Below are 144179 nucleotides of genomic sequence, written 5' to 3'. Positions count from 1 at the left end.
TCACTTTTGTATATTATCTACTTCACTTGCTTTGGCAATGTTCACATATGTTTCCCATGCCAATAAAGCCGCTTGAATTGAATTGAATAGAGAGAGAGAGAGAGATGGCAGTGCAATGAATTAACAGCTAACAGCCTGGTTTCCCCTCTCCTGGTTTCCCTGTTTCTGAGTATGATTAATCTACCGACCACACACATGCACAAACACACAGCTGCATAGATGCAGTAATAATGAGATATTATAAATAAAACCCAGGAGGGCAGTTAACTGTAACAGCTTGTAGGACCAACATGAATATTTAATATGCTTCCAGTAGTCAGATGTGGTAGTGTCCTGATCCAAACCTCTACGGTTCCATAACAGGGTTACTACTCCTGGACAAAGCTATACATGAGTGTGCTTTGGTCCTGTGGATCATATAGAATCGGGTATGTTACTTAGAGCAGGGCGGCTGGAACCAACCGATATAACTCTAAACAAGCTACAGAGATATACACTATATCTCCAAAATAATCTAATCGGTCTGCAATGATAAACACACAGCTTTATTTAGATAGGTTACACCGCATGCACGTTGACAACATCAACAACAACAACAAATAAAGTGGCAACCAATCCAAGCATGAAGTTCCACCACCACGAGCATGTTTTTCTCATAGGCTACCTTTTCCGGGTAGGCGAGTATCCCTTAAAACGAAGCCTTGACAACAACACCAGACCCGGTATAATAACATATAAGACCATGTACCTTCTGGGAATAAGAGGGAAATTGTATTGAGCGTCCTAGCTGCTGCGTCGCATAAATATATGTACCCACTAAACACGCACGACAAAATACAGTCAGTTGGCAATGAACCCATCTACAAAATAGCCAAAATAGTCATAATGGCACAAAACATTATTTCCGTGCGTCAGGGGTCGGTTCTCATGCCCTGTCTTCCACAGTTCCCTGCCCCGAGATGCCCCCGCGAGCCACCACCAGCTCAAATGACGATGAAACAAACCGGTAACTTACGTGCTGAAGGGAGAGCACCGTGCAAGCTGCTGAAACTGTTAAATATCCACAGCATTGACGTTAACGGGAGTGTTAAAACCAGCCCGGGACTTCGCCGGTGCATCTTAGCGTTGATAAAAGACTGAAAACGGAATAAATGAAAGTGTCGGAGAAATATATCCGTTCAGTGCGAGACACGGCTTTCCTGCCGCTCGAGAGCTACAGACTGGCGATGAGAAGACTATGCGCGCGAATATCTCTATCTCTAATTCCCACCCACCCTCCCCCTCTCTCCCTCCCTCCCTCCCTCCCTCACTATCTCTCTTTCTCTCTCTCCCTCCCTCTCTCTCCCTCCCTCCCCCTCTCCCCCTCTCTCCCTCACTCCCCCTCTCTCACTCTCTCTCTTTCTCTCGCACTCTGACTGTTTCTCTCTCGCACTCCCTCTCTCTCTCTCTCTCTCTCTCTCTCTGTCTCTCTCTCACCCTGTCTCTCTATCTCTCACACTCACTCAATATTATAGACTCCCAACAAACCATAGCTATTCGTGCCCTCGGTTCCCAACTTTAACGACGTCACCAACAGCAGCACTCGGTGATAGTAAGAGATGGTTCATTACAATATCAATGCATTTTTATGGTAGGCAGTACTCAGTGCCGTGTGGACTAGTGAGACTGATGGCTCTTCTGAAGGAAGCTTCCTTTGGTTCAGAGGTCGCTAACCTGTGCTGAATGCTGCTGAAGTTGCTCTCAATTCAATTCAATTCAAAGGGCTTTATTGTGCTGGGAAACATATGTTTACATTGTTGAAGCAAGTGATATAGATAATAAACAATAGTGAAATGAACAATACAAAATGAACAGTAAACATTACATTATGTCTATATACCGTGTTGTAACGATGTGCAAATAGTTAAACTACAAAAGGGAAAATAAATAAATATAGGTTGTATTTACAGTGGTGTTTGTTCTTCACTGGTTGCCCTTTTCTTGTGGCAACAGGTCACAAATCTTATTGCTGTGATGGCACACTGTGGTATTTCACCCAATAGATATGGGAGTTTATCAAAATTTGATTTGTTTTCAAATTCTCTCTCTAACACTCTTTCGCCTCCCACCTCTTGCTGCAGACCATATACCACAGGTATGACAAAACAGTTATTTTTACTGCTCTAATTACGTTGGTAAACAGTTTATAATAGCAATAAGACACCTCGGGGGTTTGTGATATATGAGCAATATACCACGGCTAAGGGTTGTGTCCAGGCATTGCACATTGCGTCGTGCATAAGAAGCCCTTAGCCGTAGTATATTGGCCATATTATTGCTTCATTGTAGCCTACACATTGCAGATAAGCCTATGATAGGCTAGCCCTGTGCTTCTCAAACTTTGGGGCGGGTGAGGGGGTCGGCAGGGGATAGCTTTTTAAAGGAATTCAGTCCAACTTACTCTTCAAAGTTGTAATTGTAGAATGCACGAAGTACAATTAGTAAATTGGGTAGTGTATCATCAGTTTTGCTGTTGTCATGTCAGTCATTGCATGACCTTAGAGAGCTATTTATAACAGATCAACTAGCCCGTGTCAGCTAATGTTTTTTAGCTGGGTCTTTTAGCCCATAGATGTTGTTGTAATGTTTGTCACTCAAATCATCTTCAAAACTGCAACGTGTTCTCTGCACCCCAAGACAAAATGTGTAGAATAGCAGGAAATGAGCTTTAAAAATGACAGAATAGTCTCCATCTCAAAAAATGTATAGAATTGCAGGAAATAAGCTTTAAACCTGCAACATTTTCCCCAATGCTGGTAGGGGGTGTCTGAGTGGAAATGTGTTGGAACTCCTAGGCTGGGCTACTCCACACATTTAAAAAGGGGGAAATGTCTGGATGGGCTTGATGGTGCTTAGATGAATGGTAATATAAGAAGGGCCTTTTGATTCTGGATGTAGAGAAATGGACGGCACTCCAAAAGACATTTTGTGCAGCAGTCAAGGCTGATCACCTGGTCGCATGTGAATTCCACGACATGACCTGGTATGGAGATATTAAAGTAAACTCAGTAGCCTATCAACACTGAACAATATTTTGGACGTTTTTTCATTCATTCAAGCTGCTGTGAAGAACCTACAGTGGCAAGAAAATGTATGTGAACCCTTTGCAAATAGCTGGATTTCTGCATAAATTGGTCATACAATTGGATCTGATCTTCATCTAAGTCATAACAACAGACAAACACAGTCTGCTTAAACTAATAACACACAAACAATTATACATTTTCATATTTTTATTGAAAGCACTGTGTAAACATTCACAGTGCAGGGTGGCAAAAGTATAACTGGTTGACCCTTTAGGTCTTCTGAGATCTCTTCTGTTAGAGGCATGGTTCACATCAGGCAATGCTTCTTGTGAATAGCAAACTCAGTGTTTTTTATAGGGCAAGGCAGCTCGAACCAACATCTCCAATCTCGTCTCATTGATTGGATTCCAGGTTAGCTGACACCTGACTCCAATTAGCTTTTGGAGAAGTCATTAGCCTAGGGGTTCACATACTTTTTCCAACCTACACTGTGAATGTTTAAATGATGTATTCAATATAGACAAGAAAAATACAATAATTTGTGTGTTATTAGTTTTAAGCACACAATGTGTCTATTGCTCTTACTTAAAGGGTACCCTAGTGGTTAGAGCGTTGGACTAGTAACCGAAAGGTTGCAAGGTCGAATCCCTGAGCTGACAAGGTACAAATCTGTCATTCTGCCCCTGAACAGGCCACTGTTAACCCACTGTTCCTAGGACGTCATTGAAAATAAGAATTTGTTCTTAACTGACTTGCCTAGTAAAAAAAATGAAGATTGACTAAATTTGATGACCAATTTATGCAGGAATTCAGGTAATTCCAAAGGGTTCATATACAGTACAGTAGGCCTACTGGCGTTGAGAGCTCTTAATGGCTCGTCCACATAGAATTTGCTTTCCAAACATAGGCTAGACCTACATCTATGGTTGGGTGGTGTTCGTGTTCCCATTCATTGCAGATATAAAAAACAAAGGTCCAACCCATTTAATTTACAGTATAACGTGTGCAGAGAGGTGTGTTTCTGTAGGCATTTTCCTGGGAGGAGTTAAAAACCGCTCTCCTCTCACCTGTGCTAATTAATACTTCCTGGTCACCTGTGTTGGCCTCCCCTTCCTGTGCCATGAGACCCATAACCCCACATGAGAGTGCCCTTACTAGTGTACAAAACAAGCTGAAACATCCCTAGACAGACAACACACATGGGACGTGTTCCCATGCTCAGATGCTGCACACATCATCAACTGTGCTGTTGGGCACCAGATTGATGTGGTTAGTTGACACGTAATGTCCATCCAGGCGCAGTAAGATCTGGCATCCGTCGGAGTCATGCGTCCACAGCCTAAACAACACGTTGGAAGGCCAAAATGGCTCCCACACCAGGTTAGATTTGCAGTGTTTCTCTCCTAAATGAGTGCAGAATTGATTTATGTTAATTAGTGACCTTCAGTGTCAATCGCTCTGTGGATTATTAGCATATTCTCAAAATAGCACTGGAAGTACTGAAGAATACCAATATCTGCACTGTGTTGTTCACTAAGATATCCATATGTCTGCTTGTATTCTGTCACACGTTACATAATAATAACAATAATAATAATTATATCTAGTCCAACGTGTGACAGAATACAAACAGGCATATGGAAATCTGAGACTTACAATAATATTATTATTATATTATATAGACTACCTTCTATCAGAATATATCATCGTGTCACGTTCTGACCTTAGTTCTTTTGTTATGTCTTTGTTTTTAGTATGGTCAGGGCGTGAGTTGGGTGGGTTGTCTATGTTCTTTTGATTTGGGATTTCTGTGTTTGGCCTGGTATGGTTCTCAGTCAGAGGCAAGCTGTCATCGTTGTCCCTGATTGAGAACCATCCTTAGGTTGTCTGGTTGCACTTTTGAGTTGTGGGTGCCTTTTTTCCGTGTTAGTGTTTGTGCCACACATCTTCAAATAATACTTTTGCAGGAATCTCCTTGCGAATGATTTTGCCGAAGATTGTTTTGTTTGTTTCGTTCATTCTCCGTTGTTATTCTGTAGTTTAGTGTTCTTGTAAATAAAGTAACCTTATGGACGCTTACCACGCTGCACATTGGTCCGATCTCTCCTACTCCTCTTCGTCGGAGGAAAAAGACGACCGTTACACATTGTATGTTATAGCATCAGAATATACTGGTATATACTGTTATAGCATCAGAATATACTGGTATATACTGTTATAGCATCAGAATATACTGGTATATACTGTTATAGCATCAGAATATACTGGTATATACTGTTATAGCATCAGAATATACTGGTATATACTGTTATAGCATCAGAATATACTGGTATATACTGTTATAGCATCAGAATATACTGGTATATACTGTTATAGCATCAGAATATACTGGTATATACTGTTATACTGTCAGAATATACTGGTATATACTGTTATAGCATCAGAATTTTCTGGTATATACTGTTATAGCATCAGAATATACTGGTATATACTGTTATACTGTCAGAATATTTTATTATATACTGTAATATGTTCAGAATATACTGGTATATACTGTTATACTGTCAGAATATACTATTATATACTGTAATATGTTCAGAATATACTGGTATATACTGTTATAGCATCAGAATATACTGGTATATACTGTTATACTGTCAGAATATTTTATTATATACTGTAATATGTTCAGAATATACTGGTATATACTGTTATACTGTCAGAATATACTATTATATACTGTTATACTGTCAGAATATACTATTATATACTGTTATACTATCAGAATATACTGGTATATACTGTTATACTGTCAGAATATACTGTTATATACTGTTATACTGTCAGAATATATTATTATATACTGTTATACTGTCAGAATATACTGTTATATACTGTTATACTGTCAGAATATATTATTATATACTGTTATACTGTCAGAATATACCGTGTAGGCCTAGCTGTATGTGTGTCGATTGACTGAAATATGCTAAAGGAAAATAGGGTTGAGCTCACATCTGTAGAGGAAAACATTGTGGTACAGCCTACAATGTTCTGGGCTTCAAATAGGCGACTGACTCTAATCAGCTCCCATTTGTTTAAGATTACAATGTATGCATGCACATGATCTCCTTTGCCATAAATGCCCAGACCTCTTATACAGCAATGCTACATCTGTTTTGGTTACCACATGGCATGAAAGAGAGTCTGTAGAATTCAGCACTGGCCCACTTCACCCAATAGCTGTCATGTTGCTACCTCGCAAAGTTCTGTTAATAGGCTATTCATTCCACCTATTTCTGATTGGATGATTTAGCAGTTCTGACTCCTGTAGTTCCGATCCTCCAGCCGTCCAATCACATTAACTTTAATATCTATTCATTTGCGAGGCTTATATTCTGGATAAGAGATCCAATATTGCCATGGCCTCACACCCATAACGTTCATTCACTCCACAAATTAACGAGGGATCCCATCAAGCACCATCACAATATTCTCTCTTATCTGATCCCAAGCTCTTTTCATCCCTAATAGAACATTACACTGTGGATAATTCAAAAGGTCTGTCATACCAAACGCAGGTGAAAGCTACTTTAGCTAGTCGGAGAGTGAGAGTGAGAGGGAGAGGGAGAGGGAGAGGGAGAGGGAGAGGGAGAGGGAGAGGGAGAGGGAGAGGGAGAGAGAGAGGGAGGGAGAGGGAGAGGGGAGAGAGAGAGAGAGAGAGAGAGAGGAGGAGGAGATACCATCACTTTAGAGAAAAATATAAAGAAAGTTGCTGATGTCTTGGATTTACTGTATGAAAAAATGATTTTCCTTTTTGAAAGACCTGTAGGGTCACAAGATGTTTCCCTTTCCCAGAAAAGAGAGAGAGAGAGAAGGGAGATTCTGGGTTTGGGGTCTAATACACAGTGCCCTCAGAAAGTATTCATACCCATTGACTTAATCTATGTTGTTGCCTGAATTAAAAATGGATGAAATAGATTTTTCTTTCTCACACATCTAAACACATTACCCCATAATGACAAAGTAAAACACGTTTCTAGCCATTTTTGCTAAGTATTTTTTACAAAAGAACAGAAATATCTCATTTACATAAGTATTTACATCCCTGAGTCAATACCTTTGGCGGCGATGACAGCTGCCTGTCTTTGTGGGTAAGTCTTAAGAGCTTTAAGATCTTTAAGAGCTTTGCACACCTGGATTGTACAACATTTGCACTTAAAAAATATGTCTGTATTATTTAAACCTTGTCAAGTTGGTTGTTGATTATTTTGAGACAGCCATTATCCAGTCTTGCCATAGATTTTCAAGTCGATTGAAGTCAAAACTGTTACTAGGCCACAATAAATGTAGTCTTGGTAAGCAACTCCAGTGTATATTTAGCCTTGTGTTTTATGTTATTGTCCTGCTGAAAGGTGAATTTGTCTGAACTCCACCATTGTCCTTGCCGATCCAAGAATACCCATAACATGGTGCAGCCACCAGTATGCTTGAAAATATGAAGAGTGTTATTCAGTAATATGTTGTGTTGGACTTGCCCCAAACATTAGGCTTTGTATTCAGGACATAAAGTACTTTTTTTGACACATTTGTTACAGTTTTACTTTAGTGCCTTATTGCAAACAGGATGCATGTTTTGGAATATTTGTATTTTGTACAGACTTCCTTCTTTTCACTCTGTCATTTTGGTTAGTATTGTGGAGTAACTACAATGCCCTCAGTCGTCTCCCATCACAGCCATTAAACTCTGTAACTGTTTTAAAATCACCATTGGCCTCATGGTGAAATTCCTGAGCAGTTTCCTTCCTCTCCGGCAACTGTCAAGAAGGACTCCTGCATCTTTGTAGTAACTGTCTTTAATTAATAACTGTAATGAATAACTTGTGTAATTAATAACTTCACCATGCTCAAAGGGACACTCAATGTCTGTTTTTCTTTTTTTTACCCATCTACGTGCCCTTCTCTGCGAGGCGTTGGAAAACCTCCCTGGTCTTTGTGTTTGAATCTGTGTTTGAAATTCACTTCTCGACAGAGGGACCTTAAAGATAATTGTGGGGTACAGGGATGAAGTATTCAATCAAAAATCATTTTAAACTCTTGTTGCACACAGAGTGAGTCCATGCAACTTATTACGTGAGTATTTTTTTAATTTGACCCCTTTTTCGTGATATCCTGGGGCGGCAGGTAGCCTAGTGGTTAGAGTGTTGGGCCAGTTACTGAAAGGCTGCTGGATTGAATCCCCGAACTCACAATGTAATAATCTGACGTTCTGCCCCTGAACAAGGTAGTTAACCCACTGTTCCCGGTAGGCCGTCATTGTAAATAAGAATTGGGTGTTAACTGACTTTCCTAGCTAAATAAAGGTTCAATTAAAATAAATATCTAATTGGGAGTGACAGTCTTGTCCCATCACTGCAACTCCCCTACGGACTCGGAAGAGGTGAAGGTCAAGAGCCATGTGTCCTCCGAAACTCGACCCTGCCGAGCCACACTGCTTCTTGACACACTGCTCGCTTAACCTGGAAGCCAGCTGCACCAAAGTGTTGGAGGAAACACCATCCAGCTGGTGACAAAAGAATGACTATTGGCCCGCCACAAGGAGTCACTAGAGCGCAATGGGACAAGGAAATCCTGGCCGACCAAACCCCTCTCTAACCCGGACGACACTGGGCCAATTGTGCAGCACCTCATGGGTCTCCAAGGCACATACTGTTGTGACACAGCCTGGGATCGAACCAAAGTCTGTAGTGATACCTCAACCACTGCAATGCAGTGCCTTAGACCCCTACGCCACTCAGGAGGCTTCATTTGACTTGTTTAGGACATGTTTCCTCCTGAACTTATTTAGGCCATAACAAAGTGGTTGAATACTTAGTGACTCAAGACATTTCTGCTTTCCATTTTTTATGAATTTGTAAAAATGTCTAAAAACATAAATCTACTTTGACATTATGGGCTATTGTATGCCAGTGACACAGAATCTCAATTTAATCCATTTTAAATTCAGGCTGTAACAATAAAATGTGTTGTTGTGTGTGTTACATTTATTGACAGCACTGCTTCTTTTAAAACAACACCTTAAGCTAAACAAAAATATTAGTAACCATGTTTACAGTCATTTGTTTCTGAAGCGTTTCATGAGCTCAATTAACTAAATTAGTTTAAAGGATGGATGAAGAGGGGAGAAGATAAAGACAGAGAGAGAAGGAGAGTTGTTGGAGATAGAAAGAGAGAGAGAGAGAGAGAGGGAGAGAGTGAGGAGATAGAAAGAGAGAGAGAGAGAGGGAGAGAGAGTGAGGAGATAGAAAGAGAGAGAGAGAGGGAGAGAGAGTGAGGAGATAGAAAGAGAGAGAGAGAGAGAGAGAGAGAGAGAGTGAGGAGATAGAAAGAGAGAGAGAGAGAGAGAGAGAGTGAGGAGATAGAAAGAGAGAGAGAGAGAGAGAGAGAGAGAGTGAGGAGATAGAAAGAGAGAGAGAGAGAGAGAGAGAGAGAGTGAGGAGATAGAAAGAGAGAGAGAGCGAGAGAGGGAGAGAGAGTGAGGAGATAGAAAGAGAGAGAGAGAGAGAGGGAGAGAGAGTGAGGAGATAGAAAGAGAGAGAGAGAGAGAGAGGAGATAGAAAGAGAGAGAGAGAGAGAGAGAGGGAGAGAGAGTGAGGAGATAGAAAGAGAGAGAGAGAGAGAGAGAGAGAGAGAGAGAGAGAGGAGATAGAAAGAGAGAGAGAGAGAGAGAGAGAGAGCGAGAGTGAGTGTGTGAATGTACTGGTAAAAGAAAACAGGATTCTGTCAAGGATGCTGATAAAGTGATACTCCCCCTCTCTTCCTCCCTACGATTGGTTGACAATGATTCAGATTCTCTAACTCTCCTTGTCTGCCCTCATTAACCCCCAAGTACTGCATCGGTATAGGTGGAAGCAACATTTTGCTAATATTTTTATTTGTTATTTTTTATTTCACCTTTATTCAACCAGGTCAGCCAGTTGAGAACAAGATCTCATTGACAACTGCAACCTGGCCAAGATGAAGCAAAGCAATGCGAAAACAACACAGAGTTACTGTAGCGGTTTTCTTCTAGTGAAAGAGAGGCGGACCAAAATGCAGCGTGGTTAGTTTTGTAGATCTTTAATAAAGATAAACATTACAAAACAAGAACCGTGAAAAACCAAACCAGTCCTATTTGGTGCAACAAACACAGAGACAGGAACAATCACCCCCAAAAACCCAACACAAAACAGGCTACCTAAATATGGTTCCGAATCAGAGGCAATGACTAACACCTGCCTCTGATTGAGATCCATATCAGGCCAAACATAGAAATAGACAAACCAGACACACAACATAGAATGCCCACCCAGCTCACGTCCTGACCAACACTAAAACAAGGAAAACACACACGAACAATGGTCAGAACGTGACAGTTACACATCGGATAAACAAACATACAGTCAATAACACAATAGAAAATCTGTATACAGTGTGTGCAAATGAAGTAAGGAGGTAAGGCAATTGTCGCGTTCTGACCTTAGTTCCTTTGTTTTGTCTTTGTTTTACTATGGTCAGGGTGTGAGTTGGGGTCTATGTTCTTTTTTCTATGATTTGGGATTTCTGTGTTTGGCCTGGTATGGTTCTCAATCAGAGGCAGCTGTCAGTCGTTGTCCCTGATTGAGAACCATACTTAGGTAGCCTGGTTTCACCCTTGAGTTGTGGGTGATTATTTTCTGTTCTGTGCTTTACCGTTTAGGACTGTTCGGTTTTGTCGTTTTATTGTTTTCGTTCAAGTGTTCAGTATTGGTATTAAATACAATATGGACACTTACCACGCTGCGCATTGGTACTCACCTTCTTCCACCACCAACGGCCGTTACAGCAATAAATAGGCCATAGTGGCAAGGTAATTTCAATTTAGCAATTTACACTGGTGCAAGTATAAATACTGGTGTGCAAAAAAGCAGAAAAACAAAAACAAATATGGGGATAAGTTAGGTAGTTGGTTGGATGGGCTATTTACAGATGGGCTGTGTACAGCTGCAGCGATCGGTAAGCTGCTCTGACAGCTGACGCTTAAAGTTAGTGAGGGAGATATAAATCTCCAACTCCAGTGATATTTGCAATTCGCTCCAGTCATTGGCAGCAGAGAACTGGAAGGAAAGGCGACCAAAGTAAGTGTTGGCTTTGGGGGTGACCAGTGAGATATACATGCTGGAGCGCGTGCTACGGGTGGGTGTTGCTATGGTGACCAGTGAGCTGAGATAAGGCGGGGCTTTACCTAGCATAGACTTATAGATGACCTGGAGCCAGTGGGTTTGGTGAAGAATATGTAGCGAGCGCCAGCCAACGAGAGCATACAGGTCGCAGTGGTGGGTAGTATATGGAGCTTTGGTGACAAAACGGATGGCAATGTGATAGACTGCATCCAATTTGCTGAGTAGAGTGTTGGAGGCTATTTTGTAAATGACAAAGTCGAGGATCGGCAGGATAGTCAGTTTTACGAGGGTATGTTTGGCAGCATAAGTGAAGGATGCTTTGTTGCAAAATAGGAAACCGATTATCTCTCTTCTCCCCCCTTTCTTTTCTTTCTTTCTCTACTACTCTTCTCCCCTCTTTCTCATGCTAATACTCTTCTTCCCTTCTCTTCCTCTCCCTCTCTCTACTACTCTTCTCCCCTCTCTCTACTACTCTTCTCCCCTCTCTCTCCTACTCTCCCTCTCTCCCTCTCTCCTACTCTTCTCCCCTCTCTCCTTATTTATTAATCTTCTCCCCCCTCTCTACTACTCTTCTCCCCTCTCTCTTACATTTCTCCCCTCTCTACTCTTCTCCCTCTCTCTCCTAATCTTCTCCTTCTCTCTCCTAACCTTCTCCTTCTCTCTCCTACTCTTCTCCCCCTCTCTCCTACTCTTCTCCGCTCTCTCTCCAACTCTTCTCCCATCTCTCTCATACTCTTCTCCCCTCTCTCCCTCTCTCTTACGTTTCTCCCCTCTCTCCTACTCTACTCCCTTCTCTCCTACTCTTCTCCCCTCCCTCTCTTACTCTTCTCCCCTCTCTCTCCTACACTTCTTACCCTCTTCCTCTCTCCTTCGCTCTGACTCTTTTCCCCTCTCTACTACTCTTCTCCCCCTCTCTTTCTCTCTCCCTCTCTCTACTACTCTTCTCCCCCTCTTTCTCTTACTCTTCTTCCCTTTCTCTCTACTACTCTTCTTCCCTTTCTCTCTACTACTCTTCTCCCCTCTCTCTACTACTCTTCTCCACTCTCTCTACTACTCTTCTCCCCCTTTCTTTCTCTCTCCATCTCTCTTATTCTTCTCCCCTCTCTCTCCTACTGTTCTCCCCTCTCTCTCCCTCTCTCCTACTCTTCTCCCCTCTCTCTCCTACTGTTCTCCCCTCTCTCTCCCTCTCTCCTACTCTTCTCCCCTCTCTCTCCCTCTTTCTTACTCTTCTCCCCTCTCTCTCCTACTCTTCTCCCCTCTCTCTCCCTCTCACTACTATGCTTCTCTCCATCTCGCTACTACACTTCTCCCCCTCTCTCTACTACTCTTCTCTCCCCTCTCTCTACTACTCTTCTCCCCTCTCTCTCCCTCTCTCTCCTACTCCTCTCTCTACTTCTCTTCCCCCTCTCTCTACTTCTCTCTCCTAATCTTCTCCTTCTCTCTCCTAATCTTCTCCTACTCTTCTCCCCTCTCTCTCCTACTCTTCTCCCCTCTCTCTCCTACTCTTCTCCCCCTTTCTCCTACCCTTCTCCCCCCTCTCTCCTACTCTTCTCTCCCCTCTCTTCCACTTTATACTACTCTCCTCCCCTCTTTCTCATCCTACTACTCTTCTTCCTCTCTCCTTCGCTCTACTACTCTTCTCCACTCTCTCTACTAATATTCTCCCTCCCTCTCTCTACTACTCTTCTCCCCTCTCTCTCTACTACTCTTCTCCCTCTCTCTCTACTACTCTTCTCCCCTCTCTCTCTACTACTCTTCTCTCCTCTCTCTACTACTCTTCTCTCCTGTCTCTCTACTACTCTTCTCCCCTCTCTCTCTACTACTCTTCTCCCCTCTCTCTCTACTACTCTTCTCCCCCTCTCTCCTACTCTTCTCCCCCTCTCTCCTACCCTTCTCCGCTCTCTCTCCTACTCTTCTCTCCCCTCTCTTCCACTTTATACTACTCTCCTCCCCTCTTTCTCATCCTACTACTCTTCTTCCTCTCTCCTTCGCTCTACTACTCTTCTCCACTCTCTCTACTAATATTCTCCCTCCCTCTCTCTACTACCCTTCTCCACTCTCTCTACTAATATTCTCCCTCCCTCTCTCTACTACTCTTCTCCCCTCTCTCTCTACTACTCTTCTCCCCTCTCTCTCTACTACTCTTCTCCCCTCTCTCTCTACTACTCTTCTCCCCTCTCTCTCTACTACTCTTCTCCCCCCTCTCTACTACGCTTCTCCCCCCTCTCTACTACGCTTCTCCCCCTCTCTACTACGCTTCTCCCATCTCTTACTCTTCCTCCCTCTCTCTCCCTACTACTCTTCTCCCCTCTCTCCCTCTCTCTACTACACTTCTCCCCTCTCTCCCTCTCTTTACTACACTTCTCCCCTCTCCCTACTACTCTTCCTCTCTCCCTCTCCCTCTCCCTACTACTTTCATTCCCTCTCTTGACTACTCTTCTTACTACTCTTCTCACCTCTCTCTATTCTTTTCTCCCCTTTTCTCCCTCTCTCTGTCATACACCTATTCCACCCTTCTCTCTCGCTCTCTCCCTTCTTCCCCCTACATTTCCATCCTCCCTGTCACTCTCACCTGCTCCATCTCCTCCTCTCCTGGATTAGAGATAATGACAAGTGCTGTGTTCCATGAGTGGTTAACATTAGCCTCCTTATCTATTGGCTGTAAGTTGACAGAAGTAGACGGGCTCTGCCCATATTTGACAGGTGAGTTTGCTGACTATTAAAAACTTCTAGACTGCTTCCTACTGGTGGAAAGTTTTTGAAACTGTGTAAAATGTAATTTGAAAGTGCAGATTTACCTGTTCTTGACCCTTGTTATAAGTACATCAACAAGTACAACATGTACAGAAAGAGGGGGATTTGAACAGAAGTAAAGGTTGTTGAGATAAAATAAGTGATATTTCCGGTGCTATGCAGATGCCAGGGATAAGAGTCGTCTGGCTTCAGCTCTCTTCCTAAGCCCCCTGATCACCCCACCCTTCAAACCACTACACCTCTAATGCCTTCATTTAATGAGAAAACCTGCTGCAGGAAACTATACCCACTGTTCCGTCTTCTTGCGAGAGAGAGAGAGAGAGAGAGAGAGAGAGAGAGAGAGAGAGAAAAACTAGAACCCACTGGATTCTCCAATTACATTGAATGAACTACCAGACAAAATACAAACCCTCCAACCCAAAAAGTTCTGTGGTGTTGATGGTACCCTCAATGAAATTATAAAATATACAGACCACAAATTCCAGTTAAATACTTAATACTTAAATTTTTAAACATGATTCTCAGCTCTGGCATCTTCCCCAATATTTGGAACCAAGGACTGATCACACCAATCCACAAAAGTGGAGACAAATTTGACCCAAATAACTACCGTGGGATATGTACATTTCCAGAGTGAAAACAATGTTCTGAGCAAATGTCAAATTGGCTTTTTACCAAATTACCATACGACAGATCACGTATTCACCCTGCACACCCTAATAGACAAACAAATCAACCAAAACAAAGACAAAGTCTTCTCCTGCTTTGTTGATTTCAAGAAAGCTTTTGACTCAATTTGGCATGAGAGTCTGCTATACAAACTGATGGAAAGTGGTGTTGGGGAAAAAACATACAACAATATAAAATCCATGTACACAAACAACAAGCGTGCAGTTAAAATTGACAAAAAAACAACACAATTCTTTCCACATGGCCGTGGGGTGAGACAGGGATGCAGCTTGAGCCCCACCCTCTTCAGGATATATATAAACTAATTGGCGAGGGCACTGCAAAACAGTCTGCAGCACCAGGCCTCACCCTACTAGAATCTGAAGTCAAATGTCTACTGTTTGTTGATATACTGTGGCTTTTGTCCTCAACCAAGGAGGGCCTTCAGCAGCACCTAGATCTTCTGCACATATTCTGTCAGACCTGGGCACTGACAGTAGATCTCAGTAAGACAAAATAATGGTGTTCCAAAAAAGGTCTAGTTTCCAGGACCACAAATACAAATTCCATCTATATACCATTTCCTTAGAGCACACAAAAAGCGATATGTACATCGGCCAAAACATTAGTGCGACAGGTAACTTCCAAAAAGCTGTGAACGATCTGAGAGGCAAGCCAAGAAGGGCCTTCTATGCCATCAAAAGGTACATCAAATTCAACATACCAATTAGGATATGGTTAAAAATACTTGAATCAGTCATAGAGCCCATTGCCCTTTATCTTTGTGAGGTCTGGGGTCCACTCACCAACCAAGAATTCACAAAATAGGACAAACACCAAAATGAGCCTCTGCATGCAGAATTCTGCAAAAATAAGTACAACGTAAAACACCAAATAATTCATACAGAGCAGAATTAGGCCTATACCCGCTAATTATCAAAATCCAGAAAAGAGCCGTTAAATTCTACAACAACCTAAAAGGAAGCAACTCCCAAACCTTCCATAACAAAGCCATCACCTACAGAGAGATGAAGCTGGAGAAGAGTCCCCTAAGCAAACTGGCCCTGGGTCTCTGTTCACAAACACAAACACATCCCACATAGCCCCAGGACAGCAACACAATTTGACCCAACCAAATCATGAGAAAACAAAAAGATGATTACTTGACACATTGGGGGAAAAATGAGCAAACTAGAATGCTATTTGGCCCTAAACAGAGAGTACACAGTGGCAGAATACCTGACCACTGTGACTGACCCAAATTAAGATAAGCTTTGACTATGTACAGACTCAGGGAGCATAAGTTTGCTACTGAGAAAGGCCTCCGTAGGCAGACCTGGCTCTCAAGAGAAGACAGGCTATGTGCACACTGCCCACAAAATGAGGTGGAAACTGAGCTGCACTTCCTAACCTCCTGCTAAATTGAATATTTATGTTTATTTATTTTCCCTTTGTACTATAACTATTTGCATATCGTTACAACACTGTATATACCTATAATATGATATTTGAAATGTCTCTATTCCTTTGGAACTGCTGTGAGTGTAATGTTTACTGTACATTTTGTATTGTTTATTTCACTTTTCTTTATTATCTATTTCACTTGTTTTGGCGATGTAAACATGTGTTTCCTGTGCCAATAAAGCCCTTTGAATTGAATTGAGAGAGCGAGAGGGTTTGGGGAGAGGGAGAGAGATCTCTCTACACACCCTACACTTGGCATAAGTCATGAACCAATCCCGCTCTGATAATAACAAACCACACAAGCTAAATTAGACGTGCGCTCACGAACACACGCCACATGCAATCGCTCGCTCTCTCCCTTCTCTGTTCTCTTTCCTGTCTCTTTTTTCCATTATATCCTCATACCCAGGCTGGTATTAGTGTTATGTTAGCGGTGTGTGGGTGGGATTGGCTGGAATAAGTCTGGCTCCTATATTTTCTGGGTGAAACATGATTATAGTGATTTGGAAGGATGTGGTACAGTTTAGCAACTGTTTTAAGATGTCTGGTCAGTAAGTACATGGAATCAAAACAAACTATTTCACTTTCATTTTCTTTCTGTAAATAATTTACATAGGCCCGCTGCACTGCTGTATAGTAGTAATGATATTTTTTTGTTGTACGACACACTTTCAAGTAAGAATCGTAATCGCCAGGTGTTAAACAGACAATCATTAAAAGAGTTCAGACAGGGCAAATACACAGCACTGTAAGGACACACACAAGGACACATTCAGGGTCACACAGTACACAGGGAGAAAGATGAAATAAATCTAGACAGAGTAGATGTATTTTCATTCTAAATGTTGATTAATGTGCTCCTTCCATGTCAACTAAGTACAGTATTACGCATAGACACCCAGAACACTATGAAGACAAGAGTAATTGTCAAATGGCAACAAAACTATCAATTACAATCCATGTTGTCTCTCTCAGCCTCTCTCTCCTTTACACTCTCTCTGTCTCTCACTCTCTCTCTCTCTCTATCTCTCTGTCTCTCTCTCTCTCCCTTTACTCTCTGTCTCCTTTACTCTCTCTCTCTCTCTCTCTCTCTCTCTCTCTCTCTCTCTCTCTCTCTCTCTATGTCTCTCTCTCAGAAGAAGGCATTGACATGCATGCACATTTTTAAAGGGGTACTAGCGTTAGCGCAATGACTGGAAGCCTATTGGTATCTGCTAGCATCCCATGAAGTCTCTAACTTTCCTTCTTCCTTCACATTCTTTCTTTTGTCCCCAAGAACAATGTGCATTGTTAAGTGCTGGGTCCATTCTGAATACTCAGACCTGAGGGGATTTCAGGCGGTTCAATTTCCTCTCCTCTCCTCACCTAGTGTGTGTGTGTGTGTGTGTGTGTGTGTGTGTGTGTGTGTGTGTGTGTGTGTGTGTGTGTGTGTGTGTGTGTGTGTGTGTGTGTGTGAGCATTAATTTGGTCAACAGAAATAGAGAATAAAATATTTGTCAAAAACCTATTTTTCCGATGGCAATTGACGAGACTGTAACCGACTAAATAGACTCCGAAAAAATATAACTAAAACAAAAAATATTTTTTATTGCAGCTGACTAAAACGAGACGACACAAAATTATCTCTGTGACTAAAATCTGACTACTAAATGGACTGGACAAGAATCTTGGAGAGATTGAGAGATTGTCAGTGATAAGCACCATTAATAATTGGCAGTACAGCTGTGCAGCGCAGTTATGTTCAGCAGTGGGAAGGAAGTGCCACACCTGCCACACAGCCTACATCACCTGGTGAGCTGCAGGAGAGCAAGCAAGCGATGAGTGTGAGCAGACCGGCAGACAGGCTCCGTTTCGCCTCCAATTATACACATTGTGCAGGCTATTCGCTTGCTTCTTGGTTAAAAAACAAAAGCTGCTTTAAGAAATTAAAATAGCAGCATTTTGTTTAATAGTAAAACAACAGTCTAGCTATGTTTTTCTCTCCCTTGAGTATAGAAACGTTTTGAATTTGTATTCTCGCTCGACCCCTTGCACTTCATTTCATAGCCAGGATCTGTAGCCAAAGTACAAACCAAGTACCCCTCTTTTCCTCAGAGAAAACTGCTTGTTTTTAGCCATTACCATTCAAAAGGTATGACCCATAACACAAGCACTATGTTAATACAAGCACTACGTTAACACAAGCACTACGTTAATACAAGCACTACGTTAATACAAGCACTACATTAATACAAGCACTACGTTAACACAAGCACTAAGTTAATACAAGCACTACGTTAATACAAGCACTACATTAATACAAGCACTACGTTAATACAAGCACTACGTTAATACAACGTTAATACAAGCACTACGTTAATACAAGCACTACGTTAACACAAGCACTACGTTAATACAAGCACTACGTTAATACAAGCACTACGTTAATACAAGCACTACGTTAATACAAGCACTACGTTAACACAAGCACTACGTTAATACAAGCACTACGTTAATACAACGTTAACACAAGCCCTACGTTAATACAAGCACTACGTTAATACAAGCACTACGTTAATACAAGCACTACGTTAATACAAGCACTACGTTAACACAAGCACTACGTTAATACAACGTTAACACAAGCACTACGTTAACACAACGCTAACACAAGCACTACGTTCATACAACGTTAACACAAGCACTACGTTAATACAAGCACTACGTTAATACAAGCACTACGTTAATACAAGCACTACGTTAACACAAGCACTACGTTAATACAAGCACTACGTTAACACAAGCACTACGTTAACACAAGCACTACGTTAATACAAGCACTACGTTAATACAAGCACTACGTTAATACAAGCACTACGTTAATACAACGTTAACATAAGCACTACGTTAATACAACGTTAACACAAGCACTACATTAATACAACGTTAACACAAGCACTACATTAATACAACGTTAACACAAGCACTACGTTAACACAAGCACTACGTTAATACAAGCACTACGTTAATACAAGCACTACGTTAATACAACGTTAACACAAGCACTACGTTAATACAAGCACTACGTTAACACAAGCACTACGTTAACACAAGCACTACATTAATACAACGTTAACACAAGCACTACGTTAACACAACGTTAACACAAGCACTTTGTTAATACAACGTTAACACAAGCACTACGTTAACACAAGCACTACGTTAATACAAGCACTACGTTTCTTCTTTCTTTTACATTCATAAAGCATATCTCAGGCCGTTTTAAAACTAGGCTACTTGGGGTCCGGACTATTAACCATTTGTTTAGGCTACGACTTGTTAAGTCATGCCACATCATTAGCTAGCTATAGCGAACAGTCTAGGGCGAGTTCAGTAGGACGCAACGTTTTGGAACGTTCAGATAGAAATATGCTATGTAGAACAAACATGCCGCTCTGACATGTTGAATAAGGAATAACGTCGGCTCTATTCAGGATATTTCTATCTGCAATGTTCGAGAACGTTTTGCAACTGAATGTGGCCCTGGAAGCATTAACAGCAGCCTTGGCAACCATTTGGTTGTACGGAAAGAGAGGAAAATGAATAGCAAACAATTTATTGACAAAATCCCTCTTGCCTCTACACTATATCTGACTGGGTAAATAACTTTATTTTGGACCCAGTGACACAGAATAGAGTACTGGGACTTCAACCATATGGACTCGCGATTCGACTCGTGACTAAACAATTGGTGACTGTGTAATGTTGATAACAATAGTAATGTAGGAAGAGAGGAGGTGTGACCCATATAACTTTGCCAATATTTTGCAGTACCATCTGGTGATTGTGCTACCCTCTCTCTCTCTCTCTCTCTCTGCTTGTGTGAGTCTGTTGTTTTCTATGTTATGTACAGTATCTATGTAGACTGAATAAGGAGTTTACATGGCCAGATAATAGTTCTATATTATTGTATATTATTGTATATGTTTGGGAAGAGAATATGATGCTATGCTGACATATGTTGGTAGGACAAAGCTTTGTATGTTTGTGCACATGACAGTCAGGGATTTATCTTTACTACAGGTTAAAAAGGTACAAAATGCAGAAATCGCTCTGCAATTTCTTGGTTGCTAAAATTTGAATAGTTCGCCTAATTTCAGTTTATGTGACAAAACAAGCAAATATAGTGTAGATAATCATTGTACAATTTAAATCGCTGTGAAATATATTTTCTCTAACTAAAAATATTATATTTCCAGCTGTTTGAAGCTGGTGTACAAAACCAGAAGTTGAAGATGCAAAAAACAAAACATAAGAACGGGAAGCATAAAAATAGCACACATAGAACAGATCTACCGCTTCTTAGACTTGCTTTTAATGGGAATGACAGATCTATAACTCATATTTCTATGTGCATTTGATTTGGTTGCCCAAAAAGTTACACATTGCAGCTTTAATGAGGCAATACAAATGTGACTTGAATAAAATGTGATAAAAATTCAAGGCCATTTAGTTGACTAAAATGGCCCATCACTTTCATCATGTTGACAATAACTAGACTAAATCATTATTCAAATGTCTAACGTGTGACTAAGACTTAATTATATTTCAGTCAAAATGACTAAGACTAGACTAAATCTAAAAATGTAAAAAAGACTGCCAAAATGAACACTGGTGTGTCTTTGGATGTGTCAGATGAGGTAAATAAGAACAGGCACTCCCATCCATCGCTGTCTCCATCCATCTCTACAGATGACAGGCAAAGTGCTGACACTGCCTTATTCACACACACACACACACACACACACACACACACACACACACACACACACACACACACACACACACACACACACACACACACACACACACACACACACACACACACAGGCTGACACCGCCTTATTCACACACACACACACACACACACACACACACACACACACACACACACACACACACACACACACACACACACACACACACACACACACACACACACAACACACACACACACACACACACACACACACACACACACACACACACACACACACACACACAGGCTGACACACACACAGGCTGACACCGCCTTATTCACACACACACACACACACACACACACACACACACACACACACACACACACACACACACACACACACACACACACACACACACACACACACACACACACACACACACACACACACACACACACACAGGCTGACACCGCCTTATTCACACACACACACACACACGCACCCACAATCTTATTCTCAAATGTATTTTAAGAAATAATAAATTCCTGGTTTAATGTAAGTGTTAAATCATGTGCAAATAACTTTCTCTCTCCCTCCACATTCTCCTTTCCCTCTTTCTCTCTCTCTCTCTCTCTTTCTCTCTCTCTCTCTCTCTCTTTCTCTCTCTCTCACTCTCTCGAACTAGCTACAGGAGATGGAAGAATGATTTCAACAGATTTATACATGTGTAAGGTACTGTATAAAAGCTATAAGATATATATGAGAACTATTGTTTTTGTGACTATGATCAAATATTGTTTTGTATCCTTGTGTAAGTACAATAGATATGGATGTTTTGTTGTTGTTGCATACTTTATACTACATAGAATGTAAAACCCTTTCGAATTCAAATGAGCCCCCTGATGATGGAATGGTAAAAGGGGAAAGATGCGTTTGTTGAACATTCAAACTGATCTTTGGCTCCCCGTGGCCTGTAACCCTGCGTTCTGTGATGAATGCATTTCATTAGATTGCCGTACAGTCATTAATGCTGCAGTGTCTGCATGGGAAAGAAAATTGAGTTCAACTTTTATTTTTCATGGGAGGATTTCTTTGTCTATATAGTTATAAATGATCAGTAATCCACAACGCACGCTCACGCACACACACACACACACACACACACACACACACACACACACACACACACACACACACACACACACACACACACACACACACACACACACACACACACACACACACACACACACACACACACACACACACACACACACACACACACACACACACACACACACACACACACACACACACACACACACACACACACACACCCTGAGAGGTTCCATGGTACTATAAACACGTGGTAATTTCTCACCGTGAGAAGGAAATCTGTCACCTTAGACCAATGTTATATTTTTGCTCCCTCTGAGCACAATATTGTCCCTCAACCTGAATTTGTTTATCATTTGTTAAGTGAAATGTTGGGGTTGGGACAGGTGGGGATGGAGAGACATTCATCTCTTCCTGGCCTCCCTCCTCAACTAGCCAGAGGGGATGTGTGTGGTGTGTGTCTGCATGCATGTGTGTGTGTGTGTGTGTGTGTGTGTGTGTGTGTGTGTGTGTGTGTGTGTGTGTGTGTGTGTGTGTGTGTGTGTGTGTGTGTGTGTGTGTGTGTGTGTGTGTGTGTGTGTGTGTGTGTGTGTGCGTGCGTGCGTGCTCCAGCAGAAGTTTCAAGCAGGGTCACAGATATTATTAACAAGTCAGAGTGAAAGTAAAGCCAAACTACTAATGTCCCAGTGTACAGACTACTAGGTTACTCTCTATACTAATGTCCCAGTGTATAGACTACTAGGTTAATCTCTATACTAATGTCCCAGTGTATAGACTACTAGGTTACTCTCTATACTAATGTCCCAGTGTATAGACTACTAGGTTAATCTCTATACTAATGTCCCAGTGTACAGACTACTAGGTTACTCTCTATACTAATGTCCCAGTGTACAGACTACTAGGTTACTCTCTATACTAATGTCCTAGTGTACAGACTACTAGGTTACTCTCTATACTAATGTCCTAGTGTATAGACTACTAGGCTTCTCTCTATACTAATGTCCCAGTGTATAGACTACTAGGTTACTCTCTATACTAATGTCCCAGTGTATAGACTACTAGGTTACTCTCTATACTAATGTCCCAGTGTATAGACTACTAGGTTACTCTCTATACTAATGTCCCAGTGTATAGACTACTAGGTTACTCTCTATACTAATGTCCCAGTGTACAGACTACTAGGTTACTCTCTATACTAATGTCCTAGTGTACAGACTACTAGGTTACTCTCTATACTAATGTCCTGGTGTATAGACTACTAGGTTACTCTCTATACTAATGTCCTGGTGTATAGACTACTAGGTTACTCTCTATACTAATGTCCTGGTGTATAGACTACTAGGTTACTCTCTATACTAATGTCCTGGTGTATAGACTACTAGGTTACTCTCTATACTAATGTCCCAGTGTACAGACTACTAGGTTACTCTCTATACTAATGTCCCAGTGTACAGACTACTAGGTTACTCTCTATACTAATGTCCCAGTGTACAGACTACTAGGTTACTCTCTATACTAATGTCCCAGTGTACAGACTACTAGGTTACTCTCTATACTAATGTCCTAGTGTACAGACTACTAGGTTACTCTCTATACTAATGTCCCAGTGTACAGACTACTAGGTTACTCTCTATACTAATGTCCCAGTGTATAGACTACTAGGTTACTCTCTATACTAATGTCCCAGTGTATAGACTACTAGGTTACTCTCTATACTAATGTCCCAGTGTATAGACTACTAGGTTAATCTCTATACTAATGTCCTGGTGTATAGACTACTAGGTTACTCTCTATACTAATGTCCCAGTGTATAGACTACTAGGTTACTCTCTATACTAATGTCCTGGTGTATAGACTACTAGGTTACTCTCTATACTAATGTCCTGGTGTATAGACTACTAGGTTACTCTCTATACTAATGTCCCAGTGTATAGACTACTAGGTTACTCTCTATACTAATGTCCCAGTGTACCGACTACTAGGTTACTCTCTATACACACTCTCTATCCAGACAAATGAATAGAGTATGTTTGTATGTGAAAATGACTGAAGACTTTGATTTGTAGAAAGTGACTGAAGATTGATTAGTTCATAGGTTCCAGAGATGAAGACCCCTGATGTGTTGCTGTGTTGAATTCATCCCCTGTACTGTCTCATGTTACAACCTACCCTTCAGATTAAGGCTTTTAGTTTTGTGGGGGGGTGGGGTATTCCCCCTCAAGATTTGGCATGGGTCCTCAGATCCTCAAAAAGTTCTCCAGCTGCACCATCGAGAGCATCCTGTCTGGTTGCATCACTGCCTGTTACGGCAACTGATCGGCTTCCGACCACAAGGCACTACAGAAGGTAGTGTGTACGGCCAAGCTTCCTGCCATCCAGGACCTCTATACTATGCGGTGTTAGTGTAGCCGATGTGAAATGGCTAGCTAGTTAGCGGTGGTGCGCGCTAGTGGCGTTTTAATCGGTGATGTCACTTGCTCTGAGACCTTGAAGTAGTGGTTCCCCTTGCTATGCAAGGGCCGCGGCTTTTGTGGAGAGATGGGTAACGATGCTTCGAGGGTGACTGTTGACGTGTGCAGAGCGTCCCTGGTTCGCATCCGGGTCGGGGCGAGGGGACGGGCGTAAAGTCTATACTGTTACATTAGGAAGGACCTACAAATTGTCAAAGACACCAGACACCTGAGTCATAGACTGTTCTCTCTACTACCACACGGCAAGCGGTACCTGAGCCCCAAGTCAAGGTCCAAAAGGCTTCTAAACAGCTTCTACCCCCAAACCCCAAGACTACTGAACATCTAATCAAATGACTTCCCAGACTATTTGCATTAACACCCCCCCCCCCCTTTGCACTGCTGCTACTCTCTGTTTATCTATGCATAGTCACTTTAAATCTACCTACATGTACATATTACCTCAATTACCTCGACCAACCGGTGCCCCGTGCATCGACTCTGTACCTGTAATAGTCCCGCTATTGTTATTTTACTGCTGCTCTTTAATCATTTGTTACTTTTAATTATTTGTTTTATTTATTTGTTTTATTTTTCTTTAAACTGCGTTGTTGGTTAATTAGTAAGCATTTCACTGTGAGGTCTCCACCTGTTGTATTAGGCGGATGTGACAAATAAAATTTGATTTGATTATCAATTTGTAAGTCGCTCTGGATAAGAGCGTCTGCTAAATGACTTAAATGTAAATGTAAATTATGAATAGGTGTGTTGGGGGTTGGGGGGGTTGAGACCTTAATCACCGTATTCACTGTTGCTGTGTTTAGCTCCTTAGGCACAGATATATGATTCATCCTCTGGACTAGATAGACCTAAAACCGAAAAGATCATATCCTGCATTTCCTTAGAACTATCTTGATTATATTCTTGCCCACCGATAGATGGCGCCATCACAGAGTCTACGGACCTTTTTCCACCAGAGTAGGTCCGTCTTGCTGAAAAATGGTCCTGGCTGTCAGACTCAGAGCTGTTGTTGACTATTTACTCATCTGATCAGGAGCTCATGCTAATACTGTTACTTGACTCAGTGAGTATTTTATGAACTTGCACCTTAAAAACAAGACATGATTATTCTACCGAAGTCGTGTTGACAGTAAAACGTTTAATGTGTGGGCGTAGGCTTGTGGATCTGTGTCCACGACGTTCTTGTGGTGCTTTTACTTGTCATAATCGTTTGCGCGTGAAAGCATTTTTTATTTTATTATTTATTCTAATAAAATTACAATGCAATGACAAAAAACATAGGGCATCACTACACGCATATTTCCTCTAAAGAAACATAAAATAACCAAAGTAAAAAATGAATGTATAAAAAAGAAAATCACAAACGTTATACGTTAATTGAGTTTTAAAAGTACCTCATAAAATGAGGTCAGGGGTTACAATTGTATGAACCTATGGAGAGCAGTGAGAATAGAAAAGTACCAAACTCGGCATCTCTGTTCTTGCTGACGCCCGATTGCAAGATGTTTGATATTTTTATTGTTCTGTGAATGCTTTCTGCTGATGGTTCAGCTATATTCTAGATAAAACTAAGAGGCACATTGATAATTAGAGCCTACAATAACCAGCTTATCTCAAAGTTCAGGTTGCGAGCTGTCAACAATGCAGCAGACAGACACGTTGTGGTGTGTTTGTTGATTATTCTACCCCCTGTATAGGCCGGTAGGGCGATCTGGAGTCATTTTTACCGTCCAAACGCATTGTATGCATCCGTCCATACACAACATCTGGGATTAGCATTTAGTGTGGTGGTGTAAAACGGTGTTTAATAAGTAAGGTATACTTATTTTCATTTTTTTGCCTCGCCATTAAACAACGTTAAGGAGGATGTCGAAGCATCCTGAGTAGAGAATGTTTTAGGTACGAACCGGTCCACGGGGGATTGCTGGTTGCAGAACATGCATTTGAACGGTAAAATAACGCCATAATATTGCCATCTGTCGGTCTTTGGTCTACCTGTATAGCATCATCGCGCAACTTGTCAAGAACCAAGTAACATTTATATTAAAGATTTTGACCATCTGTAACATTTAAAATATATATATATAAATGTTAATTTGTATGGATAGTTGTGGGACGAAGCTACTTCCTGCACTATTCCTTCTCCATATGGAGACTTGTTGGCCATGTCAACTCTGGTGTCACTGTATTTCTGTTACCCTCAAGAAATCCCTCAGAACCACTCATCACTGTCCATGCTGCTTAGATGGAATTAAATGGGGTGTATTCATTATGCTGATTCTGTTGCAAAACGTTTTGCAACAAACCATTTACACCAAACAAAACGTTTTGCAACAAAAACAAGAGCTTCTATTGGACACATTCAAGTAGGTCCTCTCCATTTCGTTCTGTTTGCTTCCGTTTGGTTCTTAAACGGTTGGAAGACGTAATGAATACACCCCTTGTATGAAGCTGATTAACTGGCTGTTGTCTCTGACTGGTCAAAAGATCAGATCACAATGCCCGGACGGGCAATCGGTGTTCGAGTCAGAGGTCATTAGAATGTTGGGAAACCTGTTCCTTTAACTCGTTTCAAACTCATTCAATGGGTGTCTGCAGGTTTTCACTCCTGCCTTGTACTTGATTGATGAATTAAGGTCACTAATTAGTAAAGAACGCTGCACTTCTTCTTTCGGATTTGGTTGGTGGATCGCATCCATCTTTTAGGTGCATACACTGCCACCTACTGTACTGGTGTGTGAGGCCTGTCAAGGCCACCTACTGTACTGGTGTGTGAGGCCTGTCAAGGCCACCTACTGTACTGGTGTGTGAAGCCTGTCAAGGCCACCTACTGTACTGGTGTGTGACGCCTGTCAAGGCCACCTACATTACATTCTTGATACGTCAATACAAAATTGGGGAAAGGGAACATTTCCCTGCCAACTATTAACCTCTCTAACAACCCCCGCCCCCCCTCCCTATTCCACTATTAACCTCTCTAACAACCCCCGCCCCCCCTCCCTATTCCACTATTAACCTCTCTAACAACCCCCTCCCTATTCCACTATTAACCTCTCTAACAACCCCCGCCCCCCTCCCTATTCCACTATTAACCTCTCTAACAACCCCGCCCCCCCTCCCTATTCCACTATTAACCTCTCTAACAACCCACCCCCCTATTCCACTATTAACCTCTCTAACAACCCCCCTCCCTATTCCACTATTAACCTCTCTAACAACCCCCGCCCCCCTCCCTATTCCACTATTAACCTCTCTAACAACCCCCTCCCTATTCCACTATTAACCTCTCTAACAACCCCCCTCCCTATTCCACTATTAACCTCTCTAACAACCCCCCTCCCTATTCCACTATTAACCTCTCTAACAACCCCCCTCCCTATTCCACTATTAACCTCTCTAACAACCCCCGCCCCCCTCCCTATTCCACTATTAACCTCTCTAACAACCCCCCTCCCTATTCCACTATTAACCTCTCTAACAACCCCCCTCCCTATTCCACTATTAACCTCTCTAACAACCCCCCTCCCTATTCCACTATTAACCTCTCTAACAACCCACCCCCTATTCCACTATTAACCTCTCTAACAACCCCCCTCCCTATTCCACTATTAACCTCTCTAACAACCCCGGCCCCCCTCCCTATTCCACTATTAACCTCTCTAACAACCCCCGCCCCCCTCCCTATTCCACTATTAACCTCTCTAACAACCCCCGCCCCCCTCCCTATTCCACTATTCAACCCTATCTAATCCTACTCCAGACCAACAGTCTGAGAGGAGGACAGAACCCTACCCCCCCCCATTCCACTATTCAACCCTATCTAATCCTACTCCAGACCAGAGGAAATCTCTCAGGTTCTCTAACCCTGTATCCATCTTCTTCTACCACTCTCTGTTGGACTTTACTACAGAGGAAACCTCTCAGGTTCTCTAACCCTGTACCCATCTTCTTCTACCATTCTCTGTTGGACTTTACTACAGAGGAAACCTCTCAGGTTCTCTAACCCTGTACCCATCTTCTTCTACCACTCTCTGTTGGACTTTACTACAGAGGAAACCTCTCAGGTTCTCTAACCCTGTACCCATCTTCTTCTACCACTCTCTGTTGGACTTTACTACAGAGGAAACCTCTCAGGTTCTCTAACCCTGTACCCATCTTCTTCTACCACTCTCTGTTGGACTTTACTACAGAGGAAACCTCTCAGGTTCTCTAACCCTGTACCCATCTTCTTCTACCACTCTATGTTGGACTTTACTACAGAGGAAACCTCTCAGGTTCTCTAACCCTGTACCCATCTTCTTCTACCACTCTCTGTTGGACTTTACTACAGAGGAAACCTCTCAGGTTCTCTAACCCTGTACCCATCTTCTTCTACCACTCTCTGTTGGACTTTACTACAGAGGAAACCTCTCAGGTTCTCTAACCCTGTACCCATCTTCTTCTACCACTCTCTGTTGGACTTTACTACAGAGGAAACCTCTCAGGTTCTCTAACCCTGTACCCATCTTCTTCTACCACTCTCTGTTGGACTTTACTACAGAGGAAACCTCTCAGGTTCTCTAACCCTGTGCCCATCTTCTTCTAACCACTCTCTGTTGGACTTTACTACAGAGGAAACCTCTCAGGTACTCTAACCCTGTACCCATCTTCCTCTACCACTCTCTGTTGGACTTTACTACAGAGGAAACCTCTCAGGTTCTCTAACCCTGTACCCATCTTCTTCTACCACTCTCTGTTGGACTTTACTACAGAGGAAACCTCTCAGGTTCTCTAACCCTGTACCCATCTTCTTCTACCACTCTCTGTTGGACTTTACTACAGAGGAAACCTCTCAGGTTCTCTAACCCTGTACCCATCTTCTTCTACCACTCTCTGTTGGACTTTACTACAGAGGAAACCTCTCAGGTTCTCTAACCCTGTACCCATCTTCTTCTAACCACTCTCTGTTGGACTTTACTACAGAGGAAACCTCTCAGGTTCTCTAACCCTGTACCCATCTTCCTCTACCACTCTCTGTTGGACTTTACTACAGAGGAAACCTCTCAGGTTCTCTAACCCTGTACCCATCTTCTTCTACCACTCTCTGTTGGACTTTACTACAGAGGAAACCTCTCAGGTTCTCTAACCCTGTACCCATCTTCCTCTACCACTCTCTTCACTGCTTTATAACACTCCCTGCTGTAACCCTGGCAACCTCAACCTGCCTTTCTCTCACCAGACACCTCCGATCTCCAGCCCCACAACTAACACACACAATTTTCTCCACCGATATTACACATTCCTTCGTCTCATGCCCTCCTGCACATTTCTCACATCTAGAAATCTCTTCTCCACATACTTCATGCAAGGATCCATTCTCTCCACAAATCTCACTCCCACTCGGCCAGAATCATCCTTAGGACAAAGCCCGAATTCAGAGGTCCTCACCGCAGGTACTACACTGAACAAAAAATATGAAATGCATGTAAAGTGTTGGTCCCATGTTTCATGAGCTGAAATAAAAGAGCCCACCAGGTGCACCAGTGTTGTGATTCAACACAATGCCACAGATGTTTTGAGGGGGTGTGAAATTGGCATGCTGACAGCAGGAATGTCCACCAGAGATGTTGCCAGAGAATTGAATGTTGATTTATCTACCATAAGCCGCCTCCAATGTTGTTTTACAGAATTTGGCAGTACGTCCAACCGTCTCACAACCGCAAACCATGTGTATGGCATTGTGTGGGTGAGCGGCTTGCTGATGTCACAGTTGTGAACAGAGTGCTACATGGCCCATTGTTGTGCCATTCATCCGCCGCCATCACCTCATGTTTCAGCATGATAATGCACGGCCCCATATCACAAGGATCTGTATACAATTCCTAGAAGCTGAAAATGTCCCAGTTCTTCCATGGCCTGTACACTCAGCAGACATGTCACCCAAATGAGCATGTTTGGGATGTTCTAGATCGATGCGTACGACAGCGTGTTCCAGTTCCCACCAATATCCAGCAACTTCGCACAGCCATTGAAGAGACAAGGAGATTGTGTTGCGCTGCATGAGGCAAATGGTGTTCACACCAGATACTGACTGGTTTTCTGATCCACGCCCCTACTTTTGTTATTTTAAGGTATCTGTGACCAACAGGTGCATATTTTTTATTCCAAGTCATGTGAAATTCATAGATTAGGGCCGAATTCATTTATTTCAACTGTGATTTCCTTATGTGAACTGTAACTCAGTACAATCTTTTAAATTGTTGCCCGTTGCACTTTATGTTTTTGTTCCGTATACAGGGCTTTCGAGAAGTATTCAGACCCCTTCCCCTTTTCCACATTTTGTTACATTAGAGCCTTATTCTAAAATGGAATAAAAAAAATAATTCCCCATCAGTCTACACACAATACTCCACAATGACATCACAATACCCTATAATGACATCACAATATCCAATAGTGACATAGCGAAAACTGTTTTTTAGACATTTTGTGCCGTGACGCTCCCCATCCGACCTGACAGAGCATGAGATGATTGAAAAAACGATTAACTTACATTTTCGATTAAGGCTGTAACTTAAGAAAATGTGGAAAAAGTCAAGGGGTATGAATACGTTCCCAAATGCACTGTACATCCATACTCTCGTCAGGTTCCATCTCTGAGCTAATAGAGCACGTAGTACTTGGCACCAACCTTACTCACCACACTGCTTCCCTCTACACTCAGCTCCTTGTCGACGGTCATCACTGCACCTGCCACCATAATGAATTCACCCTCACTCTCGTCACATTCACTTTCCTTCTCCAGATCTCCCAGAAGGCTTGTGCAATCCCCACTCCATATTTATTTAGAATATGTTCCACTTTCCTCCTTTGTTTATTTTTTTATCCTACCTCCATTCATCCCCACGCTGTGATCTCACCGATTCCCCCCTCAGCTGGTTGTCTAGGTCTTAATTGACAGGAAAAACCAAAAAACCTGCAGATACTAGGCACTCTATGGAATGAGTTTGACACCCATACCGTAGAATGTTGGGAAACCTTCTACCTAGAGTCTGCCACTTGGCTTGACAGCTATGTTGTTGACAGGTGATTTTATTGGGAGAAATTGCCTTGATAGTGAGAGGTTATGATATCGGGTTGGTAGGCCTACTTGTGTTCAAAGTTTTGGGTGTCAGAGATGTTAGGTCATTGACGATTATTTGAAGAGTTTGATCAACTTTGAAGAAAGGAAGTGTAGGGAGTGATAGTATGTGGTTTTCTGTTCCAGTTGAGTACTTGTGCAGAAGAGGGAATATCTGGATGGTCATGGATGAGGAATTCACTCCTTTAGACTCTCTGCTAGCAATACACACTCTCTCTCTCTCTCTCTCTCTCTCTCTCTCTCTCACTCTCTCACTCTCATTCTCTCTCTCTCTCTCTCTCTCTCACTCTCTCACTCTCATTTGTCTCTCTCTCTCTCTCTCTCTCTCTCTCTCTCTCTCTCTCTCTCTCTCTCTCTCTCTCACTCTCTCACTCTCTCACTCTCATTTCTCTCTCTCTCTCTCTCTCTCTCTCTCTCTCTCTCTCTCTCTCTCTCTCTCACTCTCTCACTCTCATTTGTCTCTCTCTCTCACTCTCTCTCTCACTCCCTCACTCTCTCACTCTCATTTCTCTCTCTCTCTCTCTCTCTCTCACTCTCTCACTCTCATCTCTCTCTCTCTCTCTCTCTCTCTCTCTCTCTCTCTCTCTCTCTCTCTCTCTCTCTCTCTCTCTCTCTCTCTCTCTCACTCTCTCTCTCAATTCAATTCAATTCAATTCAAGGGTCTTTATTGGCATGGGTAACATGTGTTAACATTGCCAAAGCAAGTAAGGTAGATAATATATAAAGTGAAATGAACAATATAAATTAACAGTAGACGTCACACATACAGAAGTTTCAAAACAATAAAGACATTACAAATGTCATATTATATATATATATATATATATATATATATATATATATATATATATATATATACAGTGTTTTTACAATGTACAAATGGTTAAGGACACAAGATAACATAAATAAGCATAGATATGGGTTGTATTTACAATGGTGTTTGTTCCTCACTGGTTGCCCTTTTCTCGTGGCAACAGGTCACAAATCTTGCTGCTCTGATGGCACACTGTGGAATTTCACCCAGTAGATTTGGGAGTTTTTCAAAATTGGATTTGTTTTCGAATTCTTTGTGGATCTGTGTAATCTGAGGGAAATATGTCTCTCTAATATGGTCATACATTGGGCAGGAGGTTAGGAAGTGCAGCTCAGTTTCCACCTCATTTTGTGGGCAGTGAGCACATAGCCTGTCTTCTCTTGAGAGCCATGTCTGCCTACGGCGGCCTTTCTCAATAGCAAGGCTATGCTCGCTGAGTCTGTACATAGTCAAAACTTTCCTTAATTTTGGGTCAGTCACAGTGGTCAGGTATTCTGCCGCTGTGTACTCTCTGTGTAGGGCCAAATAGCATTCTAGTTTGCTCTGTTTTTTTGTTAATTCTTTCCAATGTGTCAAGTAATTATCTTTTTGTTTTCTCATGATTTGGTTGGGTCTAATTGTGCTGCTGTCATGGGGCTCTGTGGGGTGTGTTTGTGAACAGAGCCCCAGGACCAGCTTGCTTAGGGGATCTTCTCCAGGTTCATCTCTCTGTAGGTGATGGCTTTGTTGTGGAAGGTTTGGGAATCGCTTCCTTTTAGGTGGTTATAGAATTTAACAGCTCTTTTCTGGATTTTGATAATTAGTGGGTATCGGCCTAATTCTGCTCTGCATGCATTATTTGGTGTTCTACGTTGTACACGGAGGATATTTTTGCTCTCTCTCTCACTCTCGTTCTCTCTCTCTCACTCTCATTCTCTCTCTCTCTCTCTCTCTCTCTCACACTCTTTCTCACTCTCATTCTCTCTCTCTCTCTCCATCTATCTCTGAAGAACACAGGCACATACAGACCTTCCTACAGAAGTCTTTCACTGCATAATGCAGTCGTTTAGTTTTTCCTCTTAGTTTTGGGCTATAGCCTAGCTGCCGCAAACTCAGCTTTTCATTGTTGCCCTCTAATCAGGGACTGATTTAGACCTGGGACACCAGGTGGGTGCAATTATCAGATAGGACACAAAAGCAGCAGTACTGTCTAGCCTATTGGGGCGTCATGCATGGAACAATTCAGTGATTAGATCTGCAGATGTAAAATGTCCAACTCGGGAAAATTCACAGTAGACCAAGTCTTGTCCCCTATTACAGAAAGTTGGACTGAGGTTCTGTGAGTTGCAAAACAAGAGATATATATATAGTTATTATCATGGTCTGGAATAACGCTGACTTGAATGGTCCTGTACATATCAGAGGGCTAAAAGATAGCTGTTTTGTTCCAACAGTAATAAACACAATGTTCTCTGTACCTCTGTATTCATGTGTTGGATATGGAATTCAGGAGGGGGGGGGGGGAAGAGGGATGGTAAAATGTAGGAGAGGGGCGACTCAGGAAATTGTAAGGGAGAGATGGAGAGAGAAGTGTGAGATGAGGAAGTGTGTGTGGGGGGGGGCAGGAGGTGTTATTTTCTCTGTGTTGCTCAGAGTTACTCATACCCCAGGTAGGAAGGTAGTTATGTGTCCAGGGCTATCTTCTAAATCCCTGTTATCTACTGTCAATACACTGCCTGTAAGTTTGTGTGTGCATGTGCCGTGCACAGTGATTGCACAGTGTGTGTGTGATTTGTTCTGGAACAGGGTTTTGCTCTAGACTTTCATTCTGCTCTATGCCTCTATCCCAGGGTTGTTTACAGAATTGACCGTATTTGGTTATTATATAAGATATAATACCATATTCCACACATCAGAGTGTGCTTTTAGAGGAAATGATAGGATCTAGGCTATTCTCTGATTGCAGTTTTATTATGTTCTGCTCTCCATCGTCTCCCACCTTTCTATTTCTTGATCTCCCCCTAGCTGTCTCCCTCTCTCTCCATCCCCCTCATGAGTCAGAATCTTCTAAGTTGAGACAAGCTCTACATATTTATTACACGTGGGCATTCCATGTGGAGTATTAGCATGGTATTCTGAGTCCTGATCATCTCATTGTGGGCAGATGGTAAAAACAACAGCCTGTGGACAACCTCTTTCACTGCATGGTAGAACACATCCAGCATGCATATTTATTAAGAGAACGGTCTATTGTATTTTAATGAACACAAATTCCTTGAGCACAGTCATTTGGTGTGTGTGTGTGTGTGTGTGTGTGTGTGTGTGTGTGTGTGTGTGTGTGTGTGTGTGTGTGTGTGTGTGTGTGTGTGTGTGTGTGTGTGTGTGTGACAGACGGCTGTCTGTAAATGAGAGTTTATGAAAACCGCTTGTCTCTCTTCCTGTCAACAGATCCTCATTAAGAGGATACATCAAATTGTATAGCCAGTCTGACTGGATGTACAGATGACTGACAGAGAGACTTCTTCAGCCATAGTAGCTGACTGTTGTATCAGCACCCATGTAAGAGTCCTTGAAAATAACCTTTCAGACTTTTTCCAATTGTTTGTTTTTGTATTTATAGAAACAAAGAACATAACAGTACGCAAGACAGAAATCCCCAAAACAACGGTCCGCAGTACTGAAACTTCACAGGTTGTTGAAAGAATCCTCTCAACAGAAAGTTTCTTCTGTTCTTGATGTGAGTCTCCCACGTTAGTCTATAGAGATGTTAGTGTAATAAAAAGCAAGGTATTTTAAAGCCTTCCTCCCAAAACAGTCTTAAAATAAGACTTAATAATAAAATAAATAAAAACTACAATTTAGCCTCTAGCACTTTAGGATAGTATTACTTACTATTGGGTGTTTTATTTGCTAAAATCACAGAACACTACAGGCGCTTATTAGAGATTTTTTATTTTTTATTAAATGCACACAGCTTCTGCTAATTTGCATAGTTTAATTCCAGGATTCACTTCCATCATTTTAATACATTTCTTAATTTTCTGTACTATTTACACACTATTCACATTTCTTTTGTCTTAGTATGCCTAAATTTTTGTATTTATTATTCTCTTTGACTGTGCCTTTTCAGCTGTTCTTATTTTCACCACTAGAGGGCAAACTGACCATTTCTAGGGGTCTGCACTCCCAAAGTTGATTACTGTTTTTGTGCTTGCCAGTTAGCTAGCAGTTGTCAGCGTTTAGCAGCCAATGCTAGCATTTTCTTACTGGCAATAAAAATGGATGATAGCCATATTTTTTTGAGTCATTATTGAATTAATTGAATATTAAAAAAATAAATATAATATTAAACCTCAAACAATTCATGGTAACCTCGTAATCAATTCATGTAGTGCCGCCTATTCTTGGGAACCGCTCTCCTCTTCTGCCTGTGTTGCTCCGCTAGCGTGATCAAGATCTCTAACTCCCAGGGGTGCCAGCATGAGAAGATCCCCACAGCAAAGCACTATGTCTGGAGAAAATGAGGCAAAACTCATCACCCGTCTAACACATTCCTACCCTGAAGCACGGAGGTGGCATCATTATGCTATTGGGATGCTTTTCAGCAGCAGAGATTGGGAGACTGATAAGGATAGAGAGGACAAGGAATGGAGCCAAATACAGGCAAATCCTTAATGAGAACTGTGCAAACGACCTTAGAAGACAATGACCCCAAGCAGACAGCCAAAGCAACGCTGGAATGGCTTCAGAACAAGAATGTGAAAGTCCTTGAGTGGCCCAGCCAAAGCCCAGACTTGAATCTCATTGAAAATCTGTCGAAAGACTTGAATATTGTCGATTTTAACAGAGCTTGAGAAATTATGCAAGGAAGAATGGGAGAAAATCCCCAAATCCAGATTTGCAAAGCTGATACAGACATTCTCAAGATGACTCTAAGCTGTTATCGCTGCCAAAGGTGCTTCTACGAAGTATTGACTCAGGCGTGTGAATACTTATGTAAATGTAGATTTCTGTATTTAATTTTCAATACATTTGCAAAAATGTCTAAAAATATGTTTTCATGTTGTCATTATGGGGTATTGGGTGTAGATGGGTCAGAGAAAATTTATTAATACATGTAATCCATTTAGAATTCAGGCTGTAACACAACAGAATGTGGAATAAGTCAAGGGGTGTGAATACTTACTAAAGGCACTGTGGAAATGTTATGGCATTTGCTCCATTGGTTTTGTTGTAAGGCAACTTGCGGGCCTGCATTATGCTCTAATGGCCACAATAGCCTTTTGGCCACAGTCTGAAACTAACTTAGGCCCAGTGTAGTGAAATGATTTTCCTGTCTTTTTATATTTCAATACTGTGAAATGTAAATTGTAAAAAATAATGCTAAAGTTTAAAAAAGACCACCTGAAGATGTTTGTTTTTTTGTGGGAGGGGTTTTTGGCCTTCCATTTGACCTACCATGACCAATAAGAAATAGTTCCACACATAGTTAGAATACTAGAATGGCCATGAACCTTCTTACGATGGTCCAAAGGTCAGCCGTGTTGGTCAGGGAGTTGGTCATTGTTTTCCAGGGCTGTGATAAGATGCTGTGTAAAACAGTGTAGTGAATTATATTTCTGTATTGTGTGTGTGTTAGCTCACTGGCCATTTACACTTTGACAGGAATGATTCCATCCTTTTCAATTTAACTGCCAATATGCCAACATTCCATTCAGACAATGCAGTGAATCCACAGCTGTAATCAGTTGATGAAAGGACTTAGACAAGTAAATGCAACAAGTACTGGTATTGTATCATATTATAGCACTCACAGCTCGCCATAAATCTGATTTAGATTTATGATCTGTGTATGTATATTTGAGGCTATTTATACAGAAAGTGTACGAAACACATTTAAACTATAATTATACTGAACAATAAATGTAAACGCAACATGTAGAGTGTTAGTCCCACATTTCATGAGCTGGAATAAAATATCCCAGAAATGTTCCATATGCACAAAAAGCTTATTTTGCTCACATTTTGTGCATTCATTTGTTTACATCCCTGTTAGTGAGCATTTCTCCTTTGCCAAGATAATCCAGCCACCAGACAGGTGCAGCATATCAAGAAGCTGATTAAACGGCATGATCATTACAAAGGTGCAACTTGTGCTTGGGACAATAAAAGGCCACTCTAAAATGTGCAGTTTTGTCACTCCACACAATGCCACAGATGTCTCAAGTTTTGAGGGCGTGTGCAATTGGTATGCTGACTGCAGGAATGTCCACCAGAGCTTTTGCCAGATAATTGAATGTTAATTTCTTGAAATTGTTGCATATTGAGTTGTATCTTTTTCTTCAGTGTATACAGTATGACAATATTTTAAGTTGACTATAATTCCATTACACAATTTCTGATCTCGCATGCCTTTTATTTTCCTGCATGACCTAAGTCAAAGCAGGAAATGCATCACCTATGCCTCCAATTTGACTGGTTTTGGATTTCCCTTTGACCAAGATGGCTGCTATTTTCGCCACATTCTGGAACTTTGAGGGTTTGACATAGCCCCTCTAGTAATTTAATATTATCTATATGGTTCTAAATCTATCTGCTCATTTTCCCCTCCACTCAAACCACTCCCAGACTAGAGGTCTTCTGGGATCCAAAAAGTTGACGCTGTTCTGAAATGGACCCAGGACCCGAATAAATTAATGTTTTAAATATGGAGACCTGGATCCGAGGACAACCAGACCTGGCCATGTGTAGACCTGGTTGGATTCAGACCCAGTCTGATTTGATCTGTGTGAGGGAAGTAGCAGAAAATATATATACAGTGACTGGAATTACCTGGATTTCTGCATAAATTTGTAATGAAATTTGATCTGATCTTCATCTTAGTCACAACAATAGACAAACATAGTGTGCTTAAACTAATAACACAAATTATTGTATTTTTCTTGTTTGTATTGAATACATAATTTAGATATTCACAGTGTGGGTTGGGAAAAGTATGTGAACCCCTAGGCTAATGAATTCTCTAAAAGCTAATTGGAGTCAGGAGTCCGCTAACCTGGAGTCCAATCAATGAGACGTGATTGGAGATGTTGGTTAGAGCAGCCTTGCCCTATAAAAAACACTCTCACAAAATTTGAGTTTGCTATTCACAAGAAGCATTGCCTGATGTAAACCTTGTCTCTTTTACAAAAGAGATCTCAGAAGACCTAATATTATGAATTGTTGACTTGCATAAAACTGGAAAGGGTTACAAAAGTATCTCTAAAGGCCTTTATGTTCATCAGTCCACGGTAAGACAAATTGTCTAAATGGAGAAAGTTCAGCACTGTTGCTACTCTCCCTAGGAGTGGCCGTCCTGCAAAGATGACTGCAAGAGCATAGCGCAGAATGCTCAATGAGGTTAAAAAGAATCATCAAGTGTCAGCTTGCTTGCTATCATGAATTCCCGAAGTTTATCAAGACAGTTTGCAGGAGAATGTAAGGCTGTCTGCCAAATTGAAGCTCAACAGAAGTTGAGTGATGCAACAGGACAACGACCCAAAACACATAAGTAAATCAACAACAGAATGGCTTCAGCAGAAGAAAATACACCTTCTGGAGTGCCCAGTCCTGACCTCAACCCGATTTTTAAAATGCTGTGGCATGACCTCGAGAACAGTTCACACCAGACGTGTTAAGATTATTGCTGAACTGAAACATTTTTGTAAAGATGAATGGTCCAAAATTCCTTCTGACCGTTGTGCAGGTCTGATCCACACAACGGATACAATTACAGAAAACATTTGGTTGAGGTTATTGCTGCAGGCAAAGGAGGGTCAACCAGTTAAATCCAAGGGTTCACATACTTTTCCCACGCTCCACTGTGAATGTTTACACGGTGTGTTCAATAAGGACATGAAAATGCATAATTGTTTTTGTGTTTAAGTAGACTGTCTATTGTCATACCTTAATTGTATTTATAAATTTAACTAGGCAAGTCCGTTAAGAAAAAATTCTTATATACAATGATGGCCTACTGGGGAACAGTGTGTTAATTGCCTTTTTCAGGGACAGAACGACAGATTTTTACCTTGTCAGCTCGGGATTCGATCTAGCAACCTTTTGGCTACTGGTCAAATGCTCTAACCACTAGGCTACCTGCCCCCTTAAAATTAAGATCAGATCAAATTTTATGCAGAACTCCAGGTAATTCCAACGGGTTCACATACTTTTTCTTGCCAATGTATATTTTTTAGCTATGTTATTAACTGAAGCTGTTAGAGAGAGAGAATGGAGCTAGCAGGGGGGGGGGGGGTGGGCGTGTGTTTGACTGTGTCGCTGAGTGGTACGAGGAGGAGAGAGACAGCACCAATCAAGCCGACTCGCAGTAGTTACTCACTTCTAGCTGCCGAAGCTAAGTTATTTATTGTCTAATCTGATTACATAGTACCTGTTTTGACTGCATAAAACCGAGATGAAAAGCTAGTTCAGCAAGTTAGCTAACTAGCTGGGTTGGCTAATCAAAGCACTTTCCCCCATCCAACACACCAACAACAACAACACCATTCAAATGATTAGGAGCCAGAGGTGAGTTCCGCTTTGACTTGTGATTGGCCGACAAAAACAGCAAGCGATACATGCCTCTCTCATGAACAGCTGCAGCAGCATAAACGAGACAATTTCTCCCCCTCTACTGCAGCAGTCACTTTCGTGTCTGTACGGGTCCTTACTTGCAAATCCGTTTTAATTATACATACCCAAGACCTGTGACCATCAGAACCAACCCGGGTCCGAGGGTCAACTAAAGAATTTCAGACCCAACCTGGTCGGTCCTGGGTAATCGAGTTCCGGTGGACCCTTGAAGACCTCTATCCCAGACAGTCCCGGCAAAATTCTGTCTTTGTTAAGAAGACATTCCACCAACACCTGGGATATGGATGCCTGAGGAAGACATTCCACCAACACCTGGGATATGGATGCCTGAGGAAGACACAAAACGTTGTAACAATAACATCACCTGGGAGTAAACCATCGTTTCTGTTTCAGAGTAGATCTGGTATTGTGTAACAAATTAAAGTAATGTTCTCTATCTCCCTCTCTACTCTCTCTCTCTCTGGATTTCCCCAGGCACACAGAACATGTCAGATGATTCTCAACCAGCCTTTGGAAACAGAGTACCTGCACACACACAGGAGTAAAGTTTTTCATCTCTTTCCTTTATTAGTGACGGGTACCAACATCTATCATTCTTTATCATATAGATATCATTGAGCAAGGTATGTCATTGAACAAGATGTATCTTTCCTCTTGGCTTGTGAAAGTAACCCTAGCTCTAGCATACATGACCGTTCCACAAAACCCTTCGTACAGGCTATCAAGTTAGCATTTTTTTATTTTACCTTTATTTAACCAGGCAAGTCAGTTAAGAACAAATTCTTATTTTCAATGACGGCCAAGGAACAGTGGGTTAACTGCCTTGTTCAGGGGCAGAACGACAGATTTGTACCTTGTCAGCTCGGGGGTTTGAACTTGCAACCTTCCGGCTACTAGTCCAACGCTCTAACCAATAGGCTACCCTGCCGCCCCAAGTGATATAGCATACATGACTGTTCCACAAAACCCTTCATACAGGCTATCAAGTCAGCATACATGACTGTTCCACAAAACCCTTCATACAGGCTATCAAGTCACCATACATAATTGGCCCTCTGATGGCCCATCAGAGGTGTATGGGCTTCCTGTTGAATTCAGACTGGTTGGCTTCCAGAACATTCACAACTGGCCCTTTAGCCAATCAGCCAAACAGTTGTGGACTCCACAGAGCTGTGGGGGTAAAGAGCAACGTGAACACTGAAATAGTAGTGTGGGAGTTTTATTTCAATATTTATCGATATCGTATCAAACAATGCAACCAATATTGCTGTAGAATGTCCATATCGGTGACCATCACTATTATTAATCAAAGGAAATGAAATGTATCCTAAAGCTAAGACTGGACATTAGGTGTGTACTGATATAGTATTGACCTTCTCTAAACCAACCGTCCTCCTTCTCTAAACCAACCGTCCTCCTTCTCTAAACCAACCGTCCTCCTTCTCTAAACCAACCGTCCTCTTGGAGTACTACTGGGAATGCAGGCAGCTGTTCCACAGCTGTTTGTTGGGGGGGGGGGCATCTTCTGAAGCTGTTGAAGCTGTTCTTTATTCCTTATCTTTACATTCTTTATTGCAATGTGTTTGCCAGTACACACCCCTCTCGTGACACGTGCACTTGTTCAGAACAGAATCTCTCTCCCGCTCTGCTGAATGCATTAGTTCTATTAAACAAGGTGCTTAGAGAAGCTTCTGTCGCTCCTTTGAAGTCTTTCCTTGCGACACTAAAACAGACTTCTGGAAGCCTCCTGTTCAATATGTGTAGCATTAGTAAGTTGTGATGTTTGCTTCAAAAACATAAAACATGAATACCATTTAAAAGTGGCAATTGGGGAACCGCATATATTGTTGGGTGAATTTTTAAAATATATATTGTAACACTTGCATTATGTTTAGGAGCAATGGTAAATAAAATATAAAAGATTTTGCACACAACAGTCAAATACTCTTAGATTCATCTTATCTAGATTCAACCACCTGTTTCAGCAAATTAATGTCTCTCTGTAGGTCTACTGCAGGTCTCTGTAGGTCTACTGCAGGTCTCTGTAGGTGGGGAGGCCAACCACCAGTATAACATCACCACTCGACAATGAGACCGGTACCCCACCATGATTACCCCACCATGAGGACCCCACCATGAGGACCCCACCATGATGACCCCACCATGATGACCCCACCATGACCCCACCATGATGACCCCACCATGATGACCCCACCATGATGACCCCAGCCATGGTGACCCCACCATGATGACCCCACCATGATGACCCCACCATGAGGACCCCACCATGATGACCCCAGCCATGAGGACCCCAGCCATGAGGACCCCAGCATGAGTACCCCACCATGAGTACCCCACCATGATGACCCCACCATGAGGACCCCACCATGATGACCCCACCATGAGGACCCCACCATGATGACCCCACCATGATGACTAGAGTAAATAAGTGCTAATTACAGTGTTCTGTCCTCCAGGAGAATGAACCAGTTAATAACAGTGTTCTCTGTCCTCCAGGAGAATGAACCACAGTGTTCTCTGTCCTCCAGGAGAATGAACCAGTTAATAACAGTGTTCTCTGTCCTCCAGGAGAAGGAACCACAGTGTTCTCTGTCCTCCAGGAGAATGAACCAGTTTAACAATGTTCCGCCGTTATTCTCTGCATTATGGTAATGATATTAGAGGTACATCGCTCATGGTGATAAGACCCACAGTCAACTTTTCCTTCTAATCAGAGACGGATTTACGCCTGGACAGCTGGACAATCACTAAGTAGAGAAACTAACAACAAAAACACATGGCCTTCCAGGCTCTCCCTGCATAATGTTATGGAGATGCTAGAGAGAATACGGTTGTATTTATTCTAATGTTACTCAGAGAGAATCACAAGCTATGGTAATGTTCATCTTTGAGAATTGTGTAACAGATCTAGGGGCTTTGAGGTGTTTCAGGAGATGTGCATAACTCTATATAAATGAAAGAGAGAGCAGGGAGGGAAAGAGGTGTTCTTCAGGGGGTGAAGGGGGCATAAGATGGAGCCTACCTCACCTGGAATGAACTACCTTCTTAAGGGCATTCACTGGAACATGGTGTGTGTTTGAGAGACATTATTCACAGAATAAAGAGGGAGTTTTGCTATTTTTGCCTCTCTCTGTTTATCTGTCTGTTCCCCCCCCCCGTCCTCCTTCTAGAAGTGTCGGTTGATAGAGACAGCAGATCAGGAGCTGACTGACTTCACTAAATGTCTGGCCATCATGGTGGAGGAGATCAAAAGACAACCGCTTCGGGTAATCCTCCTCTTCTCCCTCCCATGTCCTCCCCCTCTCCTTCCTCTGTCAGGTTATGTACACCGTTCTGTCTCTCTGTGTGTGTGATGGTGGTTAAGAGTGAAAGGTCCATGTGTGCAGTGAGGGATTTGAGGAGAATAACACTCGGACAAACACACATCCTCTTTGACAGTTGAGAGACGCACACACACACACACACACACACACACACACACACACACACACACACACACACACACACACACACACACACACACACACACACACACACACACACACACACACACACACACACACACACACACACACACACACACACAGACAAGGTCCCTGATGAACTGTCACTCAGCCAGCGAACCAGTGTCCTCAAACAGTCTGTCTAGTTAATCACTGAGACAGAATCAGTCCATCTATCCTCGAACTCTGAGCTTTGTGCCAAAACATCCCTTTTAACCTTCTGTTTGTTCTTCTCTTGAGTATTATCTAACCTCCCTGTTCTGAAGGTATACAAATCATCTGTAGCAGTGTTTAAAGCCTGAGCTTGACAACGATGAAATAGACAGTATAGTGAATAACCACAATGTACTGTAACAGTCCATATCTGGCAGGTTTCCAGCCAGACAGATTTATGGGAATTAAGACTAATGATCGTCATTAGATTCATCCCTCTGACAGTCATCACGAAATTATTCCATCATATTATCACACTATAACATTATCACATTATAACATTCACACTATAACATTATCACACTATAACATTATCACACTATAACATTATCACACTAAATCAAATCTAATTGATTTACATAGCCCTTCGTACATCAGCTGATATCTCAAAGTGCTGTACAGAAACCCAGCCTAAAACCCCAAATATCAAGCAATGCAGGTGTAGAAGCACGGTGGCTAGGAAAAACACCCTAGAAAGGCCAAAACCTAGGAAGAAACCTAGAGAGGAACCAGGCTATGTGGGGTGGCTAGTCCTCTTCTGGCTGTGCCGGGTGGAGATTATAACAGAACATGACCAAGATGTTCAAATCTTCATAAATGACCAGCATGGTCAAATAATAATAATCACAGGCAGAACAGTTGAAACTGGAGCAGCAGCACGGCCAGGTGGACTGGGGACAGCAAGGGGTCATCATGTCAGGTAGTCCTGAGGCATGGTCCTAGGGCTCAGGTCCTCCGAGAGAGAGAGAAAGAAAGAGAGAAAGAGAGAATTAGAGAGAGCATACACAGGACACCGGATAGGACAGGAGAAGTACTCCAGATATATCAAACTGACCCTAGCCCCCCGACACATAAACTACTGCAGCATAAATACTGGAGGCTGAGACAGGAGGGGTCAGGAGACACTGTGGCCCCATCCGATGACACCCCGGACAGGGCTAAACAGGAAGGATATAACCCCACCCACTTTGCCAAAGCACAGCCCCCACACCACTAGAGGGATTATCTTCAACCACCAATTTACCATCCTGAGACAAGGCTGAGTATAGCCCACAAAGATCTCCGCCACGGCACAACCCAAGGGGAGGGGGGGGGGGGCGCCAACCCAGACAGGAAGATCACATCAGTGACTCAACCCACTCAAGTGACGCACCCCTCCTAGGGACGGTATGAAAGAGCCCTAGTAAGCCAGTGACTCAGCCCCTGTAATAGGGTTAGAGGCAGAGAATCCCAGTGGAAAGAGGGGAACCGGCCAGGCAGAGACAGCAAGGGCGGTTCGTTGCTCCAGAGCCTTTCCGTTCACTTTCACACTCCTGGGCCAGACTACACTCAATCATATGACCCACTGAGGAGATGAGTCTTCAGTAAAGACTTAAAGGTTGAGACCGAGTTTGCGTCTCTCACATGGGTAGGCAGACCATTACATAAAAATGGAGCTCTATAGGAGAAAGCCCTGCCTCCAGCTGTTTGCTTAGAAATTCTAGGGACAATTAGGAGGCCTGCGTCTTGTGACCGTAGCATATGTGTAGGTATGTACGGCAGGACCAAATCAGAGAGAGAGGTTTATTTTTATAATTTCATTTCACCTTTGTTTAACCAGGTAGGCAAGTTGAGAACAAGTTCTCATTTACAATTGCGACCTGGCCAAGATAAAGCAATGCAGTTTGACACATACAACGACACAGTGTTACACATGGAGTAAAACAAACATACAGTCAATAATACAGTATAAATAAGTCTATATACGATGTGAGCAAATGAGGTGAGATTAGGGAGGTAAAGGCAAAAAAAGGCCATGGTGGCGAAATAAATACAATATAGCAAGTAAAACACTGGAATGGTAGATTTGCAGTGGAAGAATTTGCAAAGTAGAAATAAAAATAATGGGGTGCAAAGGAGCAAAATAAATAAATAAATAAAATAAATACAATAGGGAAAGAGGTAGTTGTTTGGGCTAAATTATAGGTGGGCTATGTACAGGTGCAGTAATCTGTGAGCTGCTCTGATAGTTGGTGCTTAAAGCTAGTGAGGGAGATAAGTGTTTCCAGTTTCAGAAATTTTTGTAGTTTGTTCCAGTCATTGGCAGCAGAGAACTGGAAGGAGAGGCGGCCAAAGAAAGAATTGGTTTTGAGGGTGACCAGAGAGATATACCTGCTGGAGCGCGTGCTACAGGTGGGTGATGCTATGGTGACCAGCGAGTTGAGATAAGGGGGGACTTTACCTAGCTGGGTCTTGTAGATGACATGGAGCCAGTGGGTTTGGCGACGAATATGAAGCGAGTGCCAGCTAACGAGAGCGTACAGGTCGCAATGGTGGGTAGTATATGGGGCTTTGGTGACAAAACGGATTGCACTGTGATAGACTACATCCAATTTGTTGAGTAGGGTATTGGAGGCTATTTTGTAAATAGGTAGGAGCAAGCCCATGTAATTCTTTGTAGGTTAGCAGTAAAACCTTGAAAGCAGCCCTTGCCTTGACAGGAAGCCAGTGTAGGGAGGCTAGCACTGGAGTAAAATGATCAAATTTGTGTTTAGCACTAACTGAAGTTTATTTAGTCTTTTATCCGGGTAGCCGGAAAGTAGAGCATTGCAGTAGTCTAACCTACAAGTAACAAAAGCATTGATTAATTTTTCTGCATCATTTTTGGACAGAAAGTTTCTGATTTTTGCAATGCTACGTAGATGGAAAAAAGCTGTCCTTAAAACAGTCTTGATATGTTCTTCAAAAGAGAGATCAGGGTCCAGAGTAACGCTGAGGTCCTTCAGTTTTATTTGAGACGACCGTACAACCATTAAGACTATAACACTATAACATTATCGCACTATAACATTATCACATTATCACACTAACATTATCGCATAACATTATCGCACTATAACATTATTACATTATCACACTAACATTATCGCATTAAAACATTATCACATTATAACATCACATTGTCACGTCATTACTTTGTCCTACCATTACATTGTCATACCATTACATTTCCATAACATTACATTGTCATACCATTACATTGTCATACCATTACGTTGTCATACCATTGCCTTGTCATACCATTCCATTGTCATACCATTACATTGTCATACCATTACATTGCCATAACATTACATTGTCACATTATTACATTATCACATAACATTCTCAATGCCAGAATATCAGACAGAACATTATTATTTGCAGGGGTGCAACTTAGTTTAAAGTGGGGGGGCATAACTTGACAGGTGATCTGGAGGTCCTCCCAATCTTAAGCTAATTTCCTGCATTTCTACACAATATAATATGACCCATGACCCTTCTAGCCGTCTGTATTTAGCCCACAGTCATCAAGCTAGGTAAGAGATCATTATTAAATATGTTTAAGTGATTGATAAGACTGAACTATATTTTTGTTCAGTGTAATTCATATCATAGTACTACTAATACTGTAGAGGTCTTTTTACTTGAACACAATATAGCTGAGTCACCCTGTCCTGCCCCTAGGGGTCCACGGCCATGAAGCGCCCTAAACCCAACACACCCCACTCAGCTTTAGGATCTTAGTGAAACATTCATTATTGGTTTCAGGTGTGTCAGGTCAAGGCCAGAGTGACAACAGTACAGCAGACCACCAGGGCCTGGACTAAGCAGCCCAGCAGCTTGGGATTGGCTAAATTGGTATCTCCCTTGACGTGGGCACGTTTTCAATACAGACTCCTTTAGTCATACTGCATTCCGTATAACACATCCAGACCTTATGAAAGTTACCCAGGTTACCTTTAATCTGGTAATAAATCAAATCAAACGATACATAACTTGACATTGTGGGAGGATAACCAGCCTTATAATTAATGGAACTGCTATAAATGCGAGGTTACAAACTTTATTCTGATAAGTCACCAGTATCAACATTTCCAAGCAAACAAAAACAGGGAGAATCTGTAGACATGCTGAGATAAAATAACATAGTATTCGCTGGAATTCAGCCAGCCTTCACGAGATCATAACATATGCAAATATGTCCCCTCTTGTGGTTTACACCTCCAGCATGAGAATTACAACCCTTGATACAGTTTGGGAATCAACTGTAGAGGTTTGTCAAACTGCCTTAAAATAGATCATCTTCGAAGCTTCTGTCTTGTCCAGTGTTTGCTGCACAGAGAGAATAGTGTTGCATCAGCAAAAGTTCACTTCTGCTCTGTCACAGACTTGCTTCCCATCTGATCCTGCTCACGACAAAGAGTTACCTTGGTGTACATTGTATTATCCATGGATAGAATCATTGGTTCACTAATTGAAATGAACATTATTCCCAAATCCCAGACTGTAAACTTCTGTCCTGTAGCTACTGTAAGTCTACCCATCAATTCAAGATGGAACTTTGTATCAATTCACTGATTGTTATAATATACTACTAAACAAAGCCTGGCTCTGTAGATTGGTCTTCCCTGGCTGGCTGAACCTGCTGGGACACGTTTATACTGTTTCAATGTGAAAAGTAGTAGCCAGTTTCTGCACTGCTCACTTTAACAAATCAGAGAAAAAGCTCAATACAGACACTAGCAATACAGACACTAGCTGCCTCTGTACTGGTCCAATATGCCAGCCTTTCAGATGCTTTACCTTCACACAGCCTGTCCGCACGCTCTGTGGTGTCTGAGTGGTCCTAAATTCTGCCAGCTGAAACCGGAGAACCGCCTACCTGACCGCTCTGAGGAGCCAGCATGGTCCTAAAGCACACTGGAGCTGCATTGTGTATCACAGTGCAATGATACAACTTGGGGGGAGAATATGCAAATCATGTCCCCCCCATCCCCAATGAAAATTGCACCCCTGATTATTTGTATAATCACTCAATAGTGAGAGACAGAGCGCCGTCTGTAGATTTGTAGGAGCTAAAGTAGGTAGTGCTACGTAATGTACTTCAGTAGCCTGGTCCCAGACCTGTACATCAACCATGACAACAGCAGTCAGAGCGGTTGGCTAAAGCACATGCAGATCTAGGATCAGGCTAGTACTTCTTTGGAGGTTACATAAGTTGTATAATATAGGCCATTGGTTTGTCCTGTTTCCATTTGTGTCTGTCTGTGCTGTTACCTGTTTGTTTGTCTTATTCTAGGCTGTGGTTAAAGGCGCTGAAGTTGCAACAAAGATTTAACATAATACTTTATTTCTGTTTTATAATCTTTCTCTGTCTCCAAGGACTGTAGCTTGGCAACGCTTGTTTACAGAACACTGTCATTCAGATCAATTATTTCTGAAGCAGTTCGGTGTGCAAGCATCCTTATCAGAGAAAAGTGTTTTTCTAAAGCCGTCCTCTGTTGTGTGTGGTTGTTTGACAGATGTGGATTTTTACCTCAATAGTCACAGTTCTAAATGTGTTTATTTGTGGCCCAAGGCATAGATGAAAGATGTAAATAAGGACAATCCCTGCCTCTGTCAATATCATACCGTAACCATGGTCAAGGTGCCGTGGAGTGTCAGCCAGTATGGTGGTGTTTGTGCCCATTTACATGTTTACATATGAATCATTTAACAGACACTCTTATCCAGAGCCACTTACAAGAGCAATAAGGGTTAAGTGCCTTGCTCAAGGGCACATCGACAGATTTTTCACCTAATCGGCTCGGGCCCAAAAGCTCTTAACCGCTAGGCTACCTGCTCCCTTATGGTTTACAGTTCCGTAGAGAACATGAGCTAGAACAGCATATGTGTGTATATATATGTAAAACGGTTGCACACATTGGATTCTCTCTGCTGCATTGTGTCCTTCAGAGCACTCTCAGGGAGAAGAGCTAATGAAAGAGAGGGGATGGCGAGAGGCAGAGCGGCAGAGCGGGAGAGCTATATTGAAGAGAGGGTAAATCCATTTGAATTTAATCACTTACCTTCCATACATATTTGCCCGTTGTAGAAATGCTCAGAATGTGACTTTTTGGGAACTGAGTGCCAGAACATTAAAGAGCTCAAGGTGCTGAAAGTTGACCCTTTTAACCCCACCCTTCATCGCCTTAAAAGATAAAAGGTTGAGATTTAAATCATTTAAAATCTTACAAACAGGGTTGTCAAACTATTTTATAATTTCTAAAAAACTTTGTCATTTTTGGTACATTTAATGTCAATGATCTAAAAAACGTGTGAACATATTTTTCCCTATTCACATATGTTGTAGTTTATACTCTATTTTACATAATCTGAGGTTTCTGTGTTGTGACCTCCATTGGTGACAGGGAATAGCAGCAGCGTAAAAGAGGGGAGGGGAGAAATGCAAATAGTCTGGGAAGTAATTTGATTAGGTGTTCAGCAGTCTTATGGCTTGGGGGTAGAAGCTGTTTAGAAGCCTTTTGGACCTTGACTTGGGGCTCCGGTACCGCTTGCCATGTGGTAGCAGAGGGAACAGTCTATGACTAGGGTGTCTGGAGTCTTTGACAATTTGTAGGTCCTTCTTCTGACACCACATGGTACAGAGGTCCTGGGTGGCAGGAAGCTTGGCCCCAGTGATGTACTGGGCCGTATGCATTACCCTCTGTAGTGCCTTGCGGTCAGAGACCGAGCAGTTGCCTTACCAGGCAGTGATGCAACCAGTCAGTATACTCTTGATGGTGCAGCTGTAGAACCTTTTGAGGATCTGAAAACCCATGCCAAATCTTTTTAGTCTCCAGAGGGGGAATAGGTTTTGTCATGCCCTCTTCACAACTGGCTAAGTGTGCTTGGACCATGTTAGTTTGTTGGTGATGTGGACACCAAGGAACTTGAAGCTCTCAACCTGCTCCACTACAGCCCCATTGATGAGAATGGGGGCGTGCTCGGTCCTCCTTTTCCTGTAGTCCACAATCATCTCCTTTGTCTTGATCACGTTAAGGGAGAGGTTGTTGTCTCTGTTCATCATATATGCATGTACATACTACCTCAATCAGCCTGACTAACTGGTGCCTCGCTACTGTATATAGCCTCGCTACTGTATGTAGCCTCGCTACTGCATACAGCCTCGCTACTGTATATAGCCTCGCTACTTTTATAGCCTCGCTACTGTATATAGCCTCGCTACTGTATGTAGCCTCGCTACTGTATGTAGCCTCGCTACTGCATATAGCCTCGCTACTTTTATAGCCTCGCTACTGCATACAGCCTCGCTACTGTATGTAGCCTCGCTACTTTTATAGCCTCGCTACTGTATATAGCCTCGCTACTTTTATAGCCTCGCTACTGTATATAGCCTCGCTACTTTTATAGCCTCGCTACTTTTATAGCCTCGCTACTGTATATAGCCTCGCTACTTTTATAGCCTCGCTACTGTATATAGCCTCGCTACTGTATGTAGCCTCGCTACTTTTATAGCCTCACTACTGTATATAGCCTCGCTACTTTTATAGCCTCTCTACTGTATATAGCCTCACTACTGTATGTAGCCTCACTACTGTATATAGCCTCGCTACTGTATGTAGCGTCGCTACTTTTATAGCCTCTCTACTGTATATAGCCTCACTACTGTATGTAGCCTCACTACTGTATATAGCCTCACTACTGTATGTAGCCTCGCTACTGTATATAGCCTCGCTACTGTATGTAGCCTCGCTACTGCATATAGCCTCGCTACTTTTATAGCCTCGCTACTGTATGTAGCCTCGCTACTTTTATAGCCTCGCTACTGTATATAGCCTCGCTACTTTTATAGCCTCTCTACTGTATATAGCCTCACTACTGTATGTAGCCTCACTACTGTATATAGCCTCGCTACTGTATGTAGCGTCGCTACTTTTATAGCCTCTCTACTGTATATAGCCTCACTACTGTATGTAGCCTCACTACTGTATATAGCCTCACTACTGTATGTAGCCTCGCTACTGTATATAGCCTCGCTACTGTATGTAGCCTCGCTACTGCATATAGCCTCGCTACTTTTATAGCCTCGCTACTGTATGTAGCCTCGCTACTGCATATAGCCTCGCTACTTTTATAGCCTCGCTACTGTATGTAGCCTCGCTACTGCATATAGCCTCGCTACTTTTATAGCCTCGCTACTGTATGTAGCCTCGCTACTTTTATAGCCTCGCTACTGTATATAGCCTCGCTACTTTTATAGCCTCGCTACTGTATATAGCCTCGCTACTTTTATAGCCTCGCTACTTTTATAGCCTCGCTACTGTATATAGCCTCGCTACTTTTATAGCCTCGCTACTGTATATAGCCTCGCTACTGTATGTAGCCTCGCTACTTTTATAGCCTCGCTACTGTATATAGCCTCGCTACTTTTATAGCCTCTCTACTGTATATAGCCTCACTACTGTATGTAGCCTCACTACTGTATATAGCCTCGCTACTGTATGTAGCGTCGCTACTTTTATAGCCTCGCTAATGTATGTAGCCTCGCTACTTTTATAGCCTCGCTACTGCATACAGCCTCGCTACTGTATATAGCCTCGCTACTTTTATAGCCTCGCTACTGCATACAGCCTCGCTACTGTATGTAGCCTCGCTACTTTTATAGCCTCGCTACTGTATATAGCCTCGCTACTGTATGTAGCCTCGCTACTGCATATAGCCTCGCTACTTTTATAGCCTCGCTACTGCATACAGCCTCGCTACTGTATGTAGCCTCGCTACTTTTATAGCCTCGCTACTGTATATAGCCTCGCTACTTTTATAGCCTCGCTACTGTATATAGCCTCGCTACTTTTATAGCCTCGCTACTTTTATAGCCTCGCTACTGTATATAGCCTCGCTACTTTTATAGCCTCGCTACTGTATATAGCCTCGCTACTGTATGTAGCCTCGCTACTTTTATAGCCTCGCTACTGTATATAGCCTCGCTACTTTTATAGCCTCTCTACTGTATATAGCCTCACTACTGTATGTAGCCTCACTACTGTATATAGCCTCGCTACTGTATGTAGCGTCGCTACTTTTATAGCCTCGCTAATGTATGTAGCCTCGCTACTTTCATAGACTCTCTACTTTTATAGCCTCGCTACTGTATATAGCCTTGCTACTGTATATAGCCTCGCTACTGTATATAGCCTCGCTACTTTCATAGCCTCTCTACTGTATGTAGCCTCGCTACTTTTATAGCCTCACTACTGTATATAGTCTCGCTACTTTTATAGCCTCTCTACTTTTATAGCCTCGCTACTGTATATAGCCTCGCTACTGTATGTAGCCTCGCTACTGTATGTAGCCTCTCTACTTTTATAGCCTCGCTACTGTATGTAGCCTCGCTACTGTATGTAGCCTCGCTACTGTATATAGCCTCGCTACTTTTATAGCCTCTCTACTGTATGTAGCCTCGCTACTTTTATAGCCTCTCTACTTTTATAGCCTCGCTTCTGTATATAGCCTCACTACTTTTATAGCCTCTCTACTTTTATAGCCTCTCTACTTTTAAAGCCTCGCTACTTTTATAGCCTCTCTACTTTTATAGCCTCGCTACTTTTATAGTCTCGCTACTTTTATAGCCTCGCTACTTTTATAGCCTCTCCACTTTTATATCCTCTCTACTTTTATAGCTTCGCTACTGTATATAGCCTCGCTACTTTTATAGCCTCTCTACTTTTATAGCCTCGCTACTTTTATAGCCTCACTACTTTTATAGCCTCTCTACTTTTACAGTCTCGCTACTTTTATAGCCTCTCTACTTTATAGTCTCTCTACTTTTATAGCCTCGCTACTTTTATAGCCTCTCTACTGTATATAGCCTCGCTACTGTATATAGCCTCGCTACTGTATATAGCCTCGCTACTTTTATAGCCTCGCTACTTTTATAGCCTCTCTACTTTTATAGCCTCGCTACTTTTATAGCCTCGCTACTTTTATAGACTCGCTACTGTATGTAGCCTCACTACTTTTATAGCCTCGCTACTTTTATAGCCTCTCTACTTTTATAGCCTCTCTACATTTATAGCCTCTCTACTTTTATAGCCTCGCTAATGTATATAGCCTCACTACTTTTATAGTCTCGCTACTTTTATAGCCTCTCTACTTTTCTAGCCTCGCTACTGTATGTAGCCTCGCTACTGTATGTAGCCTCTCTACTTTTATAGCCTCTCTACTTTTATAGCCTTGCTACTGTATGTAGCCTCGCTACTGTATGTAGCCTCTCTACTTTTATAGCCTCTCTACTTTTATAGCCTCGCTACTGTATATAGCCTCGCTACTTTTATAGCCTCGCTACTTTTATAGCCTCTCTACTTTTATAGCCTCGCTACTTTTATAGCCTCTCTACTTTTATAGCCTCTCTACCTTTATAGCCTCTCTACTGTATGTAGCCTCGCTACTTTTATAGCCTCGCTACTGTTATAGCCTCTCTACTGTATATAGCCTCGCTACTGTATGTAGCCTCGCTACTGTATATATCCTGTCTTTTTACTGTTTTATTTCTTTACTTACCTATTGTTCACCTAATACCTTTTTTGCACTATTGGTTAGAGCCTGTCAGTAAGCATTTCAATGTAAGGTCTACACCTGTTGTATTTGGCGCACATGACAAATACACTTTGATTTGATTTGTCTTGGCACCACACGGCCAGGTCTCTGACCTCCTCCCTATATGCTGTCTCGTCGTTGTTGATGATCAGGCCTACAGGATGGGTGTCATGTTTTGGCTGATAAATGTACTAAAATGGGAATAGCATTTAAATTGCTACTTTCAAATGGTATCAGAAAAATGGTTGGCTGTCCAGACATCAGAGAATGTTGACTTTAATGGTATTTTTTTTATTTATTATAAAGTCAAACCTCCATAGGAAATATAGATAATAGAATAGACATGACCATTTAAGTTGACATTTGACGGTGGGTGGCCATATTTGTGGTAGTAATTAGAACATAACATTTCAATGGTGTACCTGCTAAATTACAGTGGTCTGAAGGGATAGGCCCCTTCTATTCCTTATATTTATATGATTAAAATGACATACACCAAGAGCACGTTGTGTATCAACCAATAGTGGGCACAACACAACAACTTCAGATGTGTAACAGGGTCTAAGCTACAATGTATGTGAATGTGGAAAAAATATACACTACCGTTCAAAAGTTTGGGGTCACTTAGAAATGTCCTTGTTTTTGAAAGAAAAGCTATTTATTTTGTCCATTAAAATAGCATCACATTGATCAGAAATACGGTGTAGACATTGCTAATGTTGTAAATGACTATTGTAGCTGGAAACGGCTGATTTTTAATGGAATATCTACATAGGCGTACAGAGGTCCATTATCAGCAACCATCACTCCTGTGCTCCAATGGCACGTTGTGTTAGCTAATCCAAGTTTATAATTTTAAAAGGCTAATTGATCATTAGAAAACCCTTTTGTAATTATTTTAGCACAGCTAAAAACTGTTGTGCTGATTTAAAGAAGCAATTAAACTGACCTTCTGTAGACTAGTTGAGTATCTGGAGCATCAGCATTTGTGGGTTCGATTACAGGCTAAAAATGGCCCGAAACAAAGAACTTTCTTCTGAAACTCGTCAGTCTATTTTTGTTCTGAGAAATGAAGGCTTTTCCACTCGAGAAATTGCCAAGAAACTGAAGATCTCGTACAATGCTGTGTACTCCTCCCTTCACAGAACAGCACTAACTGGTTCTAACCAGAATAGAAAGAGGAGTGGGAGGCCCCGGTGCACAACTGCACAAGAGGACAAGTACATTAGAGTGTATAGTTTGAGAAACAGATGCCTCATAAGTCCTCAACTGGCAGCTTGATTAAATAGTACCCGCAGAACACCAGTCTCAACGTCAACAGTAAAGAGGCGACTCTGGGATGCTGGCCTTCTAGACAGAGTTCCCCTGTCCGGTGTCTGTGTGCTTTTGCCCATCTTAATCTTTTCTTTTTATTGGCCAGTCTGATATGGCTTTTTCTTTGCAACTCTGCATAGAAGGCCAGCATCCCGGAGTCACCTCTTCACTGTTGACGTTGAGACTGGTGTTTTGCAGGATATATGTAGGATATTTTCAGACTTCAAAAGTGGTCGAGAACAAATGCTGCTGGAGGTAGTGTTGGGGGACTCTTTCCCATGGTCCAAAGAAGACACCAATGCTCCAGGGTAAGACCTTCAGATGATAACTATTCTCTCTCTCGGTCTCTCTCTCCAAGTGGATACTATAGTGACCCTGGGTGGTCTGGCTGACAGGAAGGTTTGACCAGACCATGGCTTCAGTAGAGACTGTACCACGCCCTCAACATGACACAACTACCTCTGCTGTTTCTACAGGGATGCAGTCTGGCCTACCTGCTACGGCCGGTAACTATACGCACACACTAGTGTTTTCACGACGCTAACATTTTACGTCCAATATTAGGCCAAGTATTACATTTACATTTAACATTACATTTAAGTCATTTGGCAGACGCTCTTATCCAGAGCGACTTACAAATTGGTGAATTCACCTTATGACATCCAGTGGAACAGCCACTTTACAATAGTGCATCTAAATCATTTAAGGGGGGGTGAGAAGGATTACTTTATCCTATCCTAGGTATTCCTTAAAGAGGTGGGGTTTCAGGTGTCTCCGGAAGGTGGTGATTGACTCCGCTGTCCTGGCGTCGTGAGGGAGTTTGTTCCACCATTGGGGGGAACAAACCATTGGGGGGAACAAACGATACCAAGTAGTATAGTGCCGTCCCCGGGCGCTTGTTCCTGTTCTCTAAAACGTTCTCCAAAAACCTGGCACTGAAAATCACACTTCTACTCAGTACACCTTTCATTTAACTTCACACTGTTCAGTGTTTAATGGAATACTGCATAGAATGGCTGATTTGCTCAAATTTGCAAATGTAACTTGGCTGAAGGAATGGATGGAAGGAATATACATGCATAATGATCTGAATGTCAATGTGTCACAGTAAGGGGAAAACACTGCATTAAACCTTGTTAACTCTTCAGTTAACAGAGACACACACTCCGTCTCCCTCACTCTCATAAACACACACCACTCTCTCTCCCACAAACACACTTCTCCCAACTTTTAAAACGTTAGGCACCAAACAGAATTTAAGACGCACACAGAAATACATAGATTTTTGAAATGGTTCAGGCTTCCTTTAGGCCTATACGAATCCTACCTATGTGAATCCTACCTATACAAATCCTACCTATACGAATCCTACCTATACGAATCCTACCTATACGAATCCTACCTATACGAATCCTACCTATACGAATCCTACCTATACGGATCCTACCTATACGAATCCTACCTATACGAATCCTACCTATACGAATCCTACCTATACGAATCCTACCTATACGAATCCTACCTATACGAATCCTACCTATACGAATCCTACCTATACGAATCCTACCTATACGAATCCTACCTATACGGATCACAACTCATGAGTTGCAGACCCTTTTCTTGTATTCCTGAGCCAATCAGATGTGCCTAAACCTACTGTCAAGTTACCAGGTTGTTTGCTAGCTAGGTAACATGACTGAACAATGTTTGCTATTGTTATCAAACCAATCATTTGCGACCCGGATTAGTTTAAAACGGCTGTGACATTTGTGAAATCATATCAAATGCGCGCGAGTCCCGATTGAAAGAAAACCAGTAATCTCCGGTAATATGGGTCATATGTTTTTAGGCAAGCATGCCTGTCACGAAGTTGTGCTCCATTTGACCTCTGACACCCAGAAGTTGCATGACAGTGAACTTTCAAAGTCCGTTCAGACTGGTCTGTGCTCTTGGTTATAACAGGCAATGCAATTATACAATGTAGGCTGTCAATATTGCTCGCTACTTCAATGTAACAAATGTACAAATCTAACAACAGAAAACTTAGCAGGGGCTGGGTCTGCATCTCTGCTCGCCATCACGGCTAAAATATATATTTTTTAAACTGATGGAGAGATAGAAGCGCGTAAAGACAGAGAAAAGCATGTCAGTCAGGGGCGGGCTGGTCGGAGTAGCGGCTGACTGATTACAGATGACACACATGAAATGGCATGAAAGTGAATATTATTGGACCAGGGCATACAAGAGACTAGTGGCTGTTGCTTAAATTCAAGTGAACTGGTAAACAAAACTGACTTTAAAATATTTTATAACAGGTTCTTTAGATTGGTCGGGCTGAAAACTTCTGTAGTATCATATGAAACGGTACTACAGTCGTGGCCAAAAGTTTTGAGAATGACACAAATATTATTTTTCACAAAGTCTGCTGCTTCAGTGTCTTTAGATATTTTTGTCAGATGTTACTATGTAATACTGAAGTATAATAACAAGCATTTCATAAGTGTCAAAGGCTTTTGACAATTACATGAAGTTGATGCAAAAGTCTATTTGCAGTGTTGACCCTTCTTTTTCAAGACCTCTGCAATCCGCCCTGGCATGCTGGCAATTAACTTCTGGGCCACATCCTGACTGATGGTAGCCCATTCTTGCATAATCAATGATTGGAGTTTGTCAGAATTTGTGGGTTTTTGTTTGTCCACCCGCCTCTTGAGGATTGACCACAAGTTCTCAATGGGATTAAGGTCTGGAGCACATATGTCAGAGTCAAGGCCCGCGGGCCACATCCGGCCCGCGAGAAGATTTTTTACGGCCCCTGGGATGATCTTGATTTATTATTAGAACCGGCCCGCAGACCGCAGCAAGCCGGCAGCCCGCAGATCTTTTACACGCACCAATACTACATTTCCCACAATGCAACGGTGACGCACCGAGCAGTAGGCTGCTTCATTTCAATATTTATTGGCACAGCAGTCGTCAGCATCACAGTAAAATTAACTTTCAGATACCCATCAAAAATGGCAAAACGGAAGGTGGACACTGAGAACCGGGGTTTCAAACAAGGTGGGAGTCGGAGTATATGTTCACGGAGGTAGCTGGAAAACCTGTGTGTCTTCTGTGTGGAGAAAGTGTGGCGGTACTGAAAGAGTATAATCTGAGACGACATTATGAAACGAAACACGCGGACAAAAACAAGAATATGGACATGGAACAAAGGCTACAAAAGGCAGAGGAATTAAAACGAGGCCTCAAATCTCGACAGGCTCTGTTCAAAAAAGCCAAATCACAAGGCCAGGCTGCTGTCAAGGCCAGTTTTATTTTGGCAGAAGAGATCGCTAAATCAGCCCGGCCATTTACGGAGGGGATTTCATCAAAAACTGCATGATTAAAGTTTGTGACGAAGTTTGCCCAGAAAAAGGCAACTCTTTTTAAATGTGAGTCTGAGCAGAAACACCATTGCCGAGAGAGTAGACCAGTTGTCCATCAATCTAAAAGAGCAGCTTGTGAAAAAGGGAAAGATTTCATTGCATATTCCTTGGCTGTGGATGAGAGCACCGACATTTCTGACATTGCCCAGTTGTCAATTTTCATCCGCGGAGTGGACTCCAGCCTAAGCGTGACAGAGGAGTTTTTGGCTTTACGTCCTATGCATGGCACAACTACGGGGCATGATTTGTATGAAGAGGTGTCAAGATGTGTAAATGAGATGGAGCTGCCTTGGGAAAAACTCGTGGGTTTGACAACCGACGGAGCACCTGCGATGTGTGGACACAGGAGCGGACTGGTGGCGAAGATACGGGAAAAGATGCAAGAGGAAAACGCGACAGGTGAGCTGACAGCTTATCATTGTATCATACACCAGGAAGCGTTGTGCGGTAAAGCCTTGAAAATGGAGCATGTAATGAGCATCATCACGCGCACAGTTAACTTTATCAGAGCCAAAGGTTTGAATCACCGCCAGTTCAAGGCATTTCTGACGGAGTTAGAAACGGAGCATGGTGATTTGCCTTATCACACAGAGGTGCGATGGCTAAGCCAGGGAAAGGTGCTTCAAAGATGTTTCGAGCTTCGTGAGGAGATTTGTCTGTTCTTGGACAGCAAAGGGAAAGACACAACACAACTCCGAGACGAAATGTTTCTGTGTGAAATGGCTTTTCTGTGTGACATTACGAGTCATCTGAATGCAATGAACTTGCAGCTGCAGGGTCGGGATCATGTCATCTCTGATATGTACAGTACAGTGAAGGCATTTAAAACCAAACTGACTCTGTGGGAGACGCAGATGCGGAAAGAAAATTTGAGCCACTTTCCCAGCTGCCAGACCATGAAAGAGAAGCTCTCTACCAGTGCGTTCCCGAGCGCACAGTTGGCTGATAAAATAGGTATGCTTGCCGCTGACTTTCGACGCCGATTTGCTGACTTTGAAGCACAAAAAAGCAGGTTGGAACTGCTCGGTAACCCATTTGCTGTTGACGTGGAAAGCTCACCACCAAACCTCCAAATGGAGTTGATTGACCTCCAATGCAATGATGCACTGAGGGCAAAATATGCGGCAGTGGGTGCTGCGGAGTTCGCCCGTTTCCTCCCCGACACAATGCCCCAGCTGCGCATCCAGGCTGCTCAAACGTTGTCTATGTTTGGCAGCACATACCTGTGTGAACAACTTTTTTCTTTGATGAACCTGAACAAAACATCACACAGAAGTCGACTTACTGCTGAACACCTACACTCAATTCTGAGGATTTCCTCAGCTCAGAGCCTTACCCCGAACATTGATGAACTTGTGGAAAAGATGGGACACCACCAAGTATCACCCTCAACCTCAAACAAGTGAACATTACTGTGCAATCACATATTTAGAGTTTTTACTCAGTTCAAGTTTAAAAGTTAAAGTTTAATATTTGTTTTCACTGCATGTTACTTCTCCTTAAACAAAGTGTTGTTTTTGATTAATAGATTTTTGCACTTTATTTTATTGTATTTCAATCCAATTATATTTTAAAAATATTTCAGTTGAGTGGATGATAGAAAATTGCTATTATTGTTTTTTTCTTTGAAGTAAATTTAGCCCACTTTTGCTAAAATAGAAAATATAGGCTACTGATGGTGCCTTGAATACCGGTTTCTTTCATTTAATGTTCATGTTATGGGGATTTTTATATAAAGGAAATTTGTCTTTTGTGTCTGTTGAAAATTAAAGATTACTGACAGAGCCATAAGAAAATATTGCTTTATTTATCTGATCATATTGGAATATATTTGTTAGGTTTTCAGTAGGTTCAATTAGGTTCACTAGACTATATGCGTCATTTAAAAATTTTTCAATGAACATTCGAACAGTCCGGCCCTCGGCTTGTAGCTAAATTTTTTATTTGGCCCTCCGTCCATTTGACTTTGACACCCCTGGTCTGGAGAGTTTCCTGGCCATGGAGCAAAATATCAATGTTTTGTTCCCCGAGCCACTTAGTTATCCCTTTTGCCTTATGGCAAGATGCTCCATCATGCTGGAAAAGGCATTGTTTGTCACCAAACTGTTCCTGGATGGTTGGGAGAAGTTGATTTCGGAGGATGTGTTGGTACCATTCTTTATTCATGGCTGTGTTCTTAGGCACAATTGTGAGTGAGCCCAGTCCCTTGGCTGAGAAGCAACCCCACACATGAATGGTCTCAGGATGCTTTACTGTTGGCATGAAGCAGGACTGATGGTAGGGCTCAACTTTTCTTCTCCGGACAAGCTTTTTTCCAGATGCCCCAAACAATCGGAAAGGGGATTCATCAGAGGAAATGACTTTACCCCAGTCCTCAGCAGTCCAATCCCTGTACCTTTTGCAGAATATCAGTCTGTCCCTGATGTTTTTCCTGGAGAGAAGTAGCTTCTTTGCTGCCCTTCTTGACACCAGGCATCATCCAAAAGTCTTCGCCTCACTGTGCGTGCAGATGCACTCACACCTGCCTGCTGCCATTCCTGAGCAAGCTCTGTACTGGTGGTGCCCCGATCCCGCAGCTGAATCAACTTTAGGAGACGGTCCTGGTGCTTGCTGGACTTTCTTGGGCGCCCTGAAGCATTCTTCACAACAATTGAACCGTTCTCCTTTGAAGTTCTTGATGATCCGATAAATGGTTGATTTAAGTGCAATCTTACTGGCAGCAATATCCTTGCCTGTGAAGCCCTTTTTGTGCAAAGCAATGATTAGGGCATGTGTTTCCTTGCAGGTAACCATGGTTGACAGAGGAAGAACAATGATTCCAAGCCCCACCCTCCTCTTGAAGCTTCCAGTCTGTTATTCGAACTCAATCAGCATGACATAGTGATCTCCAGCCTTGTCCTCGTCAACACTCACACCTGTGTTAACAAGAGAATCACTGACATGATGTCAGCTGGTCATTTTGGCAGGGCTGAAATGCAGTGGAATTGTTTTTGGGGGATTCAGTTCATTTGCATGGCAAAAAAGGGACTTTGCAATTAATTGCAATTCATCTGATCACTCTTCATAACATTCTGGAGTATATGCAATTTGCCATCATACAAACTGAGGCAGCAGACTTAGTGAAAATGTATATTTGTGTCATTCTCAACTTTTGGCCACGACTGTACAGTATTCTAATGTTGGTATCATAAGTATCATGACGTTTTGGTACCGTGATATTACCGTGGTACTGACATGCCATGATGCAACACACATGCACCAGTCAAGTCTTCAAAACACTTTAGTTACAAATGTTAGTGTAAGGGTCCTTGACAAGGTTGTGTTCACCTTTGTGTTAAACCCCATACGTTCAGTCTGTCAGTCAGTTCATTACATCCGTACTGTGGTGACAAACGAGCTTGATTAAGTGTGTCTGTGTTTGTGTGTGACTCATAGGAGTTAGATTAATTGGAGGTGTTGAGGTATGAAGCAGCAAATGACAAGATGTCTTTGGCATAATGACAAACAACAAAGAGTGAGGGGGGGAGAAAGAGGGGGAGGGAAGAGAGTAGAGAGAGAGAGGGAGGGAGGGAGAAACTGGGGCATGTGGGTGGTAATATTGCTAGAGCAAAAACATTTCATTCAAAATAACTTTGCTCAGGCTCCTTGTAAACTCATTCATCTGAGAAGAGGGAGGGAGTGAAGGGATTGATTTGGAGACCAGGTAAAATAATTTTGGAGATGCAAATTAAACACCCTCACCGCAAATTATTTACGATAATAGGTAATAGGTGTGTGTGCGTGTCTCTCTGTGCGCGTGTGTGTGTGTGTGCGGGCACGCGTGTGCTTCCAGCTGTCAGAATTAGACGCTCATCCATGTTTGTCGAACATAAATTTTCTAAATTGTTCCAAATTTCTAAGTGTTTAAGGTTCTGTTTAGGCATTAATTCAAAATGGTTAAGGTTTGGGATAGGCTTAAAACAAAAATCTCAAAAACAACTTTCTATCACTAGACTCAACATGCAACCTTTGGCGTGGTTGGCGCGATGCGGCAGGATTCCTAAAACAACCCAGGTGTAATATACGTCTGGCCACTGGTTGGTTTTGTGGCGCTAGTCTGATTTTGCATAGGGAACTGTAAACAGGAAGAGGTGCATATTTATTCGCCCAGCAGCAGTCACTGAGCTAGCAAGCTAAAGTTTTAGCTAGTGAGTCACATAAATTTACATTCAGCCTGTTAAATATTTCAGTCCGATTGGCCTTATCTTACTATATAAGCATGGCTTAACATAGTTTGATAGCTAACATGCTAGCTAGCTAATGCTAACAACACCAGCTAATCTCATATGTGGATGTCTCCATCTTTGTAGCTAACGTTAGCTAGATAATTAAAGTAGCTGGTTAATGTGGTGCACAGCAGGCTACAATACTGTTATAGTATTACTGAATGACAACACTTGTCATTACTAGTTAGCAAGTTGGTTGATTATGTGATACAGTGGGCTACAGTACAACATTACTAAACGATAACAACATAGCCTTGTCAATAGATCCTAGTGGTTTGATGTGATGGGGTACAGTAGGCTACAGTACAACATTACTAAACGATAACAACGTAGCCTTGTCACTAGATACTAGTTGTTTGATGTGATGGGGTACAGTAGGCTACAGTACAACATTACTAAACCATAACAACGTAGCCTTGTCACTAGATACTAGTTACTAGTAGTTAGGCTACAGTACAACAACAGTAGTCTTCCTACTGTTCTGTTATTCGTTTAGTCTGGAAATGGTTAAATGAGCTAATATTATAGAGATCACACATTCATGCAGCTGTGGTGTTGTCACATTGTCTATGGATACGTCTTTTACTTGAGAACTCTGCCCTCTTTGCCAGGTCTCCCTTGAAGAAAATAGCTTATTTTACCAGGGCAAAAATAACATAACGGTTGTGTGCACTCTCACTAGGTTTTGGTCACTAGATGCCCCCATTGTGCTTTTTGACCTTATGTTTTTTCCCTTGATTCCCATTATTATTTGCACCTGTGCCTCGTTTTCCCTAATTGTATTTAAACCCTTAGTTTCCCTCAGTTCTGTGCTCTGTGTTTGTATGTTAGCACCCAGCCCTAGTGTTCTGTGTATTCTTGTCGATTCCGGTGGACGCTCTTGTGGAATTCTGTTTTTGTTTTTTGAGTATCTCTTGAGGCTTTTTTGTGCTATACCTACCACCTTTTGGATTTGCCATTTTGTATTGAAGGACTTCTCCTTTTTACTTTATTAAATACACCGTCTTAAGTACTGCTGTGTCTGCCTCATCTTCTGGGTTCTGCTGACTATTCGTGGCTCAGTTGGTTAAGTGACTGTTTCTCACTCCGGAGACCCAGGTTCGTAACCGGGTCCTGACATCAGTGGCAGATTTCGAAAAAAGAAAATGGACATATACAGTATATCATCAGCAATTCTCAATCAGATGAGATAAACCGCTAACCCAAAATTGAATTTCATAAATGTGCGCACTAATAATTGTTAATTTTCCAATTCTCTATGCCCTATCCATTCCCAGACTTGAAGCCCTCTGTCCCCAGCAGGAAAAAACAGGAAAAAGTGTTGGCTTAAGGTACAACATCCTATTGTGGACATTTTAAGATAAATTAAGTTCGTATTTAGATGTAGAGTTAATGGATAGAAGCATATACAAGCAATCAATTACATGTATTTTATACAGTCATATGGAAACGTTTGGACACCCCTCTGAGGCCGCATAATAGTTTACTCTGTTGTCACAGAAAATGATCACAGTGGCATGCCATTCATTTTCTAATAAAAGCTGAGTACTGGGGTATTGTCCAGACAAAGATTTTTAGTGTAGCAATATTAAGTTGTATGAAATTAAATCAGATGTGAAAAATAGGCTATACAAAAATGTGGGCACCCTTGTCATTCTGTTGATTTGAATACCTGTAACTACTTAGCACTGATTAATTGGAACACACATTTGGTTTGGTGAGCTCATTAAGCCTTGAACTTCATAGACGAGTGCATCCAATCATGAGAAGAGGTATTTAAGGTGGCCAATTGCAAGTTGTTGTTCTCTTTGACTCTCCTCTGAAGAGTGGCAACATGGGGGCCTCAAAACAACTCGCAAATGACCTGAAAACAGAGATTGTTCAACATTATGGTTTAGAGGAAGGCTACAAAAAGCTATCGCAGAGATTTAAGCTGTCAGTGTCCACTGTGAGGAACATAGTGAGGAAATGGAAGAACACAGGCACGGTTCTTGTTAAGGCCAGAAGTGTCAGGCCAAGTAAAATATCGGAGAGGCAATGGCGAAGGATGGTGAGAACAGTCAAAAACAGCCCACAGACCACCTCCTAAGACCTACAACATCATCTTGCTGCAGATGGTGTCACTGAGCATCGTTCAACAATTCAGCTCACTTTGCACAAGGAGAAGCTGTATGGGAGAGTGATGCGGAAGAAGCCTTTTCTGCACACAAGTCACAAACAGAGTCACTTGAGGTATGCAAACGCACATTTGGACAAGCCAGCTTCATTTTGGAATAAGGTGCTGTGGACTGATGAAACAAAGATTGAGTTATTTGGTCATAATAAGGGATGTTATGCATGGCGGCAAAAGAACACAGCGTTCCAAGAAAAACACTTGCTACCCACAGTAAAGTTTGGTGGGGGTCCCATCATGCTGTGGGGCTGTGTGGCCAGTGCCGGTACTGGGAATCTTGTTCAAGTTGAGGGTCGCATGGATTCCACTCAATATCTGCAGATTCTTGGGAATAATGTTGAAGAATGAGTCACAAAGTTGAAGATACACCGGGGCTGGATATTTCAACAAGACAACAACCCAAAACACTGCTCAAAATCTACCCAGGCATTTATGCAGAGGAACAAGTACAATGTTCTGGAATGGCCATCCCAGTCCCCAGACCTGAATATCATTGAGAATCTGTGGGATGTTTTGAAGCGGGCTGTCCATGCTCGGCAACCATCAAACCTAACTGAACTGGAGATGTTTTGTAAGGCGGAATGGTCCAAAATACCTTCATCCAGAATCCAGACACTCATTAGAGGCTATGGGAAGCGTCTAGAGGCTGTTACTTTAGCAAAAGGAGGCTCTACTAAATATTGATGTGATTTTTCTATTGGGGTGCCCAAATTTATGCACCTGTCTAATTTTGTTTTGATGCATATTGCACATTTTCTGTTAATCCTATAAACCTCATTTCACTACTGAAATGTTACTGTGTCCATCAGTTATTTGATAGATGAAAATGAAATTGCTGATCCAAACACCCAATTATTTATTTTTTCATATGACTGTGAATTCCCTTTTACGTCAACAGTTGTCACAAAGTGCTTATACAGATACCCAGCCTAAAACCCCAAAGAGCAAGCAATGCAGATGTAGAAGCAGTAAGGAAAAACCCTCTAGAAAGGCAGAAACCTAGAGAGGAGCCAGGCTCTGAGGGGTGGCCAGTCTTCTGGCTGTGCTGGTGGAAATTATATAAGAGTACAGCCATTTTGGCTAGATCGTTCTTCAAGGAATTTAAATGTTCATAGATGACCAGCAGGGTCAAATAATAATCACTGTGGTTATAGAGGGTGAAATGGTTCAGCACTTCAGGAGTAAATGCCAGTTGGTTCTTCAAAGCTGAGCATTTAGAGGTGGAGACAGTAGGTCCGGTAGAGAGAGACAGGATCAAACAGTGGGTCCGGTAGAGAGAGACAGGATCAAACAGTAGGTCCGGTAAAGAGAGACAGGATCAAACAGTGGGTCCGGTAGAGAGAGACAGGATCAAACAGTAGGTCCGGTAGAGAGAGACAGGATCAAACAGTAGGTCTGGTAGAGAGAGACAGGATCAAACAGTAGGTCCGGTAGAGAGAGACAGGATCAAACAGTGGGTCCGGTAGAGAGAGACAGGATCAAACAGTGGGTCCGGTAGAGAGAGACAGGATCAAACAGTAGGTCCGGTAGAGAGAGACAGGATCAAACAGTAGGTCCGGTAGAGAGAGACAGGATCAAACAGTAGGTCCGGTAGAGAGAGACAGGATCAAACAGTGGGTCCGGTAGAGAGAGACAGGATCAAACAGTAGGTCCGGTAGAGAGAGACAGGATCAAACAGTGGGTCCGGTAGAGAGAGACAGGATCAAACAGTAGGTCCGGTAGAGAGAGACAGGATCAAACAGTAGGTCCGGTAGAGAGAGACAGGATCAAGCAGCGGGATCATTTGTGTAGACTAAGCCCTAGAGGTTTTGTAACGTCACATGATTTAGCGTACTTGTCAATCCAGATCTGAATATTTGATATCCTTTTTACTGTACACAGTTTTTTCCCCCCCAAAGAGAATCACTGAATGTCCTACTACGAGGATGTGGTCAGGTTGACTCAGGTCTGAGTCACAATAACACAGATCACACACACACCACAGATTGCGAGGGGAAGTACAATGAGCAGTAGGGAAAATCAAGTCTGCTGTGTGGTTGCCACACACACACTTTAATTTAGGTTTGTGTATAGTCAAGGTTTTGTCATCTGCCAACCTGCATTGGACTAGTAACCGAAAGGTTGCAAGTTCAAATCCCCGAGCTGACAAGGTACAAAATCTGTCGTTCTGCCCCTGAACAGGCAGTTAACCCACTGTTCCTAGGCCGTCATTGAAAATAAGAATTTGTTCTTAACTGACTTGCCTAGTAAAATAAAGGTAAAAAAAATACAAAAAAAAAAGATCTGCCAACCTGTTCGTGGGTGACAGGTAACCGTGTTTCCACCAACCTGTTCGTGGGTGACAGGTAACCGTGTTTCCACCAAGCTGTTCGTGGGTGACAGGTAACCGTGTTTCCACCAACCTGTTCGTGGGTGACAGGTAACCGTGTTTCCACCAACCTGTTCGTGGGTGACAGGTAACCGTGTTTCCACCAACCTGTTCGTGGGTGACAGGTAACCGTGTTTCCACCAAGCTGTTCGTGGGTGACAGGTAACCGTGTTTCCACCAACCTGTTCGTGGGTGACAGGTAACCGTGTTTCCACCAAGCTGTTCGTGGGTGACAGGTAACCGTGTTTCCACCAAGCTGTTCGTGGGTGACAGGTAACCGTGTTTCCACCAAGCTGTTCGTGGCCTGGAGTGGCACGCTGGAACTTCCAGAGGCTTGAAAACCTGAAGCCATGTGATGTGGTCCAGGTAATTATCACACACACGTATACACACTCACACACTCACACACTCACACACTCACTCACTCACTCACTCACTCACTCACTCACTCACTCACTCACTCACTTGGTTTTGTTGTATAATTATTTTCACTTAAGAAAATTGTACCTTTCTTTTTTTTAATCTGACACCCCTATTAGCTCAACCACAGTCCTCACAGCTGCATTCATCAGCCCCTGCACCTGCTACACCGGCTGTGACAGGTGATTATCACATACATGTATACACACATGCATACTCTCCCTCACTTGGGGCTCTATTCAATCACATCCACTTTAGCTGACATCCACATAGCGGTTGTTTTGGTGGTGTCTGAGGTGGAGCTGTGTTAGAGCTGTCATTCACAAGCTGCTACTGGCATTATACTTAAAGCGGACATTGCCATTGAGTCGCAGAAAACTCATGCAGCCCTGTTTACAAGTTTGAACACTGGAATGTGAGATGTAATCTACACCTTGAGTAGTCTGATAGAAATCCTCATTATTTTATTTTATTATTTTTTAATTTGAGCATCAATATGTCTGTATAGCCTAAACTTTCTCGTTTTGAATTTGTAACGCGAGTAGGGTGGGGGCTGCTACTAAGCGATTTGACAGTTCCGAGGCAGTTACACCTCAGCTATGCGGGTGTCGGCTTTCGGAGGTCAACTCTTGATCTGATTGAATCTCGGCCTTTCTCTTTTAGATCTGCCACCCCCAGCAGTTAATCTGCAGTCACAGCAGTCCTCTGCTGTGGTATTTAATCTACCGGCTGCACCAGGTCCTACTACACTGGCCGTGAAGGGAGAAACTATTGAGGAGACCCAGATGGATACAGGTCATTCAGAATTATATTACATACGCTCGCTCACTCACACCAACAGATGTGCACACAAACATGTTGTTGACCTGTATACTTACTGTCACTTTGTGCATCTCTCAGATCGGCCATGCTCTCCACCAGTGCCCGACAGCCTCACCCAGAAGTGCATACACTGGGCCTATCAAGACTGACAAAGCAGAGATGGGTGGCTGACAAGGAGACATAAAACATGCACACACACGCTCTCTCTCTGTGTCTGTCTCCCACACACACACACACACACACTCTCTCTCTGTGTCTGTCTCCCACACACACACACACACACACACACACACACACACACACACACACGCTCTCTCTCTGTGTCTCTGACTCCCACACACACACACACACACACACACGCTCTCTCTCTGTGTCTGTCTCCCACACACACACACTTACACACACTCTCTCTCTGTGTCTCTGTCTCCCACACACACACACACTCTCTCTCTGTGTCTCTGTCTCACACACACACACGCTCTCTCTCTGTGTCTCTGTCTCACACACACACACACTCTCTCTGTGTCTCTGTCTCCCACACACACACACTCTCTCTCTGTGTCTCTGTCTCCCGCACACACACGCTCTCTCTCTCTCTCTGTCTCCCACACACATACGCTTTCTCTCTGTGTCTCTGTCTCACACACACACACACACACACACACACACACACACACACACACACACACACACACACACACACACACACACACACACACACACACACACACACACACACACACACACACACACATTATCCCCAATATAAATAAATTGTAATAACTTGTTTATTTTATGAATCTTCCATTTTATTTTAGGATTGGAGATATCTACTGTATGCCTACATTTCCATGATCAATATCTACATAATTACTCTAAATATCTATCAAATCAAAGTGATATTGATAATATTGTAAAACAGTATTGCTCTATGTGTACAGTTTGAGGAAATTCTGTGTGCTCTTTTTGAGTTGGAAAACATAGCTCACTCTCACACACACACACATTAGACCCAATGTAGATACATTGTTTATTTTATTTATTTTATATTTTATACATTTTATTTGAGGATTATGTGCATTAAATGACATTCACAGTTAGAGCAACAGTTTGGTGTATTGGATATTTCTCTGATTTTTTAAATTAATGATCAAAAGGAAGTCGGCAGACCTCTGGGAGTGTGTGCAGATTTTGTCATCTGGCGCTGAAACAGGGCCCCAACAGCCCTCACATACCGTGCCATCGGACATTATTCAGACCCCTTGACTTTTCCCACATTTTGTTATGTTACAGCCTTATTCTAAAAATGGATTTAAAAAAAAAATCTGCAATGTCGTGGAAATTTCCTGTATTACAAAATCATGAGAGAGCAAACCACACACAAGTCAGAGTTATCATAAAGTCCATCTTTAATTATATGAGCTTCACCTTAGCCCTGTGACTCTCAGATCAATTTAGTGTCCATAAATTAATTCTCTGAGAGTGCTTACAAAACAGTCCTTAGTATCATTTATCGACAAGACACACCCATCAAAACTCACATGACGAATAACAGATCTTAGGAGCATTATACAAAGAACCTTTTACCAGAAAAACATAAATATCCTATAGCCAGACAGCATTAGCTATAAATTATCCTTCAGTTTGCCCTATTAGACAAAGTTCTTATCTCATTCTTGGTACCATTTAGGACCAAAACATTACCTCATCCAATGGCATATATAAATTGTCAATTTCTAGATACTCCTTTAAAAAATACAACCCCTCCTGGACAAGCTTACAGAGAGAAGTGACTGGCACACAGACACTGTGGAGCCACCTAACTGGTTCCCCATTAATCACACCATCCCTTCACATGGTTTAGGAATAGTTCCAGACACATTCACAGATAAGACTAACCCGACCTCTCCCCTCTCTGGGCCCAAGTAACTTTTCCCACATAAGCATGCTTATGAAAGTTAATAACCTGTTACATCTATAGGGCGCTATTTCATTATTGGATAAAAAAACGTGCCCGTTTTAAGCTCAATATTTTGTCACAAAAAGATGCTCGACTATGCATATAATTGACGGAAAGAGAACACTCTGGAAAGAGCACTTTGGAAAGAACACTTTGGAAAGAGAACACTCTGATGTTTCCAAAACTGCAAAGATATTGTCTGTGAGTGCCCCAGAACTGATGCTACAGGCGAAACCAAGATGAAGCTTCAACCAGGAAATGAGCAGGATTTTTGAGGCTCTGTTTTTCATTGTCTCCTTATATGGCTGTGAATGCGCAAGGAATGAGCCTGCCCGATCTATCGTTTCCCCAAGGTGTCTGCAGCATTGTGACGTATTTGTAGGCATATCATTGGAAGATTGACCATAAGAGACTACATTTGCCAGGTGTCCGCCCGGTGTCCTCCGTCGAAATTGGTGCGTCATCTTCAACTGCACGTCTTTTTCCAAGCGATGCACCGGAGAAAGTAGACTACCACGAACGATATATCAATGAAGAGATATGTGAAAAACACATTGAGGATTGATTCTAAACAGTGTTTGCCGTGTTTCAGTCGATATTATGGAGTTAATTTGGAAAACAGTTCGCCGTTTTGATGACTGAATTTTTGTTTTTTTTTGGTACCCAAACGTGATGTACAAAACGGAAGGATTTCTCCTACACAAAGAATCTTTCAGGAAAACTGAACATTTGCTATGTAACTGAGAGTCTCCTCATTGAAAACACCCGAAGTTCTTCAAAGGTAAATGATTTTATTTGAATCCTTTTCTGGTTTTTGTGCAAATGTTGCCCGCTAAGTGCTATGCTAAATGCAACGCTAGTTATCAATACTCTTACACAAATGCTTGTTTTGCTATGGTTCAAAAGCATATTTTGAAAATCTGAGATGACAGTGTTGTTAACAAAAGTCTAAGCTTGAGAGCAAATATATTTATTTCATTTCATTTGCGATTTTCATGAATAGTTAATGTTGCGTTATGCTAATGAGCTTGAGGCTATAAATAGGATCCCGAATCCGGGATTGCTCGACGCAAGAAGTTAATAAAACATCTTATTTATCAATGTTACCTAAAGGATTCTGATTCTGCTACCACAGCAATCTACACACAATACTCCATAATGACAAAGCAAAAACATGTTTTCAGAAATTGTTGCAAATTTATTACAAATAAAAAAAACAAAAATACCTTATTTACAAAAGTATTCAGACCCTTTGCTATGAAACTTGAAATTGAGCTCAGGTGCATCCATTTTCCATTGATTATCCTTGATGTTTCTACAACTTGATTGGAGTCCATCTGTGGTAAATTCAATTCATTGGACATGATTTGGAAAGGCACACACATTTTACATAAGGTCCCACAGTTGAGAGTGCATGTCAGCAAAACCAAGCCATGAGTTCGAAGGAATGGTCTGTAGAGATCCGAGACAGGATTGTGTCGAGGCACAGAGCTGGGAAAGGGTACCAAAACATGTCTGCAGCATTTAAGATCCCCAAGAACACAGTGGCCTCCATCATTCTTAAATGAAAGATGTTTGTAACCACCAATACTCTTCCTAGAGCTGGCCGCCCAGACAATCTGAGCAATCGGGGGAAAAGGGCCATGGTCACACAGCTCTAGAGTTCCTCTGTGGAGATGGGAGAACATTCCAGAAGGGCAACCATCTCTGCAGCACTCCATCAATCAGGCCTTTATGGTAGAGTGGCCAGATGGAAGCCACTCCTCGGTAAAAGGCATGACAGCCCACTTGGAGTTTGCCAAAAGGCACCTAAAGACTCTCAGACCATGAGAAACAAGATTCTCTGGTCTGATGAAACCAAGATTGAAGTCTTTGGCCTGAATGCCAACTGCCACATCTGGAGGAAACCTGGCACCGTCCCTACGGTGAAGCATGGTGGTGGTAGCTGTGGGGATGTTTTTCAGCAGCAGGGACTGGGAGACTAGTCAGGCTTGAGGAAAAGATGAATGGAGCAAAGCACAGAGAGATACTTGATGAAGTCCTGAGTGCGCTGGAGCAAGTTCTCAGACTGGGGCAAAGGTTCAACTTCAAACAGGACAACGACCCTAAGGACACAGCCAAGACAACGCAGGAGAGGCTTCGGGATAGATCTCTGTATGTCCTTGAGTGGCCTAGACAGAGCCAGGAATTGAACCCGATTTAACATCTCTGGAGAGACCCAAAAATAGCTGTGCAGCGACACTCCCCATCCAACCTGACAGACCTTGAGAGGATCTGCAGGGAAGAATGGGAGAAATGGAAAAAAATATTTTATCAGTTTTAGAATCAGCCTGTAATGTAACAATGAGGAAAAAGGCAAAGTGGTCTGAATACTTCCCGAAGGATACAGGGTTCCCAGGAGTGGCAGGCAAATATGTTTATTGTCATGCAAAAGTATTTCTTATGTACCAAAACCATTCCCTGGCTACATATCCACACCGCTCCGGCCAAACTAAAGTTTGTTCTCCGCAATGAATGAATGTGGCGATTTAAAATTCAGGGTGAGTCATCAGGCAACCAAGGCCAATGAATGAAGAGAGAGGTGACCTGGAGGGAGTTCCAGACCTCAACGTTTTATGAAGCAGAATAGCAGACAAGGAGGGTGTGGGGTGGATGACAAGGGAAAAAATAAACATGCACACATATTCTCTCTCTCTCTCTCACACACACACACACACACACACACTCTCTCTCTCTCACACACACACACACACACACATTCTCACTCTCTCTCACACACACACACACACACACACACACACACACACACACACACACACACATTCTCTCTCACACACACATTCTCTCTCTCTCTCTCTCTCTCACACAAACACACACACACACATTCTCACTCTCTCTCTCTCACACACACACACACACACACACACACACACACACACACACACACACACACACACACACACACACACACACACACACACACACACACACACACACACACACACACACACACACACACACACACACATTCTCTCTCTCTCTCACACACACACACACTCACACACAGAATCTACGTATGTAAATACATTGTAAGGTATCAAGGCCTACAACTCTAGAGTGCAGTAAAAAAATATTTTTCATTAATATTGTAATTAACTGACAATTCTATAATGTATACATATTATAACAATACATAAATGTGTTTTATTTACTCAACAAGTATTGTCTCAAAGTGGGATTGAACCGTGTCTGAAAAGCAGCAGAAAAGGTCAAATAAGGTCACAATTTATGTTATGGCAGATGCTTACGCCCGTCCACAACGCAAAACATCGCTCATTGTTGTCCCTAGTGGCAAGTTTCTGCATCATCTCCCGCCGTCCTCAGAAAAGGATGGATGTCGAACACTGACTTGAATCACGTGTGACCTGGCTGGGCGTATGTTCTACAAATAGAGATTTGGTTAGAAAATATATGCTTGTTTACCGATGCCCTTTGAGTAGTGAAGTCTTGTGTGAGGAGCGGAGGTGATTTACATGATGGAGGATTGTACTGTGGTGAACTTCAGCTTCAGAACATGGAAAGACGTGCTATTCAGACCAAAGCCAGAAATACAGACAGACCCAGATTAGTTTGACATTCTATGTTTTATGGGACAATAAAATGGAATGTAGAAACCAGATACACTAGAGATGTCCTTGACATTTGAAACATTGTTCTGCTGTTCTGTAGAACATTGCCAAAAATAACTGGAATGTTTCAAGGAACGTAATCCAAATAGAGTTTTGGAAACTCCAACTTTCATCATTGGCTTTGTAAAAATAAAGACTTTTCAATTCAAATCTAATTTTATTTGTCACTTGCGGCAAATACAACATTACTGTGAAATGCGAGCCCTTTCCCAACAATGCACAGTTAAAAAGTAAGAGCATTTGCACTAAATAAGGAAATACTAACAGAATAAAATAACAATAGCGAGGCTATATACAAGGAGTACCGGTACCTAGTCAATGTGCTGGGGCTGTGAGGTAGTTAAAGTGATTGAGGTAATATATACAGTACCAGTCAAAAGTTCTGACACCTACTCATTCAAAGGGTTTTCTTTATTTTACTATTGTCTACATTGTAGAATAATAGGGAAGACATCAAAACTATGAAATAACACATATCGAATAATTTCACTGTATATAGACTTTTTCTATTGTATTATTGTCTGTATGTTTGTTTATTCAATGCGTAATTCTTTGTTGTTGTTTGTGTCGCACTGCGTTGTTTTAAATTGGCCAGGTTGCAGTTCTAAATGAGAACTTGTTCTCAACTAACCTACCTGGTTAAATAAAGGTGAATTAAAAAAGAAAATAAATAAATAAATGTAGTAAGCAAAAAAGTGTTAAACAAATCAAAATATATTTTAGATTTTAGATTTTTCAAAGTAGCCACCCTTTGCCTTGATGACAGCTTTGCACACTCTTGGCATTTTCTCAACCAGCTTCAACCTGGAATGCTTTTCCAACAGTCTTGAAGGAACACTTGTTGGCTGCTTTTCCCTCACTCTGCGGTCCAACTCATCCCAAACCTTCTCAATTGGGTTGAGGTTGGGTGATTGTGGAGGCCAGGTCATCTGATGCAGCACTCCATCACTCCCCTTCTTGGTAAAATAGCCCTTACACAGCCTGGAGGTGTGTTGAGTCATTGTCCTGTTGAAAAACAAATGATTATCCCACTAAGTGCAAACCAGATGGGATGGCATATCACTGCCGAATGCTGTGGTAGTCATGCTGGTTAAGTGTGCCTTGAATTCCAAATAAATCACAGACAGTGTCACCAGCAAAGCACCATCACACCTCATCCTCCATGCTTCATGTGGGAACCATACATGCGGAGATCATCCGTTCACCCACTATGCGTCTCACAAACCCACAGTGATTGGAACCAAAAATATTACATTTGGACTCATCAGACCAAAGGACAGATTTCCACCAGCCTAATGTCCATTGCTCTTGTTTCTTGGCCCAAGCAAGTCTCTTCTTACTGGTGTTGTCATGTCTTGTTATGTCTGTTCCTGTCCTTTCTCTTCATTCTCTCTCTCTGCTGGTCTTTTTAGGTTACCTTCTCTGTCTCTCATTCCTCAGCTGTTCTACATCTGCCCTAACTAGCTCTTTCACTCTTCCCCACCTGTTCTCTCTTCCCCTCTGATTAGGTCTCTATTTCTCTCTCTGTTCCTGCTACTTTCAGTGTCTGATTCTTGTTTGTGTTTTTTGATGCCAGAAGCAAGCTGTCGTCTCGTTTGCTTCCACCTTGTCCTGTCCTGTCGGAGTCTGCCTGGCAGGAGCATCCTGCACTATACTAACGTTCTTTTTGTTCCGCTGACAACGTTGGAAGAGGATTTATGCCATTCCTGTATTTTCATTAAAGAACTCTGTTTTCTGTTAAAACCGCTTTTGGGTCTTCACTCAAGTTCATAACAGAAGAATCAGACCAAGAATGGACCCAGCGGCTCCGGACCCTTTTCACTCCGCCGTCGAGATCCAGGGAGCGATGCTAGGCAGACACGAGGAGGAATTGTCTGCTGCTCAACATGCCGTTGAGACCCTGGCCGTCCAAGTCTCCGACCTCACAAGACGGGTTCACCAACTCCACCTCGATCCACCGCCCACTTCCAGGGTTTCCGAGTCTCCGGAGCCCAGGATCAACAACCCGCCGTGTTACTCTGGGGAGCCCACTGAGTGCCGCTCATTCCTCACTCAGTGTGATGTGGTGTTCTCTCTCCAGCCCAACACTTACTCCAGGAGCGCAGCCCGCATCGCCTACGTCATTTCTCTCCTTACCGGACGGGCGCGTGAGTGGGGCACGGCAGTCTGGGAGGCGAGGGCTGAGTGTATTAACCAGTATCAGGACTTTAAGGAGGAGATGATACGGGTTTTTGACCGTTCTGTTTTTTGGCGAGGAGGCTTCCAGGGCCCTGTCTTCCCTATGTCAGGGGAATAGATCCATAACGGATTATTCTATTGAGTTTCGCACTCTCGCCGCCTCTAGTGACTGGAACGAGCCGGCTTTGCTCGCTCGTTTTCTGGAGGGTCTCCACGTCGAGGTTAAGGATGAGATCCTCTCCCGGGAGGTTCCTTCCAGTCTGGACTCCTTAATAGCTCTCGCTATTCGCATAGAGCGACGGTTTGATCTTCGTCGCCGAGCTCGTGGAAAGGAGCTCACGTTCTCCGTTGCTCCCCTCTCCACATCACTGCCACCTGCCGCATCACTGCCACCCTCCTCCGCCGGCTCGGATGCTGAGCCTATGCAGCTGGGGGTATTCGCATCTCGGCCAAGGAGAGGGAACGGAGAATCACCAATCGCCTCTGTCTCTACTGCGGCTCCGCTGGTCATTTTGTCACCTCATGTCCAGTAAAAGCCAGAGCTCATCAGTAAGAGGAGGGCTACTGGTGAGCGCAACTACTCAGGCCTCTCCTTCTGGATCACGCACTACCTTTCCGGTCCATCTCCGCTGGCCCGGTTCATCTGCTTCCTGCAGTGCCTTGATAGACTCTGGGGCGGAGGGCTGTTTTATGGACGAGACCTGGGCTCGGGAACATGACATTCCTCTCAGACAGTTAGGGAGCCCAGGGCCTTGTTCGCTTTAGATGGTAGTTCTCTCCCCAAGATTCAGCGTGAGACGCTGCCTTTAACCCTCACTGTCTCTGGTAATCATAGCGAAACCATTTCTTTTTTAATTTTTCGTTCACCTTTTACACCTGTTGTTTTGGGTCATCCCTGGCTAGTGCGCCATAACCCTTCTATTAATTGGTCTAGTAATACTATCCTATCCTGGAATGTTTCTTGTCATGTAACCTGTTTAATGTCTGCTATCCCTCCTGTTTCCTCTGTCTCTTCTTCACAGGAGGAGCCTGGCGATTTGACAGGGGTGCCGGAGGAGTATCACGATCTGCGCACGGTGTTCAGTCGTTCCAAGGCCACTTCTCTCCCTCCACACCGGTCGTATGACTGTAGTATTGATCTCCTTCCGGGAACTACTCCCCCCGGGGTAGATTATACTCTCTGTCGGCTCCCGAACGTAAGGCTCTCGAGGATTATTTGTCGGTTTCGCTCGACGCCGGTACCATAGTCTCCTCCTCCTCCCCCGCCGGAGCGGGGTTTTTTTGTTCAGAAGAAGGACGGGTCCCTGCGCCCATGCGTGGATTATCGAGGGCTGAATGACATAACAGTTAAGAATCGTTATCCGCTTCCTCTTATGTCTTCAGCCTTCGAGATCCTGCAGGGAGCCAGGTTTTTCACCAAATTGGACCTTCGTAACGCCTACCATCTCGTGCGCATCAGGGAGGGGGACGAGTGGAAGACGGCGTTTAACACTCCGTTAGGGCACTTTGAATACCGGGTTCTTCCTTTCGGCCTCGTTAACGCTCCAGCTGTCTTTCAGGCACTAGTTAACGACGTCCTGAGAGACATGCTGAACATTTTTGTTTTCGTTTACATGGACGATATCCTGATTTTTTTCACCGTCTCTCTCGATTCATGTTCAGCACGTGCGACGCGTCCTCCAGCGCCTTTTGGAGAACTGTCTTTATGTGAAGGCTGAGAAGTGCACTTTTCATGCCGCCTCTGTCCCTTTTCTCGGTTCCGTTATTTCCGCTGAGGGCATTAAGATGGATCCCGCTAAGGTCCAGGCTGTCATTGATTGGCCCGTTCCTAAGTCACGCGTCGAGCTGCAGCGCTTTCTGGGCTTCGCTAATTTCTACCGTCGTTTCATCCGTAATTTCGGTCAGGTGGCAGCTCCTCTCACAGCCCTTACTTCTGTTAAGACGTGCTTTAAGTGGTCCGTTTCCGCCCAGGGAGCTTTTGATCTTCTTAAGAATCGTTTTACATCCGCACCTATTCTTGTTACACCTGACATCTCTAGACAGTTTGTTGTTGAGGTTGACGCGTCAGAGGTGGGCGTGGGAGCCATTCTTTCTCAGCGCTCTCTCTCTGACGGCAAGGTCCATCCTTGCGCGTTTTTCTCTCATCGCTTATCGCCGTCAGAACGTAACTATGATGTTGGTAATCGCGAACTGCTCGCCATCCGCTTAGCCCTAGGCGAATGGCGACAGTGGTTGGAGGGGGCGACCGTTCCTTTTGTCGTTTGGACTGACCATAGGAACCTTGAGTACATCCGTTCAGCCAAACGACTTAATGCGCGTCAGGCTCGTTGGGCTCTGTTTTTCGCTCGTTTCGAGTTTGTTATTTCTTATCGTCCGGGCTCAAAAAACACCAAACCTGATGCTTTATCTCGTCTCTTCAGTTCTTCTGAGGTCTCCACCGACCCCGATGGGATTCTCCCTGAGGGGCGTGTTGTCGGGTTGACTGTCTGGGGAATTGAGAGGCAGGTAAAGCAAGCACTCGCTCACACTCCGTCGCCGCGAGCTTGTCCTAGGAACCTTCTGTTCGTTCCCGTTCCTACTCGTCCGGCCGTTCTTCAGTGGGCCCACTCTGCCAAGTTAGCCGGCCACCCCGGCGTTCGGGGTACGCTCGCTTCCATTCGCCAGCGTTTCTGGTGGCCCACTCGGGAACGTGACGCGCGTCGATTTGTCGCCGCTTGTTCGGTCTGCGCGCAGACTAAATCTGGGAACTCTCCTCCTGCCGGCCGTCTCAGACCGCTTCCCATTCCCTCTCGACCGTGGTCTCACATCGCTTTAGATTTTATCACCGGACTGCCTTCATCAGCGGGGAAGACAGTTATTCTTACGGTTGTCGATAGATTCTCTAAGGCGGCTCATTTCATTCCTCTCGATAAGCTCCCTTCTGCTAAGGAGACGGCTCAGATCATTATCGAGAATGTTTTCCGAATTCATGGCCTTCCGTCTGACGTCGTTTCCGACAGAGGTCCGCAGTTCACGTCTCAATTTTGGAGGGAGTTTTGCCGTTTGATTGGGGCTTCCGTCAGTCTCTCGTCCGGCTTTCATCCCCAGTCTAACGGTCAAGCCGAACGGGCCAATCAGACTGTTGGTCGCATTTTACGCAGTCTTTCTTTTCGTAACCCTGCGTCTTGGTCAGAACAGCTCCCCTGGGCAGAGTACGCCCACAACTCGCTTCCCTCGTCTGCTACCGGTCTATCCCCTTTTCAGTGTAGCCTCGGGTACCAGCCTCCGCTGTTCTCATCTCAGCTCGCCGAGTCCTGCGTCCCCTCCGCTCAGGCTTTTGTCCAGCGTTGCGAGCGCACCTGGAAGGGGGTCAGGTCGGCACTTTGCCGTAATAGGGCGCAGACTGTGAGGGCCGCTAATAAGCGTAGGACCAAGAGTCCTAGATATTGTTGCGGTCAGAGAGTATGGCTCTCCACTCAGAACCTTCCCCTTAAGACAGCTTCTCGCAAGTTGGCCCCGCGGTTCATTGGTCCGTTCCGTATTTCCCAGGTCATTAATCCTGTCGCAGTGCGACTTCTTCTCCCGCTATCTTCGTCGCGTTCACCCGGTCTTCCATGTCTCCTGTGTTAAGCCCGTTCTTCGCGCCCCGCTCGTCCCTCCCCCCATCCTTGTCGAGGGCGCACCCATCTACAGGGTTCGTAAGATTTTGGACATGCGCCCTCGGGGCCGTGGTCATCAGTACCTAGTGGATTGGGAGGGGTACGGTCCTAAGGAGAGGAGTTGGGTTCCCTCTCGGGACGTGCTGGACCGTTCGCTGATCGATGATTTCCTCCGTTGCCGCCAGGTTTCCTCCTCGAGTGCGCCAGGAGGCGCTCGGTGAGTGGGGGGGTACTGTCATGTCTTGTTATGTCTGTTCCTGTCCTTTCTCTTCATTCTCTCTCTCTGCTGGTCTTTTTAGGTTACCTTCTCTGTCTCTCATTCCTCAGCTGTTCTACATCTGCCCTAACTAGCTCTTTCACTCTTCCCCACTTGTTCTCTCTTCCCCCTCTGATTAGGTCTCTATTTCTCTCTCTGTTCCTGCTACTTTCAGTGTCTGATTCTTGTTTGTGTTTTTTGATGCCAGAAGCAAGCTGTCGTCTCGTTTGCTTCCACCTTGTCCTGTCCTGTCGGAGTCTGCCTGGCAGGAGCATCCTGCACTATACTAACGTTCTTTTTGTTCCGCTGACAACGTTGGAAGAGGATTTATGCCATTCCTGTATTTTCATTAAAGAACTCTGTTTTCTGTTAAAACCGCTTTTGGGTCTTCACTCAAGTTCATAACAGGTGTCCTTCAGTAGTGGTTTCATTGCAGCAATTTGACCATGAAGGCCTGATTCATGCAGTCTTCTCTGAACAGCTGATGTTGAGATGTGTCAGTTACTTGAACTCTGTGAAGCATTTATTTGAGCTGCCATGTCTGATGCTGGTAACTCTAATTAACTTATCCTCTGCAGCAGAGGTAACTCTGGGTCTTCCTTTCCTGTGGCGGTCCTCATGAGAGCCAGTTTCATCATAGCACTTGATGGTTTTTGCAACTGCACTTGAAGAACTTTAAAAGTTCTTGAAATTTTCCCCATTGACTGACCTTCATGTCTTAAAGTAATGATGGACTGTTTTTTCTCTTTGCTTATTTGAGCTGTTCTTGTCATAATATGGACTTGGCTCAAACGCATTGAGAAGGAAAGAAATTCCACAAATGAACTTTTAACGAGGCAGAACTGTTAATTGAAATGCATTCCAGGTGACTACCTCATGAAGCTGAGAGAATGCCAACAGTTTGCAAAACTGTCATCAAGGCAAAGGGTGGCTAAAATATAATATAATATAAACTTTTTTGCTTAATATATGATTCCATATGTGTTATTTCACAGTTTTGATGTCTTCACTATTATTCTACAATGTAGAAAATAGTAAAAAATATATATATATAAAAAAAAAAACTTGAATGAGTAAGTGTGTCCAAACTTTTGAATGGTACTGTACATGTAGGTAGGGGTAAAAGTGACTACGCCGTCAGGATGGATAACAAACAGAGTAGCAGCATCCGAATACATTTTAGTCATTTAGAAGATGCTCTAATCCAGAGTGACCTACAGTTTGTCCCTACATCTACAGATAGCTAGGAGGGACAACCACATATCACAGGCATAGAAAGTACATTTTTCCTAAATAAAATTGCTATCAGCAAAGTCATAGCTAGTAAAGGAGGAAAAAATTGTGAAGTGCGATTGCTGTTTCACAAAAGGATTTTTTTTTAGGTGTGTGTGTGTGGGGGGGTGATTATTTAAGATACCCATTGAAGAGGTAGGGTTTCAGATGTTTTCAGAAGATGGGAAGGGACTCTGCTTTCCTAGCTTCAGGGGCAAAGCAGCTTTGTCTGGTAAGACGAGGTGCGGAGGTGTGTGTCTATTTGTCAAAAACAGCTGGTGCGCGATGTCTAATATTAAAGAAGTCTCAAGGTATTGCTCGTCTGAGGTAGAGTACCTCAAGATAAGCTATAGACCACACTATATGAGTTCTCATAAAAATGATTCATAGCCGTCTGTTTAACACCACAAACCATTGCTGCCACTAAGACCACACTCAACGAGCTGTTTAAGGCCATAAGCAAATAAGAAAATGCTCATCCAGAAGTGGCACAAACTTAAATCCGTTTTTACCTCATTTCTACCAGCATGTTACATGTGCAACCAGAGGGAAAAAAACTCTAGACCACCTTTACTCCACACACAGAGATGCATACAAAGCCCTCCCTCTCCCTCCATTTGGCAAATCTGACCCTAACTCTAGACCACCTTTACTCCACACACAGAGATGCGTACAAAGCCCTCCCTCGCCCTCCATTTGGCAAGTCTGACCATAACTCTAGACCACCTTTACTCCACACACAGAGACACATACAAAGCTCTCCCTCGCCCTCCATTTGGCAAGTCTGACCATAACTCTAGACCACCTTTACTCCACACACAGAGACGCATACAAAGCTCTCCCTCGCCCTCCATTTGGCAAGTCTGACCATAACTCTAGACCACCTTTACTCCACACACAGAGACGCATACAAAGCTCTCCCTCGCCCTCCATTTGGCAAGTCTGACCATAACTCTAGACCACCTTTACTCCACACACAGAGACACATACAAAGCCCTCCCTCGCCCTTCATTTGGCAAGTTTGACCATAAATCTATCATCCTAATTCCTGGTTACAAGCAAAAACTAAAATAGGAATGTAGGAAGGACCAGTGACTCGCTCAATAAGGAAATGGTCAGATGACGCGGATGCTACGCTACAGGACTGTTTTGCTAGCACAGACTGGAATATGTTCCCGGGATTCATCCAATGGCAACCACTCCACAAATGTATTTTAATAAACTGTAGTTTTGGAAGGTAAGTTAGGACATCTTCTTTGTGCATGACATAAGTAATCTTTCCAACAATTGTTTACAGAAGATTATTTCACTTATAATTCACTGTATCACAATTCCAGTGGGTCAGAAGTTTACATACACTAAGTTGACTGTGCCTTTAAACAGCTTGGAAAATTACAGAAAATGATGTCATGACTTTAGAAGCTTTAGACCTCCACAAGTCTGGTTCATCCTTGGGAGCAATTTCCAAATGCCTGAAGGTACCACGTTCATCTGTACAAACAATAATACGCAAGTATAAACACCACAGGACACGCAACCATCATACCGCTCAGGAAGGAGACGCGTTCGGTGTCCTAGAGATGAAAGTACTTTGGTGCGAAAAGTGCAAATCAATCCCAGAACAACAGCAAAGGACCTTGTGAAGATGCTGGAGGAAACAGGTACAAAAGTATCTACTGTACATACATATACAGTGCCTTGCAAAAGTATTCATTCCCCTTGGTGTTTTTCTTATTTTGTTGCATTACAACCTGTAATTTAAATATATTTTTATGTAGATTTCATGTAATGGACATACACAAAATAGTCTAAATTGGTGCAGTGAAATGAAAACAATAACTTGTTTAAAACATTTAAAAAAACTGAAAAGTGGTGTGTGCATATGTGTTCCCCCCCTTTGCTGTGAAGCCCCAAAATAAGATCTGGTGCAACCAACTACCTTCGGGAGTCACGTAATTAGTTAAATAAAAACCACCTGTGTGCTATCTAAGTGTCACATGATCTGTCACATGATCTCAATATATATACACTTGTTCTGAAAGGCCCCAGAGTCTGCAGCACCACACAGCAAGGGGCACCACCCAGAAGACCAAGAAGCTCTCCAAACAGGTCAGGGACAAAGTTGTGGAGAAGTACAGATCAGGGTTGGGTTATGGAAAAATATCAGAAACGTTGAACATCCCACGGAGCACCACTAAATCCATTATTAAAAAATTGAAAGAATATGGCAACACAACAAACCTGTCAAGAGAGGGCCGCCCACCAAAACTCACGGACCAGACAATGAGGGCATTAATCAAACAGGGAACTAAGAGACCAAAGATAACCCTGAAGGAGCTGCAAAGCTCCACAGTGGAGATTGGAGTATATGTCCATAGGACCACTTTAAGCCGTACACTCCACAGAGCTGGGCTTTACGGAAGAGTGGCCAGAAAAAAAACATAAAAAAATAAGCAAACAGATTTGGTGTTCGCCAAAAGGCATGTGGGAGACTCCCTAAACATATGGAAGAATGTACTCTGGTCAGATGAAACTCAAATGTAGTTTTTTGGCCATCAAGGAAAACAGTGGCGTAAACACAACACCTCTCATCATCCCGAGAACACAATCCCCATGTTTTCCATCGGCAAGGACTGGGAAACTGGTCAGAATTGAAGGAATGATGGATGGCTCTAAATACAGAGAAATCCTTGAGGAAAACCTGTTTCAATTTTCCAGAGATTTGAGACGGGATGGAGGTTCACCTTCCAGCAGGACAATGACCCTAAGTATACTGCTAAAGCAACACTCAAGTGGTTTAAGGGGAAACATTTAAATGTCTTGGAAATGCCTAGTCAAAGCCCAGATCTCAATCCAATTGAGAATCTGTGGTATTACTAAAAGATGTCTGTACACCAGTGGAACCCATCTAACTTGAAGGAGCTGGAGCCATTTTGCCTTGAAGAATGGCAAAAAAAATCCCATTGGCTAGATGTTCCAAGCTTAGAGACATACCCCAAGAGACTTGAGAGACAGCTGTCATTGCTACAAAAGGTGTCTCTACAAAGTATTGACTTTGGGGGGGTGAATAGTTATGCACGCTCAAGTTTTCAGTATTGTATTCTTATTTGTGTGTATAAAAAAAATATTTTGTATCATCAAAGTGGTAGGCATTTCTGTAAATGAAATGATACAAACACCCCAAAAATCTATTTTAATTCCAGGTTTAAAGGCAACAAAATAGGAAAAATGCCAAGGGGGGTGAAAAGTTTTGCAAGCCTCTGTATATATATATACACACCTCAAATTTCACGGAAATATAGAAGATCTGATTTCTTTTCAGAGTGTTATCATGTACAGTAGGTGGTAATTGGCTTCTAACCAGCCGGCACTATAACAGTATTAGATCCAGAGTTATTCTGGAAGTTCATTCTGTTCTGACTTCTTGTGTGTGTGTGTGTGTGTGTGTGTGTGTGTGTGTGTGTGTGTGTGTGTGTGTGTGTGTGTGTGTGTGTGTGTGTGTGTGTGTGTGTGTGTGTGTTCATGCGTCATCTCTCCTCCCTATTGTGTGTGTGTGTGTTCTGTCAGTGAAGTGCTAATTGTAATCATCAGGTTTAACTGTGATGTTTTTAATTGAACATCATGGGTGAGAGGTTCTGGGAAAGATAAATGTGTTAGTGTCTGTGAGTGTCTGTGTGTCTCTATGTGTCTGTGTGTGTCTGTCCAAAATCAAACCTTACAGAAAACATTAAAGAGACACCTACCTGGTTTGTAGTTTTTTATGTTGTTGCTTCTGATGTGTGTGTGTGTGTTTGTGTGTGTGTGTGTTTTAGGGCAGGAGACACAGGTTGGGAGTGAATCCAGCACAGGACAGGAGATGGTGCCGTCTAATAGCTATAGGAGGACCGTGCAGAACACACACCACTGGACTCAAATGGAACCTGGGTGAGTACACAGAAACAAACTCCTTTTCCCTCCGCTTTGTTCACAAAATCACTCCGTCTGTCTGTCCCCCCCGTCCCCCTGTGGTTTGTCCCTGTCCTAGGCCCAGTGACCAGCTGTGTTGTTAATGAGTTAGCTCAGACCACAGTACCACCGGTACAGGGGGTGGGGGGGACCTCAACAATCCGTTAAGGTTGGTTGTATAACTCAGTGTCAAGGGGAATCCAGGCAGGAGCATTCATGGTGTGTGTGTGTGTGTGTGTGTGTGTGTGTGTGTGTGTGTGTGTGTGTGTGTGTGTGTGTGTGTGTGTGTGTGTGTGTGTGTGTGTGTGTGTGTGTGTGTGTGTGTGTGTGTGTGTGTGTGTGTGTGTGTGTGTGTGTGTGTGTGTGTGTGTGTGTGTGTGTGTGTGTGTGTGTGTGTGTGTGTGTGTGTGTGCTAGCTTGCTTCTTGGCTCTTTGCCAGTGAATATACAGGTAACTGCTAAAATAAAGGAAACACCAACATAGTGTCTTAATAGAGTGTTGGATCACCACGAGCTGCCGGAACAGCTTCACTGCACCTTGGCATGATTCTATAACATTCTGGAACTCTATTGGAGGGATGTGACACCATTCTTCCACAAGAAATTCCGTAATTTGGTGTCTTGTTAATGGTGGTGGAAAACGCTGTCTTGGATACCGCTCCAGAATCTCCCATAAGTGTTCAATTGGGTAGAGATCTGGTGACTGAGACACACACACCCTTTAAACCCCCTATGCTCATTTGAAACCCCATTTTCAATGTCACTGAGACCTTTTCTTCTCGTCATGGTAGCCAAAATAATGGGCAGCTGGGCATTTTTATACACGACCCTAAGCATCATGGGATGTTAATTACTTAATTTAGGAACCACACCTGTGTGTAAACACACACTTTCAATATTCTTTGTATTCCTCATTTACTCAAGTGATTCCTGTATTTTGTTACCTGTATGTGTGTGTAACGGGTTTCTTCCAACTCCTCCTCTGATGAAGAGGTGGAACAAGGATCGGACCAAAATGCAACGTGGTTCGTTCGATACATCTTTAATAATGAAGAACACAAACAATACAAAACAACAAACGTTGAAAACCGAAACAGCCCTGACTGGTGCAACAAACACAGAGACAGGAACAATCACACACAAACACACAGTGAAACCCAGGCTACCTAAATATGGTTCCCAATCAGAGACAACGATAATCACCTGACTCTGATTGAGAACCGCCTCAGGCAGCCATAGACTAATCTATACACCCCACACAACCCCAAGACGAAACACACTACAAATAAACCCATGTCACACCCTGGCCTGACCCAATACATGAAGATAACATAATAAATATAGACCAGGGCGTGACAGAACCCCCCCTAAGGTGCGGACTCCCGGACGCACAACAAAAACAATAGGGAGGGTCCGGGTGGGCGTCTGTCCATGGTGGCGGCTCCGGCTCGGGACGTGGAACCCACTCTATGAATGTCTTAGTCCCCCCTCCTCGCGTCCTAGGATTGTCGACCCTCGCCGCCGACCATGGCCTAGTAGTCCTCACCCAGAACCCCACTGGACTGAGGGGCAGCTCGGGACAGAGGGGCAGCTCGGGACAGAGGGGCAGCTCGGGACAGAGGAAGCCCAGCACTGAGAGGTAGCCCAACACTGAGAGGAAGCCCAGCACTGAGAGGAAGCCCAGCCAGGTTGTTGAATCCGGCAGATCCTGGCTGGCTGGCAGTTCTGGCAGATCCTGGCTGACTGGCGGATCTGGAAGAGTCTGGTTGACTAGCAGATCTGGAAGAGTCTGGTTGACTGGCAGATCTGGAAGAGTCTGGCTGACTGGCAGATCTGGAAGAGTCTGGCTGACTGGCAGATCTGGAAGAATCTGGCTGACTGGCAGATCTGGAAGAGTCTGGCTGACTGGCAGATCTGGAAGAGTCTGGCTGACTGGCAGATCTGGAAGAGTCTGGCTGACTGGCAGATCTGGAAGAGTCTGGCTGACTGGCAGATCTGGAAGAGTCTGGTTGACTAGCAGATCTGGAAGAGTCTGGTTGACTGGCAGATCTGGAAGAGTCTGGTTGACTGGCAGATCTGGAAGAGTCTGGTTGACTGGCAGATCTGGAAGAGTCTGGTTGACTAGCAGATCTGGAAGAGTCTGGTTGACTGGCAGATCTGGAAGAGTCTGGCTGACTGGCAGATCTGGAAGAGTCTGGCTGACTGGCAGATCTGGAAGAGTGGCTGACTGGCAGATCTGGAAGAGTCTGGCTGACTGGCAGATCTGGAAGAGTCTGGCTGACTGGCAGATCTGGAAGAGTCTGGCTGACTGGCAGATCTGGAAGAGTCTGGCTGACTGGCGGATCTGGAAGGGTCTGGCTGACTGGCAGATCTGGAAGGGTCTGGCTGACTGGCAGATCTGGAAGAGTCTGGCTGACTGGCAGATCTGGAAGAGTCTGGCTGACTGGCGGATCCTGGCAGACTGACTGCTCTGGCTGCTCCACGCTGACTGGCAGCTCTGGCTGCTCCATGCTGACTGGCGGCTCTGGCTGCTCCATGCAGATTGACAGCTCTGGCGGCTTCTTGCAGACTGGCAGCTCTGGCTGCGCTAAACGGGCAGGAGACTCCGGCAACGCTGTAGAGGCGGAAGGCTCTGGTAGCGCTAAACAGGCGGGAGACTCCGGCAGCGCAGGAGAGTAGGAAGGCTCCAACAGCGCTGAACAGGCGGGAGGCTCCGGCAGCGCAGGAGAGGCGAGGCGCACTGTAGGCCTGATGCGTGGTGCTGGCACTGATGGTACTGGGCCGAGGACACGCACTGGAAGCCTGGTGCGGGGAGCTGCCACCGGAGGGCTGGTGTGTGGAGGTGGCACAGGATGGGCTAGACCGTGAAGGCGTACTGGAGATCTTGAGAGCAGTGTTGGCACAGGACGTGCAAGGCTAGGGATGTGCACAGGAGGCCTGGTGCATGAGGCTGGCACCAACTTCACCAGCCGACTAACACGCACCTCAGGATGAGTATGGAGAGCTGACCCAGGTGCCATCAAATCCCTGACACGTTCCGTCGGGCGAATTCCATGCAAAAAGCACCAACACAGCAACTCCCTCATTTCTCTCTCCTCCAATTTCCCCATTAACTCCTTCACAGTCTCTGCTTCGCTCACCTCCAACACCGGTTCTGGTCTCCTCCTTGGCTCCTCACGATAAACAGGGAGAGCGGGCTCAGGTCTGACTCCTGACTCTGCCACACTCTGCCTGAGCCCCCGCCAATAAATTTTTGGGGCTGACTCTCGGGCTTCCATCCGCGTCGCCGCGCTGCCTCCTCATACCAGCGCCTCTCAGCTCTCACCGCCTCAAGTTCTTCTTTGGGGCGGCGATATTCTCCAGGCTGATCCCAGGGTCCTTCTCCAAACAATTTCTCCTCCCAAGTCCAGAAGTCCTGTGATCGCTGTTGCTGCCTTTGTTGCTTCTCCTGTGGCTCCTGCCCGTTGACACGTTGCTTGGTCCGTTTGTGGTGGGTGATTCTGTAACGGGTTTCTTCCAACTCCTCCTCTGATGAAGAGGTGGAACAAGGATTGGACCAAAATGCAACGTGGTTCGTTCGATACATCTTTAATAATGAAGAACACGAACAATACAAAACAACAAACGGCGAAAACCGAAACAGCCCTGACTGGTGCAACAAACACAGAGACAGGAACAATCACCCACAAACACACAGTGAAACCCAGGCTACCTAAATATGGTTCCCAATCAGAGACAACGATAATCACCTGACTCTGATTGAGAACCGCCTCAGGCAGCCATAGACTAATCTATACACCCCACACAACCCCAAGACGAAACACACTACAAATAAACCCATGTCACACCCTGGCCTGACCCAATACATGAAGATAACATAATAAATATAGACCAGGGCGTGACAGTGTGTGAGTGTGCGTCCATCCGTGAGCGTGTTTGTGCATGCTTTCCCACCTGTTACCTTGGTACCTGATTGATAATAAGGGTGGGATTATGAGTGAGAGGCTCCTTCAGATTAACAAGGCATAATAAAATGAATAATTCATCACACAATTAAAAAAGAAGGCAGTAGAATATTTCCCCTGGGATTGGATGGATGAAGATAAGAAAAGTATTGGACCCTCAGCTTTTGTGTGTGTGCGCATATGCACATGTCTCCATGTTTCCGTAAATGTGTGTTTGACTGAGTAACCTGGCAACAGTATTTTAGAGAAACTAGTGGACAGATTAGGAGTTCTGTAACGGCAGATTTCCTCTTCGTCTGAAAAGGAGTAAGGATCGAACCAAGATGCAGCGTGGAAAGTGTTCATGACGATTTATTAAAAAGGAACTGAACACTGAAATACAAAACAATAAACGATGTGATGAAAATGAAAACTGAAACCGTGTGGCGACAAACACTCACACTGAAACAAACACCCACAAACCAGTGAAACCCAGGCTACCTAAGTATGATTCTCAATCAGAGACAACTAACGACACCTGCCTCTGATTGAGAACCATACTAGGCTGAACACAAAACACAACATAGAAAAACAAAAATAGACTGCCCACCCCAACTCACACCCTGACCATACTAAATAAAGACAAAACAAAGGAAATAAAAGGTCACAACGTGACAGTACCCCCCCCTCCAAAGGTGTGGACTCCGGATGCAAAACCTGAACCTATAGGGGAGGGCCTTGGCGGGCGTCTGTCCGCGGTGGCGGCTCTGGCGCGGGACGTGGACTCCACCATAGTTTTAGTGTGCCTCTTTAGAGCGGCGACCCTCGCCGGCGACCTTGTACTGGAGAACCACGCCACGGGTCCCGAGTGGACGGGAGACTCCGGCAGCGCCGGAGAGAAGGGCGATTCCGGCATCGCCGACGTGACAGGCGGCTCTGGCAGCTCCTGGCTGGCTGACGGCTCTGGCAGCTCCTGGCTGGCCGACGGCTCTGGCAGCTCCTGGCTGGCCGACGGCTCTGGCAGCTCCTGGCTGGCCGACGGCTCTGGCAGCTCCTGGCGGCTCTGACGGCTCTGACAGCTCATGGCGGCTCTGACGGCTCTGTCAGCTCCTGGCGGCTCTGACGGCTCTGGCAGCTCCTGGCGGCTCAGGACAGATGGGAGACTCTAGAAGCTCAGGACAGACGGGAGCACCTGTAGGCAGAAGACAGAGAGACAGCCTGGTGCGGGGGGCTGCCACCGGAGGGCTGGTGCGTGGAGGTGGCACTGGATAGACCGGACCGTGCAGGCACACTGGAGCTCTTGAGCACCGAGCCTGCCCAACCTTACCTGGTTGAATGCTCCCGGTTAGCCAGGCCAGTGCGGCGAGGTGGAATAGCCTGCACTGGGCTGTGCTGTCGAACCGGGGACACCATGCATAAGGCTGGTGCCATGTACCCCGGCCCGAGGAGACACACTGGAGACCAGATGCGTAATGCCGGCTTCATGGCACCTGGCTGTGCCTGTGCCGCATAACACGGTGCCTGCCTGGTCCTCTCTCTCTCAGATAAGCACGGGAAGTAGGCGCAGGTCTCCTACCTGGCTTTACCACACTCCCCGTGTGCCTTTTGGGGCTGCCTCTCGGGCTTTTCTCTGCTGATTTATTTATCTACCCTCCTCCTCTTCCTCTGATGAAGCTCCAACTCTTAAAATCCCTCAGTCAACACTCAGACAACATTTTTATTCAAACAATACTTAATAATGTTCTTCAACATCTCAGATCGGTGGTTGATCAACCCCCAAACACACGCACACACATTTCAGTGTGTGGTTTCTGTGTTTGACGGATGGGGGGAGGCATTCTCCTCAGCACTAAGTCTAAGTGCCCATCCATTCTCCAATGGTGATGACAGCTGCAGAAGGGTTACCTTCTTTACTTGTCAGCCCAGCTATAGAACACATCCCTCTCTCCCTCTGTTGTTCTATGGAATGTACAGACAGCCAGTAGGCAACAACTGACTAACATTGGCCGCAGCCCTCCATCCTTAAAACCTGTTAAGCCTACCCCCTACTTTTTCGAACATTCTGTTAAAAATCGCACAACATTTCAGCGTCCTGCTACTCATGCCAGGAATATAGTATATGCATATGATTAGTATGTGTGGATAGAAAACACTCTGATGTTTCTAAAACTGGTTAAATCACGGCTGTGACTATAACAGAGCCTGTGTTTCATCGAAAAGCGCAAGAAAAACTGATCACTGAAAACTGGAAAAAGTATCAATGCACCACTTGCATGTATTGTTTACGGGAAACCAAATTACATGGGGCTAAGATTGCAAGTCCTACAGCTTCCACACGATGTCGCCAGTCTTGTCAATTGCCTGGGCTTTGTTTCTTGGTCAAACGAGTAAGAGAGAGCCCATTCTTTCCGGTCTCCGACAGGATGTTTTGGAGGAGAAATTTTCGACCATGAGTTCAAGACGTGGAGCTATTGAATACACATCGCCCCGTGATCAATTTGATAGATTATTAACGTTTACTAATACCTCAAGTTGGATTACAAAAGTATTTCGAAGTGTTTTGTGAAAGTTTATCGTCAACTTTTTTAATTTAAAAAAAATGACGTTACGTTTTAAAACGCTGTTTTTTCCTGGATCACACACTTTTCATAGATCGATATTTAGGGTATATATGGACCGATTTAATCGAAAAAAAGACCCAATAGTGATGTTTATGGGACATATAGGAGTGCCAACAAAGAATCTCGTCAAAGGTAATGAATGTTTTATATTTTATTTCTGCGTTTTGTGTAGTGCCGGCTACGCTAATTCCTTTGTTTACGTCCCCTTCTGGTATTTTGGAGTGTTGCCTGCTATCAGATAATAGCTACTCATGCTTTTGCCGAAAAGCATTTTACAAATCTGACTCGTTGGCTAGATTCACAACGAGTGTAGCTTGAATTGAGTACCCTGTATGTGAATTTTAATGAACGTTTGAGTTTTAACGAGTGCTATTAGCATTTGGTGTAGCGCATTTGCATTTATTGTTGGCAAGGTGGGACGCTAGCGCGTCGGGTTGCCCAGAGATTGTTTGCGTCAGATGGTGACTGTGATTGAATAAAGTTTTCCAAATAAAATAACATTTTATTAGTCACATACGCTGAATACAACACGTAGACCTTACAGAGAAATGCTTACTTACGAGCCCCTAACCAACGGTGCAGTTTGAAAAAAAAATATGGATAAGAATAAGAGATAAAAGTAACAAGAAATTAAAGAGCAGCAGTAAAAAATAACAGTATATACAGGGGGGCCAGTACAGAGTTAATGTGCAGGGGCACCGGTTAGTTGGCGCCACACCAAACTGGAAGTCTTCCGACTAGCTTGGAAAGACAGTACCGTGCAGTACCGAAGAGCCCTTACTGCTGCTCGATCATCCTATTTTTCTAACTTAATTGAGGAAAATAAGAACTAAAAAGCAGCATTCCCAAGAGAGGATGGCTTTCACTTTAGCAGTGATAAATTCATGAACTTATTTGAGGAAAAGATCATGATTATTAGAAAGCAAATTACGGACTCCTGCATCTGCATATTCCTTCAAAGCTCAGTTGTCCTGAGTCTGCACAACTCTGCCAGGACCTAGGATCAAGAGAGACGCTCAAGTGTTTTAGTATTACATCTCTTGACACAATGATGAAAATAATCATGGCCTCTAAACCTTCAAGCTGCATACTGGACCCTATTCCAACTAAACAACTGAAAGAGCTGCTTCCTGTGCTTGGCCCTCCTATGTTGAACATAATAAACGTCTCTCTATCCACCGGATGCGTACCAAACTCACTAAAAGTGGCAGTAATAAAGCCTCTCTTGAAAAAGCCAAACCTTGACCCAGAAAATATAAAAAACTATCGGCCTATATCAAATCTTCCATTCCTTTCAAAATGTTTAGAAAAGGCTGTTGCGCAGCAACTCACTGCCTTCCTGAAGACAAACAATGTATACGAAATGCTTCAGTCTGGCTTTAGACCCCATCATTAAAGCATATAGACTGCACTTGTAAAGGTGGTAAATTACCTTTAAATGACTTCAGACCGAGGCTCTGCATCTGTCCTCGTGCTCCTAGACCTTAGTGCTACATTTGATACCATCGATCACCACATTCTTTTGGAGAGATTGGAAACCCAAATTGGTCTACACGGACAAGTTCTGGCCTGGTTTAGATCTTATCTGTCGGAAAGATATCAGTTTGTCTCTGTGAATGGTTTGTCCTCTGACAAATCAACTGTAAATGTTGGTGTTCCTCAAGGTTCCGTTTTAGGACCACTATTGTTTTCACTATATATTTTACCTCTTGGGGATGTCATTCGAAAACATAATGTTAACTTTCACTGCTATGAGGATGACACACAGCTGTACATTTCAATGAAACATGGTGAAGCCCCAAAATTGCACTCGCTAGAAGCATGTGTTGGCTGCAAGTGGATGGCTGCAAACTTTCTACTTTTAAACTCGGACAAAACAGAGATGCTTGTTCTAGGTCCCAAGAAACAAAGAGATCTTCTGTTGAATCTGACAATTAATCTTAATGGTTGTACAGTTGTCTCAAATAAAACTGTGAAGGACCTCGGCATTACTCTGGACCCTGATCTCTCTTTTGAAGAACATATCAAGACCATTTTAAGGACCGCTTTTTTCCATCTACGTAACATTGCAAAAATCAGAAACTTTCTGTCCAAAAATCATGCAGAAAAATGTATCCATGCTTTTGTCACCTGTAGGTTAGACTACTGCAATGCTCTACTTTCCGGCTACCCGGATAAAGCACTAAATAAACTTCAGTTAGTTCTAAATATGGCTGCAAGAATCCTGACTAGAACCCCAAAATTTGATCATATTACTCCAGTGCTAGCCTCCCTACACAGGCTTCGTGTCAAAGCATGGGCTGATTTCAAGGTTTTACTGCTAACCTACAAAGCATTACATGGGCTTGCTCGTACCTATCTCTCTGATTTGGTCCTGCTGTACATACCTACACGTACGATACGGTCACAAGACGCAGGCCTCCTAGTTGTCCCTAGAATTTCTAAGCAAACAGCTGGAGGCAGGGCTCCTATAGAGCTCCATTTTTATGGAACGGTCTGCCTACCCATGTCAGAGATGCAAACTCGGTCTCAACCTTTAAGTCCTTACTGAAGACTCATCTCTTCAGTGGGTCATATGATTGAGTGTAGCCTGGCCCAGGAGTGTGAAGGTGAACAGAAAGGCTCTGGAGCAACGAACCGCCCTTGCTGTCTCTGCCTGGCTGGTTCCCCTCTTTCCACTGGGATTCTCTGCCTCTAACCCTATTACAGGGGCTGAGTCACTGGCTTACTGGGGCTCTCTCATACCGTCCCTGGAGGGGGTGCGTCACCTGAGTGGGTTGATTCACTGATGTGGTCATCCTGTCTGGGTTGGCGCCCTCCCCACCCCACCCCACCCCACCCCTTGGGTTGTGCTGTGGCGGAGATCTTTGTGGGCTATACTTAGCCTTGTCTCAGGATGGTAAGTTGGTGGTTGAAGACATCCCTCTCGTGGTGTGGTTGCTGTGCTTTGGCAAAGTGGGTGGGGTTATATCCTTCCTGTTTGGCCGTGTCCAGGGGTGTCCTCAGATGGGGCCACAGTGTCTCCTGACCCCTCCTGTCTCAGCCTCCAGTATTTATGCTGCAGTAGTGTATGTGTCGGGGGGCTGGGGTCAGTTTGTTATATCTGGAGTACTTCTCCTGTCCTATTCGGTGTCCTGTGTGAATTTAAGTGTGCTCTCTCTAATTCTCTCTTTCTCTCTTTCTCTCTTTCTCTCTTTCTCTCTCTCGGAGGACCTGAGCCCTAAGACCATGCCTCAGGACTACCTGACATGATGACTCCTTGCCGTCCCCAGTCCACCTGGCCGTGCTGCTGCTCCAGTTTCAACTGTTCTGCCTTATTATTATTCGACCATGCTGGTCATTTATGAACATTTGAACATCTTGGCCATGTTCTGTTATAATCTCCACCCGGCACAGCCAGAAGAGGACTGGCCACCCCACATAGCCTGGTTCCTCTCTAGGTTTTTTCCTAGGTTTTGGCCTTTGTAGGGAGTTTTTCCTAGCCACCGTGCTTCTATACCTGCATTGCTTGCTGTTTGGGGTTTTAGGCTGGGTTTCTGTACAGCACTTTGAGATATCAGCTGATGTACGAAGGGCTATATAAATACATTTGATTTGATTTGATTTGAGGTAGTATGTACATGTAGGTAGAGTTATTAAAGTGACTAGGCATAGATAACAGAGAGTGGCAGTGGAGTGGAGGGGGTGACTAGGCATAGATAAAAGAGTGTGACTGTGCATAGATAACAGAGAGTGACTATGCATAGATAACAGAGAGTGACTGTGCATAGATAACAGAGAGTGACTATGCATAGATAACAGAGAGTGACTATGCATAGATAACAGAGAGTGACTGTGCATAGATAACAGAGAGTGACTGTGCATAGATAACAGAGAGTGGCAGTGGAGTGGAGGGGGTGACTAGGCATAGATAACAGAGAGTGACTGTGCATAGATAACAGAGAGTGACTGTGCATAGATAACAGAGAGTGACTATGCATAGATAACAGAGAGTGACTATGCATAGATAACAGAGAGTGACTATGCATAGATAACAGAGGGTGACTAGGCATAGATAACAGAGAGTGACTGTGCATAGATAACAGAGAGTGGCAGTGGAGTGGAGGGGGTGACTAGGCATAGATAACAGAGAGTGACTGTGCATAGATAACAGAGAGTGACTGTGCATAGATAACAGAGAGTGACTGTGCATAGATAACAGAGAGTGACTATGCATAGATAACAGAGAGTGACTGTGCATAGATAACAGAGAGTGACTATGCATAGATAACAGAGAGTGACTATGCATAGATAACAGAGGGTGACTAGGCATAGTTAACAGAGAGTGGTAGTCTGGGTAGCCATTTGGCATTCAAAACATGGCAAGAGCACCAAAATGGTCGCTGGGTAGAAGCTTAAAAAGAGTAGAGTCTGACCCCCGTTAACTTTAATGGCTCTGTTGAGCAAAGCTTCAACCCCTCCAAAAAGATCACATTAAGTTAATGGAGGGCAATGTCGGAGCTGCAGTTTTATAGCGAGTGAATGTTCAATAAGGTACAGTAGCGTATGTGGCTGAGCCATGTGATGTCATCCAGCATTTCAGTTTGTGTGTGAAAGGTGAATACCAGAAAACAATCTTACTTGTGTTGTAATTAATGACATCACGCAGTGGATCTCTCTCCTGAGTTTTGTAAAGAGGAAGACAGGATCTGGAGAGAGAGTTGTGTGTGTGAGGCTCAGTAAGAGATCAGAAGGAGCTAATGCAGGTTGCTAATGTGTTTGGAGGATTAGTTGAAGCTGTAAATGTTCTTACTGAAGTGTCAAATAAAATAAAAGTTTATTTGTCACGTGCCGAATAAAAGACCTTACAGTTAAATGCTTACTTACAAGCCCCTAAACAACAACGCAGTTCAAAAAATAAGAATCTGAAATAAAAGTAACAAGTAGTTAAAGAGCAGCAGTAAAATAACAATAGCGAGACTATAAACAGGGGGTACCGGTACAGAGTCAATGTGCGGGGGGGCACCGGTTAGTCAAAGGAATTGAGGTAATATGTACATGTAGGTAGAATTATTATAGTGACTATGCATAGGTAATAACAGAGTGGCAGCGGTGTAATGTAAATATAGGTAGCCATTTGATTAGATGTTCAGGAGTCTTATGCCTTGGGGGTAGAAGCTGTTTAGAAGCCTCTTGGTACCTACACTTGGTGCTCCGGGACCGCTTGCCGTGTGGTAGCAGAGAGAACAGTCTATGACTCGGGTGGCTGGAGTCTTTGACAATTTTTAGGGCTTTCCTCTGACTCCGCATGGTATAGAGGTCCTGGATGGCTGGAAGCTTGGCCCCAGTGATGTACTGGGCCGGTCGGCGGCCGAGCAGTTGCCATACCATGCAGTGATGCAACCAGTCAGGATGCTCTTAATGGTGTAGCTGTAGAACCTTTTGAGGATCTGAGGACCCATGCCAAATCTTTTCAGTCTCCAGAGGGGGAATAGGTTTTGTCGTGCCCTCTTCATGACTGTCTCGCTGTGCTTGGACCATGTTAGTTTGTTGGTGATGTGGACGCCAAGGAACTTGAAGCTCTCAACCTGCTCCACTACAGCCCTGTCGATGAGAATGGGGGCGTGCTCGGTGCATCGGCAAACTTAATGATGGTTTAAGAGTCATGCCTGGCCGTGCAGTCATGAGTGAACAGGGGGTACAGGAGGGGACTGAGCACGCACCCCTGAGGGGCCCCTGTGTTGAGGATCAGCGTGGAGGATGTGTTGTTACCTACACTTACCACCAGGGGGTGGCCCATCAGGAAGTCCAGGATCCAGTTGCAGAGGGATGTGTTTAGTCCCAGGGTCCTTATCTTATTGATGCGCTTTGAGGCACTATGGTGTTGAATGCTGAGCTGTAGTGGTACCTTAGTATTAGTGTGTGCCCAAGAACACTATGTTAGTCTGCTTAACTTGTTATGGCTGCAATCCCCCTATCGGGATAAGTGTCATCAACAACCGCTGAATAGCATAGCGCTACATTCAATAAATATTACTACAAATATTTATATTCATGAAATCACGAGTTTCAATATAGGAAAACACAGCTTAGCCTTTTGTTAATCTACCTGTTGTGTCAGGTTTTGAAATTATGCTTTACAGCGAAAGCAATCCAAGCGTTTGTGTAAGTTTATCGATCGCACGACAAAACATTAAGTACACTTAGCATCAGGAAGCTTGGTCACGAAAATCAGGAAGCAATCAAATTAATCGTTTACCTTTGATGATCTTTGGATGTTTTCACTCACGAGACTCCCAGTTACACAACAAATGTTCCTTTTGTTCCATAAAGATTAGTTTTATAGCCAAAATACCTCCGTTTGTTTGTCGCGTTTTGTTCAGAAATCCACAGGAAAGAGAGGTCACGACAACGCAGACAAAAATTCCAAATAGTTTCCATAATGTCCACAGAAACATGTCAAACGTTTTTTTATAATCAATACTCAAGTTGTTTTTAAAATATATAATCGATAATATTTCAACCGCAAATGTCTTTCACAGTAGGAGAGGGAAAAGCAATACCTATCCAAACTCTGTTACGCAAGCAAAACTCATGTAACCACTTGACGCAATGTTATCGTTCTGGCTCATTTTTCAAAATAAAAGCCTGAAACTATGTCTGAAGACAGTTGACACCTTGAGGAAGCGATATGAAAAGGAATCTGGTTCATATCCCTTTAAATCCAGCAAAGGGAGGCTATGGAACATGGAGTTCTCAAAATAGAAGCCACTTCTTGTTTTGATTTTCCTCAGGGTTTCGCCTGCAATATCAGATATGTTATACTCACAGTCAATATTTTGACAGTTTTGGAAACTTTAGAGTGTTTTCTATCCAATACTAATAATAATATGCATATATTAGAAACTGAGACTGAGGAGCTGGCCATTTACAATGGGCACCTTTTCATCCAAGCTACTCAATACTGCCCCTGCAGCCATAAAAAGTTAAATCATGTTGGGATTTCAGACTCGGACAGGGAGAGGTTGAAAATGTCAGTGAAGACACTTGCCAGTTGGTCAGCGCATGCTAATCCGTATGGCCCTGCGGCCTTGAGAATGTTGACCTGTTTAAAGGTTTTACTCACATCGATTGCGGAGAGCGTGATCACACAGTCATCCGGAACAACTGGTGCTCTCATGCATGTTTCAGTGTTATTTGCCTCGAAGCGAGCATAGAAGTAGTTTAGCTCGTCTAGTAGGCTCGTGTCACTGGGCAGCTCTCGGCTGTGCTTCCCTTTGTAGTATGTAATGGTTTGCAAGCCCTGCCACATCCGACGAGTGTCAGAGCCGGTGTGTGTTTGGATTGGTTAAAGCTAAAATATGTAACTTTTTGAGGGACCTGACTAAATTCACCCTGATGAAGACAGCTTGTCTGTCGAAACGTTTGTTTTTAAATTGTTGCATCTGAGCTCCCAGAGTGTGCGCCTCTCTTTTTCAAGTGCTCTGTTCCGCTAGCCAGCACCTCACCTAAACAGGTGTTGGTTTCTTCGCCTCCAGATACGCATGTACACACACCTAGCAAGAGAGAGGTGTAAGCGTAAGTATCAGACTGTAGTAATAATAGAACAGTGTAGTTCTTCATCCGTCTAGACATGTGTCAGAACTGTTCAGAAAGGTATGAACATGTCCTCCTAACTGCTGAAGTCAAGCAGGACATTTCTCTAATTCTCCTTCTCTGACCTCTTTGCTTTCTCTGTCTCCTTGCTGTCTTTTTATATTCAAGAGAAATGGATATGTTATTATGTACTTTTTCGTTCTCTCTCTTACGCACGCGCACATGCACGCACGCACGCACACACACACACACACACACACACACACACACACACACACTTGGGTGAATGAATACCTATTTGTATTGTATCTAAAGCTGCAGTATGTACTAATGACTGTCTGGGTTTATTCTCTGCAGGAAAAGAGGGAGGGAGCGAAAGGGAGCATTTCTTTCCCTTTTCTCCTGGACTAAATCAGATGCTGCTGAACTATCTCACTGTCTGACCTTGGAATAGTCTCGCTCTCTGTCTCATTCCATCTCCTGCTCAAGGTCTGAAGAAAGAGAAAAATAAGAGGGAGGTGAAGTATCCTCAAAGTTATCTCCAGCCATGCTGTGTCAAGATGAGAGGAAGGGAGGGAAACTGCTGCTGTACAGTTTTATGTCCTTTTAGATCTGAGCTATACAGAGAGTCATGCTGGGAGAGGAAATGAACAGAAAGATACCTGATGTGAAGAACCACACACACAGACACACACACACACACACACACACACACACACACACACACACACAGACAGTTACCATCCTCAATTACCCACACAAACAGACTACGGAGCCTCAGGATAGCTTCATTAGTAATCCTCTCCTCAGCCCTGATAACGATCGATGGCAGCCAGTGTTGCTCCAGGGACCGGAATGAGCGCCGCACCTCCACTGATAACAATGAAGCTGTTTGCTGGCTGTAATTGCCTTTTCAGCCCTGAGACCAGAGAAGGTGACCGCTTTAAATACCCATATTTACACTACAAATTACTCTGGAGAGAGGTGAGGAGGAGAGAGGGGGGGGGGGGGGTGACTCCAAATAGTCTTTGGGGGCGGCTCTAGCGGAATGGCATTTGGGCTGAAATGGAACTGTGTCTCTTGCTCTCTCCTCCCTTCTGTTTGAAATCTTATAAGGCGTGGAGCTGTGACTTGAGCTAGCTTAATTAGCCCCAACCTACACTATATATATATTTATATACACAAAAGTATGTGGACACCCCTTCAAATTACTGGATTTGGCTATTTCAGCCAAACCCATTGCTGACAAGTGTATAAAATCAAGCACACAGCCATGAAATCTCCATAGCCAAACATTAGAATGGAGAGCTCATTGATTTTCAATGTGGCACCTTCATAGGATGCCACCTTTCTAACAAGTCAGTTTGTCATGTTTCTGCCATGCTAGATCTTTCCCGGTCAACTAAGTGCTGTGAAGTGGAAACATCTGGGAGCAACAAAGGCTCAGCCGAAGTGGCTGCTTACAGAACGGGACCGCCGAGTGCTGAAGAGCGTCAACATCTTCTGTAACATTCACTAGGGAGTTCCAAACTGCCTCTGGAAGCAAAGTCAGCACAATAACTGTTCATTGGATGCTTCATGAAATGGGTTTCGATGGCCGAGCAGCTCAATGCCAAGCGTCGGCTGGAGTGATGTAACGCTTGCAGTCATTGGATTCTAGAACAGTATAAATGCATTCTCTGGAGTGATTAATCACGCTTCACCATCTGGCTGTCTGACGACGTATCTGGGTTTGGCGGATGTAAGGAGAACGCTACCTGACCGAATGCATAGTGTTAACTGTGAAGTTTGGTGGAGGAGGAATAATGGTCTGGGGCTGTTTTTTTAAACTCGGTTTAGGCTCCTTAGTTCCAGGGAAGGAAAATCTTAATGCTACAGCATACAATAACATTATTTCCTGTTTCAGCATGACAATGCCCCGATGCACAAAGCGAGGTCCATACAGATGGTTTGTCGGGTTCAGTGTGGAAGAACTTGACTGGCCTGCACAGAGCCCTGACCTCAACCCCATCGAACACCTTTGGGATGAATCGCCCAATGTCAGTGCCTGAACTAACAAATGCTCTTGTGGCTGAATGGAAGCAATGTTCCAACATCTAGGAGAAAGCTATCTAGTGAAGGCTGTTATAGCAGCAAAGGGGGGACTCCATATGAATACCCATGATTTGGGAATGAGATGTTCAACAAGCAGGTGTCCACATACTTTTGGTCATGTAGTGCTAGGCATTGATAGGGCTGCCCATTACATGTTTGATGGGCTGCGTAAGTGCGTGCCTGTGTATCTAAAAAAAAATCTTCCCCCAACAATCCACTGTTACTCTTTCCACAGCGCAGTACTGCCCCTAGTGGTTAAATTAACTACAACTAGTGTCTTCAGCATAGGTTCTGCAGGGGAACGGTTTGGAGGACTCGCATCATTCACACAACATATGGTATGTCCTCTATGGCTAATTACTTCCTTTCATTCTTTTCAGGACTGCTTTCACTCCCCATTCCTCCTATTGCCAGTGTAACATTGTGGATGCTCACAACACGCACACGAACACAGTGTAACATTGTGGATGCTCACAACACGCACACAAACACAGTGTAACATTGTGGATGCTCACAACACGCACACAAACACAGTGTAACATTGTGGATGCTCACAACACGCACACAAACACAGTGTAACATTGTGGATGCTCACAACACGCACACAAACACAGTGTAACATTGTGGATGCTCACAACACGCACACAAACACAGTGTAACATTGTGGATGCTCACAACACGCACACAAACACAGTGTAACATTGTGGATGCTCACAACACGCACACAAACACAGTGTAACATTGTGGATGCTCACAACACGCACACAAACACAGTGTAACATTGTGGATGCTCACAACACGCACACAAACACAGTGTAACATTGTGGATGCTCACAACACGCACACAAACACAGTGTAACATTGTGGATGCTCACAACACGCACACAAACACAGTGTAACATTGTGGATGCTCACAACACGCACAAAAACACAGTGTAACATTGTGGATGCTCACAACACGCACACAAACACAGTGTAACAACACAACACGCACACAAACACAGTGTAACATTGTGGATGCTCACAACACGCACACAAACACAGTGTAACATTGTGGATGCTCACAACACGCACACAAACACAGTGTAACATTGTGGATGCTCACAACACGCACACAAACACAGTGTAACATTGTGGATGCTCACAACACGCACACAAACACAGTGTAACATTGTGGATGTCACAACACGCACACAAACACAGTGTAACATTGTGGATGCTCACAACACGCACACAAACACAGTGTAACATTGTGGATGCTCACAACACGCACACAAACACAGTGTAACATTGTGGATGCTCACAACACGCACACAAACACAGTGTAACATTGTGGATGCTCACAACACGCACACAAACACAGTGTAACATTGTGGATGCTCACAACACGCACACAAACACAGTGTAACATTGTGGATGCTCACAACACGCACACAAACACAGTGTAACATTGTGGATGCTCACAACACGCACACAAACACAGTGTAACATTGTGGATGCTCACAACACGCACACAAACACAGTGTAACATTGTGGATGCTCACAACACGCACACAAACACAGTGTAACATTGTGGATGCTCACAACACGCACACAAACACAGTGTAACATTGTGGATGCTCACAACACGCACACAAACACAGTGTAACATTGTGGAGTGCTCACAACACGCACACAAACACAGTGTAACATTGTGGATGCTCACAACACGCACACAAACACAGTGTAACATTGTGGATGCTCACAACACGCACACAAACACAGTGTAACATTGTGGATGCTCACAACACGCACACAAACACAGTGTAACATTGTGGATGCTCACAACACGCACACAAACACAGTGTAACATTGTGGATGCTCACAACACGCACACAAACACAGTGTAACATTGTGGATGCTCACAACACGCACACAAACACAGTGTAACATTGTGGATGCTCACAACACGCACACAAACACAGTGTAACATTGTGGATGCTCACAACACGCACACAAACACAGTGTAACATTGTGGATGCTCACAACACGCACACAAACACAGTGTAACATTGTGGATGCTCACAACACGCACACAAACACAGTGTAACATTGTGGATGCTCACAACACGCACACAAACACAGTGTAACATTGTGGATGCTCACAACACGCACACAAACACAGTGTAACATTGTGGATGCTCACAACACGCACACAAACACAGTGTAACATTGTGGATGCTCACAACACGCACACAAACACAGTGTAACATTGTGGATGCTCACAACACGCACACAAACACAGTGTAACATTGTGGATGCTCACAACACGCACACAAACACAGTGTAACATTGTGGATGCTCACAACACGCACACAAACACAGTGTAACATTGTGGATGCTCACAAACACAGTGTAACATTGTGGATGCACACAAACACAGTGTAACATTGTGGATGCTCACAACACGCACACAAACACAGTGTAACATTGTGGATGCTCACAACACGCACACAAACACAGTGTAACATTGTGGATGCTCACAACACGCACACAAACACAGTGTAACATTGTGGATGCTCACAACACGCACACAAACACAGTGTAACATTGTGGATGCTCACAACACGCACACAAACACAGTGTAACATTGTGGATGCTCACAACACGCACACAAACACAGTGTAACATTGTGGATGCTCACAACACGCACACAAACACAGTGTAACATTGTGGATGCTCACAACACGCACACAAACACAGTGTAACATTGTGGATGCTCACAACACGCACACAAACACAGTGTAACATTGTGGATGCTCACAACACGCACACAAACACAGTGTAACATTGTGGATGCTCACAACACGCACACAAACACAGTGTAACATTGTGGATGCTCACAACACGCACACAAACACAGTGTAACATTGTGGATGCTCACAACACGCACACAAACACAGTGTAACATTGTGGATGCTCACAACACGCACACAAACACAGTGTAACATTGTGGATGCTCACAACACGCACACAAACACAGTGTAACATTGTGGATGCTCACAACACGCACACAAACACAGTGTAACATTGTGGATGCTCACAACACGCACACAAACACAGTGTAACATTGTGGATGTCACAACACGCACACAAACACAGTGGATGCTCACAACACGCACACAAACACAGTGTAACATTGTGGATGCTCACAACACGCACACAAACACAGTGTAACATTGTGGATGCTCACAACACGCACACAAACACAGTGTAACATTGTGGATGCTCACAACACGCACACAAACACAGTGTAACATTGTGGATGCTCACAACACGCACACAAACACAGTGTAACATTGTGGATGCTCACAACACGCACACAAACACAGTGTAACATTGTGGATGCTCACAACACGCACACAAACACAGTGTAACATTGTGGATGCTCACAACACGCACACAAACACAGTGTAACATTGTGGATGCTCACAACACGCACACAAACACAGTGTAACATTGTGGATGCTCACAACACGCACACAAACACAGTGTAACATTGTGGATGCTCACAACACGCACACAAACACAGTGTAACATTGTGGATGCTCACAACACGCACACAAACACAGTGTAACATTGTGGATGCTCACAACACGCACACAAACACAGTGTAACATTGTGGATGCTCACAACACGCACACAAACACAGTGTAACATTGTGGATGCTCACAACACGCACACAAACACAGTGTAACATTGTGGATGCTCACAACACGCACACAAACACAGTGTAACATTGTGGATGCTCACAACACGCACACAAACACAGTGTAACATTGTGGATGCTCACAACACGCACACAAACACAGTGTAACATTGTGGATGCTCACAACACGCACACAAACACAGTGTAACATTGTGGATGCTCACAACACGCACACAAACACAGTGTAACATTGTGGATGCTCACAACACGCACACAAACACAGTGTAACATTGTGGATGCTCACAACACGCACACAAACACAGTGTAACATTGTGGATGCTCACAACACGCACACAAACACAGTGTAACATTGTGGATGCTCACAACACGCACACAAACACAGTGTAACATTGTGGATGCTCACAACACGCACACAAACACAGTGTAACATTGTGGATGCTCACAACACGCACACAAACACAGTGTAACATTGTGGATGCTCACAACACGCACACAAACACAGTGTAACATTGTGGATGCTCACAACACATTGTGGATGCTCACAACACACAAACACAGTGTAACATTGTGGATGCTCACAACACGCACACAAACACAGTGTAACATTGTGGATGCTCACAACACGCACACAAACACAGTGTAACATTGTGGATGCTCACAACACGCACACAAACACAGTGTAACATTGTGGATGCTCACAACACGCACACAAACACAGTGTAACATTGTGGATGCTCACAACACGCACACAAACACAACACGCACACAAACACAGTGTAACATTGTGGATGCTCACAACACGCACACAAACACAGTGTAACATTGTGGATGCTCACAACACGCACACAAACACAGTGTAACATTGTGGATGCTCACAACACGCACACAAACACAGTGTAACATTGTGGATGCTCACAACACGCACACAAACACAGTGTAACATTGTGGATGCTCACAACACGCACACAAACACAGTGTAACATTGTGGATGCTCACAACACGCACACAAACACAGTGTAACATTGTGGATGCTCACAACACGCACACAAACACAGTGTAACATTGTGGATGCTCACAACACGCACACAAACACAGTGTAACATTGTGGATGCTCACAACACGCACACAAACACAGTGTAACATTGTGGATGCTCACAACACGCACACAAACACAGTGTAACATTGTGGATGCTCACAACACGCACACAAACACAGTGTAACATTGTGGATGCTCACAACACGCACACAAACACAGTGTAACATTGTGGATGCTCACAACACGCACACAAACACAGTGTAACATTGTGGATGCTCACAACACGCACACAAACACAGTGTAACATTGTGGATGCTCACAACACGCACACAAACACAGTGTAACATTGTGGATGCTCACAACACGCACACAAACACAGTGTAACATTGTGGATGCTCACAACACGCACACAAACACAGTGTAACATTGTGGATGCTCACAACACGCACACAAACACAGTGTAACATTGTGGATGCTCACAACACGCACACAAACACATTAACATTGGATGCTCACAACACGCACACAAACACAGTGTAACATTGTGGATGCTCACAACACGCACACAAACACAGTGTAACATTGTGGATGCTCACAACACGCACACAAACACAATGTAACATTGTGGATGCTCACAACACGCACACAAACACAGTGTAACATTGTGGATGCTCACAACACGCACACAAACACAGTGTAACATTGTGGATGCTCACAACACGCACACAAACACAATGTAACATTGTGGATGCTCACAACACGCACACAAACACAGTGTAACATTGTGGATGCTCACAACACGCACACAAACACAGTGTAACATTGTGGATGTTCACAACATGCACACAAATACAGTGTAACATTGTGGATATTTACAACAAGCACACAAACACAGTGTAACATTGTGGATGCTCACAACACGCACACAAACACAGTGTAACATTGTGGATGCTCACAACACGCACACAAACACAGTGTAACATTGTGGATGCTCACAACACGCACACAAACACAATGTAACATTGTGGATGCTCACAACACGCACACAAACACAGTGTAACATTGTGGATGCTCACAACACGCACACAAACACAGTGTAACAATGTGGATGCTCACAACACGCACACAAACACAATGTAACATTGTGGATGCTCACAACACGCACACAAACACAGTGTAACATTGTGGATGCTCACAACACGCACACAAACACAGTGTAACATTGTGGATGTTCACAACATGCACACAAATACAGTGTAACATTGTGGATATTTACAACAAGCACACAAACACAGTGTAACAACATGGATGTTTACAACAAGCACACAAACACAGTGTAACACCATGGATATTTACAACAAGCACACAAACACAGTGTAACATTGTGGATGTTTACAACATGCACACAAACAGTGTGACATCGTGGATGTTTACAACATGCACACAAACAGTGTGACATCGTGGATGTTTACAACATGCACACAAACAGTGTGACACCGTGGATGTTTACAACACACACAAACAGTGTGACACCGTGGATGTTTACAACACACACACAAAACACAGGGTAACACCATGGATGTTTACAACACACACAAACAGTGTGACACCGTGGATGTTTACAACACACACAAACAGTGTGACACCATGGATATTTACAACACACACACAAAACACAGGGTAACACCATGGATGTTTACAACACACACACAAAACACAGGGTAACACCATGGATATTTACAACACACACACAAAACACAGGGTAACACCATGGATGTTTACAACACACACACAAAACACAGGGTAACACCATGGATATTTACAACACACACACAAAACACAGGGTAACACCATGGATGTTTACAACACACACACAAAACACAGGGTAACACCATGGATGTTTACAACACACACACAAAACACAGGGTAACACCATGGATGTTTACAACACACACACAAAACACAGGGTAACACCATGGATGTTTACAACACACACACAAAACACAGGGTAACACCATGGATGTTCTGTTTTTTGTAGCAGGATGGTGTTTTGTCAGGCTGATGTGCATTCAGCCACCTGACATTTGATTTGATCTTGTTGTTTAGTACCATCCAGGAAACGTGATTATGGTGGACATTTTTTTATTTTTATATATACACATTCAATAACCTAATTTAATATTCTACATGTTTTGTTCTCCTATCCCAGTAGACTTTTCAAACAAAGTCATTCTGAGATGTTAGTGTTGATGTCGTAGAATAGGATGCGGTTTCAGCCTGTCTGCCTGTAGAATGGGGCTATGAGGTAGAATAACTTTGTCCCCAACGGAACGAGAGGTGTGGTTATTGAAATCACAAGACAATGTTACACAATGGCATAATCCAGACAGTCCATGTATAACCCATTTTTACATCAACCCTTCAGGTACACAAACATGCTCAACATATCCTTCATATTAGATAGACGGCATGACAATAAGTTAAGTTGTACAATTCATTGAGATCTGATGGAAGGAGAAACGCAACATCTGGCTATACCGGATTTTGCCAAACGAGGTCCCTGTCGACCTAGTCTCAGGACCACCTCATCTAATGACATCTAATGACGTCTTCAGTAACCTCCAAGACCGATATCATCACCCTAGCTACAGTCCTCTCACTTTGTTTTGATGTGTCACCCCCCCCCGTCATCTTTCGATTGTAATGAATGAAGTCGACACTTATGTAGTGAAGAATATGATTTTATTAATTCCAATGGACACATGAAAAGAGAACCTGAAAATCCTCAACTTAATGCAGCTGGCTCTATGGTGGAAGTCTCCTGTCCAGAAGGTTTGCTTTGAGGCATACCAGTTCCCAGTTCTGTTATGTAGCGGTCAAACACAATGCTTGTCTTTGTATGTGTGAACCCTCTCTGTGCGAGATTACCCTCCACCGTTCCCCTGGTCCCAGCGGAGTGCTTTAATACACAGCATGGAGCAGTCTGACTGGACCACCCTGGGGTTACACAAGGACAGACTGTGTGTTTGTAAACGGTGGTGTGGTTGCAATGAACCTGCATTACCTCAAGTGTTTTCCCCTATTACCTTGTAGGTTCTGCAGGCTGAGCATGTCTTACTGACTGTTATAGATAACCAGGTTCTGCAGGCTGAGCATGTCTTACTGTGTTATAGACAACCAGATTCTGCAGGCTGAGCATGTCTTACTGACTGTGTTATAGACAACCAGGTTCTGCAGGCTGAGCATGTCTTACTGACTGTGTTATAGACAACAAGGCTCTGCAGTTCGGGAGGCTGGTGAGCACGTCCAACACCTACGAGCCAGTCAGCCACTGAAACCAGAGGAAGCCTGTAACCGTGACTACAGACCAGCCGTTGCTCTGGAGCATGGCCATCTGCAGTGATAAGAAATTACATAATTGACCAGGGTGCTCCACCCTCTGCCAGCACATACTCAATGGTGGATTGTAGGGTGCAAGTTTACAGTTTGGAACCCAGCACCTTAAGTCGGGGAGGTTGGACTCATAGTAATGGTATTAAACACATGAGACATAGTTTCCATGTTTTTAATACCACTCCATTCCAGACATTATGAGCCATCCTCCTGTGATGTACACACAATATACAGCTCATACATAAATCAACATCACGCGCAGCTTTTTCTTCAATTTATTAACACAGCCAAATAAACAATGCACACAATGTAAAAACAAAAATCACATCCCTTCACCCCCCCCACCACCACTATTCCACGTTTCCCCACTGTCTCAGGTCACTGGGTATTGTAGTTCTGTACTTGTATCACACCTCCAGAGGTTCAGCCGCCCCTGAGAGAGAAGAACAACAGATGAACAGGACCACAGAGGCTAACTAAGTTTCTCACCCAAAGTCTACAGTCCTCCACTATTCCTTCTGATTTGAAATAGAGCATGTGATGCATTCAATCAAATCAAAGTGCTGGAAAACAGCAGTATGTTTAATATTAATGCAGACCTATCATCCAAGGCATTACTACATGCATCTATGCACATCATACCTTGATTACATTACACATTTTGGATGCTTGTAGATTGGTAACACTAGTGCACCTTAGCTAAATCACCCAATTTCAACACTAACCTACAAAGCCAAATGGACTTAAATGGTGTTTTCTCCCAATAATGTACATAATAAAGTACTGACTAGTGTCTGACTCCTGGTGTGTGTCATGCAGTCTAGTCCTATGTTGAAGGTGTGGTCCTACTTACACAATGATGTTGTTGATGGGGATGTGGATGAGCTTGACAAAGAACCCAATGAAGCCCATGATGGCAAACCCAATCGCTGTTGCCATGGCGATCTTCTGGAATTCTAGAAATGATCAGAAGAGATGGTACAATTAGAATCTTTCACAGACAACGGCAGAAAAACCAGACAGAGCTTCACAAGAGTCTTCTTGATCAATGTGTGTTTTTCTTTACATCAAGGGTTTTAAAATAGAAACAGGCCTGCTCCATTCACCAAATGTCATGCTAAAAGAGATTGGTTATATCTGAAGCTGTGATTGTGGTCATATAAAGTCAACACTGAAGATTCAATCAGTGATTCATCATCAGTGCTATCCATCTACTAATAATGCTCTGTAGTTGCTCAGCTATGCAACGCTGCAGTCAGTTTACTTGCTACCCAAGTAACCATTTTGACAATCACCTGTGCAATGACTTTATGCTTGAGAGTGTAACCTCACTCAGCAGACAGTGAACTGACAGAAGACAAGATCCTAAAACAGGATGTCAATGGTTTACTTATTCAAGTGTATAAGTAAACCACTGACATATAAAAGGAAGCGCTGGGTGACTGATAACCATACCTTTCCTGTCTGGTTTGGTGCACCTCTTAACGAGCCTTATGGAGTCCTTGACGAACTGCCGACTGGGCTCAACGAACTGCATAACCTGGTCCATGATGGTTCGTCTGGGGAGCAAACAAGTCCGACAGACAAGGGTTAGTTAGCTAGGTCCATCAAAGTGTCACTAGCTACACATCTCTTCATCCCTCACAATTTCCTATGTATAATAAAGGGTTCAGTTACGGGTCTGTCCATAAATTCTTAAAACATTTAGGCCTGGCTTATAATGTGTTAGCTGAGGTTTTGGTCCATTTTCTGTGTGGGTGCACGAATAAACCTGATACTGTAGCTAACGTTAACTAGCTAGTTAGCTACATTAGGTAATTAACTGGGGTCGATGGCAACCATAGACTAAGAAGATTTCACAACGAAACACTAGGTTGAGCAATCAAGACAGACATTGCTTTCTAATTTCAACGTCAACGTTGCACTGAACGCCTCAAAATTGTTTGGTTACTTACCAGCAAAACAATCTAGCCAGCTACAGTAGTCAGGCGACACAATGAAAGAAGACGTAGGTATATACCATTATAACAGTTTGGCCACTAAACTAGAATAATTCTTTAAAATGTTGTTTCTTACCCGAGCTACGTTACTATATCAACGCGTCCAAACGAATATCTCTGAGAATAAATAGATGAAGTAGCTAGGCACTGACGTAGCTAAGAGGAGCCACGTCGCTTTCGGAAGCTTTCAGTAGAATCTAGATGACGTAAAATTCGGATGCACATGCGTGAGTGCAGAGAGCAAGAGGCAAAACAAATCTGGCCCAAAATCTGGCCACGAAAATAAGATCAAATCGCATGCGCCGAATACAACAGGTAGACCTTACAGTGAAAGAGGGAAGGAGGAGGGGGGGGGAATGATGTTCAGAAGCCTCCTCGACCTGGACTCCCAGAGAGGGGTGCCTACCTCACCACCCACGGCCACCAGGGGGTACCAGTACATCCAACTCGCTCCCTCAGAGGGCCAGAGAGGGATGGGGCCAACTCAGGGAAAGAGGGGCCTACACCCGGAGAAGGGTGCCAACTCCCACCCACGGCCAAAAGTGGGTGCCACTACATCCAGGCAGCTCCCTGCACCAGGGAGATGGGGGAGATGGCCAGAGAGGGCTGGGGCCGCCACAGAGAGGGTGGGGGTGTCCACCGGAAAGGGGGGTACACCACAACACCCATGCAGCGCCACTACATCCACCCTGCTCTCTTCACCAGGAAAAGAGGGGGGAGACAGCCACAGAGGGATGGGACAAACCAGGGAGGCGGGGCTGACCGCCAAAGAGAGGGCCCGCCCCCTGTCTGTGGCCACCAGGGGGTTCTACTAAACTCACCCAGAGAGGGCTGGGACCAACCCAGGGAGCCAGAGCCAATCCCAGGACAGCAGGCACTAACTCCACCATGGTTCGTTCGAGAGCCTATAGGGTAATAAATGGCGTTGTTGTATTCTTTTTTTAAATTATTGTCGAAAATGACTTATTTGGTAAATACAAAATACAAAAATAAGTTTTGCACTACAGTTTACATATACCTTAGCCAATACATTTAAAGTTTTTCACAATTCCTGACATTTAATCCTAGTAAAAATTCCCTGTCTTATGTCAGTTAGGATCACCACAATGTCAGAATAATAGTAGAGAGAAGGATTTATTTCAGCTTTTATTTCTTTCATCGCATTCCCAGTGGGTCAGAAGTTTACATACACTTAATGAGTATTTGGTAGCATTGCCTTTAAATTGTTTAACTTAGGTCAAATGTTTCAGGTATCCTTACACAAGCTTCCCACAATAAGTTGGGTGAATTATGGCCCATTCCTCCTGACAGAGGTGGTGTAACTGAGTCAGGTTTGTAGGCCTCCTTGCTTGTGATGGCCACTCCAATACCTTGACTTTGTTGTCCTTAAGCCATTTTGCCACAACTTTGGAAATATGCTTGGGGTCATTGTCCATTTGGAAGACCCATTTGCGATCAAGCTTTATAACTGACTGATGTCTTGAGATGTTGCTTCAATATATCCACATAATTTTCCTTCTCATGAAGCCATCTATTTTGAGAAGTGCACCAGTCCCCCCTGCAGCAAAGCACCCTCACAACATGATGCTGCCACCCCGTGCTTCATGGTTGGGATGATGTTCTTCGGCTTGCAAGCCCCCCCCCCCTTTTCCTCCAAACATAACAATGGTCATTATGGCCAAACAGTTATATTTTTGTTTCATCTGACCAGAGGACATTTCTCCAAAAAGTATGATTTTTGTCCCCATGTGGAGTTGCAAACCGTAGCCTGGCTTTTGTCATGACGGTTATGGAGCAGTAGCTTCTTCCTTGCTGAGTGGCCTTTCAGGTTATGTCGATATAGGACTCGTTTTACTGTGGATATAGATACTTTTGTAGCTGTTTGCTCCAGCATGTTCACAAGGTCCTTTGCTGTTGTTCTGGGATTGAGTTGCACTTTCGCACCAAAGTACGTTCATCTCTAGGAGACAGAACGCGTCTCCTTCCTGAGCGGTATGACGGCTGCGTGGTCCCATGGTGTTTATACTTGCTTACTGTTGTTTATACAGATGAACGTGGTACATGCTCCCAAGGATGAACCAGACTTGTGGAGGTCAACATTTATTTTGAGGCTTTGGCTGATTTCTTTTGATTTTCCCATGATGTCAAGCAATGAAGCACTGAGTTTGAAGGTAGGTCTTGAAATACATCCACAGGTACACCTACAATTGACTCAAATGATGTCAAATAGCCTATCAGAAGCTTCTAAAGCCATGACATAATTTTCTGGAATTTTCCAAGCTGTTTAAACATACAGTCAACTTAGTGTATGTAAACTTCTGACCCACTGTAATGTAAGCAATTACTGTAAGCAATTATTGGAAAAAATTCATGCACAAGGTAGATGTCCTCAATGACTTACCACAACTATAGTTTGTTAACAAGAAATTTGTAGAGTGGTTGAAAAATGAGTTTTAATGACTCCAACCTAAATGTATGTCAACGTCAGACTCCAACTGTATGAGACGATCTTCACCAGCTAACATCACATTTCATTATTTTTTAAAAAGCATTTACGCACATAAAGCACATATTGGTTTCATAATTCATAAAGGTCATGTTAAATGACTGATATTATCTCATAGAAGAAAATGTGTAAAATCTCCTGAGCCCCTTAATTAACTTCAGACCTTATTTTTGTCACTGTCATATTTCTACCATTATTACATTTACATTTTAGTTATTTAGCAGACACTCTGGTAATATTTTACTAAATACATATACTGAGATATCTTTTAGCATTTTCCTCACAGTAACACACATTTTCAAGCATTTTAGTCTAATTACACCAATTATTTACAGGATCGATGGCTCACCAGCGTAGGCTAATGTGATTAGCATGAGGTTGTAAGTAACAAGACCATTTCCCAGGACATAGACATATCTAATATGGGCAGAAAGCTTCAATTCTTGTTAAATCAAATCAAAAAACAATTGTCATACATATGGTTAGCAGATGTTAATGCCAGTGTGGCAAAATGCTTGTGCTTCTAGTTCCGACCATGCAGTAATATCTAACAAGTAATCTAACCTAACAATTTCACAACAACTACCTTATACACACAAGTGTAAAGGAATGAATAAGAATATGTACATAAAAATATATGAATGAGCGATGGCCGAACGGCATAGGCAAGATGCAGTAGATGGTATAGAGTACAGTATATGCATATGAGATGAGTAATGTAGGGTATGTAAACATTATATTAAGTGGCATTGTTTAAAGTGGCTAGTGATACATTTATTACATCAATTTTTCCATTATTAAAGTGGCTAGAGTTGAGTCAGTATGTTGGCAGCAGCCACTCAATGTTAGTGATGGCTGTTTAACAGTCTGATGGCCTTGAGATAGAAGCTGTTTTTCAGTCTCTCGGTCCCCGCTTTGATGCACCTGTACTGACCTCTCCTTCTGGATGACAGCGGGGTGAACAGGCAGTGGCTCGGGTGGTTGTTGTCCTTGATGATCTTTATGGCCTTTTCTGTGACATCGGGTGGTGTAGGTGTCCTGGAGGGCAGGTAGTTTGCCCCCATTTTCAGTCTTTTTTAGTCTTATTACACCAATTATTATTAATGTCTGCCCTGAAAAATCTATTCAGTTCCTCCACATTGAAATGAATGGCGGCCAACTTGAAAATAGGCTGTTGTGATTGATTTGACATAAAATCTATGATGACTCCATGAAGCTTTTCCAATGTGTCTCCTTGTTCTATGGGATGTTTGGTGTAGTTATCATCTATGGTACGATGTGATAATAAAGCACATCCCAGAGCTGCCCATTCTCTCATCAATATACCCCAAAATGCATACAGGTATGTCCCATGGAGATGTCTTTAACATTCCAATTATTTCATACCTCAAGTTAATAACATATCAAGTGCCTTATATTGCATAGATTGTTCCCTGATAATACAAAATGACATTGCATATCTTGAATCCTGTTGGTCCAAATAACCAATGTCAGTGAAAAACACTTATAGGAGGTAGATACATGTGGTTATCACACCAACACATAACCCACAGACATGGACCTTAATGAAAATTGTCATTAGACTTTGCCACACCAAAGTGGGAAAATGCCTGAAATTTGGCCCTCTGGGCCATGTGCCATGGACTCAATCATTGTGTAATCCATATGTGGCTCTTACTGTGTTTTTTGTGCTATTTTTATTATGTTAACTCAGAATGTATTTTTTATTTTTTTACTGTGAGCGATAAAACCAAATTATGTTGTCATTGATATCAGAAGAGTCTGAAGAATCTAAATGATGACACTTTCCATCCACCAGATGGGAGTGTTTTGAGAAAAGTACCTACTTTTCCAAAACCCCATTTGTTTGATTAATAAATTAAAGCAATAATTGTCACTATACCTTCCAAACCAAAAAAAGGCTGGATTAAAATGTTTCCTAAAAAGTAATTTATAAACTGTTAAGGAGGCAGTGGAGGAAGGACCAGGGTGCAACATTTGAGAGAAATAAGCTTTTTGTGCGTATGGCAAATATCTGACATCTTTTATTTCAGCTCATGTAACATGAGACCAACACATTACATGATGCATTTAGATTCCTGTTCAGTGTATATACGTCCATGTGTAAATGTGCCGCAAACTGGACGTCACCGTTCAAGTTGGTAATCCAATGTTTTGAGAATAGCTGGCTAGCAGTCTGTCCTGTACTTAACATGCAAATATCTAATGTTATCTCAAGGCTACTGCTGCACCGTTTCTTTAGGCATTGATAGGCTGTACATTTACCTTCTTATTCCCTGACATTGTCCAAGTTCTCATTTCTTATTAGTTCGCCCTTCCTCCTCCAATGTATTCCATATTGCCCACTTCCTCACTAGACAGTAGCAACAAACTATTAGAAAACGGTGCCGATTTCATTCATCAACATTTTAAAAAGGGTAGTAGACTTTTACAGTAGACATTTCCCCATCAGAGTCTACAGTGCTTTGCAAAAGTATTCACCCCCTTGGCGTTTTTCCTATTTTGTTGCATAACAACCTGTAATTTAAATATATTTTTATTTAGATTTCATGTAATGGACATACACAAAATAGTCTAAATTGGTGCAGTGAAATGAAAACATTAACTTGTTTAAAAAAAAATTAAAAGTGGTGCGTGCATACGTGTTCACCCCCTTTGCTGTGAAGCCCCTAAATAAGATCTGGTGCAACCAATTACCTTCAGGAGTCACGTAATTAGTTAAATAAAGTCCACCTGTGTGCAATCTAAGTGTCACATGATCTGTCACATGATCTCAGTATATATACACCTGTTATGAAAGGCCCCAGAGTCTGCAGCACCACACAGCAAGGGGCACCACCCAGCAACTGGCACCATGAGGACCAAGGAGCTCTCCAAACAGGTCAGGGACAAAGTTGTGGAGAAGTACAGATCAGGGTTGGGTTATGGAAAAATATCAGAAACGTTGAACATGCCACGGAGTACAATTAAATCCATTATTAAAAAAATAAAAAATAATATGGCACCACAACAAACCTGCCAAGAGAGGGCTGCCCAACAAAACACACAGACCAGGCATGGAGGGCATTAATCAGAGAGGCAACAAAGAGACCAAAGATAACCCTGAAGGAGCTGCAAAGCTCCACAGTGGAGATTTTTAGTATCTGTCCATAGGACCACTTTAAACCATACACTCCACAGAGCTGAGCTTTTTATTTTATTTTATTTTACCTTTATTTAACTAGGCAAGTCAGTTAAGAACAAATCCTTATTTTCAATGACAGCCTAGGAACAGTGGGTTAACTGCCTGTTCAGGGGCAGAACGAGAGATTTGTACCTTGTCAGCTCGGGGATTTGAACTTGCAACCTTTCGGTTACTAGTTCAACTCTTACAGAAGAGTGGTCAGAAAAAAAGCCATTGCTTAAACACAAATATAAGCAAACATGTTTTGTGTTCGCCAAAAGGCATGTGGGAGACTCCCCAAACATGTGGAAGAAGGTACTCTGGTCAGATGAGACTAAAATTGAGCTTTTTGTCAAATAAGGAAAACATGTCTATGTCTGGCACAAACCCAACACCTCCATCACCCAGAGAACACCATCCCCACAGTGAAGCATGGTGGTGGCAGCATCATGCTGTGGGGATGTTGTTCATCGACAGGGACTGGAAAACTGGTCAGAATTTAAGGAATTGTGGATGGTGTTAAATACATGAAAATTCTTGAGAGAATCCTGTTTCAGTCTTCCAAGGATATGAGACTGGGATGGAGGTTCACCTTCCAGCAGGACAATGACCCTAAGCATACTGCTAAAGCAACACTCGAGTGGTTTAAGGGGAAACATTTAAATGTCTTGGACTGGCCTAATCAAAGCCCAGACCTAAATCCAATAGAGAATTTGTGGTATGACTTAAAGATTGATGTACACCAGCAGAACCCATCCATCTTGAAGGAGCTGGAGCAGTTTTGCCTTGAAGAATGGGAAAAAATCCCAGTGGCTAGATTTGCCAAGCTTATAGAGACATAAACCAAGAGACTTGCAGCTGTAATTGCTGCAAAAGGTGGTAGGAAAAATGTATATGGTTGATTTTCACTTTTGCAAAAGCCATAAATCTTTTTGTAAAGCCTTTATATTTAGAAAAACAAATGTTTTATTTGTATATATACAGTATATATATAAATACAGAAGCCGACTGATTAAGGAATCAAAGCAAGTTTAAGATAAAACATTGACGGAGGAGCTCCTTCTCTAACGTTACCAAGTGTTCCATTTTATTTCCAGATTTTAGATGTGTATTTCTGTTCTGAAAGTGCGCTAACATGTTGTGCTAACAAGCTTCCCATACCTTTCTATTGTATTTTAGCTAGCTAAGTTAGCTGGTTAGCTGTCTTTTATACTGACTAACGTTAGCCTGTTTGTTTACTTATTTCATAGAGAATACATCACCCTTTTCCGACAAGTTATTTGTCATTTCATGCCAACTGTCAGCCCAGTAACTTGTGATAGAAATGCATGGCATAATCATTATGTTTCTAAAAACTAATGTTGCTGTCTATTTCATGACTGCTAGGTAACAGTACAATTTTACTCTAACGTACTTGTCCTCTTGCTCAGTTGTGCAACGGGGCCTCCCACTCCTCTTTCTATTCTGGTTAGAGCCAGTTTGAGCTGTTCTACAAAGGGAGTAGTACACAGCGTTGTACGAGATCTTCAATTTCTTGGTAATTTCTCGCATGGAATAGCCTTCATTTCTCAGAACAAGAATAGACTGATGAGTTTCAGAAGAAAGTTATTTGTTTCTGGCCATTTTAAGCCTGTAATCGAACCCACAAATGCTGATGCTCCAGATACTCAACTAGTCTAAAGAAGACCAGTTTAATTGCTTCATTAAATCAGGACAACAGTTTTCAGCTGTGCTAAAATAATTGTAAAAGGGTTTTCTAATAATCAATTTCTTTTAAAATGATAAACTTGGATTAGCTAACACAACTTGTCATTGGAACACAGGAGTGCTGGTTGCTGCTAATGGGCCTCTGTATGCCTATGTAGATATTCCATAATAAATCTGCCGTTTCCAGCGACAATTGTCATTTACAATATTATCAATGTCTACACTGTATTTCTGATCAATTTGATGTTATTTTAATCTCTTTTAAAGGCGTCTTTAAAAACAAGAACATTTCTAAGTGACCCCAAACTTTTGACCGATAGTGTATGTTATTAACAGAGAGTAGCAGCAGCGTAAAAGAGTGGTCTGGGTAGCCATTTGATTAGCTGTTCAGGAGTTGTTAAGAAGCCCTTTGGACCTTGACTTGGCGCACCGGTACCGCTTGCCGTGCAGACCCTAACCCTAACCCTAACCATAACAGAGAGAACAGTCCATGACCAGGGTGGCTGGAGTTTTTGACAATTTTTAGGGCCTTCCTCTGACACCACCTGATATAGAAGTCCTGGATGGCAGGAAGCGTGGGCCGTACGCACTACCCTCTATAGTGTCTTGCGGTCCGAGGCCGAGCAGTTGCCATACCAGGCAGTGATGCAACCATGCTCTCGACGGTGCAGCTGTAGAACCTTTTGAAGATCCATACCAAATCTTTTCAGTCTCCTGAGGGGGAATAGGTTTTGTCGTGCCCTCTTCACGACTGTTTAAGTGTGTTTGGACCGTGTTAGTTTGTTGGTGATGTTAACACCAAGGAACTTGAAGCTCTCAACCTGTTCCACTACAGCCCCATTGATGAGAATGGGGGTGTGCTTGGTCCTCCTTTTCCTGTGGTCCACAATCATCTCCTTTGTCTTGATCACGTTGAGGGAGAGGATGTTGACCTGGCACCACACGACCAGGTGTCTGACCTCCTCCCTATAGGCTGTCTTATCGTTGTCAGTGATCAGGCCTACCACTGTTGGATGATGGTGTTGGAGTCATGCTTGGCCATGCAGTCATGAGTGAACAGGGAGTACAGGAGGGGACTGAGCACACACCCCTGAGGGGCCCCCGTGTTGAGGATCAGAGTGGCGGATGTGTTGTTCCCTACCCTTATCACCTCGGAGCGGCCCTTCAGGAAGTCCAGGATCCAGTTGCAGAGGGATGTGTTTAGTCCCAGGGTCCTTATCTTTTGATGCGCTTTGAGGCACTATGGTGTTGAATGCTGAGCTGTAGTGGTACCGTAGTATTAGTGTGTGCCCAAGAACACTATGTTAGTCTGCTTAACTTGTTATGGCTGCAATCCCCCTATCGGGATAAGTGTCATCAACAACCGCTGAATAGCATAGCGCTACATTCAATAAATATTACTACAAATATTTATATTCATGAAATCACAGGTTTCAATATAGGAAAACACAGTTTAGCCTTTTGTTAATCTACCTGTCGTGTCAGATTTTGAAATTATGCTTTACAGCGAAAGCAATCCAAGCGTTTGTGTAAGTTTATCGATCGCACGACAGAGGGAGGAGTTTAGTCTGAAGAGGTTAAACCAAGGCCTCATACCTTTTAAAGGGTTAATACATTGTGTTATGATAAACTGTAAGGTCTCGTCTTCAGAAGATGCTTGAACTCGTTCACCTTGTTATGACTCTATACTTGTGATGAAAGGTCAAGTTTCATTCAAACCACAGAGTGAATGGTTAAAGGGTTTCCGTGTGTGCTCATAGCTCAAGGTGTTTAATCTCTGTCATTGTGTTTTACAACAATCGTCTTCAACGTGGAGACAGTGACGTACAACAACCAAAAATTCCAGGTGTGGGATCTTGATGTAAAGATGAGTATGAGGTAATGAGATGAATATCACAACAAGCCTTTCACATGTATGCATAAACATATAGACATGGTAGAGTATACAAGTAAGACAGAAGCTTCTTCAAGGCATCACAACTTGCCATACATTACTTTGCCACACCACATTGTATAAAGTGTTGGCCTCGTTGCCTCTGCTCTCCACGGTCTTTCCCCTAACCCTTGTTTCTCTTTCCCCTATCCTCATTCTTCTCCCCCAAATCCTGAGCTACTTGATCAGTTCAGTTATTGCCTTAATTCAACACACCTGGGCTACCAGGTTGGTTAATCAAAAACTTGGACATTAGTGCCTGCAGCACTCAGGAACAGGTTTGCCAACCTCTGACACATTGTATCAGAGAGAACACACACACTGCTTTCATTGTGAGATTTCTGCAATATAAATAATACTCCTCTATCATGACATCTAACCCAGAACACACTAGTCACTATTCACATAGCCTGGTTCCTCTCTAGGTTTCTGGTTTATGGCCTATTCCAGATCCTTTCATACTTCATACTTCATACTGCCGAATATCACTAACTGCTCTCCCCACACAGTCTCCAGGGACCTTCCAACGAATAATAATGAAACCCCCTCTTTTGGAAAAGAGAGTGTACATTTTGTTAGCATTGACTATGCTACATTTTAATCATCAATCTAAAAGTATTAACTATAAACCAAAACTGCTAATTGTAAATCCACAGTCCTTTATCTAGCATGTACTACCATTAGACACGCCAACATTATCTCACCACCGCACCACATAAAAAAATGAAAAGGTTAATTTGTGGTTTGATAACCCCTGTGCTAATTCCTCGTGACCCCTCCACCCTTTCGTCCATTCTAGAATTCTATTCCAGAATTAGACAATATAAAACATAAATCTATTTAAAAAGAAAACCACAAAAAATGTCTCACGATAAAAAAAACAACAAGGCTTTCTGAGTTTGCAAGGAGTGTTTGGCCAAATAATTTACATGTGTTACATTTAGAATCCATTCCGCTGGCAATTTGCTTCTTCAACCCAAAATACGTTTTCCTGTGGCAAATTTAGACAATTTCTCATCGAAAGGAAGGATCTAAAAAGTCAGGTAAAACGTGATCTCATATGTCTTCCTTCACATAGAAAGTGTAATCCCTATGAACCACTTAAATCAATCAAACAAAGACTATACACCGCTAGGGGAAAGTTCCATACCTGCTACTTTCCGGAGGATATGTTGTTGCCCTTTTGAAAATGATGCAAGTGCTTGCCTGGCAGCATTTTCTCTGACTACATCAGGCTCCTTACCCACTTTACAGTCCCTATTCCAATGACCAATAGAGTCCTGTTTTAGGTTTGGGGCTGTCTCCCTACGCTCTGATGCTTTTCTGCTACTTTTCTTTGTCTTATCTTAGGCATTCAAACTATAGTTAGTGCTTTTCCCTGTGGCCTTATTAACCTCTCACATGTCTGCGAAGTGAGCGAGTTATATTCCACTCTCAAAACAACTTCTTGAATTAAATCCACTACCCATACAATTACCGTTTTGATCACAGGGTTCAAACCTGTCATCAAAGCAGAAGTGCAAAATCTATCAATACACTCCTGTTCCCAGTCTTCTGTGGCAGCGTACTGGTACTCATTCCGGGGTTATCGGGACACATTTCTTGTTGATAGAATGCTGACATCAAAACGCTGGTATATTGAGCTTTTTATTATTCCAGCCGAATTGGTAAAATGCTGGTTTATTGAGCTTTTTATTATTCCAGCCGAATTGGTAAAATGCTGGTTTATTGAGATTTTTATTATTCCAGCCAAATTGGTAAAATGCTGGCATTCCCGAAGCGGATCCTCTGTTAGAACCACCACAATGGATCTAATCCACAATGGATCTAATCCCAGTAGCCGACCCAAAACCACGGCGCCACAGAAGGGCCTCCTGGACAGGCTCCATAGACGTGCACATCGCCCACCGCTCCTGAGTATACTACTCGCCAATGTCCAGTCTCTTGACAAGGCATATGGAATTTGAGCAAGGGTTGCCTTCTAAGGAGACATCAGAGATTGTATCATTCTCTGTTTCACGGAAGCATGGCTCTCTCGGGATACGTTGTCGGAATCATTTCAGCCACCAGGCTTTTCCATGCATTGCGCCGACAGAGATAAACACATCTCTGGGAAGAGGAAGGGCCGTGGTTGTATGCTTTATATTTAATAACGCATGGTGTAATCATAACAACATACAGGAACTCAAGTCCTTCTGCTCACCCGACCTAGAATTCCTTACAATCAAATGCTGGCCATTTTAACTACCAAGAGAATTCTTGCCAGTTATAGTCACAGCTGTGTACATTCCCCCTCAAGCAGACACCAAGACGGCCCTCAAGGAACTTCACTGGACTCTATGTAAACTGGAAACCATATATCCCGAGGCAGCATTTATTGTAGCTGGGGATTTTAACAAAGAAAATTTAAGGCTACCTATATTCTATCAGCATATTGATTGCACTACGTGCAGGGGTAATACTCTCGATCACTGCTACTCTAACTTCCACGATGCATACAAAGCCCTCCCTGGCCCTCCCTTTGGCAAATCCGGCCACGAAGCCATCTTGCTCGTACCGTCTTATAGACAGAAACTCAAACAGGATGTACCAGTGACGAGAACCATTCAATGCTGGTCTGACCAATCGGAAGCCATGCTTCAAAATTGTTTTGATCACACGGGCTGGAACATGTTCCGGTCAGCCTCAGAGAACAACATGGACCTATACGCTGACTCGGTGAGTGACTTTATAAAGAAGTGCATAGGAGATGTTGTACCCAGTGTGAAACCAAGGATGGATGGCGGCATTCGCACAAAACTGAAAATGTGTAAACATGGAAAGAGGTCTGGAAGTATAGCTGAATATAAACAATGTAGTTATTCCCTCCGCAAGGCAATCAAACAAACAAGCAAAATGCCTGTACAGGGAAAAGGTGATGTTACAATTCAACTGCTCAGACACAAGAGGTATGTGGCAGGGACTACAGGAAATCACGGACAGCACAAACAAAACCAGCCACATTATGGACACCGACGTCACCCTTCCAGACAAAATTAACACATGCTTTGCCCGCTTTGATGTTACTACAGTGCCACCGTCGCGGCTTGCTAACAAGGACTGCCCCCTCTCAGTGGCTGACGTGAATAAAACATTTAAACGTGTTAACCTTGCAGGGCAGCTGGCCCAGACGACTCCCTAGCCGCATCCTCAGAGCATGTGCAGAGCAGCTGACTGGTGTGTTTAAGGACATATTCAATCGCTCCCTATCCCAGTCTTTTGTCCCCACATTCATCAAGATGGCTACCATTGTTCCTGTCACCAAGAAGGCAAAGATAACTGAACTAAATGACTACTGCCCTTAGCACTCACTTCTGTCATCATGAAGTGCTTTGAGAGGCTAACCAGCTACCCTAGACCCATTTCAGTTTGCGTAACGCCCCAACAGGTTCACAGATGATGCTATCGCTATCGCTTTCGCCATCACACTGCCCTATCCCATCTGGACAAAAATAATACCTATGTAAGAATGCTGTTCATCGACTAAAGTTCATCATTCAACACCATAGTATCCTCCAATCTCATCATCAAGCTGGAGGCCCTGGGTCTCAACCCCACCCTGTGCAATTGGGTCCTGGACTTTCTGACGGGCCGCCCACAGGTGGTGAAGGTAGGAAACAACATCTCCACCCCGCTGATCCTCAACACTGGGGCCCCACAAGGGTGCGTTCTGAGCCCTCTCCTGTACTCCCTGTTCATCCACGAATACGTGGCCAAGCACGCCTCCAAATCAATCATCAAGTTTGCAGACGACACAACAGTAGTGGGCTTGAATACCAACAATGACGAGACAGCCTACAGGGAGGAGATGAGGGCACTCGGAGTGTGGTGTCAGGAAAACTACCTCTCACTCAACGTCAACAAAACAAAGGAGATGAAACAGCTGAGGGAGCACCCCCTTATCCACATCAAAGGGACAGCAGTGGAGAAAGTGGAAACTTAATTTCCTCGGCGTACACATCACAGACAAACTGAAATGGTCCCCCCACACAGACAGTGTGGTGAAGAAGGAGCAACAGCACCTCTTCAACCTCAGGAGGCTAAAGAAATTTGTCTTGTCACCCAAAACCCTGACAAACGTTTACAGATGCACAATCGAGAGCATCTTGCCGGGCTGTATCACCGCACCGAGAGACTGAAAAACAGCTTCTATCTCAAGGCCATCAGACTGCTAAACAGCAATCATTAACTCAGAGAGTCTGCTGCCTACAATGAGACCCAATCACTGGTCACTTTAATAAATGGATCACTAGTCACTTTATACAATGCACTCTAAATAATGCCATTTTAATAATGTTTACATATCTTACATTACTCCTTTCACATGTATATACTGTATTTTATACCATCTATTGCACCTTGCCTATGCCTTTTGGCCATCGCTCATCCATATACTTACATGTACATATTCTCATTCACCCCTTTAGATTTGTGTGTATTAGGTAGTTGTTGGGGCATTATTAGATTAGTTAGATATTACTGCACTGTCGGAACTAGAAGCACAAGCGTTTCGCTACACTCACATTAACATCTGCTAACCATGTGTATGTGACAAATAACATTTGATCTGAAGGTTTGATGGGGATCGTCACTGAACAGCTATCTTCAGGTCTCTCCAGAGATGTTCGATCAGGTTTAAGTCCCAGCTGTGGCTGGGCCACTCACGGAAATTCAGAGACTTGTCCCGAAGCCACTCCTGCGTTTTCTTGGCTGTGTGCTTAGGGTTGTTCTTCTGTTGGAAGGTGAACCTTCACCCCAGCCTCAGGTCCTGATGACTCCGGAGCAGGTTTTTATTAGGAATCTCTCTGTACTTTGCTCCGTTCATCTTTCCCTCAATTCGGACTCATCTCCCAGTCCCTGTAGCTGAACACATCCCCAAAGCATGATGCTGCCACCACCATGCTTTACCGTAAGGATGGTGCCAGGTTTCCTCCAGACATGATGCTTGGCATTCAGACCAAAGATTTCAACCTTGGTTTCAATCAGACCAGAAAATCTTGTTTCTATGGCGTGAGAGTGTTTTTTTGATGCCTTTTGGCAAACTCCAAGCGAGCTGTCTTGTGGAATTTATTGAGGAGTGACCATCGGGTTCTTGGCTTGATTTTTGCTCTAACATGCACTGTCAACTGTGGGACCTTATATAAACAGGTGTGTGCCTTTCCAAATCATGTCCAATCAATTGGCTTTTCCACAGGTAGACTCACATCAAGTTGTAGAAACATCTCAAGGAAGATCAATGGAAACAGGATGCACCTGAACTCAATTTTGAGTCTCCTAGCAAAGTGTCTGAATAGTTATGTGCATACGTTTTTCAGTTAAGAAAAAGAAAAGTGCAATCATTTCTAAAAACCTGTTTTCGCTTTGTCATGATGGGCTATTGTGTGTAGATTGATGAGGTGTTTGGCAGATGTCATTGCTGGTGTTGCGAAATGCTTGTGCTTCTGGTTCTGACAGTGTAGCAATATCTAACAATTAATATCTAGCAATTTCACAACATATAACCAATACACACAAGTCTAAGTAAGGAATGTAATTAAGAATATGTAAATATTTGGACAAGCAATGTCAGAGCGGCATAGACTAAAACATAGTAGAAAAGTATAGAATGCAATATATACATATGAGATGAGTAATGCAAAGTATGTAAACATTATTAAAGTGACATTATTAAAGTGGCCAATGATTTCAAGTCAGTGTATATAGGTAGCAGCCTCTTAATTGCGAGTGATGGCTATTTAACAGTCTGATGGCCTTGAGATAGAAGCTGTTTTCAGTCTCTCGGTCCCCGCTTTGATGCAACTGTATTGACCACGCCTTCTGGATGATAGCGGGGTGAACAGGCAGTGACTCAGATGGTTGTTGTCCTTTATGATCCTTTTGGCCTTCCTGTGACATCGGGTGCTATAGGTGTCCCGGAGGGCAGGTAGTTTGCCCCCGGTGATGCATTGTGCAGACCACACCACCCTCTGGAGAGCCCTATGGTTGTGGGCAGTTGCCATACAGTTGCCATACCAGGTGGTGATACAGCCTGACAGAATGCTCTCGATTGTGCATCTGTAAAAGTTTGTGAGTTGACAAGCCACATTTCTTCAGACACCTGAGGTTGAAGAGGCTCTGTTGCAACCTTCTTTGCCACACTGTCTGTGTGGGTGGAACATTTCAGTTTGTCAGGGATGTGTAATTCGAGGAACTTAAAACTTTGCACCTTCTCCACTACTGTCCCATCGATGTGGATAGGGGGGTGATCCCTCTGCTGTTTCCTGAAGTCCACAATCATCTCCTTTGTTTTGTTGATGTTGAGTGAGAGGTTAGTTTCCTGGCAGCACACTCCCAGAGCCCTCACCTCCTCCCTGTAGGGCCCTCGTCGTTGTTGGCAATCAAGCCTACTACTGTTGTGTCATGTGCAAACTTAATGATTGATTTGTAGGCGTGCTTGGCCACGCAGTCATGGGTGAACAGGGAGTATAGGAGGGGGCTGAGCACGCACCCTTGTGGGGCCCCAGTGTTGAGGATCAGTGAAGTGGAGGCGTTGTTTCTTACCATCAACACCTGTGGGCGACAGTTCGGGAAGTCCAGGACACAATTGCACAGGGCGGTTCAGACCTAGGGCCTTATTTCAGAATAAGGCTGTAAAATACGGCCCCCGAGTGGCGCAGCGGTCTCAGTGCTAGTGGTGTCACTTACAGACCCTGGTTCAATTCCAAGCGGTATCACAAAAGGTTGTGATTGGGAGTCCTATGGGGCGGCACACAATTGGCCCAGCGTCGTCCGGGTTAGGTCTTGGCCAGGGTTGGCCGTCATTGTAAATGAGAATTTGTTCTTAACTGACTTGCCCAGTTAAATAAAGGTTTAAAAAAAAGATTACATTAAACAACAAAATGTGTAAAAAGGGAATGGGTCTGAATACTTTCTGAATGTATGTTGTAATATGGCTTGTTTTTCTGGTTTGGCTTCCCCAGGGATTTTATCCACACATGAAATGTATAGTATTACCAGTGGTGATGCAAGGCTCGCTACCTTGGCTATACCCACTGGATACATGTATGGGCCTATAGCATTCACATAGTAATGGAGTTAGATTGATAAATGTAGTTTATTATTATTCAACATAAAATCCACATCAACTGAAATGGAACAATACGCATTTGACTTTCTACCCATGATACAACAGCTGACCCATAATATACCAATTACACAACAAAAATGACAGCTGACATATGGGTGTAGTATTGGCCCATGTGCCCTGTGTGTGTGTGTGTGTGTGTGTGTGTGTGTGTGTGTGAGAGAGATGCATAATGCAACATAACTAACAGGTAACATATGAGACTGGTGGCCCACGAACGACTGGTTTATTTATTTTCAATGTGAGTTCTAGTCACTTCCAAGGAAACCTTACATTATAGATAAATAAAGAAATACTTCAACTGAATGGAAGGTTCAATTCTGTCACAGCCTTTTATAGCGTCAGAATAAGGCGCAACACAGCATTGTATAAAACAAATAGGCTATCAATAATAGACTTGCATTGCTCAGCTTCATAGCAAGCAGAGACAGCAAGGGTGGTTCGTCACTCCAGTGCCTTGCCGTTCACCTTCGCACCCCTGGGACAGACTACACTCAATCATAGGAGTAATATGACCCCTCCCCCCAAAAATGGGGTTTTAGTCAAGATTCTAGTAGCTGTAACTGAAGTTTATTTTGTGCCTTATCTGGGTAGCCGGAGAGTAGAGCATTGCAGCAGTCTAATCTTGAAGTGACAAAAACATGGATTAGCTTTCCTGCATAGTTTTGGGACAAAACCTTTCAGATTTTTGCAAAGTTATGAAGATAGATAAAATGCTTCTCTTTAAATAGCCTTCAGTTTTATTTGTACTGTACAACTATAGAGATTCATTGTCAGATCCGACAGCAGATCTCTTTGTTTCTTGGGACCTAGAACTAACATCTCTTTTTTGTCCGAGTTTAAAAGTAAAACATTTGCCGCTATCCACTTCCTTACATACCCTACATTATTCATCTCATATGTATACGTATATACTGTACTCTATATCATCTACCGCATCTTTATGTAATACATGTATCACTAGCCACTTTAACTATGCCACTGTTTACATACTCATCTCATATGTATATACTGTACTCGATACCATCTACTGTATCTTACCTATGCTGCTCTGTACCATCACTCATTCATATATCTTTATGTACATATTCTTTATCCCCTTACACTTGTGTGTATAAGACAGTAGTTTTGGAATTGTTAGTTAGATTACTTGTTGGTTATTACTGCATTGTCGGAACTAGAAGCACAAGCATTTCGCTACACTCGCATTAACATCTGCTAACCATGTGTATGTGACAAATAAAATTTGATTTGATTTTTATGTCTGACACACGGGCTCCCAGGGAAGGACATTTTGGGGCTTCACCATGCATAGCAGTGGACGTTGACATTGGATTACTGATGCTATGTATTGGCCAATTAGAGGCTTTGAAGCGATCGGCCGCCATTTTGGTACTCCCCAAAAGGAGCAGTCGTCCATTGGAATGAATGAAATTACAGTATTTCAATAAAAATTTTAAAAAAGCCCAATCAATCCCCAGTGACAACAAAATAAACAGAGTAGGCTAATAAGTCCTTAGTTTTTGAGTTACGCTCAGGTAAAACAAGTTAGCTAATCCATATTTCCAAGTCCTATTCTTGAAGATCAAGGGTTACTAAATTAATTGGAATGACTGGAAATCTGAGAGACTCTCCATCATATTCTGTGGCATAGTATGTATTTGACTTAATACAACAGCTGACACGTAATATTCCAATTACACAACGAACATGTCAGCTGAAATATGGGCGTGGGAGGTGCCCATGTGAAAGGTTGTGTGTGTGTGTGTGTTTGTAACAGCTGTTATATGGGTGTGGTGTTCCTTTTCAATGTGTTTCTTGGAAGGTTCAGTTCTGTCATCCTTTTACAGCGTTAGATTCTAATCACATGCGGCCGTGTCCAGCTCACCTCGTGTTTCACTTGATCAGAATCTTTTACCTTGTTTTGTTTTAAACATTTTACATCAGACGACATATACTGCATTATTTGTGAACAAGTGTTTGAACATGAGGGTTGCTGCAGCGCTGCTGGTGTTGCTGCTCTGTGTGTCTGGAGCATGGGCTCAGGGAGAAAGTGGAGGGGTCAAGGCTGAGCTGAGCAACACGGTGGTGGAACAGAAGGTGGGGCCCAGAGTCACAAATGCTGAACTGCAGCAGAGGAGCAGGATCAAGGAACTGAAGAAAGAGAATGCAGGTATTAAATGACGGTAGAGTTTACTGTTAATTGACAATTTATTGATGCTTATTAGGACTCTAGCCTAAATTTCCCCCAAAGCACCAGCACTGAATTTGGCAGCATGCTGTGCAATATGAAAATATGAAATTCACAAATCAGTATGGAAATGGAATTTGTCTTCCATTGAGTTAGAAACTATATTGTGCAGGGCCAACAAAGGAAAGAGACTGTTGAAATAATGTGCAACACTGCATTGTATTAAACAAATAGGCTATCAATAATAGACTTGCATTGATCAGCTTTATAGCAAGAAAGTCACAGGGCTGCCGTTTGGCCCAAAAATATATATATTTAGCCTTTATTTAGCCTTTATTTAGCCTTTATTTAGTCAAGTCTGTTAAGATCACGTTCTTATTTACAATGACAGGAACAGTGGATGAACTGCCTTGTTCAGGAACAGAACGACAGCTCGGGGATTCGATCTAGCAACCTTTCAGTTACTGGCTCAACACTAACCACTGGACTACCTGTATTACAGATTATGTCTTTAAAGTTTACTAAGTGTATTTTTTTGTATCTACAGCCTTAAAGGCCAGACTGTGTGCCAGTGAGAGGGAGGTGGAGGACCTGAAGAGAGAGAATGCAGGTAATTAACAGATAACCAAAGAAAATATCATTTTGCTTTACCTTTGATTTGGAAAAAGAAATCTGCTATATTTGTCTATTAATGTTTCCTTTCATGTGGTGTCAGCCCTGGAGGCCAGAGTAACAGCCAGTGAGAGGGAGAACACAGGTAATACAAAGACATTGATGCAATGAACTGTTATCCTAAAAACATCTTTAACTTTATCAGTATCCTAATGTATCTTTCTGTAAATGCAGCCTTCGAAGCCAGACTGAGTGTCATTGAGAGGGAGGTGGAGGAGCTGGAGACGAAGAAAGGCTAAACAGACACAAACCTCATCAAACCATGTTGGCCATGATCATTTACCGACATACAGAGAGATTTGATTTTCTCAGTAAGATATGATGCATGCTAACAATGTTCCTCTCTAACCACTAAAGACGCATTATAATAGCCAAACACCTCTTTTGTATCCGTGACAGTATACCATCAGTGATGCAAAGCGTTAACAATTGTAACCACTGCCTCCTCGTATACTGTTGAAACCTATCCTATTGCTCGGTTGACGGGTTAACTGCAAGAGGTGAGGCGAGAGGTTTTAATCCACTCAAAATCTGTTCATGAAAATAAACCAACGAAGTTAGGTCAATGAGAAAACGTGGAATTTGGTCAACAAAATGTTATTGCTAATTTGCTATGTGAGGCTTATTTGATGGAATAGAAGTTTCATATGGTTAGGTTGTTAGGAATGCACTGATAAGTGGACACACGTGGAATTTTTACCCGAACTTCATTGAGATAGAGAACTCATCATGGATATAACCCATTTTAGAATGGACACTGCCATTGAGGGCTTCCACCAATTTAAAGTAGTCAACTGGGTGGGGATTCGTATGAGTTGGGAGCAATCAGCCAGTGAAGCAGAATAAAACTGACTACTTTAAAATGGCACAGACGCTATAACGGCATTGATACAAAAATGAGTCCTCTATATATGGTCTGTTCACATGCATATCTGCCATTTCATTGGCTAGAATGGTTCTACCTGATCTCACCTCCGCCTGCCTCTCACCTTTGAAGACATTTCTATTGTTAGAGCAGTCACTCATATCTTTTCAACACAATAGACCATCTTTGCTAAAATGCACTTCACCGTAGACTTAGAATTCTCACCCATCTGATGTGAACGGATCAATTGCTTCTACACCTGCATTGCTTGCTGATTGGGGTTTTAGGCTGGGTTTCTGTACAGCACTTTGACATTAGCTGATGTAAGAAGGGCTTTATAAATAAATATGATTGATCAATTGACTGTATCAACATGAGTGTCACATCCTAGCGGTGTGATAGACTGTGCACATGACATAATGCTGAGTAGGAGTCAATCATGTACATTGAACAAAAATATAAAGCAACATGCAACAATTTCAAAGATTTTACTGAGCTACAGTTCACATAAGGAAATCAGTCCATTGAAATAACCTCATTAGGCCCTAATCTATGGATTTCACATGACTGGGAATACAGAGAAGCATCTGGTCCCAGATACCTTATGAAAAAGGTAGGGGAGTGGATCAGAAAACCAGTCAGTATCTGATGCGACCACCATTTTACTCATGCAGCGCGACACATCTCCTTCTCATAGAGTTGATCAGGTTGTAGCGGTATTTATTTGAGGGGGGTGAAGATACATATTTTGTTCGGGCACCAGGCAGGTATTAACCATGCCGAAAAGACTAGAATAGAGAGAGTACCACTACCAGACCCACACACATCAGCAGAAGAGACTGCCTAGAGTGTAGCCTGTTTACCAGATAGCCAGTGTAGAGGAAAGAGACCCTATAAAACCCACATCACAGCACAGGGGTAACCCCACCAAGAATACCTCATACAATAATAATAAATGGCAGAGCAATTGAACAGCAACTTCATACATGAAAGAACCCAGTCAGAGGATTTGCAGTAATATATATTGTCTTCCAGTGGAGGAGTGCAGGGCGTATGAGTGTGGGGGTTGTTCATAGTGGAGGAGTGCAGAGGGTATGAGTGTGGGGGGTGTTCATAGTGGAGGAGTGGAGAGTGTATGAGTGTGGGGGGTGTTCATAGTGGAGGAGTGCAGAGGGTATGAGTGTGGGGGGTGTTCATAGTGGAGGAGTGCAGAGGGTATGAGTGTGGGGGGTGTTCATAGTGGAGGAGTGCAGAGGGTATGAGTGTGGGGGTGTTCATAGTGGAGGAGTGCAGGGCGTATGAGTGTGGGGGGTGTTCATAGTGGAGGAGTGCAGAGGGTATGAGTGAGGGGGGGTGTTCATAGTGGAGGAGTGCAGAGGGTATGAGTGTGGGGGGTGTTCATAGTGGAGGAGTGCAGGGCGTATGAGTGTGGGGGTGTTCATAGTGGAGGAGTGCAGAGGGTATGAGTGTGGGGGTGTTCATAGTGGAGGAGTGCAGAGGGTATGAGTGTGGGGGGTGTTCATAGTGGAGGAGTGCAGAGGGTATGAGTGTGGGGGGTGTTCATAGTGGAGGAGTGCAGAGGGTATGAGTGTGGGGGGTGTTCATAGTGGAGGAGTGCAGAGGGTATGAGTGTGGGTGTGTTCATAGTGGAGGAGTGCATAGCGTATGAGTGTGGGGGGTGTTCATAGTGGAGGAGTGCAGAGGGTATGAGTGTGGGGGGTGTTCATAGTGGAGGAGTGCAGAGGGTATGAGTGTGGGGGGTGTTCATAGTGGAGGAGTGCAGGGCGTATGAGTGTGGGGGGTGTTCATAGTGGAGGAGTGCAGAGGGTATGAGTGTGGGGGTGTTCATAGTGGAGGAGTGCAGAGGGTATGAGTGTGGGGGGTGTTCATAGACACAAAGGCCTTAAATGTCCACAATCTCCTCGGCCACATGTCATTAGTACACGTCAATACAGTTCAAATAACAATACACAACTTACAAGCAACCTCACTTAACTAAAATGTCCACCCAAATACTTCTGGCAGTGCAATAATAGTCCAGCTCTAATGATCTTCAATGGGAAGTGCATTTGAAAAATAGAAAGTTTGGTTGCAGGGTAAAGCACTGGAACAATAGCGGGAAGAGAAAGAGGGAGAAAGAGAACAAGAGAGATCTTAGCTGTGGTCTTCAGGCATGCCGGTGTACTGTCTGACCGTTCGATTGTTTGTTGGTTTGTATGTCAAAGCTTCGGCAACAATGTTGCTACTAATCAATGCGATCCATAACTGGCGCGGTCCCAAACGATAACAACCACGATCTAGAACTGTCACACCGATGATTGAGTTAAATACTTTATAAACTACACACGCTGAAAATAAACCAAACTTCTGCAGCATTGCACACAAAATCAAACTGTCGCGCCAACCAAGAGCTCCTCCCCAAAGAGCTGAATGAGCTGTCTTTATTTCCTCCTTCCTTACTGGTGATGCTCTCTTAAAGTGTGTTGAAGGAATTTAATTCCTCTGTTTTAATTCCCAATCAGAATTAAACACTCTGTCAATTCATAAGAATGTGTATGACCTTTATTTTATAAGTATGGACAGAGCCCCGGTCTTAAAAGTCAAGTAACAGCCTTTAATCAAGAGAGTTCATACACATTTTACCACAGGTTATACACTGAAAATGACATCAGCGTTTTCTAAATGTTCCGTCTCTTCTTGACACTAGTAGAAAGGCCCTGTAGTTATCAAGCCTTCCCTCCTCGCCTAGAGCCAAGGTCAGTCAGTGTAGATAAGCATTCTAGACAGTCTGGAGATAGTCCGTCCCTGCCATCTGGAGATAGTTCATTCATTTGTACCAAGGAACAGACCGTCATTGTTCTAAACTCTTGACTACATTATATTCAATACTGGGAGCAAGAGAGAAAATTCATACATGTACAGTAACATAATAGTATTCGGATTAGTCAGTCCTGATTGAAATGTACACATAATTAGTCATCATTGATAAAAATTCCCTTAGAAAAGTGGCAACGCACGGTGAAAGCTCCGTGCAGGATTTCGCCACAAGGTTTACTTACTTACAAGCCCCTAACCAACAATGCAGTTTAAAAAATACAGATTAAAATAAGAACTAAATGTAACAAGTAATTAAAGAGCGGCAGTGAAATAACAATAGTGAGACTATATTCAAGGGGGTACCGGTACAGAGTCAATGTGCGGGGGCACCGGTTAGCTGAGGTAATATGTACATGTAGGTAGAGTTATTAAGGTGAATATGCATAGATTATAACAACAGACAGAGTATCAGTGTTGTAAAATAGTGCAATTAGTCTGGGCAGCCATTTGATTAGGTGTTCAGCAGTCTTATGGCTTGGAGGTATAAGCTGTTGGACCTAGACTTGGGGCTCCGGTACCACTTGCCGTGCGGTAAGAACCAGAGAGAACCATCTATGACTGGGGTGGCTGGTGTCTTTGACAATTTTTAGAGCCTTCTTCTGACACCGCCTGGTATAGAGGTCCTGGATGGCAGGAAGCTTGGCCCCAATGATGTACTGGGCCGGTCGAAGGCCGAGCAGTTGCCATACCAGGCAGTGATGCAACCAGTCAGGATGCTCTCGATGGTGCAGCTGTAGAACCTTTTGAGGATCTGAGGACCCATGCCAAATCTTTTCAGTCTCCTGAGGGGGAATAGGTTTTGTCTTTCCCTCTTAACAACTGTCTTGGTGTGTTTGGACCATGTTAGTTTGTTGGTGATGTGGACACCATGGAACTAAAAGCTCTCCACTGCAGCCCCATCGATGAGAATGGAGGTGTGCTTGGTCCTCTTTTCCCTGTAGTGCACAATCATCTCCTTTGTCTTGATCACGTTGAGGGAGAAGTTGTTGTCCTGGCACCACACTGCCAGGTCTCTGACTCACTCCCTATACGCTGTCTCGTCATTGTTGGTGATCAGGCCTACCACTGTTGTGTCATCGGCAAACTTGTGTCGTTACCTACCCTTACCACCTGGGGGCTGCCCGTCCGGAAGTCCAGGATCCAGTTGCAGAGGGAGGTGTTTAGTCCCAGGATCCTTAGCTTATTGATGAGCTTTGAGGGCACTATGGTGTTGAACGCTGAGCTGTAGTCAATGAATAGCATTCTTACATAGGTGTTCCTTTTGTACAGGTAGAAAAGGGCAGTGTGGAGTGCAATAGAGATTGCATCATCTGTGGATCTGTTGGGGCGGTATGCAAATTGGAGTGGGTCTAGAGTTTCTGGGATGATGGTGTTGATGTGAGCCATGACCCACCTTTCAAAGCACTTAATGGCTACAGACGTGAGTACTACGGGTCGGTCGTCATTTAGGTAGGTTACCTTAGTGTTCTTGGGCACAGGCACTATGGAGGTCTGCTTAAAACATGTTGGTATTACAGACTCGGACAGGGAGAGGTTGAAAATGTCAGTGAAGACACTTGCCAGTTGGTCAGGGCATGCTCGCAGTACACGTCCTGGTACTCCATCTGGCCCTGTGGCCTTGTGAACATTGACCTGTTTAAAGGTCTTACTCACATCTGCTGCGGAGAGTGTGACCACACAGTCTTCCGGAACAGCTGGTGCTCTCATACATGGTTATCTTCCTCAAAGCGAGCACAGAAGTAGTTTAGCTCGACTGGTAGGTTTGTGTCACTGAGCAGCTCTTGGCTGTGCTTGTCTGTAATAGAACATACTTGCTAAAAACGATGATAGACATTAATAAATGCATTTCTGTAACTTCCTAAAGATAGCTGCACTGTGTCTTCAGTACAGCGCCCTCTGTCAGTCATCCAGGGTTCACACATCATTGGTAGGGGACCTATTCAATCCATTTTACTGAAGTTCAGCCCTATAGCACACTTGAAATTCAAAAGCAATATCGGATTGAGTCGGCAGCATTCACCGGTGAAAGCAGTCTCTGCCAACACTGTTGCCTTTAAATGTCAAATGGGCTGAACATGGAACTGCAGCGCTACGGATTGAATCCTGCCCTTTCAGATCAGTAGTTTATCATTTATGATGCTCAACATTCAATAACACTGTAACAATCGTTCTTTTTTTACATTTCTATCTGAAACAAACACTTGAGATTAAACAAATCCCCACATGAAATGCTTGATTGTACTTGTTCAGAGAGATTACTTGTGCAAGGTAAGTTAAACATGGGCGCCCTGTTTTGTGCACAAGCACAAGTTTACATGTTACACATTTCAATTGTGTAGCTTTTTTTATGAGACAGGCCACCCAAGGGTGGTTTTCATCCAATGAAAACCTCATCATGGGATTAAGTGGGAGTTACTACTGTGTGTGTGTGTGTGTGTGTGTGCATGCGTGCGTGTGTGTGTGCGTGCGTGTGTGAGTGTGTGTGCATGCCTGAGTGTGCGTGCATGTCAGCAGCATACAAGGAAGCTGTGAATGCCATTCCAGCCATTGCAATGAGCCTATTCTCCTATAGTTCCTCCCACCTACCCCCACTGGTCCCAAAGTGCTATTGTGTCTCTCTCCTCACTGAATTAATGATGTCAATGACTGGACGATATAAACCAAATAGCAACTGATAATTGTGCACATGACTTCACAATTGAGTTTGAATTAACAGAATGATGAAGAAGAAGAGGGTGATTAAATTTAGAACAATAATTTAAGAATTCCTCTTCCTCTGTCCTGTGAGAACACCCTAAAAAACACACTTCTTTTTCTGGTTCAACTTTGTCAGTAGATGTAGTATATTACTTACTAAAACTGTCAGGTTTTTACTATAAGATAAACTGAAATGTTTTGTTATATTCTTAAAGTATATGTGTTGAGTAGACACAACAAGTGATGTCTGCTAATGAACAAGTTAATGATGCAGCCATATAGCCTCGGCTACGAAGCAGACATAAAACAAATCTCAAGAACAGGTTTGATGAGTTCCAAAAGGGTTCTACCTGGAACCAAGAACAGTTCTTCAAAGGGATGCCCTATGGGGACTGTTGAAGAACCCTTTTAGATTCCAGATAGCACCTTTAGAGTGTAGTGTTAAAGGTAAGATTTGAATGGGGAAAGCTTTCCTTTGATCCTATCAGTATCGACACGTGATTCAACGACACACTTAGTGAATGTTCTCTGCATTGTGTTTTGGAAATACATGTTATACTGTTGCAGGAACGAGACATTGTTAAACACTGGCATACATACACTGATTTAGTGGAGCTAATCTGATAACACATACAAGCTGAGTGGGTTTAGTATATCGGAGGTATCTTTCCTGCAGTCATGTAACCACATCGCCCTCTAGTGGCCTCACCAGGGGAACCTTATTAAAAATGTGTCATCGTTTCATAATGAAACATTATTTCCAAAAACATGCTGAAAATCCAGTGTTTCTATGTCAAACAGTTTCGTTACAGTATATGTATATAAAGTGTAATATTGGGATGCAAACTCAAAATGTAATAAATGTTCAATGCATTATATCTGAGATGGTACAGGTGTCTTCTTTTTTAAGCCCATAACCATGTGCGTGAGGTGTATACTTCTGTTTCTCAAACATTTCTTTAAGACTACCAAGAAATACTGAGTGACTGTGATTTAGCCGGGGGAGGGGGGGGTCAGAGGGTACACAGAGGCAGGTAATAAGGTTAATAGCATACGGGAGGATAAATGTGAGAGATGGCATTGTCCATTTGCGTTTTAAAATCCCTCATCATCATAGTATGCATCGTTCTATACTGTAAATATCATCTGTCAAAACACAAGCCTAATATCTCAGTTTACAGAATATTCAACTGTTCATTTCACAATGTTTGTCACTATATAAGCAGATGACATTGTGTTTATTTCATCTGTATTCAACATTTTACTGTACATAATCTCTAAATGAGCCCACGCACGCTTACCCATACACACACACACACACACACAATAGCTGTCAGGGCCCAGTAATTATGGAATAGAAGCCAGTCGTTATTCCATTGGAGCGTTCCGTCTGGAAGCTATCAAAGTGCCTTTGTTCCTCTCTCTCTACTCTGATGTGGGAATCAGAATTGTTTCCTGAGTTCACTGGCAGAGGAACCAATCATAATTAAAAAACAAACAATTAGGAGGAAGTTAGAGTTTGAGTCAAGCCAATCGCACACACCGTGATGATCCAGGGTGATCTTATCATTAGTTCCACATGGGTGAGTTGTGTGTGTGTGTGTGTGTGTGTGTGTGTGTGTGTGTGTGTGTGTGTGTGTGTGTGTGTGTGTGTGTGTGTGTGTGTGTGTGTGTGTGTGTGTGTGTGTGTGTGTGTGTGTGTGTGTGTTGGACACTGCAACATTAACTTCTCTAGCTGTTGTTTACTGTGCATAATAAACACATTTAGATTCTATTTATAAAAAAAAAAACATTTTAAACTACACCAAAGTGAGTTGAAGGACAGAGGAAGGTAACTTGAGGATTCTATTTCCAGTTCTTTAAGTGTAAGACTGTTTTCCAAGCCAGGAAATAGAATGTCAGGAATGTAATGTATGGCTTTATCTTGGCCCGGCCTGTCTGGAAAAACAGAAGCAAATCTCAAATTAACCTCCTGGTCAAATTAAACATGAGTGAAAGAAAGTGTAATACAATGATTATAATTGATAACTTCATATAACCAATGTCTTTCAACTATTTCCTCTAGCCTACTTCTTGACACCATAAAGTATAATCAACATTTCCTTGTGTAAGAAATGGCTTTAGTAATCAAAAGGACTGACGGTTATGTATCTTTGGCTCTCAGCTCTAACCTCAGCTGTGAATGAGTGAAAGGTCTTTATGATATTTATTTTATTGTTAGGAAAGTGGTAGGCCTGTCCCGGCTGTGGTCAATTACACAACAACAGAGAAACTATGCTTGCTATACACACACATGCACGAACATACACACGCAAGCACACACACACACACACACACACACACACACACACACACACACACACACACACACACACACACACACACACACACACACACACACACACACACACACACACACACACACACACACACACACACACACACACTGTTGTGTTTTGTAAGAGGAAGTTGGCACCAGGTTTTCAAGTGCAGCCAACGGCACAAAGCAGACAGCCTGTGCAGAACAAGCTTTCGTCTCCTTCTGTTTGTGTGCCTCCCATCGCATGCCAGGACAGGTGGTTAACGGTCTCCTCTGACAATGCCCTCTCTGTCTCAACCTCTCCTGGATCCTTAATAACTGCTACTGAGAATATCACCAGCAGGTTGATCTCAGGAAGGGAATAAAAGCAACCGATGTGACATCATCAGGTGGAGTCTCTGTGTTTTCATAATTTTCCTTCAATTCGCAGCAAAACAGCGAAACAGCTCTCTGCCTCTGTGTAGCCAATCTATCTGATGCTGTCTGGTCAAAAAGAGTATGATATTGTTGCCGCCCGTAGCATTGAACGCAATGGAAGCCAGCGAGCATTTGGCCTCGATCAATAAAAAAAATTGTACAGTAATAGCCAATCAGCATTGAGCTATACTGGGCGAGCTTACCTGTGATTGGTCCTGGTGCAACCAAAAAAAGTGTAAAGGAAAGCCAGTTTGGATTTTGCGTCATACAAATCAAATCACATCAAAAACCAAATGCCATTGTCCTCCGGTGGCTAGCTAAAATCGTCCCTTTACTAAGTTAGCCATGGATTGAGATAGGGATTTAGACTTGTGGTTTTACTTCATTCTCAACGATTAAAACGACTATTCTGATCCAACCAATAATTCATACATTGTTGTGCCCCTAGCCTGAGAGGATGGAAGTTCGATATGTAGCTAGATGTAGACGGCTAATGTTATTTAGCTACTGTTGCCCATGGAAGGAAGTTAGGCTAGTGAGCAAGCATTATAGCCAGGTAGCCTAGGACAACAACATAAAACAAGCGTGTACTGAATGACAGAGGGATAGACTGTTTCTCAACATGAAATAGAGGAGGATCATGGCATGTTGAAGTGCGAGTCAGCATCTCTTTTCTACAAACACGCACAAGCACACACACCAACACAGAAATCATTACCATGGACAGCCACATGATATTTAGCTTACGCTGATTGGACTAAATTGTTTTTGGGATCTTTTAGTTGTCACTGTATTAGACTAAGCAGAGGTGATTTGATGATGTTGAAATGTTGAAGTGTAAATGGTGCTGGAATAGTGGAAGTAGCTCCTGTGTTCTTTGTGACTTGCGGTAACTCTCCAGTGTTCTCAAACAATAGTTGTTTAGTAGTCTGTAAATGTGGGAAACATTAACTTACTTGACCATGCTGTAAGTCACGTAACTGTCTGTTACATAGAATATGCTTTGTGGACTTCATCAGACAGAGGTCGCTGTCCGGTTTGTTGATAAAACAAAGGTGTGAATTAATTTATTCTGCCATTGCCTTCTTATTGTCTCAGCTTTAGGTCTACATATCACGGTGTCTTCTTATTGTCTCAGCTTTAGACCTACATATCACGGTGCCTTCTTATTGTCTCAGCTTTAGGCCTACATATCACGGTGCTTTCTTATTGTCTCAGCTTTAGACCTACATATCACGGTGCCTTCTTATTGTCTCAGCTTTAGGCCTACATATCACGGTGTCTTCTTATTGTCTCAGCTTTAGGCCTACATATCACGGTGTCTTCTTATTGTCTCAGCTTTAGGCCTACATATCACGGTGCCTTCTTATTGTCTCAGCTTTAGACCTACATATCACGGTGCCTTCTTATTGTCTCAGCTTTAGGTCTACATATCATGGTGCCTTCTTATTGTCTCAGCTTTAGGCCTACATATCACGGTGCCTTCTTATTGTCTCAGCTTTAGGCCTACATATCACGGTGTCTTCTTATTGTCTCAGCTTTAGGCCTACATATCACGGTGTCTTCTTATTGTCTCAGCTTTAGGCCTACATATCACGGTGCCTTCTTATTGTCTCAGCTTTAGGCCTACATATCACGGTGCCTTCTTATTGTCTCAGCTTTAGGCCTACATATCACGGTGCCTTCTTATTGTCTCAGCTTTAGGCCTACATATCACGGTGCTTTCTTATTGTCTCAGCTTTAGGTCTACATATCACGGTGCCTTCTTCTTATTGTCTCAGCTTTAGGCCTACATATCACGGTGTCTTCTTATTGTCTCAGCTTTAGGCCTACATATCACGGTGCCTTCTTATTGTCTCAGCTTTAGGCCTACATATCACGGTGCCTTCTTATTGTCTCAGCTTTAGGTCTACATATCACGGTGTCTTCTTATTGTCTCAGCTTTAGGCCTACATATCACGGTGTCTTCTTATTGTCTCAGCTTTAGGTCTACATATCACGGTGCTTTCTTATTGTCTCAGCTTTAGACCTACATATCACGGTGCCTTCTTATTGTCTCAGCTTTAGGTCTACATATCATGGTGCCTTCTTATTGTCTCAGCTTTAGGCCTACATATCACAGTGCCTTCTTATTGTCTCAGCTTTAGGTCTACATATCACGGTGCCTTCTTATTGTCTCAGCTTTAGGTCTACATATCACGGTGCCTTCTTATTGTCTCAGCTTTAGGCCTACATATCACGGTGCTTTCTTATTGTCTCAGCTTTAGGCCTACATATCACGGTGTCTTCTTATTGTCTCAGCTTTAGGCCTACATATCACGGTGCCTTCTTATTGTCTCAGCTTTAGGCCTACATATCACGGTGTCTTCTTATTGTCTCAGCTTTAGGCCTACATATCACGGTGTCTTCTTATTGTCTCAGCTTTAGGCCTACATATCACGGTGTCTTCTTATTGTCTCAGCTTTAGGCCTACATATCACGGTGCTTTCTTATTGTCTCAGCTTTAGGCCTACATATCACGGTGTCTTCTTATTGTCTCAGCTTTAGGCCTACATATCACGGTGTCTTCTTATTGTCTCAGCTTTAGGCCTACATATCACGGTGTCTTCTTATTGTCTCAGCTTTAGGCCTACATATCACGGTGCTTTCTTATTGTCTCAGCTTTAGGCCTACATATCACGGTGCCTTCTTATTGTCTCAGCTTTAGGTCTACATATCACGGTGCCTTCTTATTGTCTCAGCTTTAGGCCTACATATCACGGTGCCTTCTTATTGTCTCAGCTTTAGGCCTACATATCACGGTGCTTTCTTATTGTCTCAGCTTTAGACCTACATATCACGGTGCCTTCTTATTGTCTCAGCTTTAGGCCTACATATCACGGTGTCTTCTTATTGTCTCAGCTTTAGGCCTACATATCACGGTGCCTTCTTATTGTCTCAGCTTTAGGCCTACATATCACGGTGCTTTCTTATTGTCTCAGCTTTAGGCCTACATATCACGGTGTCTTCTTATTGTCTCAGCTTTAGGCCTACATATCACGGTGTCTTCTTATTGTCTCAGCTTTAGGCCTACATATCACGGTGCTTTCTTATTGTCTCAGCTTTAGGCCTACATATCACGGTGTCTTCTTATTGTCTCAGCTTTAGGCCTACATATCACGGTGTCTTCTTATTGTCTCAGCTTTAGGTCTACATATCACGGTGTCTTCTTATTGTCTCAGCTTTAGGCATACATATCACGGTGCTTTCTTATTGTCTCAGCTTTAGGCCTACATATCACGGTGCCTTCTTATTGTCTCAGCTTTAGGTCTACATATCACGGTGCCTTCTTATTGTCTCAGCTTTAGGCCTACATATCACGGTGCCTTCTTATTGTCTCAGCTTTAG

The 144179-nt window shown here is 43.2% G+C and overlaps 1 protein-coding gene, 1 long non-coding RNA gene and 1 pseudogene across 3 annotated transcripts; 2 read left to right on the top strand and 1 right to left on the bottom strand.

Moving 5' to 3' along the window:
- The first annotated feature begins 42919 nt into the window (after positions 1-42919).
- On the top strand, positions 42920-110290 carry LOC135516943 (thiamin pyrophosphokinase 1-like; annotated as a pseudogene).
- Positions 68106-70040, top strand: LOC135518513 (uncharacterized). Its single transcript, XR_010452164.1, has 3 exons — positions 68106-68312; positions 68794-68925; positions 69031-70040. It is a non-coding gene; the product is annotated as an uncharacterized LOC135518513 (long non-coding RNA).
- Positions 110291-110520: 230 nt separating the features above from the next.
- On the bottom strand, positions 110521-112616 carry LOC135518512 (protein transport protein Sec61 subunit gamma). 2 transcript variants are annotated; one of them, XM_064943684.1, is made up of 4 exons: positions 112338-112616; positions 111717-111820; positions 111115-111217; positions 110521-110694 (listed from the first exon to the last, which is right to left on the bottom strand). In XM_064943684.1, the coding sequence occupies exons 2-4, from the start codon at positions 111808-111810 to the stop codon at positions 110685-110687; spliced, it is 207 nt and encodes a 68-aa protein (XP_064799756.1). In that variant the 5' UTR covers positions 111811-111820; positions 112338-112616; the 3' UTR covers positions 110521-110684. The 2 variants fall into 2 exon arrangements, with proteins under 2 accessions (XP_064799756.1, XP_064799757.1); XM_064943685.1 differs by lacking the exon at positions 112338-112616 and adding an exon at positions 112217-112331.
- Between the last annotated feature and the right edge of the window lie 31563 nt (positions 112617-144179).

Source organism: Oncorhynchus masou, chromosome 28, assembly GCF_036934945.1.
Source record: "Oncorhynchus masou masou isolate Uvic2021 chromosome 28, UVic_Omas_1.1, whole genome shotgun sequence".
NCBI lineage: Eukaryota > Metazoa > Chordata > Actinopteri > Salmoniformes > Salmonidae > Oncorhynchus > Oncorhynchus masou.
This window is presented reverse-complemented; position numbering and strand designations above follow the sequence as displayed.

What these genes read in the sequence shown, in the direction of transcription:
- LOC135518512 (XM_064943684.1), bottom strand. Translation starts at nt 111,810, where the DNA reads ATGGACCAGGTTATGCAGTTCGTTGAGCCCAGTCGGCAGTTCGTCAAG. An exon ending in CACCAAACCAGACAGGAAAG is followed by an intron (nt 111,218 to 111,716) that starts GTATGGTTATCA and finishes GATCATTTCTAG; the next exon opens with AATTCCAGAAGATCGCCATG.